Below are 138064 nucleotides of genomic sequence, written 5' to 3'. Positions count from 1 at the left end.
TGGTGCTTTAAGTCCGGTTGGCCCCATATAGCCTATTTGGATAAAATATATGGGATCAACCTGGCTTAAAGTCCAGAATGACAGCTTAGGTCTACATACCAGTTAGCAGCTATGGAAAGTAAATTTTTCAAATGCCAAACTATTTTGCCTATCTAATTAATCCTGGAATATAAATATATGATTGCAGCCAGATTTTTATGATGATAAATACGTAGTATTTCAATGATGAATTTCGGAGTGGTTTGTGGATTTTTGTCTGTCTCCTATCAAGCTGACACGTTTTGTATGAAATCAGCTTGCTGCTGCAGAAGTTGCATTTATGCTACGGGCAGGGCAACACCATGGCCTACGGTTTGGAACATCAACAGTACCTGCTTTTCGCTTATGAATTCCAAAAAATCTTGCATGCTTCATCGCTAATGAAATCGAATTACCCAGTGGATCAGCAGAATAGGATCTGACGACCCTGTATCTGTTGTCAAATTGTATATTGCTCTGGTTATGCACAGACCTTAAAGTTCTCTTTGTCCTTCCCTATAATTCGCAGATGAAGGCATCGTAGAAAATTATGATACCATTAATATATTTAAAGATTAAAGAAATTAGTACAACACTTGTTATAGCCCCAAGACTCTCAAGTACGGTTCTTATAATTGAATTGATGGTTATAGCCTATTCTCCCTCGCAAGATAGGCGTGTTTTTATGTTTAATGTTCAAACGCTAAAATAACTGAGCAAACCACTTGCTTCCCGTGAAACAACGAAGAGTACTGTACAGATAAAGATAAGCATTTGCCACGTTCAGTATTAATTAAAGAGGGGGGGGGGACATTTTGACTGGTGCCGCTTTAATGTGATAAATTGGAATCACTTGAGAACTTGGACTGATGGTACAGTATTCATATTACAAGTTATGGTGTTTAAAAGATACTCCCTCCGTTCTTATTATAAGAAACGAATAACCGAATTACGTCGATAAAAAAAACAGTTAAAATTAGTTAAGAACAATTAATGTGTAAAAAGTATAATTTTTTTTCCAAAAATGCCCTTATTAATAAGGAGAGAGAGCATGAGAGAGAACAATGGTAAATTTTTAAAAGAAAGAGAAATGGGAAGGAGAGAGAGTGTGAGTTGGAGACAATAAATATGGGTAAAATAGGAAATCAACACAAAAAAGTAGAGACAACTTTTAAGTGTCTCTTATATATAGGAACATGCCATAAACATCAAATGTCTCTTATAATAAAGAATGGAGGGAGTATATGTGATGGTGAAGTTGGTTTTGGAAAGCAACAGCTCCTTAGTTTCTTTTACTTTTTCCCGCCTTGGAAAAAAAAAAAACGTTCCGAGATATCCTTTACTTTAATACAGCTCTAAAGTGGTGGGTCAGAAAGAGTATCTCAGTTGTTGGGAATGTTCTTAGAATAGATTTGTCCCATACTTATCAGCCTCCTCACCCAGCCCTTTTCCTCATGCTCTTTTTCTCAGTTTATAACGTGATGGAACATATATCCTGTTGTTTACTGGGACCATAAATGTTTATAAACTAGGAAAAGAAAAAGACGGCAGGGAGATAAGAAAAACAGAGGGGAACAGAGTTTGGTATGGTCATCATGGGTAAGAGAGAAAATAAAGGAAGAGAGGCCAGATTTGGAAGCTAACAATCGTTTTCTTTAAAAACCTTGAACGGAGGGTTTGTGGTTAGGCACTTCAAAGAGAGCTAAGAAAAGCATAAAGGAATCCCATTAAGCACAAGAAACCAAGAATAAGATTTTTGTTGCATGGAGAGAAGAGTTTGAAATTCTAAAGATAGTTTGCATAAAGAAGGCACTAGGAACGTAAAAGACAGTTACTGGCTGGTCTATTTCTTTATTGGTTTTTTGTGGATCGTTGCTATTCCCCACCCTCTCCCCGAAACTCTACTTTTGAGGGCTTTCTTCCCTCCGCATTCTGAAAGAATCCCTGCCTCCTACCTTTTGTTTAAGGTAGTCATATCACCAAAGTAATAGGGTTCTTACATAAATTAAATGAACTCTATTACACTATTATTTGTTTTTCGTGTTCTTTGACCGGAAACAGATGACCCCCCATATTGGTGTTAACTGTTCTTGTTTGGATTGGCGATTATAAGCAATTATAAGCATACTTTATGTAAGTTGAAATAAAAATTTTTTAATATATTTATCTCGTATTCTGTAAATTATAATTGAAAAGTTGTTTATAAACTATTTTAAACAGATCCTTGTGTTTTTAAATAAATCACTGTTCATTTATATCATATAATAGGTTTTCTTTTTCATAAAACGGGTCGGATATCCGAGCAATGGCTCGATGTGCTCATTGCTTATTACCTAGCACCAGTCTCCAAGGCATGGTTGAATGGAAGGACATGTCAGCAAGGACCGGATGCCGTGGCAGATTAATAAAGTGTTGAGGACAGAGTAGGCTGGATCTTTGTTGGTAAAAAAGAGCAAGGCAGATGATAGGAATGTGGGGAAGCTGATTGAAAAGATACTTGGCTTCCCGAGGATAATGTTCCAATCAACTTTTATTCAAACTTGTCAGAGTCTTCCAAAACAGCCTTATATATTGCTTCTATAGTATGCTTATGATTGAGGTGAATCTAAAACTTCCCTACATTCTCTGGGCTTCTCTTGCTTTATGCTTTTATTCTTCCCAATCCCATAGAAGATAAACTGCAGGCTAGTTATTCTCAGACATGAGCAATAAGAAATAGGGGAGCAGATTCAGTCAATCAGTCTTCATTACTTCAACTCAGAGAAGCTTTTGTTCCTCCTGATTGTCTATATCATAACCAGAATATGAGTTTCTTGAGTTTGAGAAGGCTCTTTCTTTTTGTTTGTATTGGGTTCTTGGCTTCTCAACCACACAAGGTTTATGGCCTGAGAAGCAAAGATCTTGCTCTGAGAATGCGCAACGAGCAATTACCATTTGTCAGAAGTTTTCGTATCCTCAAGGATGCTGCAAAAATGGAGGATTTGCAAGCAAAGCTGGATTTGGCACCTGCACCTTCAATGAGCTTCGATGCAAATCAATCAAACAAAAGGACAGTTAAAAAAGGTTCGGACCCAATTCACAACAGAGGTTGACAAGCTATGGTTATGCCTTTTGCTATATTCACAAGCCTTCTACATCGTTCTTTGCTTCCGTGATTAACACTTGCTGATGAACGAGGTTGGTTGGGTTTCTACGTTTTCTTCTCTTCTTTTATGTTTTGTTCTTTGAGTCTAGCTGTTAGATGAAGAATTGAAGTTGAGACTCAATTTGAGCCAGCGTCACCTACTCATGTTTGATAGTTTAGAGAATTATAGGCATTGATCAATAGCTAGATAGCTTATGATCTTGTTAGGTCTCAAATACAGCAGAATATAGTGCATTTTTTCTGGGTTTTTCATTCGAATGAAAGGAATATATATGAATTTTGCTCTGCTGATTCTTGTTCTTGCAAATACACATGATAATATAGACATGAAAGTGACGTTAGAGATAGTCTGTAGCAAATACATGTCAATCAAAAGAGCCCAACAGAGAAAGCCACTCAACCTTTCACGGTTGGGCCTGTTTGGGTTATGAAGTGGAAGAATATCTTGGGCTGGATTGTTGGGCCAGTCTCAGTACAAATTAACAATCCCATATTGCAGCATAAACCCATACATGCTCCGCGTAGGGACAACATCTTGCTTAAACGGGAACACTGTTACAAACAGTGCCTAACACCCATTTTGCGTAGCGATAACATCTTGCGTAAGGATAATGTGGCGAACTAAAATTTAAACTTCTGTTAAGAAAGGTGTCCACATATAGTTCATAACAGTGTTTTAAACAGAATTACTTTAACTATGCGCAGCAAAAATTAATCAGGAACACCCATTTTCCTTTCTAACTTTGAAAAACACATTCATTTGGTTAGTTGAGTTCAGTAAATTTATGTCAGTCAAAAAAGAATGTGGTGAACTTTCAGTTTCAATTTAAAATGAAAACTGTCTCCATATCAGTTAACACTTAACAGTTATTAATACTTTTGCGATGTAAACACTTGCTCTACGAAGAAAATTCTAAACTAATTCAATAATAGTAATAAGTTAAAAATGACTAATCATTGGGAAGATAAGGACAGGGGTCACTGATTGGTCCCTCACGGCACTGCTTCTGAGGCAGATGCCATATTCTATCGTATATGTATTGGAAATCTAACAAGTTACAATATTAACAATTAAGATCGGATCTCCAGATCTCGTTGCTTGCAAAATATAATCTCCAATTTAGCAGTACGTAAACCCAATCACCGATTTTATGAATGGAAATCAAAACAGCCTCTGAAACAAAGTCCAATGGTTCATCATTGCCTTGCTTCAAAAATTACAATAAATATCAGTATTCTACAACACATTAAGATATAATTGAGCGGCAGAGATACCCTTCGTAGTTAAAAAGAAATGGATGAGAGGAACATTAACAATGACAGTAAATTAACTAGTCGTTGGTAACCCCTCATTTACTGATTTTAACCCCAATGCTTCTAATGAGCTCATTAATATGGTTCTACAGATGAAACCCAGAAATAAAGATTGAATTTGGGTTCCTTTTCAAGGACATTTGGGTCCTCCACGCTTGGTCTTCCAGTTATTGTAGCAGGGACACACGGCCTTGTTGCCATAGTAGCCCGGTGGAACACAGAGGCACTTGGCACAGCACTTTTGGCAGAAGAACATACATGGTTTCCTGTACTGTGTTTGGCTACATCTTCTCGTGCATTGTGATGGGCACTCTGGTTCATGTGTCAAAACCCACCCAGTAAAAGAGGAAAAAAGAAAAAAAAGAACCATCAATCAGCTGCTCAAACGAACTGCCCCAGTTAGTTGCAGAAACTTTAGTCTCAAGCCTCATAATGGATGAAGATAAAAGATTCATTCTTTTGTTCGCATAATGGAGTTAGGTATATAGTTACTTACGATAGGACTTTAGGCTCCCAGGTCCGTAATTCCCCTGCAAAATGAAGAAGGAATGAGGCTTTCCGTGGGGGGTGATGCGGAAAATAAACAGAAAGAAGAGATACTCACACTGTCTAGCTGATACTGAGCCGCATCTTTGGCCATAGCCTGTGCCAACAGAAATTCAAACGAAGATTCATTTTAGTTGGGTAGAAACTTGGGAGGCTTGGAGTAAATGGGACATGTGCGTGAAAAGATGCTAACCTGGGCTGCGATCATGGAAATGGCGAGGAATGCTAGAACCAGAACACAGACAAACTTGGCCATCGCTATGACTCTGCTTCGAAAAGAGTTTGATCGGTTGGTTGGTTTGATTCAGATGCGAAGGTCGTTAGGGGTTTAAATAGAGAAGAGGCAGGCTGGTTGCATTATTGGAGCTTTCAGATTCTGTTCATATTTATCATTTTATCATTATTATGCTTACCTGATTCATTATAAGTGTAGTTTGTGAGCATACAAGTTGCAATCTCTTTCCGAGTTTGTCCTAGCCAGCGTGCACTCCAAAATTTTGTGCGCCATTCTTTAAAGTCTGTTTTTTTTCCCAAAAAAAAAAAAAGCAGTGAGGAAATGGGACAATGAGTTATAAAATGGAATGAGAAAAATTAGGTGAATAAGTTCAAGTATTGTTTAGGGTACAATTTGAGGGTTTCAGCAAGGTTATGCTTGCGGGCACCTGAAATTTTGAGGACATGGGCTTCTATAAATAGTGATAAATGCCAATAAACATATGATTGCACCTAAGTGAGATTGTCCTAATAAGATTTAACAATATCAACCGACTATACGAAATGTATGCAACTGTCAAACTTGCAAGCCCTTTACTTTTTTTTGGGGGGGGGGGGAGTCTTTTTAAGTGTTCCAGTGTACAGGTTAAGCCGTTAGTAGGCATAATTAATGGGAGAATAATGAATATTCTCTTAAAATTTTAACAATTAGTCTGAGTAGGGGTATAACTGTCAAAATAGGAAATAAAATTGTTTTCGAATATTTATAGAGAAGAATAGGAATATAATAGGGTTGGCGGTGGCGGGGAAATGAATGAGGGTGAGAGCAGGAGCACATGGGGGAGGGAGGAGCAGGGAAGGGTGGGGCCCAAACCTGAGGGGAAGAGAAGACAAGTGGGCCTGACATGGTAAGTTGGGGGGTCCGAGCCCAATAAAATCAGGAACAGGAGATCCGAAGGGGAGGGATGAGGTGGCGACATGCTAATGGATAGGATAATGATAAGGCAAATAATGGGAAGGGAAAGCGAAGGAAGGAAGAAAGACGCATGTGAGGTGCCTTCACGCGCACATGACCCCTTCCCCCTCAGCCCCACTCCTTCCCGCATTTCCCGCTGTCACCCACCACCGCCCCCCCACCCTTCCTTCTATCTTCACTATTAATACCACAACACTGAGTTCTGCAGTTTTTTTTCTATCCACTCGATTTAGCTTCTATTAAAGTCAGGTAGGTGTAAGATATTGAATACTTTACGCAAAGCAACCCAAAAAAAAAAAGGAACATACAGAGTCATTGGTCCTTGCATTTACTGCCAATTTAGTAATGCTTCCTCTGCTTTGTCTTTTCACACTAATTCTCTCTACTTTGTCCCTACCACTTATATATTTATTTCATTCGTAAGACAAGATTTGAGAATTGGCTCATAACATGTAAACTCGTATTATATGGTACTACTTTATACTATAAACTAGATCTTATATTTAAAATAAGAGATAGCAAATGATAAGTTGTGACTTCAATCTTATTTATAATAATCTCTTATTAAATCTTAGAAAAATGCCTCTCTTTTTTGCCTTTTTGGAAAATGTCTGCTCTTTTAGTATTTCTAATTCATTTAATAGGAACATATACAAAAACTCATAATGATGATCAAGTTATCGAATTTTACTTGAGACATTTCTCAGGAGGAAGGTCCGGCTGGTTATAGAAACAGAGACGAACCTCGGGCATGTGAGACTGTCCCTCGTTACCTTCTCGGGCGAAATCATCAACAACACGGTAGCGTGCACTTCTCTGCATGTTGTAATTTCCGTCCGTGCTTCTTCATAATTTGGGCCCTTCATGGGCTTCATCCAGTGGGCCCATTTCCTCAACTCAAGAATCGAAAGCGACTTGGGGTCCACGAACTGTGATTCCCAATCCCCCGAATATCAAAGCTTCGCACCGGACTACTGCTCCTCGAGTGATTCATCAAGCATGTGAGAATAGGAATACACCACGTATCAATAGTCTTGTAATTTAGTGACACAAAAACTATCCCATAAATGGAAGGTTAAGAACTCGATCTTGTCTGTAATTGTTAGCACTTAGCAGCCGCCTTTTTAATTAAAAAAAAAAAAATCAAAATACTACCTAACTTCACTCTAGCCTCATAAGCAGCATTTCCTGCCTATTGCGGTTAATTTGGGGAGAGAAGTGAAAAACTTGCCCTTTTGTTTTGGCATGATATGACTCGGTTTTTATGCAGAAAACTACAATTTTTATGATCATTATATACATTATAATTTAATCCCTTGTCCCAGATTCTGAAGTTGCAGTATAATTTTTTTTTTTTTAACTTTCATTAAAAACTCTTCGATCATACCAAAATAAGGCATTATTTTTAATTTTATCAGCCAAGTTGAAAAAAATTACCTACGCTGTGTTTAATTCTGTGCTATAAATGGAGTTGGATGGACCCAGAAATTATTACTGGAAAAAAAAAAAGAAAAAGAAAGAAAAGTCCCACCTAATCTGAGCTTCTTGTTCCTAGGTGATTAAAACGGCATCATTTGTAAGGGTGGGCAATCATTTAAACGACATTCTACCGGAACTTTCGCATTGTGATTTCATCCGGACACAGTTATTCGACCATCAACCAACATAAAATCACTTTTCTTTCACAGTTAATAAGTTATACTTGTGCTGTTGTCTTGGTTGAAAAGTGTAACGAAACAAAAAGAGTTTGTTAAACACTCTTCGTGACGTCGTTTATGTCATGCAATAAATTGATCGATACAAAATAAAATTTTAATAGCACCTATATAACCTAAACATATATATATATAAAATAAAATCAATAGTTAGTCTCGTCATTTACAAATTCTAAACCATGGAATTTATTTTTCCAGGCCTCATCTACAATACCCGTAACATAGGAAAAATCACAGAGAAGATATATAAAAATTATTAAATTTTAAATCAGCTTTCTTGTTTGCGCTTTAGTGGATTTTGACTTAGAAATAACAACATATTTTTGTAAAAACTATTCATTTGGACTGTGCAATTTCCATATTCCTTTTTGTCATTCTCCCCATAAAATATGTTGGGCTTGCTAACTGATACGAGTGTTAGTGTTTAATTTTAAAGAGCAATAGAGTTTGAACCCTATAAAATCCTCTATTTATGTAATAAAGGTTGGAGTATATTTTTATCCAACGAACAAATATTTGGAGGAGTTATGAGAGATATTGTGAGAGAGAAAAAAATATAAAGCAATCTTGGACATAATTTTATCAGTAATAATACATTATATACAAAATATTATTAACGAATTAATTCCTAATCTCATAAGCTCGTGCTTTTAGAATTTCATGCATTTTAAAGTGCATGATGAGTTAGCCAGCGTATGAAAAGATTGAAGTAAGTCGCACCCTATACAGTTTATAAACAAGGCGACTTCCTATAGGTTTTATTTTATTTTTTCTGCCAACGTCCTATAGGTTTTATATATAGATATACTACCTCCGGTTCTAAATATAAAAGATAGTTTAATATCTGATTTGGTCCTAAATATAAGACCTAATCCACATTGTCTCTCATATTTATCTTTTTTTTTTTAAATAATTTTTGTAGTAGTTATACATGTTAAAGATTTTATCAAATGATAGTTCTGGCTAATACACATAAATAATAGGAGCATTTTAGAAAAGACAACACTTATTTATTACGAATAATTAATTTAATTAATTTTCTTAATAAATATTTGGTTGAGGTTAGAGTTCACAGTCATTCTACGGGTTCTCTTATGGATGGTTGGGTTGCCTTTGTTTTGTTTTCAAGCCTCTTTCTTTAAGAGATGGGTTACGGGGCAGCCTACGGGTGAGACAATATTCAGTTAGTTTGCAATCCAATCGGAGTAAAAGAGTAGGTCGAGAGAGGAAATAGGTTCATACTGTACTCAAATTAGTTTAGTAGTACTTCTATCAAAAACTGGAGGTAGTATATAGATAGTAATGTATGGAATATATATGTTGATATTTACATCGCTGGTTAACGAAATAAGACTAGATTTATATGAAAGCTTTTGGCATGTGATTGAGAAGCTGCCTATGGAATTATGCATTAATTTACGAAAGCAAGATTTGCAAACCCAAGGATAAGAATGAAAATGGAAACAAGTTCATGAATTAATGAATAATTACTGAAACATGTTTCAAATATAAGAATAATGCTATGTACATTGTGAGGGAATAGTGATGATGGATGGTTGAAGATCATATATATGTGGATTGCTGACATCCAACAGAAGGTGACGCGTAAATGAGGTGGCCCTAATTGGACAGTATATTCTGGTTTGGCGCCTTTATGAGCAGGTCCATGTGATTTTGAGGTCAAGGTCATGTGCCTTGGTGCCCTAGAGAGAAGGGAAAACCCTCAAAGCTACTTTCCCAATATTTATTATTTACATTTCCCTTCACAGTTTACTAATACTGAAATGATACCTCTCCTGATTTTTCTCAATACTATTACTGTTTTGCGCAAGCATGGTGTAGGATCGTGACGTAGAACGCCAGCAACACAGGAAAAAGGACCCTAAACCAGGTCCAAATGGTCCCTCTATATTACTCGTCTCGTAAATTGCATATTAAAATTGAAAGCCTACCATTTTGCTGCTTCTGGCTTACGCCATACGGATCCTGCAGTGCTCTATATTGTTTTTTTTTTGGGGGGGGGGGGTGTGTGTGAGTATGACACTGCATGCATAACTAATAATAAGGAAGTAATGATAATGGGATCTCCGTACAGCAGCAGCCGATGAGAGAATCAAACAAAATTGGGTTGAATCAGTCCAAATTCTGAGAGAGACACTCTTCAAAAGTAGGTCCCCATGCTCACTATGCTAAACAGTCAGTCACAATACCTTCAGATTCCTCTTTCTCCTTCGTCATGTACAGCAATTTTTTCTCATCATCATTTGCATGGTACAAATTTAGGGAGAACATAAATTTAGTAGGTATATGTTTTGCTGCTGCTTATAGTTATAGAAATAGACCTCGTTAAAGAAGGTTTCCTTCCTTCCTGCCCACCTGAAACAAACAAGTTCTGTGATCCAAACATCGAATCTCCCTTCAACACTATGAATGGCATATGGTTGTCATTATTGCTTCTTTCATGTAAATTGATTTATAGGCTTTCGTTGAGAAAGTATAGCGCCATACAAAGTAGCCTGAAATTCAGAGAAGCAATCACATTCCTTTTCCCCAGACGAAGCACAGACAAATAAATATATTTTAAGGCCAACGACTATTATAATAAGGGCGTCTCACGTGCATCCAGCATCAGTTTCTTTTGCACACTAGAGGGTCCCCCTACCATTACAATACCCTCATGAAGCTTTCTGTGACAAACTAATTACTGATTGCCATGTGTCTGCCAATAGCTATGTAATCTCAGAGAAGAAGCAATTCTCTAAATCAACTCTCAAATAACTCAACTATATAAAACAACTCAGTGCATATGGTCATCAATTGATCCCAAATTGAACGCGTATAAAATTCTTAATTTTCTTTTTTATTTCCTTAAATGCATATACCTCGACACTTACTAAATGGCTATGGAAAATCCGGATATAATTCATTGGCCATAAGTAGGTCCATTTTCCCAAACAACACGCATTGCACTTCATATATGTGGGGCGTGTACATCGAATATATCTGACCCTAGCTTCCATAATTATAACATATACATGCTCATCAGAACCTGATGCAGCTTTTTCCTTCCCTGTCTTTTCGCTTTCAATATGTTGAATTGAACACCAAAGTCTATATATCAGAAAGAGAAATGTTTTACAAATAATATTTCTCCCATACTTAAACCTGCATGACCTCTTGGAGCTGCAAACAAATCACATGAATTTCTCAGCATTCTACAACAACTGATTAAATATTGTCTTCTTTGCTCCTTATATACATTTTCCTTACAGACTTAGTGGAGCAAAATCTGCGTTTTAGAGTACTTTATGGTCGCACTGGTATACAGTCTTAATCAGTATGAAAGTTTGTGTGTGTATTAATTTATATAGCACAAGTAACAAAGCAAATTATAAACAAAAGAGCCCATGGTCCTTGAGAAGAAAAGGCCAAAGATGGAAGGGCAGCGAGCCACTTTCAACATATGGCTTGTTTTCTTTCCTTCTTTGTTGAATTAATTTAATTTTTCTTTTAATAATAATTTTAGCAATGCCACTGGCCACACCACCAACAAGAAAGTTGGTCACTTCTCCACTACAATATTAACTCTGTTGCATAATCTTTAGTCAACTATACTTACTAATTAGTTAATATATAATATACGGTAATATTTAAATTGGAATATCCTTTACATGATTGGATACATGTGGGCCTTCCAGGAGTTATAATATTTCAAATGCTAAATGATTGGCACAAGGATTATTATCTTCATCTCATCTACATAGGCCCCAACTTGTTTTCTTGCCATTGAAGCGAGGGAAGAAATCCAGTTTAAAAAAGAAAGATAGAAGGAATATATAACAAGCTATATTTAACCTCATTTGGCTTTCCATAATATTATTGAAGAAGGGTTGAGATAATTAAGAAATCTATCTGTGACACTATTTTTTACTCTCTGTGTGTGTGTTTGTGATAAGCCTCAAATTCCTAAATGCCTTGAGCTGTTGACTCGGGAATATGAGATAAAGCATAGGAGGAAGAGAATGATAAAAAAAAGGACTTGGAATAGTCAATACCATTTGACTAGGTCTTCAACCTACAGATGAACAAATCCCCCCCCCTCCTCCCCACACACACACACAGCATTTCATAGAGAGCATTAATGCACACAGTTCCAAGCAGAATCAGATAGTTCACATTAATTTAAATGGAGAATAATATACATTAACCAACACAGGAGAGTTTCTGTCTCTCACCCCTTAATTTCTCTGAAAAATATTAACTGCAAAGTGAATATAAAATTCAGATAGCTATGTTTTAAAAGATGTTTTCAATTATCAGTATGATCTCATTAATTAGCTTCTCCTCGCTCTGATAATCCGATACGATTCCTCTCCTGACTGACTGAATATAATGAAGAAGGAGGAGGAGAAAAGCTAGAAAGAACAAGAGAGACAGCACTCAATTAATAATATTCGAAGAAACACAAATCCTGAGAGTCTAAATCTTCTGTTGAACAAGAATCAATGTCTCTGATCTGTTTGGCAAATCAATCCACTCTTACAATAGAACCCAAAGAAAAAAGGTTCATCAATCAGTTAATTCAATACACAAACCCAACCAAAACCTTGGCAACAATATGGTGTATAATTTTGTGATGTACTGTTTTCGGGGGGGGTTAAAGCAGGCTTGAAGCTTTAGCGAGCGGAATTAGGAGGAGAGTACTCACAGACAACCTCGGTCTGAACTTCTCTTCTGTGGAAATTCCTGTGACAGCCGCAAGCAGCACAGGTAAGAGCCCCGGCTGTGACGTCATCACCACTGGCCATGAACTCTCTGCAACCATCGACGGCGTAACCTCCGATGTTGGCCGCGTGATTCTTCTGGCACTCCAAATATCTGACGTTCCTCATCACCGACGACGACGTCTTGGCCACATCTCTCTTCACAACGACCTGCCTCTTCTTCATCTCTCGATTCCCAACAAATCCCTCTTTAATCCCTATGTACGGATAGAATGGAGTAACAGTGATGGTGGGATGATTGGATTAAATCCAATGATGATCACTGGAATCATCCACAGCCCAGAAAGCCTTAAAGCCAAGTCAGTGCTTGGTGACTAACCCTAACCCTAGCATGGAACTTTATATAGGGTTGGGGGCGTGAAGCTATCCCTGTAGGCTCAAGTTCTAGGTCCACAGGGATGGAAATTAAATAGGATTTCGGAACGGATGAATGATGATCTTCAGTGTTGTTGAGCAGCCTTGTTTTACCAACTTTTTAATTGGTTCTCAATTGTTCAACCTCAAGGACAGGCACAGAGACAAAGCATCACTTACTGCCCCAAAAGTGTGTGTTGTTTAATCAGCCAATGATGGCACACCACATCACCCCCTCACAGAGAGCGGGGCTGGTTCCTCTTTTAATGTGTTTTGATGCTAATTAATCACAGAAAGGAAAAAGTTTGAACATCTTTGTAGAGTTTTCGAGGTTATTGACTCTGGGTTTTTTCGCCTAACTTTTTATCATAGGGTAGGAGATGGGTACCACCAGCCGCTTGCTTTTTAAGATTGAAGTTATGTTGTGATAATGAAGGTAGTAAGTTATTGTTTTTAGTTGAAGAAGAAAATTGTTTTCTTAAAAAATTGATCTTAGATTGTTTAATAAATAAACTAAAGTCCAAGAAAACTATAAACGACGACTCTCAACACACACACACACGAGACGCCATCCACTTGTCTCTTTTCGAAGCACAAATAAAGGCAAATTCCCAATGTCCATACCTCATTAAGCGGCACTGTATTGTTGGAGAACCGGACAAAACTTTTGAAATGAAAAACGAAGGAAATAGCATATGTCTTTACTCACTCGACCATTATAATAAGCAACCGAAGAATTGTCTTTGCGATTTGATAGCTCACCCTCCTCAAAAGCTTCAGATAATTATTAAAAAAAGGAGGCTATTTCAAAGTGGTAATTAACTATCAGAATAGGTCCTGCAGATTAGGTATAAACATATGAATGACGAACAATTGAACGATGTGTTGCTTTTTGTAGTCAAACTCATCGATTAAACTATTTTAGTAGAGAGTTACCAACCGCTGGTAGAAGCTAATTATTTTGGGAGTGGGGTGGGTCCAAATGATGCCGAAAAGGCAGGTTTGCTATGGCCCTTGCAACTGTGACAACAACTCTTGTCTAATTACCTAAGATTCTAATAATTATATACGACCATTTCCCCACAACTCTTTATAACGATCAATGACATCCACCATTTTTCCTCATATCAAGCATAATCATAACCTTCCCAAATTTCAACATCATTCTTATGCGTGCTCCTTTTATACATATATCTGCCACCATCAAATTAACTATATATAAAATCATGATGTATATGATATATATTGAGATGTTTCATGATACCATTTCTTTTTAAAGTCATTATTAGAAAAGAAACAAAGGGTGATAAACCTATAGTTTCCTATATATGGGGAAATTGAAAGGTACATGTCCTTCCCTGCATAGAACCTGACACATTCATCGCAGGCCTTCGAAGATGTGGGAGGAGGTAATACATACAAAACAGACAGAAAATAGAGTTAAGCGAATGTGTGGTTATGATTAAATTAAAGAACCGGCCTGCATTAAGATATCTTTTTCAAGAAACTTATTAGAGGAAGAATAAAAACGAGTTGAGACTCTAGGTTGATGTTGAAAGGTATGGATTCTTTAATTAAGCCATGAGTAATATATGCACAAGCTAGCAGGCATGAGGAGCCTCCACCATCACTATATCAGAGCAAGGAACAAACTAGAAAGGGACAAGCACACAATGGGGGCAGTAACATGTGCACTTTGGGAAAGTAACTATAAGGACAAGGACACATGTTCTTGTCAATCATAAACGTGCACGTCATCTTTATTATTATTTAATTTAAATCAACAAAACAATTCCGTTTGAAAAGTAAAAATTACTCTGGATCTGAGAATGATTCCTTCAATGTCGGGAATCTGATTCTGCATATTTGTTAACTACTAGGAATTACAAGTGTGTGTATATGTAGAACTTAAAAACAAGAGTGAGTATTGAAAATTAATCAATAATAAGTAGATAAGACTTTTAATTAATGGTCATCAATCAGCTGAGACCTAAAAATCATATATATATGTATGTATATGTATATAGCAATTTGCCAGCTAGAGAGGCATTCTTTTTCTTTTTTGGGGGGGGGGGGGGTTGAAAAACACAACGGCATACGTAAGTTGTGCCAGCGTTGAGATGTGAACTTTGTGCAGTTTTCCAGCAGCAGGATTTATGAAGTTGTTGAAACTATGTGCTGTGATGCTTGGCTGTATACCAATTCGTCCTTTTGGCTAAGGAAGTGTGCGGTGGTTTATCCTCTTTCATTGTAGGGGTCACTTCTCCCATATTTTTCCCCATCTCATTTAATTTTCTGTATCCCCATTCACACACACATATATATATGTATATAACAAATATGCATATATTGAACATTATCTTAACTCACGGGCCAGCCTCTATCCCACTTCCATCGTACTGCTGAAACTATATTGACGGTCCCCTCCGGATTAACTTTATATAATATATTATTGTTGTTATTGAAGTTACTAGAAGACTGTCATTATAATAGTTTCAATATGTTGATTTTAGACAGAAATTCTCTGTGATAGTTGTAAACAGTTGCACCTAGCCAACCAAGCGCCGCCATATGTGCATATGTCTAGGTCAGAATCCGTTTATTAGGTGAAGTCAAATAGCACAAACCTATAGTTACGAAGTTAAAAGACGCGAAAGAAGTTATGATTTCTCATCAATTTTTCTGATCACTTTGTTGGTTTGTCGGTGACTGCGAAAGGAATACACATTTGTCTCATGAAATTAAATAGTGAGGTACATGCTACGTTGGAAAAATATTGTGTATATATACATATATTAACTCAACCTCAAAAATTTTCGTGAAAGAACAAGATATATTTGCATATACATAACAAAAGTTAATGATTTGTGGATGCTCACAATGAACATATAGCTGTAATGTAAGCGACTTGAGAACCACTTTTTGGGTAAAGAATGGAATTGATTTCGTCTTTGCAAAGCACCAATGATTGTCATTTGGGAAGATAATGTGATGAGACCCATTGCTTCTCACCAACCGTATCCAATTTGGGAGATCTATCTGGTAATAAATTTATGCTCCCTTTGGCCCTTTGTTTTTCATATCTCTATATATTTTCTTGAATGTGTTTTCTCGACGGATCCTCTTTGTTGAGATACCGATTGAAATGATCTGTGAGAGAAAAATTCCAAAGCGGAAAGCTATGTCTAACCCTAAAGCTCAGTTGCAGTTGACAGAATGGCACTATACAGAGAGGATTTCTATTAGTATGACCAAGAAGCTGCCAAATATCTTTTGATTGGAGATCCATACGTCTCTTTCTTCGTGTTACAGTGTCTCTTTCTCTTGGCTAGAACATCCATGTGCGTCAAAGCTCCATGATTAATTACCACTTACATGGTGTCTTACTCATCTTGTTTCATAAGAAAGTTCCTCTCGCAAGCCCATTTTTAATTTAGTTAGTTTTCCGGCCTCTTCTTTTCTTTTGAGTTATTGCTTTGACGATAACCCTCATATTAAAGTTAAAAGACCTTGCTATTGAGTAGTGTCATGTCCTCAATTGATTACTTTAATTCCAGTCTAGAAAAGAAGATAGTGATCGATTTGATGGATGATTTAGCAAATATCGAAGATTTTTTCATTGACTAGTCACATCCATCCTTTAGCTACTGCTTGATTATCTTAATTAGCATCTACTTTAATTCTTTTCTTAGCTTTAAGAACTCTTCAAATCAAAATGCAACTTTACTTTCGTTTATCAAACTTCGAAGCGGTTATTGATGGGACAAAATGTATGTTAGACTAAATTTGTTACATTTACTGATTACTAATTTTGTGGATCGGCATTAATTAAGTAATGGGAATATTTGATTTTATTTTAAGTAATTACTCTCGATTTAATATTAAACACAGAAGAGCAAATCAGGCCCAATTTCTATATGTGTTTTATGATAGGTTAGATCACATAAACTCATCTGAATAAAGACTTCAGTAGTTGTCAGTGTTCCCTATTATGATCTGACAATAATAAGGAAAAAAATTAGTGGAAGATAATTACATTATTATTATTATATATACTGCGGGAGCTGAGTCATAAACACAGGCACATGTACGTGCGTGTTTTATATAACCCATTGGTTAGCCTTAACAATCGTCTCACTGTCATTCTCTGTTCGCAATAATGCTAAGGAATGCTGAAGGATTTACTTTACTTGCTTTTCAAGATCGATTGAGCATCTGTAAAATCTTCATCACGTACGTATGATATTCTTAAATAATGTGTTCAGACTATGCATACATATTTTCTTCACAAAATTATATATGAACTTTTGCAAGATATACTAGTTTCGTTGCTTAATATAAGATCTATTTGATTAATTTGATAAGATTAAAAAATTAATTAATTATAACATATATTACATGATCTATTACTAGATTATATACTACCCCTGATCCTTAATATAAAAGTTACTTTGACATTTGACTTGGTTCTAAATATAAAACCTAAATTTACCTTATCTCTTATATTTATCCCTGTTTTCCAATATAGTCATATTAAAGATTTCATCAAATAATAGTTTCAAATAATATAGTTGATTGACAAGGGTATTTTGGAAAAGACAACACATATTTATTACAAATAACTTACTTAACTAATTTTTTAATCTACTTAAATTAGTTATTTAACTCCTGTACTAAGGACAAGAAGTAATATGAATTTATAAGTTAGGCAAATTAATCTACAAAAAATAGTAAATATAAATATTTTAAAGTAATTTTTTAGTTTCTTTAATTGATCTTTCTAAATTAGCCAATTAGATAATATATTAAAAGGCTGAGAAAATATAATTAGTTCACACCATCATGCATCATTTTTTGTCATGCGCATAGTTTGTGATGTGTGTGTCGTCTTATAATTTCAGGTTACAATGGGTGTGGGCTTGTCAGGATTGTAAAAGGAAGTCTGTTTATTTTGTATAAATATATAAAATATTTTTTTGCGTACCCGTGAATAAATTAAATCAGTAGTTGCTTTTGACAATTCTAATATATAAATTCGAAATAACAGAATTCAAATATTATGTAAAATATTTTAAATACATGAATTGACAAATTGTATTAAATTAAGTAATGACTTCTTGCTCCTCCCATTTCAGAATGCTAAAAGTTTTTTTTTTTTGGTTAACCTTAAGAATGCTAAAAGTTTAATCCATCAGTTTTTCAAGGTCCAAACAAAATCCATCAGTTTTTCAAGTTAACAATATCTTCTAAGAATATTTTTTGTATTCCTCAATAAACATAGACGATGATGCCTCTTCAAAGAAAACGTAATGTAATTTCTGCACATCTCCAAGGCGTACTTTAATATTTTTATTCTCAGGCCATTTAATTTAGGGAGAATCCCAATTAAATCCAACCGAAATACCTAAATTTAGATTTAGGCCTATATTTTTAGCAAATTCCTAATTAGGCCATGAGACCTAATTAGGGATTTCTAAATGTTGTTAAATAACCAGAATGCCCTTCTTCAATTAAAAAGAAAATTTGATTAATATACCTCTCCTAAGTAATTCCTCATCTCTTATGATTTTTTTTAGACCAAAAAACATATAAGTAATTTTATGATGTTTGAAATTTGTATATATAACTTACACTATTAAAAATATTTTAATAAAACATGTTAAATTACAAATATAAGTAAAATTATAAATATAAGTAAAGTTTAAATAATTTTTTTTATTTTCATTTTTTATAATTTACGTTAGTTTTATTTATTTAGACAATATTGGATCCAACTGAAAATGTAAATGATTACGATTTAATATTAAATTTTTATTATAATTAAAATATTTTAAAATTTTAAAATAAATATTTACAACCTGAAAAAAATATTTATTTAAAGATTACTTATATTATAATTTGAAATGTTTTATGAAAATATTTTGAAGATTTTAGTTATATTACAAAATTTCAAACACTAAAAAATTATTTATATTTTTTTGTCTAAATATTAATAATAAGAGATGATCTTTAGAGGGATAAAATAATCAATTTTTATTTTTAACTAAAAAGGGGCATTATAGTTATTTAACAATATTCAGCAATTCCTAATTAGGTCTTATGTCCTGATTAAGAATTTGTTAAAAGTGTAGGCCTCAATTTAAATTTAAGTATTTCAGCAGGATTTAATTAAGATTTTCCCTTTAATTTAAGTCTAGTAATTAAGTAGATAAAAGTTCATGATTCAAATTCTCAACCCAAAAAATATATTCTTGTTCCGATTAATTTTGGAATTGATCCCACCATACATGCTAAGCATCAGGAATTAATAAATATGCGAAGCAACACGTTTTATGAACCAAGAATTATCCAATATTGGGAAGATATTCTCATGCCCGTTGTGGACTATGGAATATCTTCGCCGCCGATAATTCAGGAGGGTGACTTGTCTATATGGAGAAATTTACTTCTTTTTTTTTTGGCTGTTTTTCTTTGATAGTAATTATGTATATACATACGTCACCTAAAAAAAAAAAAATATTTTTAATCCTTTAATTTTATACAAAACTTTATTTTGATCCCTTAACTTTAAAAGGTAAACTTTTTGTCCTCTAACCCTAAAAATATTAATAAAAAATGATAATATTGAGTTCTTAAATGCTGATAAAACATTATTAAATGCTAACATATTAAAATTAATATTCAAAACAACTATGATTGTTATAAAAAATTATTATTTAAGACTAATAATTTTAGAGTTAAAAGATTAAAATTATACTTTTTAAAGTTAAGAGACCAAAATAAAACATTATATAAAGTTAAAGAACTAAAAGTATACTTTAGCTTTAAAAAAAAAAAAAACATTCTGTATGTACAAATGTATATGCCTTTTCAAAGGGAATTAGCCCATCATTCTTTTAAGTATCTCGATTGAATTTTAGACAGTAGAGCAGAATATTCAAAGATGACCTTGATTTTTTTTTTTAATACCCATATATGGAGATCTTTCTATTGAGGATAATTCTGTTAGAAGAACTGTCAGGTATTAAATATGGCTTTGATTCGTCATGCTGTGAGGGATTAGTCTTTCTGTTAAACCTAACCTGTTGGTGATGACCTGGATTTTTGATTGAGTTGATGTTATAAAATCCTTGTTTTTTTTTCCGACTGTGATGTTATAAAATCTTTTGAGAGGATGTTTGGGTGAAAACGAACTCATTGTTTCAAAAATAATTTTATAGTATACGAAGTAAATATGTGAAAGAATTTATCTTAATTTGCAGAAAAATATTTTTTAAAAACACTTCTATAGTTTTCCAAACACTCCCTAAAGCTCAAGTTTATCCAACAAACAATCATTTGCAAGTATTTTAAGAGGGTATTTGATAGAAATGAAACGATAGTTTTAAAAATAATTTTACAGTATATAAAGCAAATATATGGAAAAATTTATCCTGATTATGGTTTTCCAAACACCCCATTAATAGGCTATGGTTTTGCATTTTTTATATATTTCTCCTCTAACCATTTTATCCGTTGTTGAGACCACAAGGGGCTAGTTTGGATTGACTTATAAGTAGCTTTTTAAACGTGATTTACGAAATATGAGGTAAATATGTGAGAAGAGTTTTATCTCAATTTATGTAAATTTGTTTAAAAATCCGTTTTGAATGGAATTCCAAACAAGTCCCAAAGCATCTACCCACTGGACACCAATAAAGGGCTCTGTATTTGGGCCCCCGCAAACCTTGGCCCTTATCTCCATGGTCTGGAAAAAAACAAATATTATTTCAAGCCCAATTAATCTCTGGGCTTATGGGTGTGGATCATACCTATATTTGTCCCTTGTCCAAAAGAAAAGTGAACAAAAAAAAAAAAGAACCTGCAATCAAATTAAATTTTATATGTATACCAAAAAAAAAATTTATATTCATCCTATATATGAGTTAAAAATGTTGATTTTGTCCATCAAGCCTTAGTAACACTCGATATTCTAGCAAGTATCCTGATTTCGTTAGCACGCCATGGATAAAAGCTATACTTATTTTCTCATTCCTTCACACTTGGATTGTCTTTTGGAAAAAAAAAAAAACCGGTTGGATTATCTGTATATAAGCAACCAAATTTATAAAATTAATGTAGAACTTAAATGTTTTATTGAATGAATACAATTTGCTTCATTCCTACACATACAGAAAATTTTTTTTGGGGGGGGGGGGGAGGAAGACGATGCCAATTTATCGGCCAATAAATGATGATGAAGAGATTCATTTAAACTTAGAGAAAGGAGGAGGACTGGAGGTATAAAATAAATGGATGATGAAGCGGAAATGTACACATAAATTGATGCATGCCTCCTCCCAGCGTAAATATAATATTCTTTTAACTAATCTGTAGATTTTTTTTTTAAAAAAAAAAGATTGAGACGAATAAAAAACTTGCAACAGTTTTTCAAAATTACCGTCGCCATCTGATGATTAGAATTTAATATGCATAGAGATAAAAATACCCTAATGAATAAGGGACAAGAAAAAAAATAGATATGATATACTCTTTTGGTTCTTAATATAAGAATCATTTAACTAATTTGATTATATTAAGGAAGTTAGATAAATTAGTTAATTATAAGAAATGTAATGCGTTTTCCCTAAAACACCATAATCATCTTTCTTAATACCCCATCTCCCTCTTCTACTTGATTATAGTTGAAGGAGTATCTATAGGGATAATTTAGAGAAAACTGATATATATGAAAAATGAGTCTTATATTTAGGATCAAAACTAACTCAATAATTAGGTTCTATATTAAGAACCGGAAAAATATATTTTATAATAAAGCGAAAAGCCTGGGATCATCTTCTCTGTGTGTTATATTCAAAGGGTCCCCATCTATAATAAGTTGATAAGATATGAAAATATAAATGGGGAAGCATGAATAGATGGAAATAGGTATGTAATTAATCAGAGAATAAGAGGAAAGGGCAGCAATAAGATAGCAGGAGAGAGTTGGTGGCCTGGTGGGGAAGAATAATACACATGTGGCGGAAGAAGAAGAAGGGTAGGTATAGGGATAGGGTAGCCTAGCATTTAACCCACAGAAAGAAAGGCAAAGGTGGAGGATGGGACAGAGCGCATGTGCAGACTTTATGCCTTGTGGGTTTGCTTACCCTCCTCGTCCTCTGCCACTTCTTCTAAGGGGGTGTTTAGGTATTTCTTCAAACCAAGGTTTTGAAGAGAAAAGCATCTAAACACCTATCATTATTTGAAATCATGGTCTGATCATGAAACCATGGTTTCCCACCTCAAAATCATGGTTTTATTAAAAGTGAAAATTTTTCGCTTTTCATTGTTGCACGAACAAGATTGTTAGATGCCTCCATCTTTTTCTTTTTTTTCCTCCCTCATTCTTTTTTTTTTTACCAGCTCTCCTCCTTCGTTCCAAATTTTGATTTTTCTAAAAACACATTTAATTCACATATTAACAATTAATTAATAATGTTTTTATATATTATTTATTATGTTGGTAAAAAGATTATTGACAAATTTATTATTCTGATTCTTAATATGAAACTTTACTAGGGAGTTAATGTTAATCCTAAATATAAGATTTATTTTATATGATTATTAATTTTGAGTCGAAATAATATTTTTTCTGTTGGCCAAAAAAATAATCATTTTTAAAAACATATTTAATCTTATATTTTATATATATATACACATATTAGTTATTTATTAATTATATTTTTTTATATATTATTTATCATGTTGGTAAAAAATATATTATTAACAACTTTATTACTTCAAATTAAAATATATTATGAAATATATCTTTTATATAATTATCATATTAACTTATGTCCTTTTTAGTAATTTGTACATATAAAAAGTGCTTCTGGTAACAACTATCCAAACACTCTCACTTCTCAAAATCACTTTTTCACAAAATCTATTCTTTAAAAAATCTATTCTCTCCAGAATCTATTCTCCAGAAGCTATTCTTCAAACTATGGTTTGGTTTCATCCAAACATTCCCTTGCTTATTTGGTTCCATCCATCGACAGCAAGACCTTGCTTCCTCCCTCACACATGTGGTTCTGTCCATTTACTTGAGGAAAATTCTCATATTTTCATTTATTTATTTATCATCAACAATCATTAATGTTATTATTGTTATTATTCCGTGGGAACCCCATATATATTTATGGATGGTGATGCTACATCATCATTTCTCCATCTTCCTCCTAGCTGCGTGATCACCTAATCTCCTTCATTACTGCTGAAGGGTATTGAAAAACGCGCAACGGAAAGTAAATTTAAAATTTCAATCCCTTGCCCGGATCTACCAATCGTGTTTAAGTTAAGTAGTAAGAAGCATTACCTTCGATGTTCGATTTCTTGGTGGCTTGGTGATTCCGCCGTTCAGGATGCCTCTGCTCGCCTCCTTTGTCGTTCGAAGTTGACAACTCCGGTCGGCTTCCTCTACTGGTATCCACACGAATAGCTCTCTAGTCACGAGCGACGTGCTAGCGTCTCTTTGTCCGTCTAGGGTTTTTCGAAGAATCCGTCCTCCTTCTCCAATTTTTGGCCGTCTCTTATCTATAAGTGTTTTCACTCTCTCACTCAAAACCCTAGCTCCTAATATCAAATATATAGGATGCTATAGGTATTATGAATGATATTTAATTTCAGAATTAATCTAGATTAATTCCGAAATTAATACAATATCAAATATTGCCTAATCAGATAAGAGAACAATTAAATAAATATGGTTTATATTAAATCCATCTCATAGATTTAATTCACCTATTTATTTAATTCAAAATAAAGATATGACGGAATTAATTTATATAGATTTAATTCACCTATTTATTTAATTCAAAATAAAGATATGACGGAATTAATTTATATAGATTTAATTTATCCTTATAAATTAAATCTAACAATTAATATCTCTTATATTTATATAATATGTATATATATATGAATTTATATATATATATATACACGTCCACCCTATATTATTCATTGAATCTGGACATATCTTAGATTTAATGAATCTGGACATCATAACTCGTGTTGGGCTATTTTGGGTGAGACCCTATAGGCCCATATGAAGTTGGTAGTGGGCCATTAACTATAATGACTCACAAGTCGTAAGCGGTCTCTAGCAAGACATCACGACTACCCAAATCATATGAGGATCGTTGAACGATGTAACCTTTCATACAACCATATCACGTCCCTTTTATCATAGACATTTTGGTCATGGATGAGGCATGGAGAACATCATCCTCTTATTCATGACCATTACTTTCTCGATCCCTGAGTAGTCTGAGTATAGAAACGGAACTACCTTTCCATTATAGTATAGCCATACATTTCTCAGACTCACTCATCGAGGGGCCCAGTAATATCTCTCTACGAATGTGAGGGACAAATTCCATCTTGACCATTCACATTCCTCCGCATGAAAAACCACTAAGCCTGAACATAGTCTTTATGATCACTCGGTCAAAAGTGACTTTTGACTAGGTCAAAGCTGAGCGTTTCTCATGTAGGAATCCATGATGATCTCAGGTCAAAGGGCACAGTGACATGGTTTGTATATGAGAGAAGCTTATGACTTAACCCATGCAGCTCTCTCATAGCAGGTCGGTCCAACACCTTGTACTCTTACATGTGCCTATGATTTTAATTTATATCTCTATATATCTTTAAAGTCATACTGGTCTTATTTCATCTATGCTCCCACATAGATGACCGACCAGGGACATTTAGAATAAATCATGAGTTATCCAAGGATAGTCATCACAGTAAACATGCAAATAATATGATAACGTAATTAATAAATTCATAAATCACAATATTCATAACATAATGATTAGCCCTGGGGCACAATTTCCAACAACTGCTACTTCATGTTCCACGCTCTTAATCACTGCTTGTATTTGCAGATTGATTATTAGTATATATAGCATATTTTCATATTACTACGTGTGTACCCTAAATGTTGTGTAGCAGTGTAAGCATCCTTCATCCTTTTCAAAAGCTTCTTCTCAAACTTACAGAGGGTGTGTTTGGATTAGCGGTGAAAAAGTAACTTTTTTTGCAATCTGACTTTTACAGAAGTCAAATTGATAAAAGTCAGATAGTATAATGTGATTTATGTTTGGATTGGCTTTTATAAATAAGTCAGTTTGAGCAGCTAAAACTTGTTTGGATGAGTAATGAAAAAGTAAGTTTAGATATAAAATGACATAAATTTTATTAAATGACATATATATATTATGTATATAATGTGAAAATTTTAAGAGAAATATTAAAATTAACAAATTATAAAAATAAAAATAGTTCTAAAGTACTTAATTAGATATGTTTAATGGATAAAAAATGTATATAAATTTTAAATAATAAAAATAAATATAATAAAAAGATGCAAATATATTTGAATAATCCCTTGAGATTAGAGGTATTTGGGCTAACTTATCTGAACATAAGATTTTAGATAATAAAATAACAAATAAAAAGATATCTTAACATAAAATAAAAAGGTTCCAGCTTTTTTTTTTTTAACTCCAACATCTCTAATCTGTTTCTCACTTCACCTCAGTGCTGCCACCTCAATTCGTCCCTGATGGCAGCAGCAACAAAAATTTAAGGAGCTATAATATTGCCGCACTGTGATGCGCCAGAAAAGCCACTTTTAGTGGCTTCTGCTCCACCGCGCGATAGAGGGGAAAAGAGCTTATTAGACTGTCGCAGATCCAAACAGAAAAATGATCAGAAGCTATTTTTCACGGTGTAGAAGTACTTTTGGGATCACTTGATCCCAAACACACCAGAGTGTTCGTAATTCCATCGGATCAGAACAGTTACTTTTTCAGATTATGTACGCTAGTTAAGAAAGTTACTAATAAATAAAGTTTATCAAAGTATGATTGTCTTTGCCTTACTCCTCTTGTCCTATTCATAAGACAGAGAGAATGTACTTTTTTATCTTATTTATAGGGCACTGAGAGAAATTTTCTGTATAAATACACAATTTTACCCCTCATTTATTATTGTGTTGATTTTGTTTATATGAAGTGTAATGTATATTAAATAAGAATAAGGTTAGAAAGTTATTAAATTTTAAATGAGAGTTAATGAAGTTTAAGGTTTTTTTTGGTCTGTGTGAAATATGTTGGAAATGCCTTATAAATAGGACCAGAGGAGTAAATTGCAATTGAAATATCCAAAGTTAGTTGCATATATGCAAGTCCTTATACATCCATCAATTATCAGCATTAATTACTATTCTAATCTTATTTATAAGTTATTTTCAACATGTTTCGTACAAATCAAGAAAAATTTTAAACTTTGTTAGTTTTCATTTAAAATTCAATAACTTTTAAACTTATATCCATATTTAATATACATTATACCTCAAGTAAACAAAGTTAATATAATAATAAATAAAGGATAAAATTATACATCAGTACAAAAAATTTCTCTTTGTACTTTATAAATAAGACCAGAGGAGTATAGAATATAAAATTCATGATCATGACAATACAATCCATGCAATCAATTCGCAAATTTTAAATCGTCTGATCCATATAATGCATGAAAGTCCTGCCTGATTCTTTTTTAACTTATATGCATCTATTTGATGAAAAATAGTCTAGTTCAATTTTTATTCACGCAGGCTTGATTTGAAGAGAGAGAGAGAGAGAGAGAGAGAGAACAACGAGAAAAAATGAAAATAAAAATTATGAAGTTTAACTCCAATAATAAAATAAACATAAGTAGTATAATATTAAAAAATGTTATAAAACTAGTAAGCGGTTAGGATTGGATTCTGAATTTTTTTAGGTAAGAATCAGGCCTGGTCAGATTAATATCTGCCATTGAGAAAGGATGCTCGGAGCTCCCGGGGGGGGGGGGGGTGAGAATAGGGCCACGGCTTGAATGAGTAAGTAGAGAGGGAAGGTCAGACGACAAGGAAGGTGAAGGGAACAAATGGAAGCGTGCGTGTAATTGGACAATTTTTGTGGCATTCATGAATATATGTGCATTGCCCTCTTTAATTTTGATCCCCCGTTTATGGGTAATTTCACGTCCCGGCCCCCATGGATTCCTACTCTCTCCCCTCAAAGTCAAACCCCCTCCTTCACTTGCCTCTCTCTCTCTGCCTCTTTCTCATTCCCAAGACGCCACACTTGGCCCTCTTTCATTCTCACATTTCTCAGATCCTAGCTACATTCATATCCCGAACTCTGCATCTCTAATCTCAGCCTCTCATATATTCCTTCTTTATTCCCTCCGTGGTTTCTCTCTTCCCATTCGCACTTTCTCTTCCTCTTTCCCAACATTTATCCGTCACTCACCTCAAGAAACCAAAACACACACACACACACGCACAGAGAAGGAATGATATGATCAGGGATGCCGACCAATCAAGGACAGAACAGAACCATGGTGGGCTTTTGAGATTTTTGATTCTTCCAGTGATATAATTAATTCACCCAAGTATGACTAAGCACTTGGTTAAGAATGACTAGTAGCAGTCGCTGTTCTTGCCATTAATACTTTTGACAAAAGCATCTCTCTCATGGGTCCTCCGCTGATCTTATCCAACCATAGAAGCCCCCGTGGTTGTGTTTGTTTAATTTAAGCCTTTAACGTCGTCACCATTCTCACTTTAATTATCACTCTGCTTTGTACTTTAGGTCATGCCCAAACCCTTTTAATCCCAAGTTTTGTTGCCACAGCCTCGACAAAAATTCGCCTTTATACATATATCAATTAATAATAGGTTGCCAGTCATTTGGGCAAAAAAAAAAATCAGCAATAAATGGGGAAGCACTAAGCACTATAATTAAATATATTACTATATCACCAAAGTAACGAATGGCATAATTGGAATTTCACTAGATTGGCTTTCTCATCCATTGTCTGTGAAGCTAATGGCTGCCATGCCTAATTTGAATTTGAGTCGGAATTTTAGCTGATGATTAGTGTTCTCCACTGAGATTTGAGACTCATCAAAATTACAAGCAAGTTTGTCTGGAAGCTCTACCTAATGTCACTAGGCCAACTATACTTTTCGGTTCCATTTGTGACCAAGGATTTAGAGTCTGAAATCACGATGAAATTAAATACTTTGTTTTTCAATTAGAAAATATATTTTAAAAAAAAATGCTTATGAGATGGTAGGTACACTACATGCATGGTTATTACCATTGGTTTCCTCGATCTTTTATTAAACATTTATGAAGACTTGCTGGCCATATTAATTTCTTCTTCGTTGAATAACAATTATTTTTTATACTAATTTTAAATTTTAAATTTACTTATTAATTTCATTTGATTGAAAATAAATATCAAGGATGCTTATAAGTAACTGTTGGCCGACATTACAGCAAGTAGCGAACACCTCACCTCATCATGCTTTCCTCCCCTCACCTCCAAGCCGTTTATATTATATTATATACTTATCAATAATATATCTCAACAAATTTAAAAAACCGCTCCCGCAAATACTCAAGTCGATTCTAGTTCGGTGTCATTTATTATCCTTATTATATTTTATAAATAATTGTTCTATTATTTTTAACTATTATTCCACGAATGGATGAAGGAAGAGCGAATCTCAGCCAGTTCTGAAACTCCTTTTCACATGCAAAAGGCTGAAGATATATATATATACATACACACACACACAGAGATATATATATTTACATATATCATATGTTGAGCCGTGAAGCACCGGTAAGTGATAACCGCTGGTTGCTATTCAATTATACTCTTTAATACCATTAAAATAAACACACAACACACACATGCATAAAATTGATAGAAATTAAAAAAAAATCCTGAAATGATAAGAGCTCAAAAATTCACACACATACTAGTTGTATAAGTAGAGGAGAACATATACACACACACATATATATGTATGTATGTAAAAATTGATTATTTGGTACATATCTTTAGGATGATATAGGAGAAACCTGTAATGTACACTTTGGTTTGTTTGTCACTTTGTCTGGAGAGTAAGAAAGGGTCATCTTCCGTTCTTACTCAGGGAAAGTTCTAAGCTGAGGGACCTAAAAGGCTAAAACAACCAAGCAAAAAAGAAAAAATAAAGAAACCTTCGAGCCTTACTCACACGGAATGCGATTCTTAGGACATATTAATATCCGTTTTCTGTAGTTTAATGACGTGATTTTGACTCGTACAAGCATAACCCCTGTCTGGCTCAAGCTTTAAGTTTTCTTCCAGAACAATTGTGGACTAGTTTCTTCCAGAAGGACCGAGTCGTTGATCAGGTCATCCTGGTTCTGAGCTACCCCATCATCGAAGAGCCAATTCTCGATTAGAGTCAGAGGAAGCTGCGACTCCGAGCTCGGCTTGGTTTCGTCTTGGAACATACTGTTGATGGTGTTGTCGTCCACAGACCCAGATTGTTGAGAAGTATCAGACTTGAAGCTCCATACAGAATCTAGCACAGTGTTGTTACTACTGCTATTATATGTCGCTGTTTCGCCGGACGAACTGGAACCTGATGTGCCCGAGTTGATGAAGCGGGGTCCTGGCGGTGAATTTGTTTGTTGTGTTGGGTTCTTTGGGGATTTGTTCATCCAGTTCTGGAGTAATCGGGCTATGTTTTCGGTGCTTGATGCGTAAGGGGATGTTTGGACTGTGGGATTGGGGGGCTTGTTTTCGGTCTCAGTTGGCTTGTCCAGAGACAGAGCCTCGCACAAAGCCTGTTTGGCCATGTGGATATCCGTTTGAAGCCTTCTCTCCCACTGGCCCTTGGGCTGTGAGAACGAGTCGTCTTCTTCGTCGTCACCTTCCGTCCCAGTCTGAAGCCTTTTCATCTTCTTCTTCAAATGGGTGTTCCAATAATTCTTTATGTCATTGTCCGTCCTCTGTGGGAGATACGAAGCTATAGCAGCCCATCTGCACGCACGGACAAAATATGTCAATTCTCGAGTCAATTCACATGAAACCAAAGTGATGCAGAGAGGTGTTATATATTTGTATAAGTCCAAATTTGAAGTACCTGTTGCCGAGCAGAGCTTGGAGATGGATGATCATCTTTTCCTCGTGATCGGTGAAGTTGCCTCTCTTGATACCAGGACGAAGATAGTTGGTCCATCTGAGTCTGCAACTTTTACTGCATCTCATGAGACCTGAAATTCACACCAAAATTGACAAGTTGGACATGATCTAGCCATGAAATAGGAAAACAGGGAAGCAAATAAACAGAGGAAGAGAAGGTAGGGTGAAGTAATGGACCTGTGTTAGTGGGAACAGATCTCCAATTGCCGGGTCCGTGTTCTTGAATATAAGACACCAAAATTATGTCTTCTTCGGGAGTCCAAGGGCCCTTCTTGATCCCAACTTTGTCGCAGCAAGGTGGCCTTCCCATTACATACGGTTAACGAGATATCTACCTCTCTGTTTCTGAGTCTGTGCGCGTGCGGTGAACAGGGGCTGGGGTACTCTGTTTGAGAGGGCCGAGAAGAAGAGCTTGGGGTTAAGGGGCTACCACATGTGAAAGGGGCATATATATAGAGAAATGAAGCGGGGGGAAGAGTGGGGCAGGCTGACCCAGGGGGCATAGGGTAAGAGAGTGAAAAGAGTCAAAAGGGACAGCAAACAGCATTTACTCAAAGGGATGGCAAAAGTCAGCTAAGGGATGCCTATTATATCTCGCTTTCTTAATAACCTCTTTCCACACCCGTTTTTCCCCTTTACCCCCATTCATTGCGGAAGCAACCAGAAACATTACCATTTATCATGAAAGAATCCATCTTTACGTTTGCAAAATGGCATTAGGTCATTGGGTAACTTGTTTTATGTGTCATGAACAGTGTGATCTGTTAACGATTTTCTATTTTAACAGTAGCACTCTTTAATTAAGTGAGTTGCTGGATTCATTAGCCAAAAAGAAAGTCAGAATTAATGAAAGAGGGAAGAGAAATGGGGGAATGAGTTGGAGAGACATGAAAACGTGAAGTGGTAAAGGGGATTTGAAGCAATAAGGAAGGTTGGGCCGTACAGGAATGAGATCGGGAAAGTAGTTCGAATGGTGGACATGTGGGTGGTTCATGAATTGCAGGAATATGTGGGGGGAGAGAGAGAGAAGGAAGTAATTAAACCTAATTAAGACCTCGTGATGCTTGTTGGATGACCAGTGATCAAGCGTTTTCAACGTTGTTTGCCTTTTCTACTAAACCCCACGGGCCTTCCCCCGGTAACTCTCTTCTTTTCACACTTTCTCACGTCGGTCCATTAATTTTAGGATAAATTATCCATAAATCTGATGTTATTTACTAATTTGAGTCTTTATTATTGAGTTTATCCCAAATATAAAACTCCAACTTATTTTGTTACCTATGCTTATCATTTTTTTCAACCTATCTCTATTAATTACCATGTTAAAATAATTTACATTAAGGGTAGTTTTAATGTAGACGATTTAAGAGGATATTTTTCAAAAAATCAATACATATTTTTAATAAATAACTAATTTAATTAATTTTAATTAGTTAAATAATACTATGAGGCCTTATAATTATAACTAGAGATAGTATTATATTAAAGATCAAGTTTGGTTTCTTTCTGGGCAAAAAGTACCAGTACCGTGTACGACCTACTATTTTTCCAACTTTTAATTTCAAGAATGATTAGGCAATTAATTTTTCAAATAAGTATTTATGAGCCACTCTTTTTTTTTTTTAAAAAAAATCATGACCAGTAAATATGTGCATTTAGCGCGAGGAACGTTGCCCCCGGTAGCCGCAGCAATCAGAGATGCGGTCACAAAAGTTCATAAAGATATATTGATCCAAGGAGGACAACCACAAGTGGCACAATTTGTAATTTAATAAATCAGCCAAGTTTAAAAATCAGGGCACAATGCGTTCTGACCTGAGAGATTTAACGTTGTATTCTTTTTATCGGATATCCCTTCCTTTATACTACCTCTAAAAACTTAATTTTTCTTTTAATTTACTTTTAAATATAAGAACTCATTTATTTTATTTTTTATATTTATTTATTTTTAAAATAATCATTATTATAGTTGTACATATTGAAGGTTTTATCAAATTACTACTTCTGGTCCTAATTATAAAACCTTGTTTGTGTTTACAAATGAGGTCTTATAATTAGAACTGGAGGCAGTGTAATTTTAGCTAATACGACACAAACGAGGTCTTATAATTAGAACCGAAAACAGTATAATTTTATCTAATACACAAAATTAACATGAGTATTTTGAAAAACACTACCTATTTATTATAAATAATTAATTTAAATATTTTTTAATCTTTTTAAATTAATTAAGTTTTATATTAAAGACCACAAGTAGCATAAACTAATTTATCGTCTTCTAATTAAATACTAAAGATGCCTGCATAATGTGCGCGTTATAAGGAAGTGCAAAGCGGCAAAAATGTAGTACCTAGATATACGCAACATTAATAAAGAAAAATATTACAGAAAATATTGAAGGGATAAAAAAAAGATAAAGTAAATGAAGGAGAAAAATAACGAGGGGAGTGGGGAAAGGGGACCATCACCCCGCCCAAACACCGACGTCACACGTCAATTCTCATTCACCTCTCCTCTGAAGCCACAGACAAATCATTTTTATTTATATATAGCGATATCCCCATCCCTTCACTTTTAATATATGGGAAGGTGTTTAGATAGAAATTAAATTATAGTTTTAAAAATATTTTTACAGTTTATGAGATAAATATATAGAAAAGTTTATCTCGTTTTATGAAAAAATATTTTTTAAAAACACTTTTAAATATTCTCGAACACCTTTTGATTTTATAAGTCTCAAAAGTTGGATTCTGATAATATGACGAAGTCGGTACATCAAGTGGTGCGCATAGCCCGCTGCTATCAATTTTGATTTTATACCATGCTTTCTACTCATCAACGAAACGTACATATAATCCTAAACAAAATTATGATGAGGAGGCGTATTATTTGATGATTATTTATTTACTTGACGATTCCCATTAAACAAAAGGGTCAACCAAGTGAAGACATCATTATCATCATCATAATGAAACCAGGGACCAATACTAATTATAGTAGTAAATGGTTAAAAATCATTAGATATAAAATTCAGAGTGTGAACGAGATATGTATACGCGCACACGCAATTAACATTCATGCATGATTACGCATATATGAAATACGGGCATTTGGATAAATATATACGATAAGGGTGGCAGGGGGAGGGAGGTAGATCTAGAGGTGTTTAACTGTGTCCCGTCCCAATATTCTGTTCCTGTCCCAATCATTTTGAGGCAGGATTGAAAGTTTTTAGGATAGGATGAAAACAATATGGGACAAAATTATTTCGAGACGGGATGAAATACAGGACGGGGGTATCCCGTCTTGGTCCAGTCTCAATATATTATCTTTATTTTTAATTGTTATATATTCATTTTATTTATTAGTGTAATAGTGTTTTGGTAATGATACTTATCAGCTATTATTTTTTATTTGTTTATGAGTTGTTTTTGTATGGGTTACGTGATATTCTTTGTAGTGAATATTTTATGTTTGTTTATTTTTGTCTCTCAAAATTACAAAAAACATTCTTTCTTTGTCATTGTTTTCTTATTTTTATCTATTTTTCTCACCTAGTTTTTATTATAAGTTCTTACACTTCTTATATAGTTAGCTTTCAAATTTTTTTTAAAAAAAATAGGGAGAGAGAGATGAGACGTCCCTGTCTTTATCCTGAATGGGACGCTATTAGAACGGGACAAGACACATGACAAAAAAAATTGTCCCGTCCTGATCATGAGAACAGGACTGGAACGGGATCGTTTCGATCCAGAACACCCTTAGGTAGATCCACTGAATGAAGGATGCATGTGTGTGTATGGGTAAGTAAAGCGTGTGCATTAGGCATCATCGTCGCCGTCGCGCGTCGCCGGTAATAGCTGTGGTTACTATTCATTGTCATTTGTTGCTCCCTCCTTGTGTATATACGTCATCATGGATATGGGGGCACTGACTCTGTATGATTTGATATATTCCCATATTTATACTGACCATCATACATATATATAACGTGGCTCATTCCTCCTCTCTCTTCCCCACACATTTATGCAACCCCCCTTTCATCTTTACTAGTATTTAATTACTCCCATCAATCCCCGCTAGCTAATATAATGCTCATGTAATTAGATCCATATTCATCACAACCAATTCACCATCCATACAGTGATATAGATATTATTATATAATGACTTTTCATCATGAATTATACTACCTCTGATCCTAATTATAAGAGCCAATTGACTAATTTGAGAAGATTAAAAAAGCAAGTTGAGTTAGTTATTTGTTCTAAATAGATGTTGTCTTTCCTAAAATATCCTTACTAATCAAGTGTATTGACTAAAACTATTATTGTTAGAAGGGTTATTTTAGAAAAAAATATATAAATATAAGAGGCAAAGTGAATTTGAGTCTTATATTTAGAACTAAAATAAAAATTAAACAGAATTTTATATTAAAGACCGGTGATAGTATCTAATAACAAATGATTTTTCTAAATTGCACCTTTTACATGGATATATCACAACGGGGAGGGACTCAAAATGGATTAAACTTTCACAGATAACAAAACTAGCTCAGAGCATTGGAGGCGGCCGTGTATTTATGATTGCATTGAATGGGAGATATCTTAAAGACTTTCTGTGTCCCTAAAACCAAGACAATGCTGGCCATTGGAACTGCCTTGAGAGATCAATAGGCATTCAGCCCCAGGCACGCGGGGGCGGCACCAGCCACATATTCCAAAAATTTTACATCCCATTTTCTATTTTCTATTTTTTAAATGATGTGACTAACTGGGTATCAGATTATTATAATGATGTGAAAAAAAAAAAACTAAAAACATGCCAAGAGAAGCCGCGCATATTAATGTGTTAATTTAAAAAATACATATGCATAAAGAATAATCAAGTTTGATTTCAAAAAAATCATAAAAAAATTCAAAAAAAGCAAAATGCAAATAAAGCCCTGTTACAGTATTAATATTAGTTTTGATAATAACTAATAAATACATGATAATTATAAACGAGTCTATGCATGTAATTTTTTAATTTTTAATATTTTTTTGGCAAATTTTCCTTCAATTTCTCAGACGTACACTTGAGGAGCAATGCCGATGGCACCAGCGTTAATGCTATACAACAACCGCCACATATTTTGTTAATTATATTACAAGTCAAAAGACATTGAATTCTTCACCTTCTATACATTAGCTGTCTATAGTTAATTATTATTATGAACTATAAAAACTAGATAATTAATTTGGAAATATTAAAAAACTTAATTGAGCTAGCTATATGTAACAAGTATGTAAACTTTTGTAGACTAACTATAACTCCTTGATATCTATAGTTATTAAATATATTTTTAAAAAAATTATAGATTTGAAAGAAAAAAAGGATTAAAATATTATATTTAAGACGAAATTTAACCTTCAATTAACTTTTATATTAAACACAGGAGGTGATAATATTTAATATATGTAATAATTTTTACTGAATTACTTAAAGGATTAATTTGTTTCATAACCAATGATATAAAATTAGTTCAATTTCTTGAATTATATGATATAGAATTTTAAATAAGTAATAATATTATCTATTTGATAATAATTATCTTATCCATCGTCACAAATTAAAAAACTCTCGAAGAAGTGATATCACTCATTTTCCGGGGGGGCGGGGGGGACAAAAGCAACCTGCATACTTGATGGGACGAGGCATTTTGCATCCTTAACTGAAGTCGAAATGAAAGCTCATATTAAGGTGGAACCAAGCCGCGGGTTGAGAATTCTAGCTTCATCAATTTCATTTCAATGCAGGACCTTTGATAAAGAATTCATTCCGTATAAGTAATCCATGGCTTCGTGATTGTCATTATTGGTATTTCTTCGGTTCTAAATATAAGACCCATCTTATAGTATAAATTATACTATAAGATGGGTCTTATATTTAGGATCGAAAGAGTATTACACATAAATGTTCTGCAGGTAGAGGTTGATCAAACTAATCACAATTTAATTATTGTTTTGTTCCCCAGTGAGATCCATCTTCTCCTTCTTTTGTAAGCGACCTAGTGTATGTTTTTAATTAGTTCAACCTGATTAATTTGTCAAGTTAATTAATTAGTACCACAACATATTGGTTTGGCGTGATTTCAAGTGTCAAATTAAAGACCTGAACAATACTCTTTACAGGTGTTTGGAGTGAGGTTTAAGTACAGCGCTCTTTTTGGTCTTTATTCTTTAATATGACATACATTCTAGAAGTTGTTTGGTTTTTTATATAACTAAAAAATTTAGACGAGCAGAGTTAGGACACGCATCCAAAATTAAAGAGTGTTCATAAAAATATTTACAAATCATTCACAAACAGTGTTGTTTTATGCTTAGCGAGATTTGAAAGAAGTTGTTTGATATTTAATCTGAGACACTTTTATAAATTTAGTCACACATTTATAAATTATTTTTTTAAATGCCTATATTTTTTAATTGGTCTCTCTGAGCGGGATGTTTCACTCTAAGATATTCAAAGATTAAAAAATAATAATTTTAAAATATTATATTAATTTCGGAAGAAATCGAGACTTTTAACTAATTAATTTTAACCATTTTTCTGAAATGTGTTGCAGATAAAAAGGCTTTATGAATAGATATCAATGGTTATGTTTAATATTCCACCGTGCATGCATGTTTTCACTTTTTATAAGTATTTTTTAACAGACTCAGATATTCAGGCACAAAAAAAAAAAACTCACGGATATTGAAGAATATAGGAATAAAATATATATTTGTTCTTTTTCATTTTATATAGAGTTTTCATTTGGTCCTTTAATTTTAATTTTTAAAAGCATATTTCTAGCCTTTTAATCCTAAAATTATTAGTCTTATAGGATATTTTTGTAATAATCATGATTATTTTTAAAATTAAAGTTAATGTCTATCAATATTCAAGATCTCAATTATCATCATTTTTTGTTAGTAATTTTTAGATAAAAAGACTAAAAATATTTTTTTAAAGTTAAGAAACTAAATTAAAATCTAATTAATTTGTTTTGGAAAATATAAACATTAATTCGCAAAAATAACTAATTATTGACAATTTAAATGGAAAGGTGCTATAAAAAGCGGCTATATTTTTGCTTAAAAAGGAGATGTATTTTATATATATATAGATAATATTCAATTACTAATAAAACCTCATAATCTTTGAAGTTGCTTGAAATGATATGGGTGTACGGGTGATATGATATACACATATACATATGCGAGTGTGTGTGTGTATATATATATTGTCAATATTGGCGGCAGTGCTCCATGCTAGTATTCGTGCGCAAACTCTTCTAATTGGAAGATCAAGACAAAACAGAATTAAAAGCAACATGGACCTTAAACGTAATGTCAGGGGTATTAGGTAAAATAAGGGAAGAGAGAGAATACGGTAATTAATATTGTAACTCAAAAATAATCAACGAACAATAATTAGATTTTAGGATCAAGTGGTACGAAGAATAGTCAATGAGATTTCTTTTGACCGAGAATAGTTAATTAGCTGAAATTATTAATGTTACAGAATGATTTAACTTATCTCGCTTAGAACTTAGAATGTCGCGGAGGACTGTATATGTGTGGAGTTATCTCACTTTGCAAATAAAAAAAATAAAAATCTATCATTTCATTAAAATTTTATATATAATATATGTGTATAATCGATTAATTATTTAGAATTTATCAGGAAAAAAAGATCATGATGGGAGCTAGCTAAGTGATACAACTAGCGATGAACAAGAAATGGGAAAGTCTGTTGTAATAGTGGTTACCTATCTTTTCCAGGACTCGTAGAGTTTAATAATTTGCAGCATATATAATTGGTAATTACCCACAAAGACGAAAAGTATCAAAATGGTTTTTAATTGTATATATGGTGTGAACAATTATTAATTATTGCATTGTGATATGTATAATCTCATATTCATTCATTATGATATTATCGCAAAAGTCTCACCTGTCACTTCTCATTAGGGTGCATGCTTCTGTCGTTCATTTTCCATAATTTGATATCAACTTTAATGTCTCAGTTGAATACCATTCTCACATGACATGTCAAAATCTGCAGTGATCTCTGTATATAATTAAAGAGGACCAGACTTTTATAAGACAGTGTTATTTATTATATATATAATAGACAGAAAGACGATTACTTCAACCAACACTTAGCTTGATCCTATTACGTTATCTTTAAATGATTTTTTTTTTATCGATGTATAAGGAATAATGGTCCCTATCAGGAAAAATCAACAAGACAACAAGTCAGACTTAGAGGACAAGAAATTCAAAATTAGATACAGAACAAGTTATTATTCCAGGACTGAAGTTGGATAGACATGGAGCTTGAGCCTATGAAATAAAAAGATAATACACACGCGCGCACACCACGGCCAACTTATTCTTAGAGGAACTTTAATTTGACTTTATCAATTTTGAGAGAGAGATATTTTTTGGGGGGATATATATATAACGTAAAAAGTGTCACAATATAGATACTCTTTCGGTCTTTAAATATAACTATATAAGCTACTCCAGACTAATTCGTAAAATTAAAAGAAAAAAGTAAGTGAATTAGTTATTTATAATCAATATGTAAAAATCAGTGATTTTTTTCCCCCAAATACTATGATTTTAATGTTTAAAATTTAGCGCACATATGGAAATTCTCCCAATAAGTAGGGGTATCATGAGAAAGAAAAGCCAAATATAGGAGGGGATGAAATGTAATAGTTAGAACTGAACCGGAATTCTTAAATAAAACTTATATTTAGAATTAAAAAGAATTGTTTATAGATGAAACTTTATATACACGCGCACGCGCACACAGATTACTGGGCTGCTGTCTTGATCATTCAGACACGAAATATTGAAGTAATATGGAAATATGTTAAAATGCAGTATTGGAGAAGAAAGGTTAAGAGGGAACGAATGAGTTGAAGACAGAGATAGAGCCCCAAATTGTGAAATGAGTTATTAGTACAGGAGAAGAAACAGAGGGTGGGACATAAATGAAGTGTGAAAAAATCAGTAGACATCAAATAGGAGATTGTCACCAATTATGCGTACGTGGTCACAAAGTACTAACTCCATTGTCCATATCCTATTCAACTCAGCCGTCGGAACATAAAAGAACTTGCTATATGGATCCTCTCATCGGTGTAAGTATTAGATCTAGTTAACTGATTTATAATTTTTTTAAAAATAGTTAAGTTGATTATTAATCATTATTATCATGCACAAATATGTTCCCTTTTCTGATCCTTAATATATTCCCGTCTTTTAATGATAACATTAAACGTGGGAAATAAAGAGAAAAATGATGAAATTAACAAGATAAATATGAAAAAAATAAATAAGAGATAAAAAGATTAAAATTTCAGAGGAAAACAAATTTTTGGGAGCAGATGTTATAGTTAGGATATATAGGAGAAAGTAGAATAAAGGAATCAGAAAATGGGAAGGAAGGCATTAATTGGACGGAGGAGGTGGGCATGCTGCGGACAGGACGTGGGAGGCGGAGATTGCAGCGAAATCGAAAATACGTTAATGGCACTACACAACAAAGTCGGCCCTTCCGTCCCAAAATAATACGACTCCACCCGCCGTGAAGTATATTAAAAGGAAAAAGTGAGAGTATTTATGAACGAGTATTGTACGTGGCAGATGCATGGCACTCGGAAGCCTAATTGCAGTCATGAATTGAAATGAGAAGCCCATTAGAAGTATATTGTAAGATGCAGGCATGACACATGTCTGGCTTCTAGAACATGTACCCCAACTTCCTAGTTCCTACTTTATTTACACTGCTTCATACATACTTATATATTGTACCGTTATTTAATATAAGACTCATTTAATTAATGTAATTAGATTAAGAAAGTTAGGTAAATTAGTCAATTATAAAAACATGACACGTTTTTTTTTAAATACCATAATCATCTTTTTTAATACTCTTTCTTCTTCTTCTACTTGATTATAGTTGAGGGAGTATCCATAAGGATAATTTAGAGAAAATTGATAAATATAAGAAATGAGTCCTATATTTAGAAACAAAACTAACTTAACAATTGGGTTCTATATTACATACGGACGAGTGTATATATATATATATGTATATGAATAGGCATTATACTTCTTGGACGAGTAACAGCCGTACACGTGGACGTGGACAGAACGAAGGTCACAGGCTCTGGGGCGTAGGGGATGAACGTGGACGTATCGTGGCTGGGCATATTCATTGGGAGCCTAACGCCCCCGAGAACCATTGGAACGCCCGGACGGAATCTCAGCCCTTGCTTGCCTGCCATGTGTCCCCTGATGACGCCAGCATCATTAAAAGGGCGGGACTGATTTGTCCGTATCCCCGAGTTCAGCTGCCAGGTGTGAATCAAATGTGGCTCTGATACGACCCAACCCATGCCACGTGAACAGGCTGACACGTAGCACTCTGGTGGGCCCCTTTGTCGGCCGAGCTCAAGGTGTTGACCTTCTCCCCTGCCTGCTAAAGTCAAACCCTTGTTATGGCCCCTGAAAACGACACTCCCACCACCTAGCAACCGAATAACGAATCGTTTTCTCTTTCTTTCCCGAGTGAAGAAAAGGTTAGAGAAATAAACCAAGGTTAAAATCGTAATTGAGTATTCAGCTTTGAGGGTCATCAAATGGGCCCGCTCCACCCAAAAAAAAAAAAGTAAGAAAATAATGGTTGTAAAAAGGCTCATCTCAATTAAAATTTTCAAGATGGGAACACATAATTACGTTTATAATGATACATACGCACATGTACTTGTATTCAGCTGGATTATACGTTTCTCATGATAAGTCAAATCAATTCAAGCTATGATAGCTGGACAAGGACATTTTTCTTTTATTTTTCTACTTTTTATTATTGACGAACGGTGTGAGATTTTCATATTCAAAATTAAAAATATTTGCCCAACCAAAAGAACAACGTTTTAATTACTAAAGATATTAGTCATATTACATAAGAGTATGAAGTTTAATCATGCTGACAATATAAAGACCTCAATGATGCAAGTACTATGTAAAGACCTTTATGAAGATTAAAGACTGTAGGTAATTAAGAAGAAAGACTTTTATGAACAATATTTGAATTTTAAAGCCTGCTTTATATTCTGATAATCCATCAAAATCTAACTCAGCTAAATCTTTACAAATGACAATTGAAAGCTGTGGGTATTTCACGCTTGGAGGAGACAAAGGAGGACGATCGGGGGGCATGCATTAATTGGGGTGGGCATAGATGTAGAAAGAGGAGGTTCCTTGAGAGTTGAGATCTGCATTGAGAGAATCCTGCCTTTAAAGTTTTAAGATTTTGAGCCTTTTGTTCTCACAAAGACACAAGCCTTTTCAGCAGTATAATGCACATACTTCCTCTTAATAATCGTTCCTATTTATGATCAACCCCTTATTTTTCAGATTCTTTCTTTCTCAGATTATTTTTCAAATTCAGTGACTGTCATGTTGTTTCTGATCAATGTCAAAAAAAATTTCACAAGAATATACAAGTATTGAACCTTTTTATTCACAACCCGTTATGTGTACATTTTTTCTTCTTTCATCCGATCCATCAACATAACATAAAATCATATGATAACATGCACGTGTTGTGTAAGAAATCAATAGACAACGCCTTCAATGCGTGCTCCGAAAAAGGGACGAGTTAAATGGTAAATTCATGTGGCATTGATTTTACATCATGATCTAGATTATTGTGTGAACATTATGATCTGCAGTATATTCATTACTGGCTAGCATCCAAACTCCAGTCGTCTCTTCAGCCTTTTGGGGCAACGATTGCAGTACAATGACTCGAATATTGCTGAACCCTTCAGTGTGAAATTGATGTCATTATTGTGTGAAAATGACATCCATGTGTTTGGTTGAAATTATATTTATCACACTACAACTCTGCGGGATTGTTTTTAAAAAAAGAACTGTGAGGGAACCTTAATCCAACTTCAACCATAAGATCCACCGCTTTTGGGACAATCTCTTTTTAATTTTTCAACAATCACACTACGTTCAGGAGCTAAGCACTATCTGTGCACTAAACTGTGCAGAAGACCACTTTTCAGCTTCAAGGAGGCTACGGAGTTGGAGGAAAAAATGAAAGATAATCTGTCAAGAATGGGATTCGAACCCATGCCCTTTCGGACCAGTACCTGAAACTGGCGCCTTAGACCAACTCGGCCATCTTGACTTTCTGTCTGGTTGAGCAACAAAATTTTTATTAATAGTTATCTTTCAAATATAAATTCACCAACCCTTGAGCATTGCAAGCCACTGGCCAATGAGTCCTTTCCGACGGAATGAAATTGTTTATTTACGAGATTTGGAGGGACATTTAGTAGACAGTAATGGAACGTGATGAAAAAATATTTTTAAGAAAAATGGTTAAAAATTAGCCACAGAATTTTCTTAAATTAATAGGCCCTACTCCATCCTCCTAACCAAAATGCCTCCAAAGTTTATATGTTAATTTGATGCATTGGAAATACTATTACAGGGCTGTTTAAAATGGTAGCTTAAGCTAAAGTAAGAAAAAAAGTTTCTTTACGACTATCAGAGGGAATCTCGCTTCCCTTGTCGCAAGAGTACAATAATCCGGAGATGTAATCTACAGACTCCCACCACTCTTGTAGTCTATATTGAAAATCAATTCTGCGGGACATGGTCATTATCAAACAGTTGTGTGCAGCTGGAGATCATCAATACTTGCCTTGTTCTTGATTGGGCTTCCTTGCCTTTCCCTCGACATGATGTGTCTCATAATTCACATTGATGAGCATTCTGGGGATGGCTTTTAACCACTTTTTGTGCTCCACTTGTTTTCGATGCTCTGTGCCGCCCTCCACCTAATTCACTGCACAGATCACAAATGCTTCACTGACTTTAGTACACTGAAACACTTAGCTGCCTCCTATGTTTGATTTTCCATCACTGCAGAAATGTTTACCAGCTATAAGACTTTGAAAGGAAAGATAACTCCTGTAATATTTTTGTCAGATAATGCATAACAAATCTCCCGCACAATACGCAAGTTGTAACAAAGCAAATCTCATGCAATCGAACTAGGGTTATTTAATCAAAACAGAAGCCGTGTCTCTATTTGATGAATTGTACTACTTCAAATTCTTAATATAAGAGCTAGATAACTAAATTAAAGAGATTAAGAAAATCAGTTATTTGTAACAAACATGTGTTGACTTCCTAAAATCACCCTTATTCAATCATGTATGTTGAAACTATACTTCGGCAGAAACACCGTACAATCAATAAGGATATTTTTGAGAATACATTATAAATTTAAGAGACAAAGTGAATTGGAATATTATATTTAGGACTGTCAATTATTATATTTAGCACCGAAGGTAGTAAATGATATTGAAGGACTCACACAGTCACTAGCCCGAAAAGCCAGTTCACCATGGTAGTATGGTACTGGTTTAGGATAATATTGGTGGCCTTGTGGCCGAAGATCTCTTGGGTACAAACTTGGGGTATTGTGCTGCTTTTGGGCCTAGACCACCACTATGTTATCAAATGCCAAAGGCCTAGATACTATTCATGATTTCATGACATAAAGCGGAATAGATTAAAAGGCATTGGTTAAGATAACAAAAACATCATGGAGGATTCTTAAGCTTCCAATAGGTATTGACGATATAGAAGCCTCATTCATTGTTTCCCCAGCCAAACGTAAATAATGGTGATTTTGCATCTGGGATAACATTCCATTCAACAATGCTCCGATCTGCTAAGTTAATATTAACTCAAACCATTTCTCAAAATGCTAGGGCTTAAAGATAAAAGTAATGCCTTCACTAAAGTAACTTACGGAATTAGGTTCAAATTTGCAATCCCTTGTGCTATTCCTGAAAATTCCAAAACGAAAAATTCTGAGCGTTCTGTTTTGCTTGTGGATAAAGTTACATAGAGAAAGATATAAATAGCATTTACCTTAAGTTCACTTTCAGATTATAGGAAGTTCAACGTTTTTATATGCATCTATTGGAAGCTCTCCTATCCTGGGAACCGAGTTGCAGATCAGGAGGTCTTGCACACATTTCCGTCAACAGCTGATAACCTAGTCCCTGGCTATCGTGAATTCATGGTTGGGGGATTTTTTTAAGTGTCTTCTTATCTCTAACCCCGTCATACAGCAGCTCATAAGCATAATAAGTTATAGAGCCCTTCTTCAACAAGTCTTCCACAACAATCTTAGGTGCTACTACTTCCTTTTTGTCAGCTTCAAAAATTGTATTAACAGTATCTGGAACAATGCCCTTGGCTACCATTAAGTGAATGATGCCAACAGCCTCAGGAAGCCGGTGCTCCACACAGAGACAATTTAAAACCCGCCCGAATGTTGTCAGTGTTGGGATAAACCCTTTTTTAATCTTCTCCAACAGAAAATTGTATCCAGAAGTGACATTTCCAGTCTTGCAGAAACCATCAATCATGACTCGATAAGTATAGCGATCTGGATTGAGTCCATTTTCATTCACCTCAGTAAACAGATTTTCCGCTGTATTCATATCAAGCTTTTCAGCGCATGCATTAATCATTATATTATATATTGCTGTTGTATGACAAATCTTCTGTTGGTTTTCCGTCCTGAAAAACTGGTAAGCTCCATGAAGATCACCAATCTCGCAGAACCCATTGATCAATGTCCCCAAACTCACAGTGTCAGGAGTCAAACCCTTGCTTTTCATTTCCACAAGCAAATCAATAGCCTCGTTCATTTTCTTAGCTTTGCAAAGGCTTTCTATGAGTATGTTGTACGTAATTATGTTAGGAACGCATTCCCTCTCCAACATTGTTTTGAAAGTCTCCATTACATCTTCGTATTTTGCAGCCTTACAAAGGCCGTTCAATAAAGTGTTATACGTGATAACATCAGGAGTCACACCATGACTCCACATTCTATTCACTGTCTCAATCGCATCATCTAACTTCAACTGTTTACAGTAACCATCAATCAAAGTATTGAAACTAAAAATGTCCGGAAGACACCCATCAGCAATAGCATCGTTCATGAGTTTATTGGCATCAGATACACAACCCATCTTGCACAAGCCATTGATAACTAAATTATATGTCCATATATTGGGGCGGCAACCATTTTCTGACATCTCATTCATCAGTTGCAAAGCTGGCAAAATAAGACCCAGTTGAGATAGCCCTTTTATTAAGGTATTGTAGACAATAATGCTAGGCCTTATACCTTTACTTAGTGCATCTTTAAGAACAGCCATGGCATGATCAATCTCACCATCCTGGCATAATTTATTAATTAAGGAACAATAAGAAAACTCATCAGGCACAAACCCCTTGAAGATTGCATCCTTCAAAACATTCTTTGCATTCTGTATCATCCCAGCCTTGCAATATCCATCAATAATACTATTATAGGTGAAGCCATCAGGTTCAAGTCCTTCATTAACCATTTTGTGCAAATACCTCTCAGCCTCGACAACCTTTAAATTTCTACACAATCCACAGATTAATGTATTATAGGTTACAACATCGGGAACTAGGCCCTCCCTAGACACACTATCAAATAATTTGACAGCCCTGGTAAGAGCACCTTCCCTGCAAAGTCCTCGAATGAAAATATTGAAAGTGAACAAATTAGGAGAAATCCCCCTCTTTAACACCTTGTCGAGAAGCTTCTCACTTTCTAGGATATTACCCTTCTTACAAAGTGTATGAATAAGCTTATTGAATGTGGCAATATCAGGACATAGATATTGCCCAAGCATTTTATGAAACAATTCATATGCCTCAACTGGATGATTGCATTCATAAAATCCAGCAATAACTGTACAATATGCTACTGCATTGCAATCAGACCCCTGGAAAGGCATGTTATCGAGCAGCCTCAGAGCAGCATGGGGCCTGCTTGTCCTACAGAAGGACTTTATCCTTATAGTAAAGGTGTACACATCAGGAGCAATCCCTTTATCTCTCATTCTCAAGTATACCTTGTGGGCTTGATTGAAATACCCTTGCTCAACTAGTATATTCATAATCACATTAAATGATTGAACAGATGGCTCACAATTGTAGAAGTCCATCCGCTCAAATACGTTAACAGCTTCCTGAATCTTCCCTTTCTTCCCATAGTTCTTCATGGCTTCAATATATACTCCCTCCAGTAAGCTGTTATCAATATTGGATCTCATCTCTGAAAGAAGATTCTCCATTGCCTCAAATTCCCCATGGAGTCCAAGCTTTTCAATCATGCATTTATAAGTGAATAACGTGTGCTTGAATCCATCTTCCTTTTTCACTGAGTTGAACATGTCAAGTGCTTTAAGCGGGTCCTTTTGAGATCTTACAACAGCAAGAACATGTTTAGGAAGTAAAGTAGGACTCATTCCAGGATGACACAGTACAAATAATTCTATGTATAATAATCAAATAAAAGCCATGAACCAAACATAAGCGGTTCCTTACTTGTGCACGCACATATACCTACACGTATAAAAACAGAAAATTCAATCGGTAGCAGGACAAAAGCCTGCTGGATTGCTTCTTTATGCTCTGGCAAACAAGCTTCCACCTAAATATCAACAAATGGAAAACCCACAAAAAAAAAAAGGTTAAAACTTAGTCACCAAATTGAATGAAAGCATGCAATAAATAGAGTTGTCCAAATGAATTCACTCTGTTATTAATCTAATAGCAGTCCTGCCGTAAAGGAACAAAAGTAAAATGCCAGCAACGGAATTGATTTTTTTTTTCCCCCTTCCCCAAAGCAAACCAATGCTAGCAATGGTATTGATTTTTTTTTTTTGCCCCCCAAAGCAAACCAGTTGTGCGCAAGAATTTCATTAATAAAGCCCAGCAAATCGGCTCAAGGTCATGGGGCATTGGCAACATGCGTGGTAGCATGAGAAGAGCAGATGAACTTTTGCGGAGAGAAATGGACAATAACACAATCAAGTTTTGGGCAAGAAAGATTACACTAATAAGACCTAGAAAATCGCCTTCTTTTCTTTGATAGTCAAAAAACTTTCTTTCTTTCTGCAACAAATTCCCAAAACTGATTCTTTTTGCGACAAATCCCCAAAACACAACCCCAAGATCTTCCATAGGATAAAGAGCTCGCGGGAGACATGTAGAAAACAGATCACATGAAATAGAACAACCGATGTTAAGATCATGAGATGCCCAAACCAGAAAAAAAGAATAAACTATTGATGCACTCCTAACTGAACTAAATTAATCACAAGCTTATCAACCATATAAATCTTTTAAATCTCATCAACAGTAAAAAATAATTACTTGTACTGAGAGTCTGAGATGCTAGGATTAGAGAAAAGGGATTGAGGGTGCCGGAAGCAGGAGCAACTTCAGCCATCACAGTCACGCCTCTACAGCTGCACTGAGTACGAACTGGAGAACTAAGCCTTGCGCGAGCGGGTACTGAGGGGTCAGACGGTGAAGTGAGGAAGAGTATGGGCGAACAGAGGGAGTCTAAGGGAAAGAGAAGCTACGCCAACGATGAGGGAGAGAGTGTCGGAGAAGGGCATGGAAGAGTCCGACGGACAATGGAGAAAGCGACACTGCCTGCAAGCCTGAGACGGCGAGGAGGAGTCTGAGGGAGAGAATAGCAGCCGCATGAATGCGAGGGAGATAGCGCGGTGGCGGCGACAACCTTTTACCTTGTGACGGAACAGCGACGGCGTCGAGAGTGTGAAACTGACGAGTGAGGGAGGAGTGACTTCAGGATTGCGGGCGAGGCGGAGATCGCCGGCGGGAGAGGATAGACTGGAGAGGGAGGCTAAACACAGTCGTTTTACAGTTAGACACGCCTATATGCAAATTTACATTATCATTATATATTTCGGTTTTACGAAATATAGTCATCAATTATTAATTTTAATTATACATGCATAATTAGCTATCAGAGAATGAGCATTAACCTGTATATAAGAATGAATATCAGTCAATGGCAAATATTCCCAGTGTTGTCGTACACTATGATATTTACTCTTTTTTTTTAATACAAGAGTTAATTTAATATTTAATTTAGAATTAAATATAAAATTCTAATTTATTTATATTTCTTATTTATTTATTTTTTTAAAAATAATTTTTGTAATAGTTGTACATATTAGAGATTCATATGATAAGTAAAGATATTTTAGAAAAGATAATATATATTCATTACAAATAATTAACTTAACTAATTTTTTTAATTTACTTAAATTAGTTAAATAACTTTAAGAGTTGAAGATAGTGTTATCAAGAATCACATTCTCCACTGATTGTGTTCACATTCAACAAAGCCATAAATCATAGAATCAAGAACGAAAATAATATCGGGCTTCTTCGGGTTTGTTTTTTGTTTTTTAAAAACAGTTTTATCAAATTATTTTTAAAAATAAGTTTTGAGGGGGGAAAAATTCTGTTTGAATGATTGTTTTAAAAAATTATATTTAAGAACAAAAATAAACTTGTTTAGAAAATTTTTTAAAATCGAGTTAAATTAAAAAAAAGAAAAAGAATTATTAGATTCATTTATTTTATATGATTATTATTGACATTATCTTTTTATAATTACTTAATACTCCTATGTTATTATATTGATAAACTAATTTAATAAAAAATAAAATAAAATGGTCAATAAATAATATAAAAATAATTTACTCCTAACAAAAATAACATGGTCAAATTTTAAATGGACATTGTTTAAAATAAAATCTCCAAAACAACATCTAATTGTAGAATTGCGAAGAGTTCCAAAGCGAAAGAATTGTGATGAGTCAACCATATCTTAGCAGAAGTTTAAATTAGTGTTATGCTTCTCACACTCATCTGAAAATGGCTCAGAATAACTTATTACAAGGGAATGACCAACTCACAAGACTGGCTTAATTAGCTGATGCCAGTTTGTTCAACAGAGTCTAAAGTATTTTTTACAACTCTTAATGCAGAGAGGAATTCAAATCGATAACTCTAAATGTGTAAAAAAAAAAAAAAACTAAGATTGAGTCCCAACCTGAACACAACTTTTATGCTGCAAATGTAAACCCGAATATACACCAAGATACTTGACAAAATCAATCAACTGTAGAATTGAAAACATGAAACAAGCATATGATTAAGGATTGTACAAATTTTGTGACAAAAAAAAAAAGAAGAGCCTTGATGAGGGGGGGAAAAAATTCCTTCATCACGATAAGTATTCCCTCTCACATCTGCGAGCCTGAAATATGAAACTTTGCACTAACTTGCTCAAGGAGCCAATGTAAGCATTTTATCAAGCAGGTTGTTGGCTCTCCAATTTCTTCACGCGTCCACATTCAGTACCCACCAGATAATGAGCACCTGATACTCATCACCTGATGAATAATCTGGACCGTCCAGATTTAATATTTTTAAATAATTATTTAAAAATAAAAAAAATTATATTTTAAAAAATAATAGTTAAGATATATATTATCTTTATTTTCATCCTATACCTATTAAAATAATTATTTTAAAAAAATAAAAATAAAAATAAAATAAAATCTGAACCGTTCAGATTTGACGAGCACGGATGCTCGTAGTTATGCAAATCGTTTCTTCACATTTAGAAAGGCCCGTGGTCACAGAGTTCCAAGCTACAGCGTCAAATTTCAAGATACCACCAAACCCTCTCCTCGCTTCACTCAAGAGCCCACTCTTCGCACACATGCGTACCAGACAACTACGAATAAACCCATCATTTTCAAGACCCGATTTCACACCTCTCCCATGAAGCTGAGCTCCTTCAAGGCCAAGACCCACTGACTAAATTAATCAGTTAGGTAAAGAGAGTATAGACAGAGGACTCTCCCACTGAGGATTGAAGCGGGAGGAAGGAGAGATTGGAGACGTCGAGGGAGTGAGGAAGGATGCAACGATGTAGAGAGGAGTAAGGAGACAACGAGCGCACTGGAGACAACGAGCGAGTGAGGAGACTGTGAGCACCGAGACTGGAGAGTGAAGCTTCAAGCCATCGAGCGCGGAGAAAAACTGTCGATCCAGGAGAAGGGTTGTGCCTGATGAAGTCCATAACTAAAAATTAAAAAACATCTAAAACTTGTTTTCTGTTTTTAGTTTTTTAAAACAAATTTCAAACATATTTTTCTCTGGCAATTCCTAAAAGACCTTCCTTGCAGACTCTGCCGATCCACATCTAAAATACCCATTGATCAGCACTATGCCAAGTGGCAGAGTCGTCTCTGTTCCCCAGGAATTTTGCATCCCCGTAAGCCACCCACCTTTACCCATAGTCAGCAGAAGCCACATAAACCATGCTGATCCAGGATACTCTATCCCATTATATTGTTAGCCATGGTTTCTCTCTAAACAAACTTTGCTCTCACCGTGTTCCATGAAATTAAATCCCAAAACATGACTTATCTTGTGGCAGTAAGCTTCAAGTTAGGTTCCAGGACCGCAATGGCAAAATCAGAGAATACATTCTTTACAAGTCCTAGCTGTGTTCACATTGCTGTCAAGAGTAAGTCCAACTAGATTTTCCTTCTCGTATAACAGAGACATTATTAGAAGCTCTGATCAATGAACAGGGTGAAAATCCTTAACTCGTCCTTGAAACCTAGCTTTAGAACAAGGTGATGCCATGTGACCGATAAGGGTGTTAGGAATGGGCAAAATTACTCGAGATTTGGTGTAGAGTAGAAAGAAGGGTGTGACGAGAATGTAACTTCGGAAATGACTGAAAGCAGCAAGGGACAGAGTTGAGAAGGCCAGAAGTAATGAGCTCGACGTAATTTTCAAAGGTAAAGAATGTTAGGTTATCCAGAAGAAGATTTGGTAGACCAAGCCACCAAGGAGGCAGTAAACCAACAGCTTCATTAATTAAAGGATCAAGTCATGAATTAATAAAGCCACATTGAATCAAAGATAGGCTTCTCGACCAAGCAGCGAACAAGTGGAATGCCATATACCTCTAAACTTAAATAATTACAAAAATTGTTACTTTTTTCTTTGTCAACGTGGAGATGGCTGGGTTGGTCTATCTAATCCGCAATGTTTGGGATTTTTAATCAATTTGTTTCTTTAGAAGAAAAAAAAGAAAATATAATCCGAGTCTCACTATTTAAAGTTAGAATTTTTCATTCAGACTCAAAGTCTCTGTTTTTTCCCCCACATACTCTGTTAATTGCTGTAAATCAAAGATTTGTGAAGTGACAATTAGTTCATAGAGTTCTAAAACACAATTTCGGAATAAAACTTTACTTGTAATTAAAATTGAATTTGTTCATAATTAGTTCCAACAGATATGAAATGGAGGACTGTGATTTGATTGAGGAAATGCCAAAGTTAACTACCCGAACAAACTTGCATACCAATAAAGGGAAGAGAGAGGAATAGCGAAAAGGACCCACATTTCACAATGAGACAAGTTCGTGTCTTCGTACATGTCGCAAAATCACCTCGGTTTCCACTAAGTGCATGAAACACGGGTCAAAACCAACATAAACACTTGCTCACCCAACCTCCCCTTTCCATGGATTCATTCCCTCCCAACATCATCAACATCCTCACTCTCTTTTGATGATATTCCTCAATCTCAGATCAGTAAGTCTTCCCAAACCCTGCTACCCTTTGATCGTTTTCATGCCATTTCATGTCGATTTATTTACGCATTGATCGTTATATGCAGCGATCTGTACTACAGTTTCGATAGGAAGATTATAGAAACATATATCGATCATGGCGACGAAAGAGAACACGAAAGACAACAGAAACCAAGGGAATACTATGCAGATTCTGATCATCGCTGGCTTATGTGGTTGCTTCTTTTTATTCGGTGCATGGCGACGAGGTGGTTCTGGAAAAGGAGACCGTATAGCCGCCGAGATTACCGAACACACAGATTGCACCATTATCCCTGACTTAAATTACGAGACCCATCGTGATACTGCTGCGTCGTCGACTACCATACCCGCAGATGATTCTGAAACAGCCATCAAAAAGTTCGAGCCCTGTGAGGATCGTTATAGTGATTTCACGCCCTGTCATGATCAAACTCGAGCCATGACATTCCCGCGAGAGAACATGAATTACAGAGAAAGGCATTGCTACCCTCCAGAAGAAAAGCTTCATTGTCTCATACCTGCACCCAAAGGATATGCGACGCCGTTTCCATGGCCTAAGAGTCGTGATTATGTGCCGTATGCCAATGCGCCTTATAAGAGCCTCACGATTGAGAAGGCTGTGCAGAATTGGATTCAGTATGAAGGTAACGTGTTCAGGTTTCCCGGTGGAGGAACGCAGTTTCCTGAAGGAGCCGATGCGTATATTGATAAACTTGTTTCTGTCATACCCATTTCCAATGGCATGGTTAGAACTGCTCTAGATACTGGTTGTGGGGTAAGTACAAACATCATAAATAAACATCCTCATTTTCATCAAATCTTATGCATGTTGCACGTTTACTGTTACCTCGTTTATTCTCCGACATGAGATCTGAGGGTGAAAACCTCGCACACCAAATATTCTGTGCATGTTTATAGCTTATTTACTGATGAATGATGGTGGCGTTTTCGTAGGTTGCTAGTTTGGGTGCGTACTTGTTTAAGAAGAATGTGATTACGATGTCAATTGCACCTAGGGACTCTCATGAAGCGCAAGTTCAATTTGCTTTGGAAAGAGGTGTTCCGGCGATCATTGGAGTTATAGGAACCATAAAGCTACCTTTCCCTGCTGGATCATATGACATGGCTCACTGTTCCAGGTGTTTGATTCCATGGGGTGGAAATGGTGCGATCAAATAATTATGATTTTTTTTTTTGCTAGTTGCCATTTTTGTTTTGAAAATTCCATTTAGATTGTGATAGTTGGATTAAAAAAAAATGGACAGATGGAATGTACATGATGGAAGTGGATCGAGTTCTTAGGCCCGGTGGTTACTGGGTTCTTTCTGGTCCTCCAATAAACTGGAAGAATAACCATCAAGCATGGCAGCGTCCTGCAGAAGAACTTGAAGAGGAGCAGAGGAAGATTGAAGAAATGGCTAAACTTCTCTGCTGGGAAAAGAAACACGAAATGGGTGAAATTGCTATATGGAGAAAGAGACTAAATTCTGATGAGTGTCGTCGACAAAGTTCTCAGCCAACAATATGTGAATCTTCACCCGATGTCTGGTAAGATGCTTACGCTTTTTAAAGATCTACGAATTCTAAATATTTTTTCTGAAATTTCTGTCACTGCCTCTAGGTACAAGACGATGGAGAAGTGTGTGACTCCTTCTCCTAAAGGCAGTGATTCGTGGAAGCCATTCCCAGAGAGGCTCAATGCTGTTCCTGCCAGAATATCCAGTGGGTCACTTGATGGTGTATCTGTGGAAATGTACAATGAAGACAAAAGAATATGGAAGAAGCATGTTCAGGCTTACAAACAAATTAATAAAATCATTGACTCAGGTAGGTATAGAAACATCATGGACATGAACGCTGGCCTAGGAAGTTTTGCTGCTGCCCTTGAATCTCCCAAATTGTGGGTCATGAACGTTGTCCCTACAATTGCTGAGAAAGATACCCTGGGCGTTATATTTGAGCGTGGATTGATTGGCATTTATCATGATTGGTGAGTTTATACATGAAATGGCTACACACACACACACACACACTCACTTTCAATCAACAATGTAATGTTTATACACAGATCAAATCATACAAACTTCTCTTTTGGTGTTTCTGCTAGGTGTGAAGCCTTCTCCACATATCCAAGAACATATGATCTTATCCATGCAAATGGCGTTTTCAGCTTGTACAAGGATAAGTAGGAACCTTTTAAATATTACGATGAATTGATGTCTTTCATGATGAATAAACAAAATGGGGCTTTTTCTTTTCTGACTGAGATGGTGAATACAGGTGCAGTGCAGAAGAGATATTGCTAGAGATGGACCGCATACTAAGGCCAGAAGGAGCAGTAATATTCAGAGATAATGTGAATGTGCTAATACAAGTGAGAAAACTAGTGAAAGGGATGAGATGGAATGCCCAGATGGTAGATCATGAGGATGGCCCTCATGTTTCAGAGAAGGTGCTGTTTGCTGTGAAACAGTATTGGGTTGTAGGTGACAATTGAGCCCTCCATCACTATGGTGATGGCTCAAATAAAAGAATGCATGGTTCCACAATGAGAGCTTACTTGTTCATCACAAGCAAGAGGAGCCAGGACATAGAATTGTCCATGGCCATTTCTTGAGGGTCTATAGATATTAGTCATCAGGTTTGTTTCAAGATCTTTGAAGTGTCTACAGTTTTTGATTCTTAGGTTGGATTGGAGCTGGGTTTGGCTTCATTTTGCTTATTGCCTTAATGTGTTAGATGTCAAGTGACATTTGCATTTAATTCCAATAGATGTGAAAGTGAATTTCTCTTTTGATTTTTGCCTTGTCCTTAGAACATTGACCAATGTACTGGTTTGGATAAAGCTTTTGACATCCTAAAAGTCTTTTTGGTATACATTTCAAAAGTAGAAGTAATTTGGATTTGAAACCTCATTTAAGATTTATATGAAAGTCTTTTGCGTAAAAGCTGAGAATAGTTTTTCATTCGCGCATAATCAGTTAAAGCATTTAATGAAATAATTAAAACTCCCTTTCTTTTTTTTTGGCTACATAAAATTCCCAAATTCCCATCTCACCCTCTTCTTTCTCATAGATTCACGAGAGAATATGAACTCGGCCCCGCTCAGCTAAATTGGGTCGAGCCCAAATGCTTAGAAATCAAAAAGGGGTTACAATGGACTGGACATTGGTGATTGGACCACATACCTTCCCCACGTATGTGTCCGAGTTTTGTGAGTGGGCATTTTTTCTAAATTTATTTAATGATATTTTTATTTGATTGTTTAATTTTATAAAGCATCATTTCAGTACTGTAATTTAATATTATTAATTTTATTAATAAAAAATTGACATTAAATTTTTTAATGTTAACAAGAATTTGTCAAATGAAGTTTTTTTAATTCAACTTTTTTTTAAAAATAATTTAATTTAAAATAGTAGTATTATTTGAGAATTTTTTAAAATTATAATATGCTTTCGCTGCAACACTGCGGGCTAAGACAACATATGGGCTTCCTTCGCCAGTTTCCGAGTTCCAACCAAATGGCTTTTTCAGAATCATACGGCAAGCTCAGGTCGAACCGTGGGGATGATCTCATTTGACAGCTTTCGTGAATTTGGTGATATTAATATTGAATGAATTCAAATAGTTTACAATAATAAAAAGAATGAGAGCGTGGACATATTTCTTTTATATTTCTTAAATACAGTTGTGTGCTAATTGTAAAGGACTAGCTTAAATCCATCCATATTAGACAGACAATTGCTTTCAACGTTAAGTCCTTTACAAGCTAGCTGTCCTTGATTTGAGGGGGCCAGCTCAAATAGAAAGCCTAAAATAACAAAAGAATTTATAACCTTTTCTGGTTGGTCGGTGGTTTAGGAGTATGTTTGCTGATATTATGTATCATTTCTATAGTTCCCATTGTTCTCTTCAGATATGACTCTACCCCCCCATCTCCAGTCAACCCTATTATTTCAGTTTGCTTCCAATCTTCAACCCCTTTTTTCCGGGACCATGATGATCCATCTCTCCTAGTATTAACATCACTTCATCCAAAAAGGACAATGGAAAAGATAAATAAATTCATAATCTGAATTAATTACCCACCGACTTATCATTTGTAGAAATTAAACTACTTTAACTACTGCAAATTATCAGATTTTCAAGAACAGTCTCGTTGCAATCGCTAGAACAGATATACAGAAGAAAAAGGGGGAACATAGACGACCCACTCATTACACAGCTTGGAAATTGCAGAAAAAGCCATGAAAATAATCAAATGGAGTTTTCAGATTAAAAATATCTCGCCGGCATATTGAAGTAGACCAATATTTATGTAGTTTGTAGTATGTGGGGAGTGAAAAATATAACATGTTCTGAAGTCAACATCAGTGCACAAAAAAGGGCACAAAGCTAGCTAAGGTATCTGTTTGCCTCATGTCTCAAATCTCAATGTTTCTGCTAATTTTAATGTTTCCTGATTAAGCAAGCTTTCCTACATCGTAGGAGACCAATGACACAAAATATAAAATGAATTTAAGGATCTCCTCTCCCTAGATGGTTCCTCTTTGGAGTTAGTTTTCCGATGAATGCTAATGCAACAAAACAAACAGAGCAGTGGGTGCCTTGGGGGGAGAGACACAAGACATTCTTTTGAAATTACAAATAGCGCCTCTGAAAAAGAAGCTCAAAAAACCCAATCATCCCTGTGAAAGTGGAGCTCTTAGCCAAGCCTCTTTCTCCAGCAGCTTTTTTTTTCCAGAGAGAGAGAGAGTAGATGGCGTATTCATTATTCAGTGTATGTACTTGGGACGTCGTAACTCGTAGGCATCGCTCTTCGTCATCATGTGTAAGACAGTAAACACGTGCCTCTTCTGTTGACCCCTCTTATTCACCACTTTTTTGTTTTTCCTTTCCCCTTCCCTGCCTTCTTCAATTTTACCCCACTCAAACCCTTATAACTTATTCCATAAACAACAAAACTGAAGCAAACAAACAAATAAATAAGAAGGGCCACTTAGAAAATCATCCGTGTAAAGAATAAAGTGATCGCAAATACACGGAAAAAAATCAGATCCTATCTTATATGAGCACTATGAAAGTGGCACGTACAAGACGTTTTATTTTTTAATTTCTCATCTGTGTATACATATATATATATAATATTTCAATAACCATGAATTAGTATTCTAGGGTGTTGTTTGTTTGCTATTAATCTACATATCTATATATGAATCCCCTTTATTTGTTGATTCCGCGATCGATGCATCGGATCCAATATCTTGTACAGTGTTTCATCTTTATGCCCTTTTTCTGCCTAAGATATTCCCTATATGCTCACTTCGATATGCTGCTTTCAATCAACTTTTCCTCTTTCGTTTTAGTGTGTCTCTATTCCCATTCCCCTCTCTAGCTAGTGTTACGCCACATTTAAATTCAAACAATTGGAGACATATCTGTAGTTATTATAGCCCTTTGATTCCATTTATAAGATAATAATGAAAGAATATTTTTATTATTCTCAATACAAATTATCTCATTTAATTTATTGTATGAGCTGTATAATTTTACTTATAAATAATTATTCTCTGTACAATTTTAGTAGGGTTTACTATTTTTCTTAATTCTAGTAAATCATGCTGATGATAATGTCATATATATCTCTTGTCTTCTCTAGAGCTATCTGATTCGAATGTTTTTCTGTTAAAATTCCTACCTTTTCTTTTGAGAAATTTAGGAATTGGTTCATGTCTTCACTGATGGAATTGAACAAGGAAGGTTTGAATTATCTCACTCATGGGTTAACATGCTTACTTAATAACAAAATACTTGATAAAGGGAAAAGAAATCATCCTGTTACTGTTATACGGGAAATCAAGAATATCAATTTCTTTCTCAGAATACGCTTTTGATAACTTCAGATCTTCCTGCTCTTCTAATCAGAGCCCTCCCCATGAACGCTCTTGTTTGATTCTGAATAAAAATGGGTGGAATGTCCTGCTATTTAAATACACAAGAATGAGAAAATATTATTCCCACGGTATTATTTGCCTCGAGGGGACGTCATTTAAGAAAATCCTATGGCAAAATCAAGCTTCCACAGATTCTACTTTCCACTGTAAATGCTTACGGTAGCTTTATCTTGGATCTGTAATTCCAACATACAAATCACTGCTGGCAAGCCCCTTGTTCTGGTTCAGCGTATTGAAAAATGATTTCTTCAGATTCATCCCAATGATGCCTTTCTCCTGAACATCACCTGGGAAGAAATTCTTGCTCTTGCCCATAATTTCTCATCTATCGGTATTGATGTTATCTCTAAATCTTGTTTTCTTAATTTGAATTCTGCCAAAATAGGATTGTTAAGTGTTTGTAACTTGTAAGTACTTTTATTAGGAATGTCATTTTGTCTTTGGTTCAAAAAAAGAAGTGTCATATATATCATTAAGAGGAATATATAATATATAAATATAATGAATGAAAAAGAGGATCAGAGAAAGTAAAGGTGCATGAAAACGATGACTATCTTGTAGCCACAAACTTTATATAAGTTTTGTATCCTCGTGAAGTAATTAATTAATTAATGCCATCATTAATTATAATATCTTGTTATGATAGCCACTATGGATATCACTAACACTATCATTACGGGTATTCATTATAACAATCACTGGCAAATCACATACGATTGGTGTAGCCACACCACCCCCTCCTGTAATAATTATTCTCAACAAATTAAATATTAATTTCCGAAAGAAAGATCTGTAATTATATTAATGATTTGTATGAGAAAGAGCCAAAATGAGTTCCTGTTCTTCTTGCTTTTATGATGCATGAACATGAGATAATAATCCAGTTTCGATCATCTCATATCTCGCTTTTAAACTTGAAGGTTAACGTTCGTGATTTTTAATTAGTTTCAAATCTTGATTATTCTTTTGATTTGAATTTTAAAATACATTATTTAAATTAAAATGTCTCTTATGTGATATTTTAATTCGTTTGATTGATTCTATGAATCATCAAATTGGGCAAGCCAGGTTCAAATCTTAACAAGATAGTGTCGCACATGGCTGATAAATGATAACTCCATAGGTAGATATTTAAAATATTAGATTGAGATGTAAATCAACTTGAAAATATAAAGAAAATAAAGTTGTGAAAACTAGCAAAAGTTCATAGCAACTTGATTGACAGAGAAAATTATTTCAATAGCAATTTGATTGATCGATTTGACTTAAAGCTTATGCGAGTAAAGAAACAAACAAACAATCATTTTGGCGAATTTTAAATGTAAAAGGCCATGCAATTTAATCTTTAGCCTGATTGAGTTTGCGATGCTAATCCACTAGATATTATATGTAATGTTTTTAATGCTCAATTATGAAACATATCTACCTGGTATTTTGCAATTAACATGTAAATTAACCAATAGCTAAAAGAAAATTTAAAAATACATTCAAGTAAGAGTATTTTTTGCAAGAGGAGCTGATGCACCAACCGTTAATTAATTAATTTATGAAAAATACCAGATCACACTAGATCTAAATTATCTGTGCAGGGAAGAGAAGATATATAGGAGAATATGTGATGCTGGTGTGTTGTTTATTGATTGGACTTCTCTATACTCCCTTGGATAGGATACGTGCTTACGTGGACCCTTTGAACTTATTCCACGATGCATTCAATAATTCCCAGTATTATCTCTCTCCGCAGCCAGAAGAAACTCTTACTATTCATGGATATATATATGTAGATATGTATTATTTCTAGTTCTTAATATATGAGAGTTTGTTTGATTTTTATTTTGTTTTAAATACAAGATCTCAATTTATTTTTTTTCATATTTATTTATTTTTATAAGATAATTCTTGTAAGGATATTAGTTTTAACCACTATATTTAATTAATAAAAAAACTTTAAAAAAACAATACTTATTTGTTATAAATAATTAACTTAACTATTTTTTTAATCTACTCAAATTAATTAACTAACTCTTATATTAAGAATTAAAAGTAACAACACATTATAAAATAACGCAGATTCTGAAAATTCTAAACAACATGATGAGTACTAATTTGAACTCTTCGCGTATGAGATTTTATGTGGTGTATGTTGCCAAATTTATTACCAAGAATAGAATGGGGGCGGGGAGTGAGAGGCACGCGGCAACAGGGGAAGTGGGGAAATGAGGAGGCAGGAAGGGGTTTTACAGATATACCCCTGCTGGATTCACTGGGCTCTACTTTTCATGAAAGTCCGGAGTAGTAGCGGCAGGCAAAAATCTTTCAAAGAAAGTGATGGAACCCTCCCTCCTCCACAACCATTCCTCTTTTATATTTTCCTATTGTTAATTTTTTTTCCTAAAAAAAAATTCCATTTCTAATAACTTTCTCTTATTGAATGAATTTGTTTGTTTTTTCTACCTTCTAATCTTTGTTCTCTTGTGATATGATTTACTTTTCCAACCCAAAAAAAAAAAAGTCATCGGTTAAGGTTTAACTTGAGAATCTAAAACGAAATGCGAGCCGCAGGCCGCAGCTACCCAAGGATGAAAACGAATATGTCAGTTAATTCTATTACATGCAGTAGTATATTTGATATTTATATGTATATTTGATGAATTAACAATTCATATTCGTTTTAATTTGAAGGAAACTAAAGAGTAAGCGAACATTGTAATAACCTGTTCGTCAATATATACGAGGCCAAGGCTTCGCATTCATGCTTCTATATTTACTCATAACCCTCATGTTCACCTTAAAATTTGAAGTAAACTTGTTTTAAATGCATTAGCTTATGGCTTAAGAACAGCATGTTTGAACTACAATGAATTAATTAACATGATCACCCACTGAGCGATATCCACCCCTATTGTTTAATTTCTAGAATTTAACATGCAGAGATAAAAATATCCCAATAGCAGTATCACATCACAGGAAAGAAGCAATTAGTAGATCTTCTATTCAGGATCAAATCAAAACTTTTATATTTAGAATGAAAGAAGATAGTTAAGAGGGGGGAAGGAGGAATTAATGCTGTGTTTGGAAGAATAGTGGGACGTACTGGTAACAAATTAAAGGAGAAGTAAAGAGAGGGTTTGTATATTTTGGGGGAGGGGGTGAGTAAACAGTGGGGAATCAGAGTCCTCAAAGTGTATGACAGGAAACACCAAACACAAATGCCAACTTATCTTTTTCTACTGTCACTGTCTTTCATCTCTCCCCACAAATCCTTATGATCACTTTCTCTTTCTCTCTCTCTCTTCTTGTAAATATGTCTTCATCAAAGCCGATTAGTCTATACAGTTTACACACTCTAATGAAACCCGTAATATATATGTATAACCAAGCATTGTGAAACTGATATGCCTATGAACAAAAACTGTGATTGGATGGATCTGTAATTGAAGTAAAAGAAGGAAACTAATTAAATGAACTTGAATGCGTGGGACCAAACATGAATTGTCGAATACGAATGAAACGAAGGAAATTACAGAAAATAACTGATATACAGATGGGGAGGGTAAGCTGTCTTGTTCAATATGACATACATAAAAGTAGCAAGAGCATGTGGTCTGAAGAAAAGGCAGCATCGCTTAATATCTGTCTGGTCCACTTTGCCCTCATCCACGGGAAACACCCTCACACTCTTTCACACAGCATTTAATTAATTTCTTCTTATTATCGCCTAATTCATTCTCTTCTGCTTATATATAACTTAGTCATTAATTAATTACACCCCTAACCTCTCTCTCTCTCTCTCTCTATATATATATATATATATATAAAACCTGTTTTGTCCAATATACTCAAATAATGCTGATACAAGTTCTGTTTGATGCAGTTCTATTCAATCTCCCATTCATCGATCAAGTCAGCTTTCTTTTTCCTTATTTATTATTCTTAATCTCGAGAGAGGAGTGATACTCTTTTTGAAACAAACAAGCAGTTCTGCAGGGAGCTTATCTTTTCTTTTGGGGGGGGGGGAAGATTATTATTATATATATACTGTAGCGAAATTTTACATTTTACGGACAATTATTATGAGTTGAAAGGGAACAATGAGCGCGAGATTTGAAAAAGATTAGTTAATATAATGGCCTGGGCATGAGATGGGGTCATAAGGCGCACGTAGAAAGGTGTTCTAATTGGGGGAATATTTTAGTCGGTACTTTGGGGCTGGGGTCAAACAAAGTGGAATTACGTGACGACAAATTACAGTTGAAAAAACAAAAGAAAGGAAAGAAAGAAAGGTAGAATCTATACATTGCATGGGGGGTTAATTGGATTTTGCGTTGAATAATGATGATTCCACTGTTTACTTTTGCCTACAGGTAAATGATGGCTCATATAAGCAAAACAACTAATGGGTGGACAAATATTTGTTGACCTTAGATATATTTATATGTGTGTGTTCTTCGATTTGTCCTCATTCATTGGCTACTTCTGCACCTCTGCATGTGACAACAACGGGACCAAAACCTACTACTCCACCATTTAACACGAACCAAAAAGTACGACTCCGACGTTTTCACTCTCCTCTCTTTGATTTTATTTGATCCATGAATTTCAATTACAGTCACGCAAATTTAACTAATTAATTCAAAGTCACCGATTAAACTTACCTCTTTTTCATAAATGCCAAAGAAAACGACTCCTCCTACAGACTTTGGCTCTCACATGGCTGTCGTCCTAGAATAGAGTACAGTCGTAGTTAAAAAGGAAGTGAAAATGCTCTCAGATTATTATGATGACGATGATCGTAATAGTAACAGTAATAATAATAATAATAATTGGGCTCACTCTAAAGACTGAAACTTCTACGACCTATTTCAATCAGTTTGGTGGTGGAGGAGGTGGTGGTCCTGGGACGGAGCAACTTATACAAGCCACGATAGTATACAGTGATTGAGTAAGTGCGAGGATTCCCCATATTCTCACATATCCACATCTTCTTGTCCCTTCTTTCCCTGGAAATAAAGCCCAACATCTTCATTCATTGGCTTCTGTGGAGAATATTATATATATATATAAAATCCATCCTATAACATTCATGTGTTGATATCTAACATATATAGAGTAGTATTAGATTATTTAGAGTAAGTCGGTGTTATTAATTAATGAACGTACGTGAGGTTACTGGGTTACATAGTAATAACGTAAAACTTGCGCACAAGTTTGTAGCATTCAGATTTGAGGGATGAAGTTGAAGGGTTGAAGAGGGGATCCCAAAGCTGGATCCCCCAGCAAAGGCAAAAGGAAATGATTACTTGAATGAGAGGGGACCCACGATTTCTGTCTAAATTTTTATTTTTTTGACTTGGGATTGGGGCCCACGCCCATCGTCTTTATGGATTGAATGATATAAAGAGCACCTCACGTGGACTCTGAACCAAAGACGCCTGTCCACCCACAATCAAAAAAGCCAACTCCCAAAAATCCCCCCGGTTTCTTTTTTCTTTAATTCCCTCCTTCCCCTCATTTACTTCAAATATTTTTAAGCTAAAATATAAAAAAAAAAGCTTTTTAAAGCTCACCCATATAATTCCCACTCATTATCTTTGTTGCTTAAAGCTCCTTCCCCTCATCAATTTTGAAGCAAATTATATCCCTTTCGCTTCTACAAAAGAAAGAAACCAAATCACAACCTTCTTCCTTCATCCTATACCCACCGCTCATGACACCAGACCCACCACACACTCCCTTACAAATTCAACTTTAATCTTCCTCTCTTATGCGATCATGGAGGGTGGTGATGAACTCCACCACCACCACCACCAACATCACCGTCCCACCTTCCCATTTCGGCTCCTCGAGAAGAAGGAAGATCATCAAGAGCCTGCTTCTTGTTCTACTTCTTCCTCTTACCCTTCCCTAGCCATCTCCGCCGAACCCACCACCTCCAATTCCAACCGATCCAACCAGCTCCTTAACGTCGTCCCTCCCACCTCTTCCTCCTCCGAGCCCTCCAATAAGAAGCCCCCACCCAAGAGAACTTCCACCAAGGACCGCCACACCAAGGTCGACGGTCGTGGTCGCCGTATCCGAATGCCCGCTCTGTGTGCTGCTCGCGTCTTCCAGCTCACCCGCGAGCTCGGCCATAAGTCCGATGGGGAAACCATCGAGTGGCTGCTCCAACAGGCTGAGCCCGCCGTCATCGCTGCCACAGGAACAGGAACGATTCCCGCAAATTTCACTTCGCTTAATATTTCGCTGAGAAGCTCCGGCTCCACCATGTCCGTCCCTTCTCAGCTCAGATCGTCTTACTTCAATCCCAACTTCTCAGTTCAGCAGCGGAGAAGCTTCTTCCCCGGAATCGGCTTGTCTTCTGATGGCAACAACACCTCAACGCTTCTGAATTTTCAGTCTAACAGTTTCTGCGGCAGTAGTATGTTGCAAGCAAAGCAGGAGTTGCGCGGAGGCGAGGGAGGTGTCCAGTCCTCCTCGACGACGTTGGATTTGACGGAGGCGGAAGAAAGTATGGCGAGGAAAAGGCGAACGACGGAGCAAGAGTTGTCGCCATCTACTTCAGCACAGCAATATCAAATGGGAAGTTACTTGTTGCAATCGAGCGCGGGGGCGATTACGACGAGCCACGCACAGATTCCGGCAAATATATGGATGGTGGCGAATTCGAATAATCAAGTTGTGAGCGGGGATCCTATATGGACATTTCCGTCGGTGAACAATAGCGCTCTGTATAGAGGCCCTACCATGTCCAGTGGGTTGCATTTTATGAACTTCCCTACTCCTATGGCGTTGTTGCCTGGTCAACAATTAGGGTCGTCTGGGATTGGTGGCGGCGGAGCTGGGAATATAAATGAGGGACATTTAAGTATGCTTGCCGGCGTCAGCCCATACCGGCCAGTGAGTGGTGTTACGGAGTCTCAGGCAAGTGGGTCTCAATCACACCATGGTGGGGGTGGTGGTGGGGGAGGAGGAGGCGGCGATGATCGACATGATACAAACAGTCACCGCTCCTAGAGAGGATCGCGGGATCGATTTGCTGGGGGTAATAGAGTTTGATGTGTGTTAACACACGTGAGGTTTGATTTGCTCTTCAAAAATTGAGTTTTTATTTATTCCAAAATCAATTTTTTGGTGTGATGAATATTTTGGAAGAGAATGAAGACGAGAGAAGAGAGGGTTTTTAGGGTTTGAAGGATGAATGAATGACACTATTTAACAACTGGGTATTTTGGCTGCCTTTTCTTTTCCTTTTTTTTTTTTTTGGTTTGATGATTTATTTCACTACACGATATCCCATCATCATTGTTTGTGCAATCCTCTTTTTCTTCCTTTTACTCTGTAATTCTATGCTTTCCCATATATATACGTCGAAGTGAAGAAGAAAACGATCCTCCCGGAAAGTTTCCTCCCTGAGAGGCAGTGGGTTTTTCACATCCAGCTTTCTTTTCTCGAGCTCTGTTAATTGCTGGGCCACTAATTAACTAAGTTAATTAGCCCAGTGAAGTGAACGAAATGAAACAGTATTACCGCAGGACTGATAATGAAGAGAAAAAAAGTGGGATTAGAATTAGAGAGTGGGGTTAGTTTAGTTTCGGATAAGTGTGATTAGAAATGTTTGGCATGAAGCTGGAGGTTTACTGCGTCAATGATTAAGATTTTGGAGAGAGGGATGAAGGGGTAATTAACAGGACTGTGGGGTCAATGACCTTATCGGTTCCAGGTATCGGCTCAGGTGGTGGGGTCTGGCTGCTGCTTATTGCCCAAACCAATGTACAATTGTCACTGACAAACAGGTGGATCATTCTCTCTTTCTTCTAAAAAATAAAAAGAAAATTAGTTTTTTTCTCCCTTTCTTTTCTTTCCCCCTTTTTTTTTCTCTCCTTCTTCCCTCCTTTTCATGAAGCAGTTGCTGGCATCACAGAAAGATCCACGGTGAGACTTGATCACCCTACTGGAATAATAAGGCCCACCGTTTCCATCAATCACAACCGTTCATTCGGTGGGCCATCTAACTGAATGATTGGGTCTCCCCTTAGAATCTCGAGTTTCATGGTCTTTCTTACTTAAATCCCTCCCTCCCTCCCTCTCTCTCTCCATCCTTCAAACACGTCTTTAAAGACCTGCGAATTGCGATTATCTTACTTGCTACCCAGTTGGCAAGTGAGGCTTAATTCCCTTTGCCAGATGATATACAGTTTTTTCTTTCTTAGATGGTCATGCTTTGGAATCTAATAATATACCCTCTTGGAATAATATATGTAGATGCAAATAAATAAAGAAACACTGAGGATTGATGCGCTGCATAGAAAATTAGGAGCCAGGGAAAAGCAGGTTTAGGATATTCGCTTCCACTATGATTAGTGTCTGCACAATTTGGTTCAAAGCTATAACTTTATCTCTGGAGGGATCATGCCAATTATACGATCGTGTAAAGCAACCGTGAAAATGTGCTTCTTTAAATCATCATCAAACCTTATATCTAATCTGTTACTTGATGACAATATGGTCAATTGAATAAGGTGCCTTAGTGAGCTTCCAATTATGGGCACTAAACAGTGAGCTGATTATGACCCTCTCCTGCCTCCCACCTAGCTTGCCCTATACCTAATTAACAAATAGCCCTTTCAGTGACATAAGATTCTGCAAACACACACACACGCACACACATATAGTGTAAGAAGATTATATTCTTCTCTGGAGTTGATTTAATGAATCAACACAAAAATCCTGGCATATTTATACACACATGGATGAGATTCCCAAACAGGCTAGGCTATGCTATGCTATGTTTGATGAGTTTGAATTATGTATTTAGAAACTGGTTGAATAATGTTGCTGCTAGTTAGTGTACCTCCTTCAGATATCCCGTCAAGCACTTGCTAGTTCAAATATGGATTATCTGGTTGATAAAATTCTAATTAAACAAATCACCCCTTGGAGTTTGCAGTTGATCTTGAAGGAATTGGCTTCAAGCATTTTCTTATGAAGAATAGCCATGAACAATATTACGTTTCAGTAACCTTAGGGTTTACTAGGGAAAAATCAGAGCCATTCATAACGCATGTATTGAAGAAGTTTCATTCACACAGAAAAGAAAGAAAGTTTTTAAAATTTATATACAGAAAAATCTTCAGAGATAGTGTTTAAGACCTATATGAGGCAAGATTATAAAATTTATATAGGAACTAAACAACTTAAGCAAAGCCATACGTTAGTTGAACAGGAAACCCTATTTGGTCCATCTATCTTTAATTCGAGGTTAAACCAATCTATAAAAGCATCTTTAATGACCAGCTGATAGTTTTTGACCATTTCTTCTCATCTTTTCCCATTAAGACACATCAACTTGTTCGATCTCCGATTCAAAGAATAGTACAGCAGAAGTAATGATTTCTGTAGAGACATCTGCTAATTAATGTGGACTGAACGGCTATTATAGGTACTTTCTTCAATTTTTTTTATAAAAGAATGTATGTGCTTAGTTTTATTTTTTTAAAGTTGGTTATAAAGTTTTCAGAGTTTTTGGTTGTGTTTTGTTGTTATCTCTGAACTTCATCAATACAAAAAAAAAAAAAATCTACGCAACTCCATTATTTGGTCATGGAAGATGATTGCCAGTTGTACGTGGGCAGCAAATATATAGATATATATATATATATATATATCATTCAGAAGTTCTTTTCTGACACCATAAAAACACACCAAAGATTTCTTGACAAAAGAAACCAAGTCTCACATATCAGCAACGAATACTGTAAGTAATAACTCTGCCAAAAAAAAAAAAACCCCACGTATATATAATAATAATAATTAGACAGTAACAGAAACAAATAAAAAGCAAGCCTTTTTATTGATGTATGAAAACGCAGTCTTATCTTACAGTGCTGATCTTTTGGAGTTTGACTTAATTTGCACGAGATTATCAAAACCCGACGGTAAAAAGTAGACATGACTTTCTTCGCGATAATAATTTTTCTGCGACAAAACCACATGTTTTCTCATTTATTATCAACACCAGTGAATATGTGTGTGTGTGAAAATGTAGCCTTACCATGATTGTGTAGGTTGTAGACAGCAAATGCTTCACGTGGATCGAAATCTAGTATAAGGTCCTTCACACACAGTAAATGGTCCCCATATTGTCCTAAAATAGCATGATTAATTAGGGATCTCTCATCTAGCCAGCCACCAAGGCCACCAAATTATTTCTGTGGAAGTTGAACAAGGAAACTTGATTTTGTCACGAGATATAAATACATGGGTGGTGATTAAGAGACAGCAAATTCTATTAGTATGGGCCATATTATGCCTTAATTCCTGATTTGGGCCCATAAAATCTGTCTTAATTAGTTCTGTGCGGCTAGCTATATGGGTTATTGAGTGAGACTGGAATTATATGATGGATATAGATAGAGAGATGCAGAACCATGTGCCTCCTTACTGGCGTTTAGCCTACAGGTTGGTGGTTACGCCATAAAGCAATATTAGATGTAGACCCACCAACACGTGGTGTTTCAATAATATTTTTGTGTTTCGTAAGTGTGTGTTATGCATATGTGTGTGTTTGCACTTTGCATGGACATGTTGGAAGATCTGAAGTGATATATACAAAAATGGCCCGTTGGAATTTACTGCTTTAAAAAGTATACTCTCAGAAACAATTATGATGATAAAGCTGCTTGAAGAAAGCACACAGATTCGTCAACATTATTCCAAATTCACATCATTTCAAAATCTGACAGTTATTGAAGGCTTTTATTACTAGCTTATTTCATAACGGGGGACTGAGAGCAGGCCAGCTTTAACCAAGAATCCCATGGCTAAAACATTATTCAAAGTGGCAATTGGGGTCTACCCGATCATATGAAATTTTTCGACAAACAGTTTTTATTCTGTCTTCAACAGTTCATTTTGTATCATTAAAGAGATAACAATTACTGGATATGAGTTTATAAATCACTTGATTGCAATTGCAGATGCAGAAACTCAAATTCTATTGATTCACCAACAACATTATTTCTTCATTCCTTGTCACCATCTCCTTTTACTACTTTTTTTTCTGTCAGAAAAAAGGCAACAAAGAGCAGATAAGTTTTGATCTATATGGCTATGGGCGCACCAAACATTACACAAAACGAAACATCGGTACGTCCCTCCTCACATGTTGATGTTGGCGATGGATGGGTTAGGCTTTGACCTATGTGGAGTAGTCCGTAACTGCTTGACACAGATGATGAGAAGTATATAGAAGCGGCTAAATATTTGTCTTCGTATAGGTTGATCCATGAACGGTTTTTACCTTGTTAGAGACATAGACATAGTATTCTGCGAAAAAACAAAGGTTTATTATATAAAGCAGTACGTGGTAATAATAATACGTCCGTATCATGTTCCCTCAAAGCAATAAATTTAATTGAATTTCCTGGCAGCAATATATAAAGATGCGCTTCAAGAGAGGGCTCCACACATCAAGAGGCCTCCTCATGATTACTGCAGAATACACATTCTTACTTCCTTCTTGGATCTTTTTTCCAAGAGCAAGAATATACACACACGGATTCATACTAAGATCACGCTATTTCCTATTCGTCGCAAGTAATTCTTAGCATAGGTGCCAATTGGAGGCTCGCAGAAAAGTATTTTCTAGTTAAATACTAATTTGGGAATGATTTTCCAATGATACGGTGATGAGAATGTAACGGAATAATCATGGGAAAAAATGACGTTTGCATATTTTATATAACATGATTTTGGTAGAATATATGGAAGTATGTTAATGAGAAATGAATGGGAAAATTAAAGCTCAAAGCTTGGAATTGTATTGTTGTAATCTGACCCAAGTTTCCATGTTTTTTTTTTTGTTGACCAGGGGTTTCCATATTGATTATTGAAGTGTAGTCGTATTCCATTTATGAAAACGGCCAGTGGAATAATTAATGTACGACTTTGTCTGAAAGAATGGGCTAAGTCAAAGAAATCTAACTCATCATGCATTACCAGATAAAATTTTGGTTTTAATTTATTGCTCTTCCCCTTTCATTTGCTTGTGTTTCTAACATTGGCAAAGTGCTTTCATGACGAGTGTTCAAAGTTCAAATGATGTTTTATTACGTTTTGACATTTATGTTTTATAAAGTTTGTAAGATAAATGTTAATTTGAAAATAAGATATTATTGGACAAAACGGAAGACTCGCCAAGAAAATGTTAGAAAGGCAAATTGGAATTTTTTTAAAAAAACTTTGATTTTCAAATTATCAACAAAATTTTTTTATCTTTTAATTTCTAATAAAATATTCATATTAAAAAAAGGTTTTTAAAAGGCATTTCTTTAGCTCTAGCCTCTAAGAGTTATTCACGAACAGTTAATTAGGATGCAACATACGGTAAACGAAAAGTCCATTTTCGTTTTTATCATTCGATATTTCTATAATTCAACAAAAAGTATAATGGTTTTTCCTATTTTAGGCCATAAAATGGCTATTAGCTCTTTTTTTTTTTGGGGGGGGGGGTTTGATGTTTGCTATTGATGCCTTTTTAATGGACTAAAATATGGGCCCTTTTGGATCATTTACTTAGGGTGTATTTGGATGAAACCAAACCGTGGTTTGAAAAAGTGATTCTGGAGAATAGATTCTGGAGAAAATAGATTCTGTGAAGAATAGATTTTGTAAAAAAATGATTCTGAGAAGTGAGAGTGTTTGGATAGTTGTTATCAGAAGCACTTTTTATATATACAAATTACTAAAAAAAAGACATAAGTTAATATGATAATTACAGAAAAAATAGATTTTATGATATATTTTAATTTGAAGGAATAAAATTGTTAATAATATGTTTTTTACCAACATAATTAATAATACATAAGATAATATAATTAATAATTAATTAATGTGTATATATATTTATAAAATATAAGATTAAATATATTTATAAAAAAATATGTTTATAAAAAAAATAACAAGATATATATCATATAGGCTCTCATACTTTCCCTTTTTTCTCCAAAAGCAAAAAAATTTTGCTTTTTCCAAAACCATGGTTTTGGAGTCAAAACCATTTTGGTTTTTGGAGGGGGTGTTTGGGTAGATTATTCTCCAAACCATGGTTTGGGGTGTCACCCAAACACACCCTTAGTTTTCTCTGAAAAAACAATTCTTACTCTAAGCTTGCCTTCGTCCTCCTATTGGGCCGAAAACATGTTTCTCTTTTGGGCCTTTAGGGTTCTTAATTGATTTGCAAGCAAAATTTCATTGAAATGTTTTACTATCTAATTAGTAAAGAATCAGCTCGTAACTTATAAAATTATAAATTTAAATCTCGTTACTAATATAAAATTTTTTTTGCTAGATAATCTGTAAATATTTCTATAAGCATTTTTCGAACCTCAAAGAATGTGCTTACCTAAACTTTTTTATAACAAAAAAAGGGTTCGAAGAATGACGCAAATTGGCAATTACACTAATCTTGCTGCTTGAACCTGCTTCTCTTTATTTTTTCATTTCAGTAGTTGAATCAAATTTTAAAGAGCTATAACCTAATACTACCTCTGGTATTTAATACAGGAATTAGTTAGTTAATTTGAGTATATTAAAAAAAATTAGTTAAGTTAGTTATTTGTAATAAATATGTATTGTTTTTCTTAAAATATTCTTGTTAATCAAGTGTATTACCCTGAACTATCATTACTACAATGATAATTTTTAGAATAAATAAATAAATATGATAGATAAAATATATCAAGGTCTTATATTTAGAATCAAAATAAAAATCAAATTAATTCTCATATTAAATATTAGAGGTAGTATTCTATAAATTTATTATGAACATGTAAAACTATGATGAATAAATAATTAAATTAAATAAAATTTTGAAAACCTGACATAAACAATTTAAAATTGTAATTAAAACATAAGAAAAATTATTTTTAAAATGTTAAATCCAAAACCGTCACAAGTTGAGCAAACAATTAAAATGAGGAGCAGAGGGGAGTTGGAGATTTTTTATTTATTAAGATTACTTACATTATTAATTTTTACGTATCATAATTATATTTATCTTACTTGGTTCAAGTTTAATCATCTAAATAACTTGAGCTATGCTCGTCAAAAAGTTAAATTCGTTTGAATGCAAAGATCAATTAAGAAAACATCTTAAAAAAAATACTTCTTGAATTTTAAAATTTGAATCAGTCTTATTTATTATGTTTTAATAATAACTGACTATATTTGAAAAGTAAATAAAAACACATTTTTGTAATAATTTATGATTTAAAATTTTGAAATTTAAGATTTTTTTTAAAAAATTTTTCCCATTATGTTATAATGACGGGAAAAAAAGAATCCTGAATTAGTAAAAGTTTCGGCTCGTAACTGAAGAATAATAAGACATGCAAACTTTGTGTAAATACTTGGACATAAGTTTGCATATAAATTTTCATAAATAACTCGTTATTATGTCAATTTATCTTTAAATTTACAATTGACACCTAAATAATAAACTTTATTTGATTTTATATATTACCTCATGTTCTTGGTATAAGAGTTAAATAACTAATTTGATAAGATTAAAAAAATTAATTAAATTAATTTGATAAAATTAAAAAAATTAATTAAATTAATTAATTATAACAAATAGTTTTGACGTATGTGTTAACAAAATTTAATCTCTAATTACCTCTTATAAATAAAGATAGTAGTAATGGTAATATCTGACGTATAACAGTAAATAATGAACAGTACATGATCCTGTGATCGGAGTGTGCAAGACGGCAAGTACAATGGAAATGGAAGTCGAGTCATCGCTTCGTACTTATGACGCGCAGGACTGGGAAGTGGTGGTGTCATCCCAAAACGTTAGCTTTGATCTGGATCGTCTCTGCCTTCTTTTTCTTCTGCCTCTTCCAAATGGCTCTCCACAACTCTTCAGATCCCACTTCGTTAACTTCTTCAGGTAATAAGTAATTATCTTCTACCATCTTTGGATAAAATATGCTTCGATTCCATTTTCTGCTTTGGCCGCGGGAAGAAGAGAACCGCGAACAAAGCTGCTCACAAGTTCATATAATGGATAATTTTATTAAAAGAAAGTAATAGTGCATCCATCTAATAAACAATTATTATTTTGATGTCTTATTGAGCATCCTTGTTTTGTCTTTTTCACTCTTCTTTTCGGCCCTTACTTTTACCCCTTAGTCGAAAGCAGCGGTTGCTTTTCTGCTGACGGCTGGTTTTGGGTCAAACGGATATCAGCCCTTTGCATGAATTATAAAATTCTCACTCCGTGTAGTAATGAGTTGTTTTTATAATATAATGGCAAGATGAACTTGAAAATCGGGAAACTGGAGTAGTTATGTGATCGACCGCAGTCTTCTTAAGAAGCCTAATTAAAATTCTTGGATATTATGGATTTCAGTGAATGCAAATAGGAGTTTCCTAACTCTGATACTCGTGGCATTCATATTGAGGCGAGGCGAGAGTTTTCTTAAATTGAGGTTAAATTTCTGAAATTGCTAATTATCTGGCCCTCTTAACACAACTTCACACTTAATATCAATACATTTCTGCTTAACGCACTAATCCTTTTGAGGGATGATTCTATTGTGTGTTTTTTTTTTTGGGGGGGGGGGGGGAGCTGTGGATATCTGAGTGCATCCCTTTGTGTGTCTAAGTGAGAACGAGTGTGAATTGATACTAAGTTGAGAGGTGCCTGAATCAGATTCTCAAAATACATACTCGGAGCAAAGATCGAAGTTATATGAGAAGATGGCAAGAGATCTGGATGAACATGGGGCTGCTTTTCTGAAACATGGTGAAACCTCTCAGTCGTTGTCTCTTTCAGATATCTTCACTCTAAAGGATGGATCTGTAACACCTATACTGAAGGTGACACAATAATGCAATTTGTTGTCATTGAATTCCTTGATCAGTGGTTGAATTGCCATTTGCTGTGTGCAGCCAGCAAATCCTCCTGTGCGGGCTATTGTATTGCAGCTGAGCACTGACTTCTCTGTGCCGATTGCGTGAGTCTCTTAATGTTCTACTAATGATTATGTTTATATGCCTTTGTATTTGCTCATTTTGAGCTGTCATACCCATAACTATCTGATTTGGAAATAATTTTGAATTGGATGATCTTATTTTGATGCCTTAGTCACTTAAAACATGCCGCACTCCTTACATGGTAAAAGTTGCAACATAAGAAAAAGGTTGGGATGCTTGGGAAATTCTTTTATTCTGATATATTGGAACTTGAAAACACAGACCACTAACAAATTTGGGATGCATAGGATATCACCATTGCCAGTGATGGAAACTTGAGCTTATGCTTCGTGCAAATTTAAAATGCATCTATAAGTATACAACATCTTGCTCATTTTATCTTGGAGAAAATATCAAGAAAAGATCTGGTTTGATTTCTTACATTTAATGCGGGTTTTGTGAGAGATTTCTGCAGTGGAAAACATCAAAGGAGATGGAAATTTAAAGTAGATCTTTACAAAATTTATGCCTAAAGCCTGGTAAAACACAAAAGTGCATGTAACTGACGCTTGCCAGGTTTATATGACACAGGGAAGCTGCTAAAAGCATTTTCAATCCATACTTCGATAAAGGTAAGCTATAGTTGGATCAACCCATTGACAAATTGATTTATATGTTTTTACGTACTCTTGTTGCTCCTTTACTCTTCTCCTTATCCTGTTCATTTTATTGGCATCCTTTCATGGGTCGATTAGCAATCTGGTTTCAGAACTCTAGTGTGTACCATTTTAGCATGTTTCATGCTTCCCACCATCTTGCACCTGTGCCTGCCACCGAAGAGGGGGTAAATTTTCACTTCAGATTTCACTGTTTCTTCTTGACTCTGCATTACCTAACTCATGATTCATGAGCATCATTTATTTTCAGATAGAAGCTGAAGCATCTGCTGTGCAAGCTGTTGCTGGGACACTCTGCCCTTTGAATATTGTTTTGGATAGGGTGGTTTTGACTTCAACTGGAGTTCTTCTGGGTTGCTGGCAGGTTACTTTCTATAATTGAAAGCCTTCTCCTCCCTCTCCTACACACAATACAGTTTAATATGAGACTTGTCAAGTCAAATTTTAAGATGAGATTACAAGTTCTCCTTAATAACATACAACTGAATTATATTTTTTTCAAGCATTTCCATTGTATGATTCATGTTCTTGTTATGTTTACTAATGCTGGCAAGTTTTGGCATTATTGCTTTCATCATGATTTTTTTCCCTCATCGTTGCTTTCAAGTCTTGCCTTCTGTTGGTTAATTCCCCCCCCCCCCCCCCTCCAAATCATGATTATATTTGTATGCATTTGCTGTAGGTGACCTCCGGGACGGATCCTGCAATCATTCGTGCTAAGTTGAGAGATGCACTTCCGCATGCACCAGAGAAGCAACTTGTAAGCACCACTTAATTGCCCCCTTGTATTAGTTTTTTTCACTGTGATCAAGATGAACGTATAAAATTTTAATATGCAGCAATGAGAACTACCTTTTTCTACGCTTGAATTTCAGAAGCCCATTGAAATGAAATTGGGGTCATGGCCCTGCATGAGTCTTGATTGCCATGTATTCTTTATGATCCCATTAATATGAGATTCCTGTTTAGAATCCTGCTATTTATACAGACCCCTGACTTAGTTTACTCTTTCACTTGTTTAAGGCAATCTGTGTTGCAGTAATGCTTCTCAGTTCAACTTCCCTGAAGGAAAATCTGCTTCATCATTTCCTTTATCTTGCCTCTTTAAGATTAGCAAAGAGCAGGGAACGGGAAATAAAGCTGTTGGGCTTATTAGTCTCCTCTTTGTATTATGTCAAACTGGTTGATTTCAAAATTAACAGTTTATTGTGTTATTGAATTTCATTCTCAAATTTAAGGGCCATAACTTTTCCTGACTTGATTTAAAATCACTTGTGCCGCTAAATATTGATTAGCTGTGTGATGCTTGTTGGTCTGCCATTTTCTTTCTTCTGCAGTTTGATCCTCCGATTCTTTACACGTCATTTGCAAGGCTTTTGGGTCCACCTAATGCATTGCCTAAGGTAATATGTAATTCAGCATTTATTGAATTTTTTACCAATATATTAATAGGCTGGCTGTCATCATCTTGGCATCTTCTGTTTTAAAGTTGCATCTGCAACTAAATCTGCGATCAATGAATTTGTTGGTTACCTAACAGTAGTTATATGTTTTAGAGAAACCTATTTAAAAAAAAAAAAAACAAATATAGAGTCTAATCCTCTTGTTAATATTTGTCTGCATAACTTCACATGCCAGCATACCTGCATTGAACTATTAAGATACTTCAGCAGTATTATTTTATCAGTTCCCACCCCCTCCACTACGTTATTTATTTCTCAATTCTTGTGATTAAACAGGAGCATAAAACCTCAAGTGAGCTCCAAATCTTCCATGAGCTAGTTAATCAACTCAACAATCAGATCCATGGATTCAAGGTCTGTGATTCTACCATATCTATGGCAATTTGGAAAGGTCATAAAAAAAGACAAAATTGAGCATTTTGCAGGAATTACTAGTCTGTCCCTGTTTACATTCTCCATTCTGTTACTCTGTTACTTAAACACTTTATAGCATAGGATCTGCTGATTTTGGTTTCTCATGGTGCAGGCAGTGGTGCGGGATCTCTGGTACGTAGAGGAATATGATATGCTTGCACTTGCACTGAATGGAAGAATGAATATTCGCAAGTTCAAACTTGGAGGCTGCTCAGGAGCATGAAGTTATGACAGAAGCATGCTAATTTCTGAATACCAACTATAATGGCACATATGTACAAGGAACAGAGTTTCCAGTAAAATAATGTGGGATTCGTCTCATGCTTTGTTTGCTGTGTACATTCCCAGATGAGCATAACTAATACCACAGTGCCTCTCTCACATAAAATGCAATCATAGTTGATCACCTATGTTGTTGTTGGTTTGGATGATTGCCTCAAAATGAGTTATCTACATCCCATAAAGGTGAGTTTTTTTTCTTTTTTTTTTGCCTGAATTTGAAGATAACGGAATGACGTCAAATTTAGAAAAGCTGGAGGGGGGGGGGAGTTCACCAAATCTTGAAGACTTTACACGATTTCCTGGATTTTCATTTCAAAAGATCTGTGCGGTTGTGTAATAACTGAATGTCGCAAAGATGGATGATAGCTAATTTTCAAAATATCAACATAAAGTTTTTGATTGAAGACTATACATGAGTAATCTTTGTCATTGATGAATGCGTTACTTTATCAATAAGACTATGACGTTAAGGAAATTACTTACGCATGATTTGAAGTTAAGAGAATTTATTCACGCGAATAACAAAATTCAAGAGCTTCGTTTAATATGAGATTCTATCAATAAATTTTTTTTTTACCAGCCTATCAATAAATTATTACATTCATTCGATAAAAGAATTATTCATAAACATGAAAAAATTATAAACACATTCTGTGCACATTGTCCTGCGTGTCATTGAGGTTTTGGTTTGAGACTTGAGAGTGACAGTTCAACCGTGAGGACGTCGGTAATAGGTATTCTCGTGATTATGATCAAAACCAAGGCTCCTTTCACTATATCAGAGTTTTATAATCTGACAAGTAATGATAGTAGGTGCTCATTTTTGGTGACCAAACCCACTAAACCGTAAAAAGATCTGGTGCGCCGGGATTACGGTGTAACGGTGCTCCAGCATTTCCATCCGATCTTCCGTAAAGAAAAATTATACTACTTCCTGTACTAAATATAAAAACCAATCAACTAATTTAAGTAGATTAAAAAAATAAATTAAAGCTTTTATTTATAATAAATAGGTGTTTTCGTTTTTATAATATCCTTACTAATCAAGTTTATTGGCTAGAACTACATTATTAGAAGGAGTATTTTGAAAAAAAAATGAATAAATATGAGAGATAAAGTGAATTAGAATATTATATTTAGGATCAAAATAAAAATCAAATAAGATCTTATATTAAAAATCAGAAGTAATATTCACGATAAGTTTTAACTTTCAAGGAAATTGCCGGGGCAAGCACACAATAAAATCTCTTTCCATATTTATTTAATTAATTAGTTTTTTATCTTATTTATGAGTTATTTTTAACACATTTTATAAAGATAAAAAAAATCTTAAATTTATTAACCCTCATGTCAAATTTAATTTTTTAATTTAATTTTTATTCAATATATATTATATCTCAGGTTAATAAAATCAACTTAGGGGGTGTTTGACAATCTCAAAACCGTGGTTTCAAAAGTACTTTTTCACAAAACGAAATAACCTCCTCTACATATTTACTTCGTAATCCGTAAAAACACTTCTGAAATCATGATTTGGTTTCTATCCAAACATCCCCTTAATAAAACATGCACCGGTGGGTGTGTTCTATTCCTGACTTTGGATTCTATGCAGACATAGGATTCCAGACGCCCATTTTGTTGTAATCCCAAAACCCCAAAAAAAAAAAAGATCAACCTAATAATAACTTAAAGATCAAATTGCATGATGTCGAAAAAAATTACAAAACAAAAATTATCATTTTTCACTTTAAAATTTGTTATTATATGCTATTTATATTGTTATTAGAATTTTTTAATAATTATTTTTTTTCAGTGGTTGTAATTTTTTTTTAAATTTTTTTCTTAATTCCCTGCACCGCCTTTTTTGCCGGGGACAAACGGCGTCCTCCAAAAGCAACACAGAGTCACACACACTCTCTCTGTTCTGTTATCGCTCTGAATTTTTGGTGACCATCATTACAGAAGGAAATCGGGCTCGAGGAAACCCTAATTTTCCCACTCAAGCTCGCACAGAGGCTTACAAGTAATCGTCATTTTGAAAGATCGGAGATGGGATCTGGAGCTGGGAATTTCCTCAAGGTTATTCTAAGAAACTTTGATGTTCTTGCTGGGTAAGGTTTTTCCCTCCATTCCCTTAACTTCCTTCTTTTTCATGAGTCAAAGATTCTGCAATACGATCTCTTGCTTTAACGTCACTCGAATTATGGAAGGCGAGGTGATATAATTATTGGAACTGGCTAAACACTTGAAAATTTACCAGAATAGCACAAGCAATCAAGTTTTATTTATTGCGGGCTCGGAGATTCATTCTTCATATCAATGTGCTTTGGTTGCTTGTCTTCTAACTCATACTTATGGGCTTCTCTTGCAGGCCTGTGGTTAGTCTTGCTTATCCTCTGTAAGTACAATTTTAAGCCTACCCTCATGTTTTTCCCACATAAATATACACACCAGCGAATTGCTTGGAAACTTGCTGCAATCAGTTGAGTTTGCTATTGTTTTACTTTACTTCAATGGCTGAAGATCTTGGTTCAATCGCAGATATGCCTCGATTCAGGCAATTGAGACCAAGAATCCTGTTGATGACCAGCAATGGCTTACTTACTGGATTATGTATTCCATGATCACCCTGTTTGAACTTACCTTTTTCAAAGTCCTTGAATGGTACGCCTCTTAATTCTACACCAATTTCCTGATATTTCATTTACTGTGGAGGAAGCCTAGCATCATTAGCTATCACAATCTTGAGATTTAGGGCCCGGAATAGCTAGTACTTGTAAGCGCACTAGTGCAGTGCAATTTCTTCGTGTACACTGTGATTGGTAATTCCTCAGCATGCGAATTCAACTTTCTTACGGTTTTCTGACTAATTAAGCGGCAGAATGGATGCCTAAGTTTTCCACTGTGTTTAGCAGTTTTTCATATAATGTCACCCATTTACAATCTTGAAAAGGGGATAGAAGTAAAGTAAAGGTTGTAGTTAACATGAAAGACATTATAGGAGCCTAATGCGAGTAGCTGAGTATAATTTATAAAGTAAAGGCCCACGTTGAATTCTTCTATAACAATACCTTCGAATTTCATCTTGGTTTGTTAATGAGTGTGTACGCTTAGAGAAGGAAAAGTGCTGGACTTTTGCTGAATATGTCTTCAATTATGTGACAGGATCCCTATCTGGCCATATGCAAAGTTGATCCTCACTTGTTGGTTGGTGCTTCCTTACTTCAATGGTGCTGCCTATGTTTATGAGCATTATGTGAGGCCTTTCTTTCTCAATCCTCGGACTCTCAACATCTGGTACGTCCCAGGGAAAAAGGACCAATTGAGTAAACCAGATGACATTCTAACTGCTGCAGAGAAGTATATCCAAGAACATGGAACACAAGAATTTGAGAATCTCATTCACAGGGTATGTATGTTCGATATTTTATGGTGGAATTATACTTCCCATCTTCTGCATATAACTTTTTTGTGCTCCTCTGTGCAGGCCGATCATTCTAGGAGTGGCGGATATAGGACGTACGATTAGAGTTATGGATACTGAGTCTTTTTCCTTAACTACTACTGAATGCAATCTTTTAGCCTGTCTTCTGTATGAAAGGGGGTCCATGTACATGTTAGCATGATACTGACATTTTCTCGTCTTTACTTGAGTGATACTAATTTGGAGTTTTTGGTGGTTCTTACTATTGTCTAGAAATTTTCAGCGTGTAATTATGTTGGGTTCAGTAATGTACGTTATGTCTGGCGGGCATGAAAACGGTGGTAGATAATAATAAAAGTTCAAAAGCAGCTGGTTAATATTTTTCTCGGTCTGGTGCCCCTTCGCTTCCTCCAACGTTACTAGAATTATGTTTACTTTCATGAACTGTGTGTAAATAATCTCCTTAACTTCTAAAACTTCACAATAATTTTTCTTGATTTTTTATATTTATGCGGATAATTTTCATACTATTAGTCTGGTTTATTATTTATCTGCAAATGATTTAAAATTTAAGAGTGTTTATTTGCATACAACTCATAATTCGAATGAATTATTTCCATTAGGGTATCAACTAATAGTTTGAGATTAATTAGTTGCATAAATATAAAGTTTTGGGGAGATTTATTGCGAAGTTTCAAAGTGTTAAAAAAAAAAAGTTTATTTACAGGATTTCATATAATGTAGTCATTTTCAAATAAAACTGAAGTGAATACATTGTACTTGTGAACAAATAATATTAATCCGGAATCCGGGAACCAAAGCTATTTAGAGGATTTGGTACTACATAATCATCAAGATAATTGATCATTTTTAAAATTCAAATCTACTGCCATAGGTGTTTTGGAAGATGGCTGAAATTAATAATCCATCGTTGGAAAAAAAAAAAATCAAACGTTTCTTTGTAACGTCCGCGGTTTAAATTATTTTGCGTTGAGTTTGTATTATAAAATACTAACGTTTATATGAAAGTTACAGAACTGAAAAACCATAATTAAAACCACTCCCACCAATTAAAATTATTGAATGAATTTCGTAGTAGCAGGGACTCGACGCAGACTGAGCAGGTCAATTTAATTCCTGCCTCTTGGGAACCTCACATAATGGAATTGCATATTATCAGTCAACATTTTTAGTATTGATAAACTGTATGGCTTACCATAAGAATAAGATATATGATAGAATTCTGAACATTCACGATCCACGGAAAGCAGAAGAGGAGAGAGACAGATGTCCATGTGGGGATGATCTCGACAGGATTGGCATGTTTCTATTATTTATTGAATACAGCAGAAATGGATTTGATATCAAACCAACTTTGGACAGAGTGGGACAACTCTGAGATGACCAGAATGTATCAATACCTCTTAGTTGGCACAATAATCCACTGTTAGTGGATCTGGCTCCCCTTATCTATATTATTCAATATCAATGCCAACTTCACAAGAAAAGTGCATCACCCATTTTTGACAGACAATTCTTCATTATTTCAAGCACCATTATGCACACAGAAAGCATGGCAGAGATACAATTAAATTAACAAGATATAATTATGGATGTGCTGACCAGCTCCATTCCTCAAGCCGCCATCATTAGAGATATTCTTATTCAATAGAAGAAGCCTACGATGAGAAAAACTATATTGGAAATATCAAGCACTTACAAGGAGAAGCAAGAGGCACCATAAGGCTACAATTCTCTACTTCAATTTGTTCAACAAGAAGCCTGGCAAATATCTTGCGCATACCAGCCAGGTGTCATTTTGGCAAGAAATCAAGCTTCATTTTCTGCTTCCACTTGTGCTTCTTCTTCTTCAGATTGAGCAGCTTCCAAAATTTGATTAAGGTAATCCTGAGCTTCATCTAACGCTGACTCCTTTGCATCAGCAGCATACAAAATCTTCTTGATTGCTATAGACATCTGTACAAAACCCATGTAACCATTGCTTAAATGCATTCAGTTCATAGTTTAAAATTTTTTTGGTTTATTTTTTTAGAGGCACTTGTGTTCATATACTTCTTGATGAACCATATTTTTTAGCTTTTCCAGATCAACAACCTTGAGTGCAGGTATTAGTTGTCTGCATATATAGACTGTAAAAAGTTTGCAGCATTTATGAATCCGCCTCAAGCTCACCTTGACACCCTTGCGACACAAAAATGAAAATATATACTGTTTGGGAGAGAAATGGGGAGGGGTTATAGCTCTTGTCGTACATTAAAAGGGCAAGCAAACCAAAAAAAAAAACAAAAACCTGTCTCAGGCTTGGGTAGGTAGGAAACAGAAGTTATTCTGGACTCTAAAACTTGTACTCGTTTTTATTATGATTTTGACTAGAGAATCATTGAAGATTAGAACTTAAGGGTGACCTTGCCCCATCCAACCATGAATTATTATGAAAACCATTTTGCAAGGTTCATATGTCAATGCAATTCTTTTAGCAAATTACATTATATTGCCCCCACTATAGGTCAACGAAGTTAGAAAAGGTCATGGCACAGTAAAAGCATGAGGAAAAGAAAAGCTTAGTTAAAATTAATGACTGAAACTGCCACACAAGCTTCGATTAGAATTCTTACAGGCGCATTCTCCAGTTGTGGAGTCTGACAAAGAATTTCTACGTCTCTTAGTTTTGCGTAGTAAAAGTCTCTTTCTTTTTCCAGGACATCCACAGAGAGTTTGAGATCAGTTATCTGTCAAATAGTATAAAGGAATAAGCAATGAACTCACCAGAAGAAAGTTAATTAATGCAGGAGAATAAATACAACGTTTGAGAGTGAAATTGAGCGAACTAGGCCGAGAAGGGGTTTTTTTTTTTTTCCTTTTTTTGGGGGGGGGGGGGAGCATTATCACTCGTATGAATATCAATTCTCGTATAATGAAATATTAGCTACATTTTGATGGATTGCTCTGCAAGTCCAAGGACTCTACTGGATATTGAAATAAAACACCTGAAGAATCTTTTACAGCAATGTGATAATTGTTACAGGCATAGAGGACTCATTATTCAGAATGCAGACCTCCTTGGACAAAGCTTCAATATCTGCTGAAGAGTTAATCACGCCCGCTGCACTACTTGACCTATGTTGCTTGAGCCCTATTGTCAAAAAGACATCCAAGAATAGAGCAAGTCATGACAAATAGAGTAGCACATGGTAAAACAAGCAGACAAAAATGGAGAACAATCTAAAATCACAAATGTCAAGAAGCCAACCAGAGGTTCCATTAGGTCTGAGTGTGTTGCCTGAAACAGAATTATTAACAACGTTCGTTTGTAGTGATTTTGAGCTCTTCGAAGAACTCTTAAGATTTTTATCCTTTCCACACTTACTCCTTCGCTCCACAGGATTATAATTCCTAGAAGGGGAAAAAAGGATTTAATAAAACATAAAGCGCAACATGAAAACTATATATCATGTCATAAAGCCATATACCATACGATACAACACATACTACAATGAAGTATTGCAACGAGTAAGATAGGCACGTCGATAAACAAGCTAATTAGGGGCTAAAGAATATAATCAGAGCAAGTAGCATACTCATTCATAATGCCGCCGTTAACAGAGTCACAATAACGTTTCAGCCATTGTAGAAATTCCAAATTGTCCAACGGTCGGCCTTTAACGAGCCTGTTAACTTCAATATGCTGCCACAAAGTAGGTAAGTTAGCGAAATAAAGGAAAAAATACATTGATTGAGTGCAACGAAGTTCGTTCTTAAGCTAGCTTTTGACCTCATGTGAAGGAATCATCCTAAATCATATCACTATTTACAGTACGGGGACCAATCAACCCCTGCCGTGGAACTCGTGCAACTAGCAAAACTGGGAACAGATATCACATACAGCAAAAATACTTCGCTTTTTTCTTATTTGAAAAATGCGATTACTATGCTATTATTTTACACCAGAGGGGGGAAAATGCTGATTAAATGCCTGGCATACAAATTATTGCAAGCCACTCTAATATTATTTCCTTTTTTTATGTTTATTAAAGCATAGCCTTGTTCTTAGCAATCCTCTCAACCTTGTATCGTTTCTGAATCAGCAATGAAAAGAATTAGTTAGCAGTTACTTGTGATGCTAACTAGTCGTGGTGAGAATTGAGATGTAATTAATAGCGTGCTTTTCTCGTGATTGTCCCCCAGGGTCTAAAAGAATACCTTCTCAATCTTCAGCTTGTTAAACACTTCCTGAAGAATTTTGTAATTCTGGATCATATCATACTCTGATTTCGCATCAAAATTCACCTGGAATCAACCTCAGATTTTAAATACCAACACGCGAATATGACGATATAATAGCATAAAAAAAAAGTTAAATAATATGGCCACCTTGTGCATTGGAACAACCCCCGGATATGTCATGTCCATGATCTGGCATTGTACAGCACCAGATGCAGCCTGTGCAGGAAAATATAGCCGGTCATAATCAGAAGCCCAATTTTTATCACAAAGATAGCTAGAGGCGAATAATGTAGGTCAACTTCTCGGTCAGTATGCTGGAATTCTTTGATAACAAACTAGAATCACTACCCCGGAAATTAAATAAGTAAAAAGAAGCCAGGGAGCCAATTAAACAAAGAGTTTGGTGCAAAATTATAGGATAACTACTTCTCCGAGTCGATCTAGTAATTCAGATAATAAAGTAAACCGAAGAATAGTTCCTTAAATACGGCGTCTGGTTCAAAAATGACGCAGAAGAAGGCAAGCATGAATGACTAGGGAATCCCTTAAACTTCGGGAGCGAAAATGCATTACGAATATGAGCACCGCCACGGGAAGAAAAAGCAAAGCGATTCAGAGTAATAAATTTTACTCAATGTAGCAAGAGATAAATGGAAGGAAGAACGCATCATTCCAAACTTTCTATTGTTTCTTTCGACATTACCAAAACCAGACGAGGCTTTAAGTTTGACAGAAAATGGTCGATACCTCCTCAACGCGCGAGAGATTGAGTTGAAGTCTTTTGTTGATCCAAGTTAAAATCTCATTCCGGCCGACAAAGTAAGCACTGTCCATGATTCCTATGCTCGACGCCATTTCCACCAAAAACCCAGAAAACAAATCCTTCGGGAGGGCCCAGAAAATGAGAGAAGTAAATAGAGGGGAAATAATGATGATGGCGTGGGCCTTTAAAGGCAAGGGATCGAGATTTGGGGGAGTTGGCGAAATCTCAGAACAAAGCTAAGATTTTTATCTTGGAAAATCGACAACCAAAGGAATAGATTAACTTAAACAGAGACGGAAAAGATGTTGCGAAAGAAAAGGAAACTATGGAGCACGCACGCGATCAGAAGGAAGGAACTCCTGAGTGACTAATGGTGGCAAGGGACGTCGCGAGCAAGTCAGAAATGACAGAGCAAGATTAAGAATTTAACAAGACCCCTTCTTCGTCACGGTTAATGAAAAGGAGGGAAACCAACTTTTTTCATGCTTAATTGGTTGATTAACAAATTCTTGGCGTCATTAGTTTGCACTTTGTCGGTTTGATTTGTTTATGTTGGCGTTTAGGTGCCAAATGGAAGACCGGAAGGATTGTACTATTATTATATTTGGCCAACAAATATGGAAGTCTTCATACTTTTTTTATAACGTACAGCTTATTTATAAATTAAAATTTACTATTCTCAGCAAAGCTTCACTTTCCTATGGCTGCCATTTTAGTATGCGTTTCTGAGGCATCTCAGTCTCCAACAAACATGGCATTTTCAGGCCCAAAAAGGAAGATCATTATATGGCATTCACGTGAGCGTATCAGATGGGGTGGCATCAAAAGTCATTACTTTTGTTCAAGGAAAATTTACAAATTGGAAACAACAACGGTTAGACACTGTAAAATTGAAAATAAGTGAAGTTTGCGATTTTTTGCGCGTCATGTATGACGTGGTTGTGGGTGAAATTTTAGATGTGACTTTAATCTACCTCGAATTGTTGTCAATTAAGTTTATGAACATCTTATTCTGAGATTGACACGTTCCTTTTTTATTGCTTAATTCTCAAGAGGCCGTGAGTGAAATTCTGAAATTCATGATTAATATTAATGATAGGAGATGTCGATTTTCCTTGGAGTAAAATTTTTCATAGTCATTACCTCATTACAAAGTCACATGATTGCTTATTATACTAAATACAAGTCACTTATGAGGAGAAATTTTAATCATAAATATAAATCAATTGTAGTATATTTAATACTCATTTTTTAATTTTATCCTTATTTAATTATTATTAGGAAAGAATAAAGAAGAAAGAGAGGTGAGAATGATTTTTTTATTTAATTTAGTATATTTTTTTGATATGTGAAAATATATTATAAATGACTTATATTAAGTATACATTATTTATCAACAATCTTGAGTACTTGACTTCATTTTAATCCGCACTGAAGGCTGAAGATTGAAGCATCTCTCAAAATAGAACAAGAAGCATTGACCAGCCAAAAAAAACAAAAGGAAGGTTCGCACAAGACATTATTATTTGCTCTGCCTACGTTAAGATGATTTTTTTTTTTAAATGATTGTTTCGTTTTATCCACTAACCAACAAGATGTCATGTGGATGGTGGATGGGGTTAATCATGCATAAATGGATGTCCGCAGCTTCGCCGGCATCTAAATATGCATGCTCCCCACAAATCCGCCAAAAATAACAAATTTCGGGATGGGCCACTGAGCCCATTTATTTGAGATAGCCCAATCAGATGGGCCTCGGCTTTTGCCATTTACAACACGGGCTTTAAATTCAGCTTAATTCGAGGAAAGGTGAGACTTAAGAGGTAAGTGCTAGGAATGAGTTGCATTTAGTAGAAGGGGTTAGTCCCTCGTAACATGATGAATTCAAATTTTCACTGAATGAGGTGTTTACATTTAATGTCGAATAATGTCTCGAATAAAATTACCTCTAATAAAAAAAATGTTTATACTTTAAGGGGAGGGGGGAAAAAAAGTTCGTGGTAAGAACTAAGAACTAAGGACGCCGACGACAAAATAATTAATTATTTATACTTGGGAGCTATTGAAGAAAAATTAATATTTTTCACAAGGACAAAATCTAAAACTAATTTCTAATCCTTATTGTTAAATTAGTAAGAGTCGTTGACCCCAAAAAAACAAATAGCCAGAGTCCATATTTCAGACAAAGGATTTTGAATACCAGAATAAGAAGAAGAAAACGCGGCTTTAACTTCCAAAGTTGGCACTCTGGAAAAGCAGGAGGAATTTGAAAAACTGGATCCTGGTGTTTCTTTTATTCTTTCGGGCTCTAAAAATAAATAAATAACAGAGTTCATCTTCTTCCTTCGTCTCAGACCCAACCATGGAATCCTCCAAATTCTTCCAGGGCTATGGCAAAGTCGGCGATCACCTCGAAGATCAGCCCTCTTTCCCCAGACCCCCTAACCGCAAGCCCCTTGTCGCCACCATTTCTGTTTTGGCCATCCTCTTCCTTACTCTCTCTGTCGGTGCCACGCTCGGAGCTCTCATCCACTCCTCCAATTCCGGACCCCCGGAATCTCCATCAACCCCTTCCACCGCCAACACCGGCCTCGACGCCTCCATCAGAACCGTTTGCAACGTCACTCGCTTCCCGGCCTCCTGCTACTCCAGTATTTCCCCCCTCACCACTTCCCTCCAAAACCCTAACGACCCCGAATCCATTCTCAAGCTGTCTCTTCGTGCTTCCCACAACGAGCTCTCTAAGCTGTCGTCTTCCCTCAGAACCTTGGCTTCGACCTCCAACGCGGCCGCTATCACGGATTGTAAGGATCATATCGATGACGCGCTGAGTCGACTCAACGACTCGCTGTTGGCGATGAATGTTTCTCCCGGCGACAAGGCGTTGACGGATGCGAAGATCAGCGACATACAGACGTGGATCAGCGCGGCGGTGACGGACCAGGAAACGTGTTTGGATGGATTGGAGGAAACAGAGTCGGCGGCACAGGGAGAGATGAAGCAGAAGATGCAGAGATCGAGGGAGTACACAAGCAACAGCTTAGCCATCGTTGCAAATATTCGCATCCTACTACAACGCTTCAACATGTCCCTCCATTGAAGATTTGTATTCATGAAACTCTCATTATTACCTCTTAAACAACACGTTATAGTAAAGTAATTGTGCTCTATACACAGATCTTTTTCTGCTGTTTGTTTTTTTTTTTTTTTTTGGGGTTATCCTAAGGATTATCTGATCAGTGATCTTTGATTTTATTATGTATGTATGTATGTCTGTGGATCAAAAACTTCTGCTTTTCTTACGGCACCCTAGCCATTTTTGGCAATCTAATAATGTCCCAGAGAAATGTAAATGAAAATTGTCAATGGATGCTTTGTGAATTGAATATGACTTCATCACTTGTGTGTGTGACTAGTACCGAATTTTCATTTGTACTTTCACTTATGAACTTCCATTCGGGTGTGCATCAAATTATTTTTTCATGTGATATATATACACACACACAGAGAGAGAGAGAGAGAGAGAGAGAGAGAGAGAGAGAGAGAATGTAATGGGTATTTATTAACATAAATCACAAACTTATGAGGATTATACTCCTTAATTAGTTTGTTTATTTTTAACAAGGTGACATGTCAGGCAAAATAAGAGCGAGATGAGGATTCGAATAATTATGGACGTATAAAATAATATCTATCCAACAAGATGCGCCGGCATATGACAGCTATTTGGCCTCTTGTTTTATAAGAAAATCAAACGCAGGAAAATTTAAAAGTGGAAAAGAACGGGTAATAAGTAGGCCATTTCATTTCTTTTAAACATAAAATGCTATGGTCAAAGATCATACAACAACCGAATGGATGTCATGGAAGGATCAGGGTGACGGGCCATGTTAAGCTTTCTCTTTTTTGGAAAAAAAAAAAAAACTGTGAACTCCATTAAAAAATTAGGACTCTTTATAAGCGGGAAACCCTTTCAACGTTTTCCTACTATGCATGGAGCCTAAATTAATAAATCATGTAACATAGGCTAAATAGTTTTCTAAAGAGTTGTTTGGATTAACTTCTTAAAAGTAATTTTATAATGTTTAAAAGAAGTATGTAAGAAGAGTTTTGTCTCAATTTGCATGAAAACATACATTTTAAAAATACTTTTAAGGTTTCCAAACTCCCTCTAAATCATCTCCAATGAGGTAGTTTCATTTTGATTGAAGAACTTGTCGCACATAAAAGAAGTTGAAATCATTTATTAAAACAACCTAGTCTTACTCTTGATGTCACTCATGAAAGAAGATAAGAAAGTACGAGGGTCGTTTTGAGTCTTACTCCGCCTTACTGAAATCTAGATGAAAAATTTTCAACTCGCATGAGCATAGCTACAATTTCCCAATATACATCAAATCAGAGAAGAGATTAATTCCCCCTAAATGGCAGAAAGTTCTTCATTTCACACATCGGACCAAGCATATAGTAGCTTGGTAGCATTTCAACGACAAGATAGCATCCACTAGATATGCTCGATATTATAATATGTAGCGGTCGAAGCCCACCAACAAAGGGTACGCAACAGGAAAAGAGAGAAAAAGCAAAAGGGTAGGTGATAAGGCCTATACGCTATATGGTTCATTATTCGTCAATGTAGCAATAATCTTCGAAGACTCTCTTCGTCTATATCCCTAATGTCAGCAGAATCCATCAGCTCTATTAGCTTTTCACTGAGCTCTTCCACCTCTTTCTGTAGCTTCTTGATGTGACTGCAAGTTTCTTTCAACACCTTCGATACTGATACCTGCACCACACACCCACCAATTTCTGCTTTAATCGCGGATTTTCGTGTAAAAGAATGAACTTTTAAAGCAGTGATCTTTGACATGGTACTGAATTTCTATCCATAACCATGTAATCAAGAGTAATTAAGATTCCCGTCGCCGCGTTGTTCCTAAGTAAATGAACCTTAAAATCAGAAGTGCATGAATCTAAAGCTTCTGTTCACAAATGAAATCTGAGGAACTTTGATCCGGAAAAGCTTTGATCTTTGATAAAAACAAAGTAGTTGATAATGCATGTCATGCAGCAGAGTAAATTGTCGATATGTCTTATTGAACATCATACCCTTGAGTCAGCCCTTCGGTTCAGGCGTGGCAGAAGTGCTTGTAACTTGGACACAAGATCATTAATCTCATTCTCGTTGAAGTTTGAAGCTCTACGACTTTTCTGGCCAGACATGGCTCAAAGTTCTATTTGTGGTGCTCTCAAGCTTTAGCCTTTCTGCTTGCACCGTGTTGCAGGAGGAAGTTTCACTGATAAAAGCCTGCTTAAATAGAGAAAAGGAGGGAGAGATTGTTTCAATATCAAGTTTCGTGAAGATACTAATTAGTTAGAACAAGACAACTCCCTACAAACATTAGCAATTTAAATTGTTTTGTTTAGGGCCCCATTGTCACAAATTTCTGCCATTACATGGCCCCACAATAACGCAGGATTTTAAAGCCCTTGGCCGCCAATCTCTTATAATATAAAGCAATCACCTTACCTTGTTTCTGATACATGCATCAGGAAGGACAGCCTTAATATTTTGGAAGTGAATTAATATCTAGACATTTAAATTACAGATGCAAACAGGACAACAAATGACAACCTCTTGTTTGTTTTGCGAGAAAATTAAGGTTTTTTTTTGGGGGGGGGGGGGGCGGCATACCTCCTCTATTTGATTGCTTGTTCAATAATCCTTCGGAGAAGTCATGTCCGGTGGTTCTACTATATATTTTCCTTTTGGATACAGAGCATTCATTGGGTAGGCCATCAAAGTCTGTTCCAATCTAGAGCGTAAAAGATATTAAAGAATACATGTCATTAATGGACAAATGATTAAGTATTTAATGGCCCACGTTTGAGGTGTAAGCTATTGCAAGTTCAATAACCCTTCCTTATTGAGATTTAAATATTTTCACTCATGTTGGCCAAATTCCAAATTTTAAGTCACTAGCTAATTAATTTCAAGACAATCTTAATTGTAGGGACTTGGTGGGTACAGAGGCGGAGCTTGTCAGCAGATACGTAGACAGAGAACGAACAAGAAAAACCATTACATACTAAAAACAACTTGTATAAAACACAATAATCTCATTGAGAAGACGTTATTTAAATCATTTGAGAAGCCTGAAATATTTGAATAAATTCTGCATTGTTCACAAGCACCAGTTTAGTGTCTTTGGCACCTAATCCAAAAGTCCAAAAGAAGCTACCCCGTAGCGAAAGTCAAAATCAAATGTATAATGCGAAAGTCCTTCACACTGCTAAATGGTTCATGCTAATTCTTCCAGACTGCTTCCATTTCTCCCTCACTTTCCCATATTCATTATTTCTTCTTTTTCCAAAGCATAGAGCTTGATGTGACGAGCCATGCAGAAGAAAATGAATGACTAAACTACACAGACATGTGCATGAAGGCGACTAGCAAGAAGATGCTACTGGTCACGGAGGGAAGAAGGAAATGGCAGTGACAGGACCAAATAAGTGAGCCTTTGGCGTTATTCACCAAACCTCATAATTGTTTGCCCCTAACTTTGCGGCAGCAATAAGTAAATTATTATCTGATGCGGAAGATGCAGCTATAGTGGTCCCACGTGGCGTCTCGGGATTGGACAAGCGGGATGGATATGTCGTACTATTTAGGTCCGATGTGAACACTCTCCAGAAATATTGATGGGGCCCTCAATGTCTTTATGTTCTGAGACACAGTCCCCAGAGTTCTCTTTACCATACTCTTTCGGTGATATTCAGTGAAAAGTCGACTCAGTAAGAGGTAATAGCATGAACATGAATTAACTCGAAGGGCAAAATAAAAATCATCATTTCATAGTCAATCACACTGCACAGATTTGAATCACCCTAACTCATTCTAGGAGCTTGTGTCGGCACATACTCTCCAAGATACGGATGTCTCTTTTTTATTAATTGTGTATCTGTAACTTCTAGTGCAGAGATCAAGCTAGACATTGATGTTTCATACACAAAGTCAATGTTGCAACTGGAAGGTTCTGATTTCCACTTGCAGCCACGGATGCTAGAGTCGCGTCTTCTAGGGATCAACTATCAAAAAGAAGAGGACGAGAAAGAAAAGGCTATAGCAGTTTGTATAGGACAATTTTCATATATTCAGTCCTACACTGTTTGAAATTTCAGGGCCCAGTCTTCCTTCTAATCTTCACGTCGCTCTTCTAAACAAGTTGGAATTATTGTCCAATCCTACTACCAATATAGGAACATGCGCAATGCTTCTAGGCATAATGGTTAAAATCCACGAGACATTTTAGAAGCACTCTCAGATTCCCATATAGCTGCGGATATAAATAATTTGGGAAAAGACACAAGTCTTCAGTGCCTTTGTCAGTAACAGTAAAAGGAGGCAGAGCATGAATATCAATAGTGAATGCAACTTTCATATAAAGAATAGTTCGAGTGACCATTAAACATGAAGGTGTTTCTATATTTTCTCTTTTTCTTATTTTGATTGGCTATAAGGTGAGATTCTTCTTAGTTCAGAAATAATAGGAGGTAACCAATATTCAAAAGCTGTTAGACCTTGTTCTGGTAACCATATATTCGGTTAGGAGAAGACAATGACAGATAATGGAGCTTCAAGCTTGATGCTCATAGGCAAAATAATCGAAATTAACTTTTGTTGTTCTTCTATCAAATGGTCTTTTTGTTTGATGATAACATGATGATACCAACCAGTGATGAATTCAAAGTCTCCTTTATTCGAGGAAAACGAAAGGTTTTGCTGTTCTCTGCTCTCAACTTCCAAAAGAAAAGACCTGTAGGACGTTCAAATCCAGAAGCAATAACAGGAAAACTTTGTTCCTCATTTATTTGACTGTTATTTTCTGAGGAAGAACTGAAGAAGGACTTTTCCGAGGTTCCCAATAATTAGTAATGCGATCAACATCAAATTCCCTATTCCATTATGTTTGAACCATTCCTTCCCTACTGCTAAACATTCTTCCATTTTATCCACTATCATCATCAATAATTCAAAAATTACCTACTTTTGGAGAGAAGCCTTCAGCTCTCAAATATCCAAGCCACAACCAAATTAAGACACTTGAGATAATCAGTGCGTTATGTGAGAACTACCCTCTTCAACTTTCTCTGCCAAATTTTTTTCCTGCACCTTGATCATTAGTACGGAGCTTATTTCTGTCCACAGATCAAGCCAGTCAGGTCGGTCACAGAACACAGATAGAACAAAAATTTCCGCAGACCTCATCCTCCTCAAAGTATAGAGTAATCCCAGGGTATGATTCCGCCAAGGATATGCCATAGGCTTAGTAGCTGAAGACTTGAAGCTAATAGTTCATCTGTCAGTTTAACTACGCATTTTAGTAGCAAGCATGCACATTCCTGCACGTTTGAGGAGATAGCTGGGAATATAATTATGGCATGACTTCCAATACCACGGGGTTCTGATCATGAAAAGCCCCTCGCTCAGGAGTTTTGCCTTGAAGAATACTTAAAAGTTTCTGTTCATCCAGTACGGAATCTTCAGCAACCCCAACCCAAAAGTGAAGTTTCATGAAACTAGCACAATTGATTTTCTGCAAAAGTTGATCAATCAATCCAGAGGCAGTTCATAAAATGTAAAGCGAAGCTTCTGCTTATATTGATGCAAACCGTACAGGAAGCTAAAAAATGAGTCCTTGTAAGTCAATTTGCGATCATATTCGTAAAAATCATCACCATGGAATTAATCATTCCACTTTGAGCATATAATCCTCATCCATAAAGGTAGAGCTGTTGACTGTTATCAGTGGTTAGCTGTCTTTCTTATGAGATTACTCCAAAATGGGATTCAAAAAGGGATTTACCGATCCTAAAGCTGTATTTCGTAATTAGATCATCCTTTTCTGCCTCCATCATTCGCTAATTGCCACTCACGTGAAATGGCTAGGTGGTTTTCTTTTCTCAACATAGTAATACTGTAACATCAATATATGTGTCATAATAAATAAACTTCCTTGTCCTTCTACAGAGGACAGAGTAACCCTGGTTTTCAACCTACTTGTGCTAATTGGGAAATGCAGAGGCGTGGGGCCATAGCTAATTGGTTTACTGTTCTCCACACCGAACCTTGTACTTATTTCTACGTATATGAGCCAACCAGCATCAATTACCACCAGTATCTATGAGGAAAGATGGATATAACGGTTCAATTTCTTCTCTGCTTTGACATTATTCTCACCATCTTCTCCCTCTTCATTGAACAGCCCAATAAATAAATAAATAATAAAAATTTTCACCCACAATACCAGAATATAGCAAGTACAAAAATTAAAAGAAGTAGACGAGATGATTAGTAAACCTGATGCATCACATGGACAGCGTGAGTTTTCAACTCAAACTCGAAGGCTCGGTTACATAACAGAACCCAATTATTCATCAAGGGAACCAAATGTTAAGGAGAGGTCAGGTGATGGATTGATGCTGAAAAGGGTTTCAAGTTTCAGCTGACTCCATTTCTTGAAATCATGCAGATATAGTCTTGGGTGGGTGAGAAATGGAAAATTCGAATGAAGCACAAGGGTGCTTTAGACTTTGCGCGACTCGGTGAAAACTTTTCACGTTAATTAAAATTTTTTTCCGCCAAAAACGTAACATAATTATCACGCTTATGCATGAAAGGGCGTATAGTTTTTCTGACAATATATACAGCATATAGTTTTTACTTTTTAGCTTTTACAGCATATTATCGGATCTTTAAGGGGAAAAAACCATAAATAATTCATAAATATTTTTTTTGGTGAAAATTCTATTAACATGCGAATCACTAGGTACTTTAGTAGAATAATATTTTAATTGCGACGTTAATTTTTACTCATTCGGTTACATCTACAAGTGAAGTGATACGATAACATGAATGAACACCTCAGAAAAATACAAATAAATAAATATTAAATACTACCTCTGGTTTTTAATATAAGATTTTATTTGATTTTTATTTTGATCCTAAATATAAAATCCCAATCTACTTTGTCTCTCATATTTATGTATTTTTTTCCAAGATAATCTTTCTAATAATGGTAATTCTAGCTAATACACTTGATTAGTAAAGATATTTTAGAAAAGACACCACCTATTTATTACAAATAACTAATTTAACTTCTTTCCTTAATTTCTTAAAATTAATCAACTACCTCTTATAATTAGAACCGAAAGTAGTAGTTTTCAAGCATTCGATATGGGTGCCAACCTTACATTTTATGCAAATTAAATATGAAAAAAATATATTCTTTATGTTCTAAATATAAAACTTATTTTGTAATAAAACTTATACTACCTCTGGTCCTGATTATAAAAGCTAGTTGACTAATTTGAGGAGATTAAGAAAATAAGTTAAGTTAGTTATTTGTAATAAATATGTGTTGTCTTTCCTAAAATATCCTTACTAATCAAGTGTGTTGGTTAGAACTACCATTATTAGAAAGACTATTTTGGAAACAAATGTATAAATATTAGAGACAAAGTGAATTGGGATCTTATAAGTAGAACCAAAATAAAAGTCAAACAAGATCTTATAATAAAAACGAGAGGTAGTATTATAAAATGGATCTTATATTTATCACATGGGAGTATATTATTAATGAATATGAATATCAACAATACAATCTGCTTAAAAAATTTTATTATACCTATACCAATATTGATTTATATATATAATATGCGCCTGCATTAAGCCATTTTCCGTAAGAAAGCCAATGGGAAATCCTTCCTCCGAATTCAAAAATCAGTGCAATATTCTTTTCGATTTCCAATTTCTCTCCCTTTTCTTCTTAACTCCCATATTTTCCATGCATGGTTTCATCATCATGACATAAGCTCACTATCGCTTTAGCTCCCCTAATCAATCGCTATAGTTTATATCAGCCAATTCGTTAGTTGCTTTAATCGATCTTCAATGATAAAATAAATAAAGAATACTCCTTTAAAAAGATTATCTTTAAAGAGATAAATATAACAGTGAAAGGAGTCTGGGGAAGTAAAGTGCAAAGGCAAAGTACTATGGGAGCAGGAGCAGGAGCAGAAGTTGGAGAAGCGGGAGGGAAGCACATGTGAGTGGGCCATATATTATGATTTGTTCCTTTTCGGTGGTTGTACAATCTGTACTTGCCATGTTGTCTCCTACAAAGATTTCTTTATCATCTTGCAGATAATCGAAGAACTGTTCGAACCCACCACATCTGGACCAACAATAACTCAGATCATACTGTTCACCACTCCCCGATGTATGCTTGCCTTTGTGGTTCTCCAAGTCGTATCCTATCACCTTTCTCATCCTCTAAGAACACACCAACCGTTCATGATTAAGCCAATAGCTAAGCCACTTTAGTAATAATGTACATGAGCCACAGCAAGAACTAAAGGATCAAGCATTCTATGGAGACCAGGTATCTACAAACTGGCCAGCGAGTGTATGATTTCAAACTTGCATAGCAGAGTTGCAAGTATATCTACGAACCGCTTATTGCCGTTCAAGAGCCCTAAAGATACTTCCACCTCAATGAGGAGAAAGATAAGCCTGCAAGAATCAGTGATATGAGCGAACTATCCTTCTATCATCCTTCTACAGAAAGTTACATCTAGCTTTTGATTTTCGTATGCCTCAATCCATCCTCTCTTCACAGGATGGCACTCCAACAGTGTTGTACATGATTGGATGCATTGAACCTTCTAAAACAGGATTATACGAGACCAAGAAATTTACATAGCCAACCGTTTGAAACCGCTTAAGTCAGAGAGGGGGAAAACATCTAAGACAGCATACATCTAAACCAAATGTATCAGGTTGATTTAATCGTTGACAGAAAAACAATATAAATAATAATAAAATCCCTTGCATCAAATCTGAGCTTATGACACATAATTTGGGAAGGTCATTTATGAATCAAATAATTCCAGAAATCATGCTAATGTGTCCTAAATATCACAAGATCATTTCCAAATTTCGTAAGGCAGATAACTCCAAAACGAAGAGGAAAACAATCTTTTGGCTACAAGTCAATCCTCATTATTCTAACAACAGTCAGTAAGGAGTTCATACATGATAACGCCAAACAAGAACAAAATGCCAGCCATTCAAAAATGTCCAAACCTCACCCAGCAATGGTGAAAGGATCTTTTAGAGGAGCAGGGGCACTTGCAGTCACGTTTGTAATTAAATAAACTTCAGTCATTGACAGTATAATCTGAGTCAATTTCTTCATAATTGTGGCGATAATAGATCTGCTCAGCTTTCTAATTCCATGTATATCTTCCAGTGAGAAGTAACCACACATTGTTCATTGCCTTTAGAAGGAAACATTATGAAAAAAGAAGGGAAGATTCATGCATGAGGCTAATCAGCCTATTCCTAAGCTCTTTTTCTCTCTTACTATTTGTGCACATTCTGCGGTGGGAAGAGCTGAAGCATAAGACGGTGATTAGAGCCACCAGAAAAGGCGAAAGCAAAGATGAGATGAGATACTAATTACAATTCTTAGAGCCACCAGAAAAGGCGAAAGCAAAGCTGAGATGAGATAACAATTACAATTCTGCAATGCTTCAATTAAATTTGTAAAAATGGCCATTGCAACACAACATGTACCAGTTCACATTATTTGCCTGTGCCTACAGGATGCCAACATCTGACAAGCCCTCATGCTAATTTAAGTGAAAAAGACCATAAGAAACTAGAAAAAGAAAGGGAAAAAAATGACCACCCTGTGAAACTTCTAAACCTGTATCTATGACTCTAAGTACGACATGAAATTTCCCCAAAAAGGAGGGCAGAGTTTACCCATAAGCCAGAACTCATCTCCAAGAAAATTGAAGATTGTTGTTAATTCCAATCAGAAGAGATTCACGAAGCCCCAAAATCTTCAGCATCCCATCACAGCACAATTATACACAAAGCTACCTGATTGTCTGCTGGCCAGCAGGTTCCACTGTGGTTCGCCATCCCCAGGGACCCAAGCATTAACTTCAATTGCCCTCACATTTAAATCACGAGGCCCACCAATAACAATTAGCCTATCTCCACATGCCCGAAAAGCTAATCCCCAACCATTCATTGAAGCTGCCCGCTCAGGTAGCCTACCAATGGTGATCCATAAGTTCCTGGCTTTATCATACCTCCTTACCTCCTGTAGAGCATAATCTGCAGCATACAATACATTATTTACAACTGCAATTAAAGGAGGTGCCTCAGCAGCAGCCGGTGCCTCGGCTATCCCAGCCCCTCCATATCGACCAGGGAACATATTGGGTATTTCACGCCATTTCCTTGTCTGCAAATCAAACTCCTCACCAGACGTCAACTGTCTTGAGTTGCCTACTCCAATCCCCCCAATGACATAAAATTTCCCATCCATAAATACACCAGAGCACATTTTCCTTGCTCTGTTCATGTTTGGAAGAGTCTCCCAATTGCCAGTTTCAGAGTTATAAAGCTCAGCTGAACTTAAGATGTTGCCTCGTGGGTCACAACCACCAGCCAGGATAGCTATTTCACCAAGGCTCGCTGAACCAAACAAGCATCTAGGAGTATTCATTTCTTTAGCAGATGACCATGAGTTTGTCAATATGCTGTATTTGTAGATAACAGGAGACATGATCTCCTTTCCAAACACCAAAAGTTCCGTACCAACAGCAAGTGACTCCTTATCAGAACACATAAAGCATTCATTACAAGTCAATCTAGGCAAGCGCATCCATCGACCATTGTTTGGATCAAATGCCTCCCATTCAACGAGATTGCAAGAGAAGTAAACCCAATGTTCTATAATACCAAACTGCCTCCTGAGCTTATATAGTTCTCCACTTCGAATGAGAGATCGAAAATTCTGATTCACTGAGGCAATAGAACCATAATCAGACCTCGAGCATCGAAGGAGACAGTTAATTGACATATCCCGCCCGAGTTGGTGGATAAGTGAGCTTGAATCTGACTGATCACCTGCATGATTTTGGTCATTTATTTGGTTGTGGGAAAGGGAAAGGTCTTGCACTCTCAACCATGTTTCTCCTTCGTCAGGAGCATCTGAACGTTTGCAGGACTTTCCTAACACCATTTGTTCTCCATGTTCCAGTCTGCGCTTGTTGTTCGACAGCTCCATTACATGAATAGTACTGTAAATCCACCTGCTCTCTTCCTCACATGAGCTTGGTAACTCCCTTGCAACAAGAAAGGACGGACCCTCCAACATTCTGTTGGAATTTATTGATCTGCCCACAAGAAAAGCCTTGTTTCTTAATTATCAGTTTCTCAGCAGGACATAGTGATATTACTCAGGCATATCAATACAGATATGCATACAAGAGAATCATACCAGTTTTAGGCAATCATGAAGGAATATGCATCAGCTTTATCCGTTTCAGAGAACACATTCGAATATCATTTTAACAGAAAATCAAGAAAACCTAACATTTGGGACAATCTTCACCAATTGGTTTTTAAGATTTAGATCGGGATAAAATAAGGCATGCAGGATCGATATAAATGTTTTGCACCCTCTAGTCAACAAGGATTTGGCGCAAAATTAACCGCATGCACATAAGGATCAGAAAAAAGGTAAGAATTAGCAAAACGGCTGAGAGCGTGGACCAGGTAATACCCGTCCAGCGCAAACAATAATCAGAATTGAAACAAAAATCCGATACATATAGCCCTAAAGGGCAAAATTCCCCGTATGGATCTCAGGAGTTGGGCCAGTACAGGATGCTCAGGAAAATAGAGGGAATCTTGTGAAAAATTAATCCAATAAAACAAAAACTTGATCAAAATGATAACATGCAAATCAAAATCCAAAAGTTGCAGGTTTTCAGCCTCCAGCAAATTACCCGAAAAAATTAAGAAAAGGAGATCGCTTATAATTTGCATTGGCGACAATCCCATATGCCTTTTCCCCTTATCTTTCCAGAGATTGAAGTGATGATGACGGCACAAGAAAAGACCATCAATTAAACACACAGAAAAAAGAAAAACAAAGAGAGTTAGAAGACAAGCTTACAAATTACACAGAGAGCGAGTGGACTAAGGGCAGGTTTCGATTCTGTCTGCAAACGACGCCCCAGCCCAGAGAGCGAGGAGCCTCACAAGGGTCTAGATTCTCTCTCTGTCTCTCTCTCTCTCTCTCACCCCTACCTTCTAGTTGCAATCGCAATTGCCTGCGAGAGAGTAATGCATATGCGTGAATACTGAATAGTATAATATTTATAAATGAATTTTTTTTCAGGGAAAGAGGAAGAAGGTGGGGCCTACACTCGCCGTTTGCGATTGCGGCCATGGGTACCGAAACCGCTAACGCTTCTCTCTGCACGTGTTATTCTTGCCTCGCTGTTTTCCCCGTTGCTTCTCTTGACTTTTTTTATTACAATTTTATCTTATTTTTCTAATGTTTTCTCTGCCGTTTACTCATTTTACTCCAGGCTGTTCAAATCAATTAATTAAATATGAGTAATTAATAAGTTATTCAAACTTTTTTAATATAATGAAAATTTGAGTTGGATATGTAAATTATTAAATTTAACTTGTAAATATGTACTCTGGTCATGTGGTGTGGAGTTGAGAGAGTATTTTTTTTTCTCTTTAATAGAAGTAATTTTTTTGAATTTATTACATAAATAGATAATTTTATTTATGAATTATTATTCTATTATTTTTTTGAATGTGTACACCGGATATTTATAAAATTAGAAAAATAATTAAATTTTAAGGCATCATTAATAGAATTTAACATTCCTGTTTATTCCAGTGAAATATATTGTATGTGTTTTATAAATAGCATCAGAAAAATAACTTTCACTTGTAAATATGAAATTTTTCCCAAATTTATTGTATTTAATATTTCATTTGAATTTTAAATAATTTTTAAAAATAAGTGGTATTGTGTCGTGAATAAATTTAATTTTTTTTTAAAAACGAAAAAGATATGGAATATTAAAGGACTGTCACGACTCACGAGATCCGTGCCTCGTCGTCACGTTGACAGCTGAGTTTGGCACCTCTGCTTTTGGGGGGATCAACCACGCAAAGATCTCGCGACTTCTCAGTTTATGATAATCCCACGCCCAAATCTTGCTTTTAAACGTCATATAAATATAATTAATATTTATGATTAGCAAGACCCAAAGCATGATTAGCGCGGAAGATTGGGTCATTATAGGAGTGGTGATTCTTTATTGAGAAATAGTAAATTCATAAGAACTTAGTATTACTAATAATAATAATTTGTACCTTGATGATACATTTCGAGAATGGAATAAACTTGATTACTTCTGATTGTGGGAATCATGCGGGTTAGGCCGTTCCAAAGCTTTACAAGTAGGGTAGTCCACATTTAATTAAATTCAAATAGTCAATACGAAGTAGTCATCCTGAAGAATAATGATATTTCCGACCTTGGTTTTAAAATTAATATTATGGTACTTTGGGAATATGGATCATAATAAGTTTGATACATCAGCAAAATGGTAATCAAATAATGACAATTTAATTGTGATAAATATTAATAAATTGGTACTCCACTACTTGTTTTTTTACGAGCGAAGGATTCTGGACTTCTGGCATTAAATAATTTTTTTTCCTGGAACATGAAATAAAATTAAAATCTTAATAATCCCAATCAATCCCCCCCCAAAAAAAAACCGCCACCCGGGCGAAGAAGAGAAAGAATTGTACTCCTTCGGTCCTTAATATAAGACCCATTTAACAAATTTGATTAGATTAAGAAAGTTAGGTAAGTTAGTTAATTATAAGAAATGTGACACATTTTTCCTAAAACACCATAATCATCTTTTTTAATACCTCATCTCCCTCTTTTACTTGATTATGGTTGAAGGGGTATCTATAGGGGTAATTTAGAAAAAATTGATAAATATGAGAAATGGGTCTTATATTTAGAATTAAAACCAACTCAATAATTGGGTCCTATATTAAGGACGGGAGGAGTATGAAATTTGAGCATTTTTGGTTTAACTAAAGATAACTTCTTCTACATATATATATTTTTTATTTTATAAATTAACATGACTAGTTTACAGCAAAAGTGAATTTATATTTAGCTTAGCAACGAGCTGTTACTTGAAGCGACGATGGATTCACTTCTCAAAGAAGAGAACACAAATTCGAATCCCGAAATGCATATTTGTGGAGAAGCTATTCTTTAACTGTTCCAAGACTGAAAGAAATTAGTCTCGAGTTTAATGTGACTCAGAAATGTCCTTATTTCACCTAAAAAATACTTATGGCCTCAACAACATTCATAAATAGAAATAACATGATACACAGTAAATTAGATTTTCCGAGGGCGTGTTCGATCTAGCCATTGGGGACTACCTGGCGTAGTTTTTTTAAATGCATAAACGATGAAATAAATAAAAATAATAAATAATCAGCAGAAGATGAAAAATTGGTGCTGGTTTGGTCCTTAATATAGGACCTAATTGAGAAGTTGATATTGATAATATATATAAGACATATTTCGCATATTTATTAATTTTTTTTAAAATTAATCCTATTGATATTTTCTCAATAATAATCAAATAGGAAAAAAAAGATGAGGAATTAAGAAGAATGCTTAAGGTGTTTTAGAAAAACATATATCTCTAGTCTTTAATATAGGATATAATTGTTAAGTTAATTTTGATCCTAAATATAAGACATGTTTCTTATATTTATCAATTTTTCTTAAATTACTTTTATAAATACTCTCTCAACTATAATCAAGTAAGTGAGGGAGGGAGGAGGTTAGGGAAAATGATTGTAGTGTTTTAGGAAAAACATATTATATTCTTATAATTAATTAACTTACCTAACTTCTTTAATCTAATTAAATTAGTTAAATTGCTCTTATATTAAGGACCAGATAAATATAATATTAACCAATTTAATGAACCTTCTTAAGCTACTTAAAGTATTTAATTATATATTAAGAGTGGATTATGTAATTCCCAATTTCAGGTATCAAAATGCTTCTAGAGAGAAGCCAGTGTGGCATAATTAATGAAACGGGGCATATAATGGAGCCTAGTTGCAAAGGATAAGACGTGAGAGAAAAGCATATGTACTACTCCTAAGTACGTGGAACAAATCGACACAGACAGATCCGGCACAATTAACCAACCATGCCTTGTGGAAAGCACCCAATATCATCTTTGTTAGATCTGAGGGGAGGGGATGAAAAATTCTAATGTGTTCACGTAAAAAATAAAAATAAAAAAATTATTAAAAGTTTTTAATTGATTTTTCTTGTTCTTTTATCTTTTTTTTAGTTAAAATTTTATAACCCCACTTTTCTAATTTTGTAAATTGAACTTATTATAAGTTTTTCTTTTTTCCCTCTTCCATTTTTCTCACACGGCACATAAGGCAAATGATGCTCATGAATAGACTAACTAGCTAGCCAGAAATACAATTTGTTGACAATCACATTTTAAATTTATTAATAGTTTATCATCGGTAAATATGGTGTTATGACGGCCAAATATGGTATAACCTCTTTTTTTGTGTTCACTAGAGCCAAATATGATGTAACTGGCAACATAGGTTTGTTGGTTAAACAATACTACTACCTTCAATTCTAAATATAATACTTAGTTTTCTTTATACTACTACTTCCGGTTCTTAATATAAAAACTTGTTTGACTTTTGTTTTGATCCTAAATATAAGATCTCAATTCATTTTGTCTCTCGTATTTATACATTTTTTTCCAAGACAGTCCTTCTAACAATAATAATTTTAGCCAATACACCTGATTAGTAGGGATATTTTTAGGAAAGACAACACATATTTATTATAAATAACTAACTTAACTTTTTTATTTAATCTCCTCAAATTAGTCAACCAGTTCTTATAAATAAGACCGAAAGTAGTATGAATTAAACTAATTCTTATATTTAGGATAAAAAGTAGTAACATATATAACCGTCAAAAGCTCAAGATAGTAATAGACAAAGGCACATGAAAAGTCTGATTAATGCCTTTAATTAATGACGTAACCGTGTTAGTTACGTATAGAATGTGAATTGAAAGAAGACTAACGGCCGAAGTTAGCTTGTTAGGCAAATCGCATGTTTGGAAATTAAAGAGTACATTTAATTTATGACCTGCTTGGAGACAAAGTCACTCGCATGCTGCTTTAATCAAAATCACATTCTGACCAGATCCAACGAATTCTCAACACGGGCACAAAGAATACATTTCTCTATATCTTCTCCCCGTTCTAAATATAAGACCTTTATGCAAACTAGTATATGGGTCTTATATTTAAGACCGGAACAATATATAAATTAAAGAAATACTCTATTATTGTTGGGATGATGAAGTATATATGACAGTATGAGAGAACAGAGACACTGAAAAATATTTAAAGTTAAAAATGAACGTAGCCAGGTTACAACAACGATAAAAGAAAGCATATGTACTCATGGGCATGGGACAAATCCAGAGATCATGGAAAATTAACCAACCATATAGTGGAAAGCTACCACTCTTGCTTCTGTACGCGTCTCTTTGTCCGTGAGAAAAATTAATCTGAATATTAAAAAGTCTGGTCTCCATAAACCGGAGCTTTTTTTTTTTTTAAAAAAAATAAGATGATGTGTTTCTAAGTTAGGAAAATTATACTATCTTAGTTTCTTATTATAATAGCTTGTTTGACATTTAATTTGATTTTAAACATAAGACCCTAATCTACTTTATCTTTTGTATTTATTTATTTTTTATAAAGTTGTCCTTACAGTAGTTGCATATGTTAAAATTTTATCAAATAGTAATTCTAACTAATATATATGATTAGCAATGGTATTTTAGGAAAGATAATACCTATTGACAACAAATAATTAACTTGACTAACTTTTTTGATCTTTTCAAACTAGTGAACTAAATCGTATGTTAAGAATCGAAGGTAGTAATTCATATCAATTCAATTGTCTAACCAGGATGGGAAGTTAGTGAAGGTGAGCTTTGAGGAAGACAGCAGAGAAAGGAAAAAGGTGGGTGCTGGGAAGAAGAATGGAGGCATCTGTGAATGGCGGATGATGTGGATGAGGAGGAATAAATTAGTAAATTACGCAATCCTGAATATGGTTCCGTATGCAATATTACAATCTGATCGTGACTTCACTCCATCCACCGCACAATCCCATTAGCTTATTAGCCGCCTACCATATTACACATTTATTATTTTGTATCTAGAAACCACTTAATACTCTACAGATCACCCTCCAAACTTTTAAAAAATGGCGAATAATAATTATAAACCCCCCCCCCCCAAAAAAAAAAAAGGTATACTGTGGATATAGGATTATGAAAAAGAAGCATATTGTGTCTCCATCACTCTCCATCACACATTCACACCGTTCCAAGCACGAAAGAAGCAAAAGCGGGAAGGGGTTTGGGAGCAATGAAAGGGTTTTCTTTTTTTTCTTTTTTTTTTTTATGCATTTGGCAGAGGGCATTCCCACCTGTCATGTTGACCACCTGTCTTCTAGCGCTCTTTCCTTTTTTGGCATCCTCCTTTCTTCCGCCCCGGCACTTACCTAATTTCACCTCACTCCTTTCTTTTTTCACATCATCACGGTAAACTTCCCGACCCCCACCCGACACGCAAAGACTAGGACCCTATTTGAAAATATATTGAAGGATATATTTAAAATAATTTATAAATAACTTTTTAATCATGATTTATAAAATATGAGGTAAGTAATTTGGTCTCGGCTCACATAAAATGCACTCATAAGTGCTTTTGAATGTTATCTCTCAAACATATCCTACACGAAAGTCAAAATAAAACTCTTTTCATCTGTTTATTTTGTATTCTATATTTATTAAAATATCAAAATAGGTTATATTACCTACCGTCCTTAATATAAGATCTTGTTTGACATTATTTTGATCTTAAATATAAGACTCTAATCTATTTTGTTTCTCATATTTATCTATTTTTTTTAAAGATAGTTTTTTAATAATGGTAGTTATAGATAACAAATTTGATTGGCAAGTATATTTTAGGAAAAAACAACACTTGTTCATTACAAATAACTAACTTAACTAAATTTCTTAATATCTTCAAATTAATTAATTGGGTCTTATAATTAGGACCGGAGATAGTAGTTCTTTATTACGTGTCAAATAAAGGTTTAAATTTCTACTGAAAGATATATTTATACTCCTCCGATCCTTAATATAGGACCCATTTAACTAATTTGATTAGATTAAGGAAGTTAGGTAAGTTAGTTAATTATAAGAAATATGACACGTTTTTCCTAAAATACCATAATCATCTTTCTTAATACCCCATCTCCCTCTTCTACTTGATTATGGTTGAAGGAGTATCCATAGGGATAATTTAGAGAAAATTGATAAATATGATAAATGGGTCTTATATTTAGGACCAAAACCAACTCACCAATTGGGTCCTATATTAAGGACCGGAGGAGTATTTAATACCCACATTCTTTCGTGTAATGCATGGCATAATATTTTTAGGATACTCGTCATATTCACGAAAGAGTTGATCCCCCGACGTCATATGTAAGTAAAAATTGAAGAGGCATGTCGTGTCGGGTCTTGAGTATATTAATAATTAGTTAATGTAAACATTGTTATTGTTTGTTGATGAGCTCGTAAGTTAGTAACAACCAGAAAAGGACGATCATCAAGTTGTCGCCCGCAAGTGAAAGTGGGATTTGATGTGGAATGCTATTATGATGGGCCTCGCGTTTTTGGACGTGGCAGTAAAAGAAGAGATTCCATCCTCACTATTCGCGCCTGACGTTTTTTAAAAAAAAATTATTTAAAGGAAAATTAAAAATAATAAAGCCAGCAAGTCTTGTTTAATTTTTGTTAAAATTATGTAATTCTTTTCATTTAAACCGATGCATTTCGGAATAAAAAATATATTCTTTTGAGCAAAAAAAAAAAAGTTTAAAAAAGCAAGCAGCTAAAGCATATAATTTATTCTATTAAATTAATACAGTCACATCGACGTGATTATTACAGCTTTAAACTCTAAACCGACCACGCTTCCCTGAATTTTAATCATGCACGCAGCCTACCTTTCCCCCCGCCCCAACCGCTCAATTTCCTTATTTTATAATTTCCATGATGATATCCCCCGCTATCGGTTTAGCACCATTTCGATTAATCCCCTCCCCATATTTTGTTTCAAAATAAAATAAAATAAAATATTTTCCGACACCACTTTTGAAATATTGCCCGTCCACTGTTACTCCATTCTCATCTCATAACATCACCCTGTGGTCAATTAATCTGATTTCTACCCATATTCTTAATGTTTTAATTTTTATATAATTTAAATGTATCATACCTAAATTAGGACCTCATCCAAACATGACCCAAAAAAAACGTAAAAAAGGAGGAATTGGAACAGGGAGAGAACAAGTTCCAGCTTGCTCTTGTGGTGGAGAGGAGCAAAAAAGGAATAAAATAAAAAGAAGAATATTAATGAAAATTGAAATGGCCAGGGGGTGTGTGATGCTGCCTGTCACTATCCATGGGTGCTTCTGGGAATAAATGTATTCGGTCCTTCTGTCCGCCCAGGTTCATCCTTTCCTTCCTCTCTTCTCTCCTATTCAGATTTATTTCCGAGGGAAACTGAAGGGGAAGAGAAGAGAAGGGAAGGGAACTATTTGATGATTTCGATTTAAAAAGTTAAAAAAAAAATATTGTTAAATTTTTTTAATTTTTTATATTTTTTTGGTTAAAATTTTAAAACTATGCTTTTCTAATTTTTTTAAACAGAACTCATTAAAATTTTACTCCCCTCCCCTCCATTTTTCTTGTACCAAACATTATCTTAGTCTCTGCCATATCTGTCTCAGCCATATTTTGAGAAATACATAATTACCACCCCCTTTCTTTCTTTCGTTGTCTTCCCCCTTTAAATTCAGCCAAGTTGGTGTTTGTGAGCTCACCAAAGGCAACTGGGATCTCATGTCCTAACTCTCTCCCGAAATATTTATGAGCTACTCATCAATCAAATTCACCAAAACATTTATGATACTCATTCATCAAATTCTCACATCAGCATTCGTATTTCTTTTTTCTTTTTAAAGGAAAATTTAACTTTCTCTTTTGATTTTTTTAAATTACCGATAAAATCTCTGAATTTTAACTTAGCATGGCTCAATTTCTTTAATTTTTTTCACCTGTGACAACTTGGCTCTTATAATTTTATTTTTGGGCTTTGCCCTCTCTTATTACCAAAAAAGAGCAGAGAATGAAGTGCCCTTCTTGTCTTTATGCTTTGCTTCCAGGAGGATAAAGCAATAAAGGAAATCAGGCCATATGACCCAATGAGCCTAATATTGGGCTCCACGCCTCCACACCATATTGAATTTCCAACTTCCCCTCCTCAACTCCCCAGGGGGGGAAAAAAAAAAAACCTACCTTTAGCTGAAAATGGCGCACAGAGAGAGAAAGAGTGAAAACCAAACGTACCGTTGCATTTGAATTCTGGGTGGATTCCCTCTCCCTTGCCGGCAATCGTCTTTCCTATAAATGACACTTTTTTTCTTGTTGGCAATACCACTGAGTCTTAATATTTATATTTTACACGTCTATTGACATATTATTTGGTATGCTATTTAACTGACAAAACTTTGAAGTGTATTAATTTATTTATAATTAGGTTGATCAAAATTCAATCACGATTTGACAGTTAAATTATGACCAGTTTAATGGTGGGTTAATTTCCCCCCCCCCCACCTAAACATTGGTAGGAGAAAATAAAAGAAAAATAAAATAAGTGCTTAAAAAGTGGGCTGGCCACTCTCATGTGAGGCCGGGGTTACCGTGGGACCTTATCTAACGTATTAACATAATTTTCTAGTCATCGGATAGTGACCGGCAACATTGACAAACCGCGCTAACATCATTGGCCTGAAAAGGAAACAAACGTGATTGTGAGGTCGCTCCAATCAAAACTCAGTTGCCAGGATTTACTTTAGTTTAGCTGGAGGACAATTTGATTGGAAGGTATTAGTCTTTCGTAACATGATGAGTAAGGTTGGATTGTCTTCTCACAATTGTTTAGGTACTTATAACCTAAATGACACTAAATCCCTCATTTAAATTTTCTTAAATGTGAACTCGTGAGTTCAAATCTTGTAAAGAATATAAATAGTAAAAGAAAAGAACTTTAAAAAAAAAATAATGACATAATAAAATATAATTATATAAAATATTCATATCTGCATGTAAGATGTGTCTAGTTATATACTTCCTTCGGTATTTAATATAAGAGCTACTTTGACTTTCAATTTGGTCTTGAATATAAGATCTTAATTCATTTTGTTTCTAATATTTATCTATTTTTTCTTTAAGTAATTCTTATAGTAATTGTATATACTAAGAAATTACTATCAATTTGTAATTCAAACACATAATTAATAAAAGCATTTTAGAGAAGACAATATTTTTTCATTACAAATAACTAACTTAATCTTTTTAAATTTATCAATTAGGTCTTATAATAAGAATAAAGATAGTATATAAATGAATTTGTTTATACGGAATATTATAGAAAAGGAATAATTTTTATTTGGGAAACTTGACAATAATGGCCAGATGATAGAGTTACTCGGGAGGAAGGTCTAAGCTTTCAATTAAATATTTAACGGGATCAAGATCCTTGAGGAGAAGTAACTAGAGAAATGAAATGATCATACACGGCCTAAACTTGTGTTGGGCCAAGGGTCCCAGGAAACTAATTTCAATTTCTGATCGTATTGAAACGATTAATTTGTGCTTTAGAGGCTGTGATAGAGACCGTTTTTTTTAAGAATATGGCGGATGAGGCTAGCTTTAATGTTCATAGAGACTAGCAAGTTAATATTTTGATCGTTCGTCAACCTCCATCTCTCGATTAGGAGGATAGGGCTTTAAGCTTTTGCTATACTCTTTTGTTGTCTCAATGAAGTTTCAGTCTTATTCAGAAAAAAGAGAAATGAAATGACAAAAAAATTGTACTCAAAATCTCAAACGGTTGAAAAATGGCGCGACTTCATCTGCTTTCCCCTCCTCTCTTTGCACCGCTTCCCGTCGATCATTAGCTGGTTATCTGCTTTACCTGCGTTCGATTTCACTGCTCATTTCCTGACCATTAGTTCATTTAGTGGTTTCCCCCGATCTTCTTCTCCCTTCCTGTCATCTTCAACAACTGATCACCACTCTTTTGGCGACTGAAGCTTGTGGTTCAGCAGCGGTGACAAGGAGAGGGAGGGCTCAGAATCAATGGTTGAGCAATGATGACGGACCCGTGGCAGTCGACGGTGGTCGGAGATGGTGGACGAACGGTGCTATTATACCTTCGATGGGGTGTTAAGCACTCTTTCGTTTGATTTTTTTTTTTTAAAATCATCTTTCTTCGGGTCAACCCTTCTTTCCTAAAATATGTTTCATCTATTTTGAAAAGGCATCCGATCTCACAAATTTTCGAATAAAATTTCAATTTCAATTTTTTCCTGAAAAATTTCCTCGACTTAATCAGGGTCTTTCCAAGATAACTCGCCGCCGTCGCCGAACAACCCTCAGTTAGCAACGAAAGTCATCTCCTACGCCTCGCTCCTTTGCTGTTGAGGTCGCCCATCGACATCCATTAAAGCCGCCATCGAAGCTTTGTGCCTGTTTGGCATCACTTATTTTTAACTTATAAGTAGTTTATAAGTTCTATAAACTTGATTGACACAATGGATCCATTTGTATCAGCTTTTCTGCAATCGAGCTTTTATATGAAAAACTACAATAAGCTATAAGCTAAAATTAACAGTTTATGACTTATAACTTATGGTTTATAGCTTTTGAAATATAGAGAGAAAAAGTTAAGAAATTTATTACCTCCTTTGGTTCTTATTATAAGCCTCAAATAACTAATTTGTAGATAATAAAAAATCAGTTAAAATTAGTTGAAAGTAATGAATAAATTAGAAATATATTTTTGTTTTTAAATATGCTCATAAAAATATACTTTATTTTTTCATGTTTCACTTTATATTTAAAATATTTTTTGTGACTTCTTCATATTAAATTATATTAATTTCATTGTATTATGTGAAATTATTTTTTTAATCATATTTCATTATTTATTAAAACTCATACCCATTTGGGTCATTTTAACTAAATTTATTTTCACTCAACTATAATCCAAACAATCTTTTACCAATCTCACTTTTACAAACTAACTTTTCTGAACTCTAATCCAAACACAATTCAACTTATCCAATTTAGCTTTTCTAAATGCTACTTTTTTAAAGAACTACTTTTCAATCGCTGATGTAATCAGACCCTTTGGGTTATCCTCCAAAGCGGAGACAGCCATCGAAAATAGCTTCTGCCAATTTCAACTCCTAATCTCTCTCCTAAATTTGCAACTTCCAAAACTCCGATGATGATGACAAAGAACGTCAACGATGACCTTAAAAAAGACCAGAAGACGAGGACGTCTTTGCAAAACAGTAGTCGTATTTATTAAATATTTTTAGTAGGACCTTACTCCTATTAAAATATGTAACTGAAACCTTAGTCCAGATATTTTTGTCATTTGGTCCCTGTGCCCAATTTCTAGCTTTTTTATACTCCCTCCGTTTCTTATTATAAGAGACATTTAATGTTTATGACATGTTCTTATATAAAAGAGACATTTAAAAGTTGTCTCTATTTTTTTATATTGATTTCCTATTTTACCCTTATTTATTGTCTCTAACTCATACTCTCTCTCCGTCCCACTTCTTTTTCTTTTAATAAGTTAATTGTTCTCTCTCATATTTTCTCTCCTTATTAATAGGGACATTGTTGGAAAAAATATTATACTTTTTACATATTAATCGTCCTCAACTAATTTTAACTGTTTTTTTATCAACGTAATTTGATTATTGGTCTCTTATAATAAAAAACGGAAGGAGTATTTTAATGGCGCAGTATGGAATTTACGTGGATATTGGTGAGGAAGAAGGATTTCAGAATCTCAATTACAGTGCCTTGGGAAACATGCATGCACATCGTGCAACGAAGAAGCGTTACAACAACAACCGTTTTGTTTACGTTAATTCCATCATCTGTCCTCCTCGTGCTCCATAATTAACACTGAAATGCCTGTAATTATGGTAATATAGGATGGGCATTTAGGTCATAGAGTGAATCGCGTTTATTCTCCCTCCTCTCGATCGACCATCGAGGATGTCTGTGGACACTGGCCTCTCGTTTGTCGCGTACGAGACGATCGAAACTTCTCTCTCTGCCCATTTGGCGTCTTTATCTGAAATTTCAAATGTCTCTAACAAATAATATATTCGCAAAAGAACCGTATTCCCGTCATCTCTGCCTTCTTGTTCTTCTCTTGGAGCATTGGGGGAGAAGGACAGAATGCAGGGAATGCCAGCCTAAAATAAATAGATTTCTGAGAGTGACAACAGAATAAGCTTGATACATTGAAGCTGGATTGAATATTTCTGCGGATTTCTTGTGGGTTCTTTCGTCTCATGGGAAATTGCTTCGGGTCTCGTCTCAAGGTTGATTACACTCGCAGCTCTCATCAAACTAGTGGTACATCTGTTTCAACAATCTCTTCTGGGTCTTTTTTTCCCCTCCTCTTTATATGCATGCATTATAAAGGTAATGCCTTATAATGCATTCGTCTTCTCAAGCTGAGTTTTGGTGCGGAAAACGGGAATGGTCCTGATCCTAATTCTATCGCTGTCTTATTTCCAGTTCGTGTTGAGTAATATAAATTTTCTTCCAATCTTGTTATTTTTCTTAATGTTGCTTTAGAGTGCTCCCTCTTCCTGCTGGCTACTTTGCTTTTGTTATTTTTCCAAAGTTGCATTTTTGTGCCCTGTTTCTTGCATTATGTGGCTGACTATTGAAAAAACAAATGCCATCGTGATGATGAATGTATCTTACTTGACTCTCGCATGGAAAGTATGAGATTTTGATATAGGCTTTTATAGTGTCCTGGTTCTCTCCATTCTTGTAAGCTGGTTATTTGGGACGTGGCTCTTTCCAAAGTTCTCGGTAGTTATTATCATTGTTATTAGTATTATTTGGGACATGGCTCTGTCAAATGCATTTTTAAAGATTTAATTTTCTGGAGGTTTTGGAATCAATACCATCTCCATCAATCACTCCTTCTTCACTGCAATAAACAAGTCAGTTGACTGATTGTTTGCTTGTCTCTATGATGAAATTTGGTATGGAAAAGACAACTTCAACTGAGATAGCACAAGCTACTGAAACTTCTATGAGTCTTCTTCTGACACTGATGAATATTATTTTCCCTACTTATTCTTACTCTTATAATTTCTTATGCATGCCCTTATATCATGCTTTTCTCTTTCTCTCGACAAAATTTCTTCTTTTATTTAAATGAAAAATATTTTGCAGATGCTTCAAAAGTTCCCGGTAAAAGCGCCCATTCCGGTACAAGTCAATCAGTGGTTGAATACAACAACGAAGATAAATCTCAGATTCTCAGTGCCCAAAGATCTGAAGGTGATATACTTTCCTCACTAAATTTGAAGGCCTTCACATTTAATGAACTTAGGAATGCTACTAGAAACTTTGGTCCCGATAGTCTAATAGGACAAGGGGGCTTTGGTGATGTCCACAAGGGGTGGATTGATGAGCAATCCCTTAGTGCTACTAAGCCTGGATCTGGGATGGTTGTGGCCGTGAAGAAGTTGAAACCTGAAGGTTTTCAAGGGCATAAGGAGTGGTTGGTAGGTACTTTTTCTTAACACTTAATTTCAGCTGCTTTTCCTTGAAATATTGTATGCTTACCATAAATTTCTTCATTCACAGTCTGAAGTCAATTATCTTGGCCAACTTCATCATCCAAATCTTGTCAAACTTATTGGATACTGCCTAGATGGAGACAAACGACTTCTGGTATATGAGTACATGCCCAAAGGCAGCTTGGAGAACCATCTATTTTACAGTATGTGGATGCCTGCAGAACAATTTTGAGAGATTAATAAACTTCTTAACTGGCTGTACTTCGGATAAATTTGTATTTTTAAACTACCAATTATCTTAGAAATTGCCTTTTATCTGGTACCCAAGTTGGCACAAAATTTTGCGTTCACCACCTCCGAAACTTCTGCTTGCAGGGGGCTCCCAGTCACTTTCATGGCCAACAAGGATCAAAGTTGCAATTGGTGCTGCTCGTGGTCTCGCCTTTCTACATGACTCCAATCCACAAGTTATCTACCGTGATTTTAAGGCTTCAAATGTATTATTAGATTCGGTAGGTTTTCTAAGCATGCTTTCGTATTGTGGTATTTGGTGAAAGGTGCTTGTAAAACATGAAGGGATTGCCATAACCCTCCTGCATCTATAATGGGGGAAATACAGTTAGCAAAAATTTTTCCAAAAAAAAAAAAAGAAGAAGAAGAAAATAAAAGAAAATAACTTAGAAGGAAGGATATTAGGGACAAAGCCAACTTCCTTTTATAATGCATTGAATATGGGTCGTCGACAAACGCAGGAATTCAATGCTAAACTATCGGACTTTGGGCTGGCTAAAGCGGGACCAACTGGTGATCGTTCTCATGTTTCAACTCAAGTTATGGGTACTCACGGCTATGCTGCTCCTGAATATATTGCTACTGGTATGATTTTTGCATGATTTGTATTGTCAAGCTTGTCGGTACAAATCTTTCAGGTTCTTTTGCCAATGTTTACGAGCAGAAATTCTAAATTGATGCTTTTGTGGATATCACTCGTAGCTTTGTTTGAACTTGGCAATGAGATAAATTTTTCAAAGCTCGAATTGGAAATGACATATCAGCTGACTTAAAGATCAGCATCTAAACTTCGATATTTTCCGTCTACATATTAATGTCTCTATTACATAGACATTGAGAACATGTGTCAATTTCTGTTCTTATAATGGTTTCTATCTCTTTAGTCTCTAGTTTGATTTGTCTCATCTAACTTTGTTCCTATATTAATAATCTGGTTGTCTGGTCGTAACCCTTGCTGAAGTGATTGTTTCAGTTTTACATTAGCATTTATCAAGTGGCTTCTGTAACATTTTCAGCTCATAAATGATGAGATGCAGTTTCATATCCATCAATCGTTATTATATTACCACTCCAAACGAGAAAATCTAGTCTCTCTCACCTGACCTCTGGTTCATAAACGTCATCCTCACAAGGATGTCAAAGCAGGGCTATGCTTTTCCTTGCATCTGATGCCAAATTAAACATTGAGCAGGTCGGCTAACAGCAAGGTGTGATGTTTATAGCTTCGGGGTTGTGCTTTTGGAGCTGCTATCAGGGCGTTGTGTCATTGACAAAACAAAATCTAGAGCGGAACAAAATCTGGTAGAATGGGCAAAATCGTCCTTTTTGGGAGATAAGAGAAAGCTATTCAGGATTATGGACACCAAGTTAGAAGGCCAGTACCCACAGAGAGCTGCTTATGCAGCTGCAATCCTTGCATTACAATGTGTCAGTGAGGCCAAAATCAGACCCCAGATGTCTGAGGTTGTGGCGACATTAGAACAGCTTCCGGCTGGACAGAGCCGGAGGTCGGCCCCTTCTTCTGCAGGGTGCCCTTTGGGAGATGTTCATAGCTTAACAGAGAGCAAGTCATCTAGTCACCCAAGTGGCGGCACTGTGATATCTCCATTGCCATCTATGAGATCCCAAAGGGGGTGATACAAGAGGGGTGTGTTTTCCCTTCAAATGGGCGTGTCAAAGTACATCCCTTTCTGTAGGCTCGTCTTAGCTGATAGTCCCGTGCGGGAGTTTTGACTTTTGAGTTTACCATTTCACTTGTAGATTCAAGATTTGATCTTGGCGATATCATCATGACCGTCAAGATGCGTCATCATATCAATTAGGACTAGGTTTCAGTTTCTGCATTGCTGTAACAATCGCCAGTCGTAATTGTGCAATGACAAGAAATTCAGTTTCTTTCCTGTGTGGAACGCCATTAAACCAAGAGGTTCTGGTACGCTAAGAGAAGGTTATTACATTTCAGATGATGTCGAATTATCTTGGATGTCAATAACTATTTTGGATATAAGGTGTTTTTACTTAATTATTAAAATAAACAGTTAGCTAGTCAAGATTTTAAGATTTTTTTTTTTTTTTCACTTTGCCCTTTTTTGGGTCGAAACTTACGCTCCCATTATATCTTGTTCGACCTTACAATCTTACGTCTAAGAAAAACTCAAGGCGAACGTTTGGTATTAGAGTTATAAGGTCCCGGTACCTTTGTCTTTCTTTTAAGTGCACGAGAAATTAACCATATCAATTCCTTCAATTTAATGTTTAACGTTTATTCTGTTCTCACTTCTCACTTCTCAGAAGTCAGAAGCAAAACATCTCATCGCTTAATACTAGAGTAATCTAAACACGAGTCTCGGTTTGGTGCTCATCAGGTGATGATATTATGCTCCCCTATCCTCAACACAAAGACAACTACAGATAGAGTTTATCGTACAATTCTTTTACAGCTGTACATGCGTAGATGTCAGGAAAATCAGTTTCAAGTCGAAGCATTCCCGCTCGAATCACTCAATTCCCATATTACGAAAGCTTATTTTTCCTCTTGGAAAGATGCAAAGGGAAGCGGCAACTCAATCAAATTCATGCCCTTTCAATCATTTCAGGTCTCATTCGAAAGCCCTCTATAGCAAGCAAACTTGTTGCTTCTTCGGCCTTGAGCCCCCTTCCTGGCACAACTCCTATAGCCCGTGCAATCGCTGATCGTATTCAAGGTCTTGATACTTACACTTGGAACACGATCGCCAGAGGTTATTTGGAGGCAAATAAACCCGAAGAAGCCTTTTCAGTTTATTCCCTCGTAAGAAGAAGAGCCCTGAGGGTTGATAGTTACACCGTTCTATTTGCAATCAAAGCGTGCGAGATTAACATAATTCAAGGGGAACAGTTGCACGCTCAAGTTTACAAACTGGGATTCTCGCACGAGCTTATAATCCGAACTGCCATCATGCAAATTTATGCGTCGTACGATAGGATTTCTCACGCGGAACAAATGTTCGATGAAATGCCCCAAAGAGATTTGGTTATGTGGAACTCCCTTATTGCTTTATATGCTCAGAAGCGGTTCCCCTTGAAAGCACTTCAAGGTTTGCGCAGTATGGTCATTAATAGTATTCGGCCTAATGAGGTGACTGCAGCAAGTGTTCTTTCTTCTTGCTCTTCGATGAAAGCATTGAAAGAAGGCAGAGCAGTACATTGTTATGTGATCAGAAAGCTCCGCCATTGTGATATTTTTCTCAACAATGCCTTGATTGGAATGTATTCCAATTGTGGGGATCTCTCAAAAGCCCTCCTCATCTTCCAATTGATGCCTTCAAGAAATGTGGTTTCATGGACATCAATGATCAAGGGCTATGTTGATAACAACTGTCCACATGACGCATTGAATTTGTTCACCAAGATGGAATCTGAAAACATGAGACCAGATGAGGTTATCGTGTTAGAGTTAATATCAATGTGCTCCAAGTTGGGACGCTTTGAACTTGGACGACATATCGAAGCCTACCTAGAGAAGAACATTATCAATAAAGAGAATCACTCTATTGCAAATGCTTTAATGGATATGCATGCCAAATGTGGTAATATGAAGAAGGCTTGCCAAATTTTTGATGGGATGATGCGGAAAACTCTAGTCTCTTGGACTACAATCATCAATGGGTTAGCAAGGCATGGCCACGGCATGTTGGCACTAGTCCGATTCTGTCAGATGCAAAGAGAAGGTTTTAAACCAGATGGGGTCATCTTCCTCAGCATCTTATCTGCTTGTAGCCATGCAGGTTTAGTGGATGAGGGATTGAAATGTTTTGAATCAATGATCAATGACTATCATATAGAGCCATGGATGGAGCACTATGGAAGTATTGTGGATCTTCTTTGCAGGGCGGGGCTAGTGAAAGAGGCATTAGACTTTGCTGAGGCAATGCCATTAAAACCAGATACCGTAGTGTGGCGAATGTTGCTTGGAGCATGTCAAAGACAAAGTAACATAGAATTAACACATCGTGTCGCAAAGATTTTACATGAAGCTGCGCCTAAAAGTATTGAGGATTATGTACTGCTGTCTAATTTTCACGCAGCCATGGAAGGATGGGGTCTTACGCAAGAACTAAGGGGAGAAATGAAGATTATGGGTCTAAAGAAGCAGGATTCAGGCAGTAGTTTGGTCGAAATAGATCATGCTCTATAACTACAACACAACATAGTAGAATTTATTTCTGTGTGTTTTTCTGGCGAAATATAGGCGGCTAAGCTCATAACACAGTACAAACTACTCTGCGAGGGACTCCATGTCTTTCACTTCCCCGGAAGCTGTGGATACTGAATAGTGCATACAATTTGAGAGGTTGGTTAGCTTTCATAACTCTATTTCACATTTACAAATGTATTAGGCTAGTTTGGGTTTTACCATTAGTTTAATACCATAAATTTTGACAAGTTATTTTTTATTCGAGAAAAAATTGGTCATAATGAATTTATGCTTTGCACATAATCTAAGGTCAGTCATATTATTTAGTATTCATGGCTTTTAAATATTGTAGTTTCTACTTTCTTGTTAATTTTGTATGACACATGGATTGATGTACGGATGCCTGAACTTCTGACTTTTTTTCCCTGGAAAATTTTAAAATTTTAGTACTTTAAATATATGGGGTACTAGATCATCTTGAGCATATGACTTGCTCATTTTGATGCATCTTTCAAAGATCTATTAAATGACAACTTCAAAAAAGTGAGTTGAAGGCAAAATAACAAGAATGTGTAAACATGAGATTTATTTAGGATTTTTTTTAAAATTTTAAATGATTTCAAAATAGGCTTCTTATTTTAATTTTTAAGGGAGTTGTCATCCAAATCGACTTGTTGATTTGTTCAGAAACTCGTATTTGCTATCTTAATTTTAATTTTCTCTCTCTCTCTTGCAAAAATATGCATTTATTATTTTTGTTACATGTGACAATTAAATTAAGAAAAATACGGAACAAGAATCCAGACCCCATCTATTTAATTTCTGCATATGAAGCCTAGACCTTTCTTTAGATGTGCCAAGGATATGCCTTCACCAACAGTTATAAACTAATTCATTTTGAGGTATAAAGATCATAAATAAACTTTATTTCTCGAAATAAAGTTCTTTTTCATACAGAGTCCAAAGTCAATGACAAGTGATTAAACTTTCTTATTAGCATTTAAAAAAAATGTTTCAGTTGCTGAAAAATAACACTTGTACTCACAAGAATGTGGCTTTGAATCTTGCAGGGTGCGATAAGAAATTTTTTTTATTGTCAGTAAATAATAATACGTAAATATTTATTGAAGCACTCTTTATGCCGAAATTTGTACCATTAGTGGGGAATCCTCATCAATCAGTTCACCTTCCGATCCCAAGCCACATTAACCAGGCCGACACATCCTCATTTAACCGAAACATCAATAGTAATTTGGTGCCATCTAATATTCAGGGCCAAACATTTACAATCAAGTTTGCCGATCTCATCATCCATTAATAGACTCCATAATGTCTAAACACACCAAGATGCGCAAAACCCCACAGAGGAAGGGCTCGCCGTAATTTTGAAGGGATCTTTAAAATATCCATGTTACTAGCTGCCCTATAAAAGGGGAAAAACATCCAAGCTATAAATAAGATTAGCAAGCTTATTCTCATGCACAAACAATGTCTTTAGTAGCATAAACAAAGGTACAAGTTAATCACCATACAAACTTGGGAAGAAAATTACAATATGGACAGCGAAGAAATCATGCAAAACGCAAGAATTCAAAGTTAGGTATAGTTGCAGCATGCAAAACATAAAACCTATAATGTACAAATCACCCTCGACGCCCAAAATGCAGCAAAAGAGGAAAGAACCCGGTCAAACACATCCTTCCCACGATAGTCCTAAGTAGTCCAACAAAGTTATTACAGATAAATCCAACTCTGCATGAGTCTCAGCCTCCTGAAGTTAAACTCATGAAACTCAGTTCTCAAATCACCTCCTCCACTCAGCTTGAATTACTCTTCCTGCAAGATGAACAGGCTTGTTTAAAATTATCAAATTAATTGGAAAAAAAAAATGTCACACACCCGCATATAACTGACTCCTTTTGGAAACCGATTTACTTCTACCAAGTTGTCTCAGTAAAATAAAAGGAGCAGAACTGCATTTGCGTACGTAACTAATACCCACACCCACACCTACGGATGCTGTAGAAACTTTCTTAAGCATGTTTGGCCTGCTAAGGAATTAAGAATGGCATTTGTGCATATGAAAAGTATAAGATGATCCTAAACCGACAATTCATCTCTAAAACTTTACTTAATAAATATTTATATATTTTGAAGCAGAGGCGGTGCTGATTCTTAATGAAATTATCACGAGACAGTTATCTTGTTGGCCAAGGTGTCAGTTTAAACCACTACATAGAGGAAGAAATATATCATACCATTTCCATCTCTAGATGAGGCAGTTTTGTGCCCCCCTTTGCTGCCCAGTTGAACCGGTCTCTGGGTCCTTGGTGAATGCGAACTAATTTTGCTGTTAGTTGAGGATGGCAAAGAATGTCGCCGAGCAGAGTTGTTTCTCTCGCCACCATCTTGTCCAAACCTTGGCGATCCTTGTGCCCTCAACTTGGCCTTGGCTGACTCGGTTGCTGCCATATAGCTTGGTAATGTTGGACTACTCTGGATACCATTCTCTGCACGTTCCTGTTTCCCTTGAACTGAGGCCCGCCGGGACGGTCTCTGGTTTTCATTGCCTGTTGGATCTTCCTCATGACTCAGATCCCCATTAGTTAGGGGAGAATTCTCATCTTTACATCCACTCTCTGGTAGATCTTTTGGCTCATTTGAAACTCCATCACCAGAAGGATTTTTATCTTTAGTTGTATTCTCTACAAAGGGCTTTGGATCCAATTCCAAGTGATAGCTGCCTGACATTTCTGACACCTCCTTGCTAACCGAAGGTCTAGGAATAATTTCCACATCAGGCACATTGGGCACAGGCTCAGCCAATGCTGATTCTTTGTTAGATATTTCATTAGTGCTAACAGCCTCGGGCTCTGAAGCAACATGTCCTGAGGTAATATTTGCCTTCTCCAGGTGCTGTTTTGGGGTCTCAGACTCAACTTCTGGTGGAACAGCATTCTCAACAACAGGGTTATGGACCTTTCTCAGGCTCCGCTTAACCTTTTCGAGCTCACTTTGTGGATTTTCTTGCACTGGATCTGTAGCTTGGTTTGATATTTTCCTCGGATTCCTTTTTGGTTTCTCAAATTCAGGATTTGCTTGTACTGAGACTGAGTCAGAACTTGCAGTTGGAAGCTTCCGAGTAGTACGTCTTGACTTGCTCATTTGAACTTCTCCAGTTGAAGTATTACCTTGCTTTCTCTGAGACCTGGATTCTGGAATTTTCTTGGGTTGGGGAATCGGTATCCAAAAGTGAGATGCAGACCAGCGCTCCAACCAACTTAACACTGAATTTGGATCACCAGGAACATATTGCAGGCGCAAGGCCATTATCGTAGTAGATGATGCAAGAAGCTAAAACCAGAAAAATGGTTTTACATGAACATTTTCACCAAGATAGATCAAAAGACAAATTTGAAATAAATAAAACTGGGCTTCAGATCATTGATGCAGCGGTATATGTGAAACCTCAAACATTTCCAAATTAAACCAAGATGAATTGAAGTGTCAAAAATGTCAAATATTGCACATAAACCCATATTAGTGTCATTTAAAACATACCGCCTTAAGCAAAAAGAATTGAAAATATGCATGCCGTGTCTTCAATATCAACTAACAAAGCATTCATCTACTTAGTAAAATAAAAATGTAACAATTTTCAAACTTTGTCTCAGTCTGATCAATTCAGGCTGAACTAATTGTTCCTCATGTAATACTCACAGAGTGCTGGTCATTGTAGTACTGTTCGTTCTTAAGTGAAATATATTCAGAATTCAGACTGAGTAGCTACAGATATGAATCTTATAAATTGCAAGACACAGCCCTAATTACCTTGCGAGTGTAAGTATTTGTCAATAACTTTGCAAATTTTGTGGCTACATCAACTGGATTGGCATGCTTTCCATACTGAAATCGAATGCATTCAGAAGGAAATATCATTAACGTCAACAACAAGGAATTTGATGCTAGTACACAATACCTAAATTGTTATGTAAAACATACATATCTTAGATAATAAACAAAGAACTCAGTTCTCACGAAACATTACCTGAAGCTTCAAAATATTGTACTTCTCATGGATTTCAAAACCAGCATGAGACTGTCTAACCCTCCCTCCACGAACAAGTGCCTGAAATTTGACTATCCCATACATAGAACATAATGTAGCAACAGCTTGTCTTCGAACCAAGTGCCCACGAATAAGTGCTTGCAATCTTATTATCCCTTTTAAGGCCTTGAATGCCCTGCGAGCCTTCACAACAGAAGCTTCCATTACACGAGGCAATCAAATGTTACAACTCACACAATTTGAACAACACAAGAACAAGTTCAATATATTCAAAATTATCCATATTGAAAGCAGAAAAATATTATTGTTTATGAATTTTCGGAGACAAGCCTGAAACATCAAAATAAGTGCATGGTATATGGTTTTCCCCGAACAAGGCATCATATCAGGGAAGCCAGGCAAAGCAGATCTCCACCAGAAAATCAATTGAGAATAAGATGAAGGCAGTTGCCAAATTTGACAATTCCTTTTTCGACATCTTATCACATCAAAAATGAACTTGAATAATATCAGATCCCCCAGAAACCAGGATTGAGGGTGCAGCTGCTGAGTATCTGCAAGAATACTCCATGCTATTTAAGCCTATATACTTGTTAAATACCACGTTGAACATAAAAAAATATGATATGAAAGCACTAGATCAACTCAAACTTTTTGATTTTTTTTTCCTTGGGACCACTTACATGTAGGATTTCATGATAAATAGACCCACAATAAATCACAGAAATATGACATAGTTAGTTCTTTTCCTTTTTAGCAGAAAGACAATTGGTTTGAATCAATAAATTAAGTGAAGCAGTCAGAGCCTTACCAAATAACCCCTAAAAGCAGCCTGTGCCTTTGTTGCAGCTTCCTCCTGCCTAATTTTCTCCGGATCAGGGGGCACATCTTCATCAACATGTGACACCAAATCCGTTTCCTGATTCAGAGGAGGAAGATTTTCTGCTTCTTTATTCTCCAATTCCAATTCTTCCTCCTTCCTGGCAACAACATTGTGGGGCGGTTCTAAAGCCACACCAGTTTCTGATGCCTTGGAAGCAACCAATGTTTCTTTCCGGTTAACAAGTTTCTGCATGAAATTATTTTAATATAAAGTCAGAATCTCATTAAAGAAGGAAAACCCATACCAAAATAGATCTATTCCCCCACAAAAAATAAACATTTATGCTTTAGAGTTTCAAAAGCATAACAGCAGCCAACAGCTCTCAGACCTAGCTAAAGTTCATATGACTATATTTGATAGTTTGTGAATACTGCTTATATGCTTAACTAGGCCAGCACTGATTAACACGCAGAATCTCATCCAATAGCAACAGCATCAAAGCAATAATGAGATTTTTCAGGAAAGACATGTTTCAGGACATGCAAGAAGTGAGAACTGAAGAAAAGTTACTCCTTTTGTGACTTCATTCTCATAGTAATAATGAGATTTGGCCATTACTTTTGATATCACATTTCTAAGTAGTACAGCCATCTAATCATGTTAACTCATTTCAAAGAAAGTTGCTGAGCTGAACAATCAGCGTTACCTCTCTCCCTTTGGAAATATTTGATTTGGATGACTTTTTTCCAAATAGTACAGTTTTGATCCATTTTCCTGGTGACTTGCCCATTCTGAGATCAGGACCTGCGACAGAAGAACAGTGAACCCAAGTTCTGCAAAGATCAGCATAACTATTTTTTCATAAGTCTAGATAGTTAACTAGGAAATTAAATAACATGAAAAAGAATATTAAACTTGATCCTGCAACCGTGCAAAGTACTTCCTGAACAAACAAGATAACAAAAAATGAAAACATTCATTTACGAATATGGTTGCCTCTAATGAACAAAGTATATGCCTTGATGAAATGTCGTGAAATCAATTTTTTGAAAATAGTGGTACAGTAACTTTCCCCTTTGGTATTGACCAGAAAGAAAAATTCCCTTTGGTGAAATGGAACAGCTTTTTGCCGACAGCATTTCTTACGGTGTAATTAGTGATGCTGAAAGAATATGTGATAGAAAAGCGAAAACAACGTAATTTTACTAACAATCAACAAAGGTTACATACGTCCGTTAGTAGTTTCTCAGCGGTTAAAAATGCAAGGCAATGTACTACTAAAGGCGTTGAAAGATGAAGCTGCGTCAAGGGAAAAAAATAACCAATCAATTTGACAGGAACATAAAGTAGACATAATGTACTAATCGTTGCAGGTTTTCTGTAATGAAACATTATAAAACCAAATGACATATCATTTAAATCCGTATGCATCAGTTATTGGCATGATGATCCTTCACCAGATAGCTGTGAGATATTTCACGAAGAAAATATGTTATCACCGACAGCAATATCGTACGAAAACGATGTCGGCAAATCAAGTTTACCATCCTGAAAATCGTACTGTGATTTTTGCGCAAAAAGTTTTACTGGGAACCTAAACAAATAGCTCTGAATTATTCAAGAAGACACAAGCACCATCGCGTACTTCATTAACACCAGAGACTCAGAGGTCATTTCAGTGAAAGAATTAATAACTCCGAAATGACTGTACAACGTTTAAAAGAACGTTAACATCAGGATAATACAAGCAGCTACAACAGAGTTCAGGACTTCCAAAGGACTGGTAGGACCAAAAACGAAGTAAATTAAAGCATGTCCTCAAACCAAAGTAGCAATTTCCTAAAAGCCACAAGATCTGCCGCATATAAGAACTTGGAGATAGTTAACACTACTTCGTCACTCAATGTCCGAAATAAGAGTACACATGCTCGTCAGGAGCTAGATCTAACGTTTACCCGGTAAATGCTGAACCTCTTCACCTCAAATCTAACGTTCCTGGAAACCAGAATAAAACCATGAGATTAGAAAATGAGCACTATGTACTTGCTGTTTATTAGCAGAATAAGCAGAGAAATCTATACACACTGAAATAGACAATAGAGAGAATGACAGTGAAAGTAGCATACCATGAAACAGAGAGAGCTTGAAAACCAAGAAAATAAAAGAAAAGCAGAGCTGAAAATGGAAGAAGGCGATCTAAAGCTCCATCAATTTTGTGCTTGCTCGGTTTGTTGCTCCTCTATGAACTCCGAGGATGGAGAGTGAAAAACAACGCTTGGGCCAGAAAAGCCTGGATAATTTGTTGGAAATGTACTTCCGTGTATTCAGAGCTCACTGAAAAACGAGGCCACACTTCCCTTTTTATCCGCTAGATCCATGACTTGATGGAAATCAAAGATTGAGTGATTGATCGAACGGTCAGGAAGAGAGCAGATGCTACACCAGGCTACACTTCAAAAAGTGGTTAGGATTAAAAAAGGTAAGTGTCGGAAGTCGCAGTGCAATAGTTGCTTCGGAACCAAGGGTTCCAGCTTCTTTATTCCGAAGCAAAGCGAAATGACTCTTGCACCCTCACATCTCAAAATGCGTCTCACGCGCAGGGATACTTCGTGTCAGATCTGAACCGTTGATATGTGCGGCAGAGTCACATGATGTGAAGATCAAGAGCACGTGGATTATAACGAAGTGATGGAATCGGCAGCCACGCTGGAGATAAACCTGAGGCAGGGACGGTGTAAGAGTGAACCACCTCAACCATGTCTATCTGTAACTGTCACGAGGACCGGTTGGGTACTGTAATCACTCTCATTAATATTACGATGCCAGATTGGTGGTGGAACATTTGAGTCTAATAAATTTTTCTAAAATTCTGAGTTGTAAATTTTAGATTTACTGAATATAATTATTAAAAAACATGAATTAAGAACCTTTTTCAATGCATGAAGAGATAGAACTTTACCCAATTCCTAGTGGGATTCGCATCTAGACCTGGACTGGATTCATGTACCATGTGGGCCTAAGTGTGGCCCAATGCAGCCCACAATCCACACCCATGTCTGCGATCTGCAATTCGCAACCGTTAAGCAGGGCTCCAACTTCTTAAAATTTGAAATTGAAATTCGAAAAACAAGGAGCCTACGTGGGTCCCTCTTAAGTACCAACTTCCAACTAAGCATCATTAGCCCATTGGACCGTTTATTCCTTCTTTTTGGATGCTTATCTGTCACTATCAGTTATCTTTTGTCTTCTTTTTCGATTTTAACGGCAACACGTTATGGATGGGCTTGCGCGAAATATAGCCCTTGATCCTCGATCTTGACGTAACAGGGCGCGGTTCAAAATGGAATAGAGAAATCAGAATGTGTCCACGTCCGCGAGCTCACATGGGACTGAGCGTCTGGGAAAAGTCTTGCCGTGAAATTTGTCAGCGTTGTGGAGAGAGTGTCCACGTCAGCATTGTTTTCCCGCTCATGAGGACCCTTGCCCGAAAGAAAACTCCTTTATAAACCCGCGGATCATAATTTTGAATTCATTCATCGTACAAGGAAATCTTCGGATTTGAGCCTCCTCATTCCTAAATTTCTGTGTTGCACTGCGAGTGAGGTCAATGGACGAACCCGTCCCGCAACAGCAATCCGCTGGTGTTTCTGGTATAGTTCTTGCCAGTGTCCTCATTATTTTTGCGTTTCTATGCATGGTATGTTCCTAATTCTAACTCTAATTGGGTCGTGATTCAGGGAACTCTGGGAGACCCAGGCTTCAAAAGTATGCGCTGCGTTCGGTGTCTAAAGCTAAGGAGCAGAAGCCTGATGCTTCCGATTTGTCCAGTTCTTCTTCTTCAAAGAGGTTTTTTGGCCCCTGCAACTTCCTCCTTTCCTGGCTTTCTCTTCCGTGGGTTTGGAAGATATGTTCGTTTTCAGGATGATTCCAGTTGATGCCGAAATCATAACTGTTTCCGAATTCCCTAACAGCAGTAACATGATGTTATTTTCAAAGGATTATTATTGATTGGAACCCCACCCCTGGGCTCTGTTCCCAACTTCATTTCAGATAAGTATCACTGGGTATAAGTGTTTTCCTTTGCCAGGAAAAAAACTGCCGGGATAGAAGAGCTATGCAATTACATATTGGGGATTGGATGGAAATAAATAATTTAGTGATTAATATAGGACGAAGATGATTTAGCTGGACTCCGATATTTGGGAGTTGCGGTAGAGCAAATTGGTTTAACCCCATCAATCATCAAATCTTCATTGCACAGAATTTGACATCATTGGAGAATATTAATTAAGAATTTAAGATATGTTATGTTGTGTGGCTGCAGTCTTCTGGAGATTCACATCCCTTGCTTATCATCCTTTGATGCATCTCGTTCCTTTTTTCTAGGGTAAGACCTGCTGCTTCAAGTGTAAGTAAAAGCGTGGGAGTTCTTGATCTCTCTGGCAAGGATAAGTCTGCGGCTGCTAAACCCCCAAGGAGGTTCTCTATTCCTGCCAAAGCTGCTCCCACTCCAGGACCAAAGCTGTCTAGCACTATTACACCGATCTCGGAGACCAGAACAAGGAGGCCTGCTAATGGTCAAGGCAGAAGCGAAACACCCATTTCTGACATTTCCAGATCTTCAAGTCGAACGAAGTTCAACATGCTGTCTAAATCTTCATATTGGTTATCCCAGATCAAGGTCTCAGAATCTTCTGCGAAGCACTCAATTTCACTTGGCTTCTTCAAACTAGCGTTGGAGGCAGGATGCGAGGTAATGTCATACATCGAAATGCAGTGATACACAAACACGAAAGCATATATTATTTTGTGTTTGCTTCATTTCACGCTTCTTCTAAATCTTTCAAGCATCCTATGTCAGTTGAATTTGATGTGTGTTGTATTTAGGCTTTACAAATGGTTTCGGTATTCTGTTCTGGTTTGTTTGTATATCAGTTAACCTATCTTTTCCTTTGTTACTATTTTTACATCTATTACAGCCTTTCAAGAAGATGCGAGATGAGTTAAAGTCATATGTGCGCCGACATAATCTTGCTGATCTTGGAGAACCTGTGAAAGAATTGTTCGAAAGCTATAATATTACTGATACTGAAGATAAGACACAACAGTCGCAGATATCTGAAACTATTTCGCAGGTGCCAGAAGAGGGGACCCGATCCTCTGATGAAGATGTGCGCAGCTCTTCTTCTACCGTGGGTACTGGGAAACTCAAACCAAAGTGTTTAAACATTGATTCTACTCAAATTTCTTCTCCTGCGAAAGAGTCAGTCAAGAAAGTGACTGGACAGAAGAATAATGGCGGATCCAGGGCGAGAGTAGATGCCAGCAAGAATTCTTCAAATTCAAGATCAGCTTTAGAAACCGGCAGTCGCAGGTCATTGAAAAAATCGGAGAAGCCAAGCAAGCAAGAAGCTGGCAAAGAAAAAGGCAAGGTCATGGAGAAAGGAAAGAAAAGTGAAGTTGAGCAGAGTACGCGTGCATCAATAGCTCTTTTATGACAGTTTATGAGACATTTTTAGCCCTGCTAGTCTAATGTTTTTATGTTTGTATATTTTTTTCAACTCAGCTACTGTTAGCCCTTCACCTCCTGAAGTGACAATCATGGGAGACAAAGAAAACATGGTCAGAAGCTTACTATGCAATAATTTAGCTTTTCTGGATACCACTGTAGAAACATATACATGAAGCTAATCTTATTTCCTTCTCTCTTGTAGGATGCTTCTCTAACTGAAGAGAGGGTTTAAGAAGCTCGCGGTTGAACCTTTTAATTATTCCGTTTTCGAACCCCGTTTGTTCTCGTGTTGTATAGGCCTGGTGATTTGGTGAAGATTGTTTCTTGTGGTCTGGCGTCAGAAGACTGTTTTTAATCGTGTTTGGTCGTTGGACATCGTCTGTGTTTGTTGTCTATAATACACATGCTCACAATTTAAAGCCGTATCCAATCTCGAAAGTGTTGTTTTGCTTATCTTTACTTTTTACTCACAGCATCTTTTAAGGGGAACACCCCCTCCCCCAAAGAGAGAGAGAGAGAGAGAAGAAACCCTCCTTTCACCAATTCTTGTCTTTCATTGAGTTCACTCTTTTCATCCCTGTTTAGTATTTATAACTCATTTTGAGATTTAACTTGCAAACCCTGTTTAGTTTAGCGGGCGTATTTGAGTAGTCGAGCTGTATCCCTCGGCCAAAAATAACAAGAGAAATGATAATGGAAAGAAACATGAAGCAGACTAACAATAAGCCTTAAACCTAAAGAAACATTTTGGTCCTCAGCACCCTTACCGATTTCCTTGCTACTTCCATCCTTGACCGGATGGAGACCAACCTCAGTTCCTTCTTCTTCTTTTTTTCTTTAAAAGAAGACCAACCTCAATTCCAAATTGAGCCAGGAATGGCTAATCACAGTTGGTTTGTTATGTTGGAAACTTGTGGCAAGAAACAAGTCACTTTTCACCGATGCTACTTTCATGGCCCGTGGAGTCCACGCTTTTGTATCAAGGGGTACTGAGAGAACTCTGCTATATATCATCATAGACAAGTAAATAACAAGTGTGTCAACATTTCAGGCCCAAAAATTCAGTTCAGGCCTAAAATATAAACACATTTTGAAACTACAAGCTAAGAAATCTACCTAAGCAAATACTTCAAACCCTTTGTCATCATAACCAATTCAGCAAACTGAAACTTGGTATTAAACCATGTTGATAACAATTCAATGCAGATTGATACACAGAACATCTATTTTACATAAACAGACTTGAACAATGCATAAGCTATAATCGATTAAAGATGAAATGATCCTAACATTCAGAACAGTGATGAATAAAGGAAATAAGTTGATAAGTTTTCACAATGATTCATAATGGTGGCATCATAACTTAACACAATTCATCAATAGCTTCAGACAGGCAGAATGCCCACAAGTTTACATGGATGGGGGGCTTAGTCAGCTGTCCAGCTCTGCTCCACAATTTCTCTCACTCTTCGATTGTACTCACGCTTGTTCTCGCTAAACATTCGAGCTGCTTCTGAGTTTGCAGGAGAATTTGGGTTGGGATCACAAAGCAGTGACTGCCAAAAATGATTATCACCTTTCAGAAAATAATAATAAAAAATGGCAGGTGCTGACGACTTCTAGGGGCACAGCACAAACAATTACAATTTAAAACACACTTGTTCAACAGAAAACTTCATTTAAAACATGTACAAGTGTCCGAATTTTCAAGTACTTTACAATTAGAAAATTATCCTCATAGCAAATTACAAACCAAATTTGAACCAAAAAAAACTTGCCAACCAGCCCATATTGTTCTCATGACCCATGAACCTCGAACCAGAGTTTCAACTAGTTCAATCACTGTTCTGATTTTCATAATATTGTTCGATATACAGTTCACAACAAGAATTTCTAATATTAACTGTTAATTTCTTAAATCACCCAAAAGTAAGAAAAAAAAATCATAGAATTATTGAACTGTCTTCTGGACATCCATAGCAAGACTCGCAGTACTTGGTCATGTTAATTCAACCATATAAAATCACTTCAGGCAATCATCAGACATACCCATTACCTATTGATCTGAGGTTTCTACATTGCGCCTGTTGGATGCATAATTAGGGTAAACTACCTCCAATCCTTAATATAAGAACTGTTTCACTAATTTGAATAGATTAAAAAAAAATATTACATTAGTTATTTGCAACAAATATGAGTTGAATTTCCTAGAATGCCCTTGTTAATCATGTATATTAGCTAAAACTATCAATTGATAAAATATTTAATATATGCAACTACTACAAAAAAAAATATTAGGAAAAAAATAGATAAATATGATAGACAAAATAGATTGAGATCTCATATTTAAAACCAAATTAAAAATTGAACTACCTCTTATATTAAAGACCGAAACCAGTATTAAATTGGTAGTGGCTTGTGCAATAAATATGTCTTGATCATAGACACCATTCTCACATAGTTAGCACATAAAATGAAAAGGATTATAAACAGGAGCTAGACAGACTTCCGATGTGTACTTTATACCAACCATTAGGTAAATTTCTCTTGGAGAGTGCCACCAATTGCCTAATGGGCTGCAACGCTCTCACAATTTTTAGGGTTTTATGGTAATTTATTTAATTCTTACTAGGGCTGTGTATTTTGGCCAAATCAGATAGGATGTAGGGTTATTATTTTTCCTGTTAATTTCCATGATTCTAGGAAGATTTAGCTGACCAAACTCTTCCCTTAATGTACCGTTACCACATGCGAATGGACTCAAGTTATTCTGCAGCTAAAATCTTCATGGTAGTAGAGCCTGAGGTCGTTCCTAGAAGTTCAGCTGAAGCTGAATACAGATATTTATCACATGGAATATGTGAGATGGTGTGGATAAGGAGATTGTAAAAGGACCTTGAGATTGAGGTTGATAAGCCAATCAAGGCTTGGTGTGGCGACAAGGCTGCAACACAATCCGATATTGCACAGTCGGACTAAGCATGTGGAAATTGATCATAGCTTTATAAAGCATCAAATTGAAGTAGGAGTCATCGAACTCTCCTACATATACACAAAAGCACAAGTGGGAGATATTTTAACCAAAGTGCTCACCAAGGAGAGATTTGAGGCGCTGAGTTCCAACCCCAGAATGATTGGCATCTATTTGCTGGCTTGAGGGAGAGTGTTGGAGAGCGCTGCCAATTGCCTAAAGGGGCTGCGCTGCTGCTCTCACAGTTTTTAGGGTTTTATGGTTGTTTATTTAATGCTTACTGGTCCTGTGTATTTCATCCAAATCAGATAGGACACGAGGTTATTATTTCTCCTCTTTATTTCCATGATTCTAGGAAGATTTAGCTCACCCAAAATCTTCCCTATATGTGCCGTTACCATAAGCGAATGAATTCAAGATGCTCTACAACTAAAATCTTCCGATTCACTAAAACAATTTAATTCCAACTGGTAAAACGCAAATGTAAAAAGAAAAGAAAATAATCATTTCTTATCAAGAGAAACAGTACAGCTTGTAGACAAAAGGAATTTCCATAAAGACATTAACTGAAAGTCTGCGACAAATCAACAGAGGGATGGCTTGAGGTTCTTCTTAATAGTCTATATTGAGTTGAGGCGAGATAAATACATGGAAAAGCAATTTGGTATTGCTATCAGTAGAGAATAGGGGAATTTCAGAGAAAATATGGAGGAGTGTTTCTAGACTCTTTACCTGGCAACCCCCTAAAATAAATAAAATCAACTGTGCATCTTTAACCAGCAGTGATTAGCTGAAAACAAAACGCCGACTTCCTGTTATCTAACCTAGACTTTCAAAGGCATCCAAAAGATGTTCCCACCTTTTTCACAAAAGACCCCCAAAAAAAGAAAAGAATTACAGATACTTCATACAAGTAGTTATGAATCACTAGATGGTACCTGGATAGATGTGAGGATAGCAGCTACATCATATATGGGACTCCACTGATTTTGTAATATATCCAAACATATACTCCCATCCGCATAAACTGAAAAGGTCAATTTTTTTTTTTTTTAAAAGGCATTAGTAGTTTCAAGGGGAATTTATGGATTAGGTAAAATTCTCAAGATGAAACTTACTATTTGGATGAAACATTCGAGAGACAAATCGTACAGTTGGCGGTTTGTTTGGATAATCCTCCGTAAATTGAAGGGTCAACTTAAACGTTCCTAAATAACTCAATTTGTAGTTGTGTGAGTATAATTAGTTATGCTGATATCAACTGATAGCAAATACGACATCCAGTGTCCATAACACTGACAGGCACCTCTAAGTAGAGTATCAACTATACAACACAGTAAACAAGTTAAAACCGTGAGAAAAATTTGAAAAGATATCCACAAATTTAATAAAACTGAATTGCAGAACCCATATATGTGTTCTATAAAGAAAATCTCCTAGCTTCATGATATTACTGCAGAGACCAATCAAGGTTCTCAAAATCTTTTCGAAAATATGAGAGGGACGACGCTGAGAGCAACAGGATTGCAACTCCAACTAAGATGCTGATCACGCTAGTCAAACACAAAAGAATCAATAAATTAAAGTAAACCACAAAGTTCCCAAATTACAAGCCCAATTGTTGATCCTCACAACTATTTTCAGCTAAGTGATGTGACGCAATGATTAACTCACCTCCATCCCATGGAGTATCATCGGGGCTGCAAGCCAAAGCAGACAATCAAGAAGAAATTACTTGTTGATATACACTTAAAAAGGAAATAAAGCGAGGTGATATAAAAGAAGTAAAAACAATGATGGATCTTGGTCCAATTTCGTCACAACTCACCCAAAAATGACAGCATTCCAGAGCATTATATTGTTGTCCTGAGGGGCACCACTGATTCCTGCAGGTGGATCTTGCTGCAGCCTCTTAAAATCTCTCATCAGCCTCTTCCTGGCAGGGGTCGACATTGTCACTACCTAAAAAGAGCCATAGGCAAAAACGCGATAAATACTTCAATCCATTAAAAAGCAGGCTTCAACATCACTTTTAGTTTACTGTGTCTGAATTTAAATGGGGCACACAAGTTATCATTCAATTGTAATTTGATTGCGTCACAATTGGCAATGGCCAGGAATCAAAATTCAGTTGAGATGTAATCGCAGAAAATCGAACAAGGACAAGCATCTGCTACATAGACCACACACAAGGTAAAGATGGGGAGAAGAAGAGAAATAAAGTTTTGCAACACGTGGTGTTTGTTGCAAGCAATGATTCGGAGATTCAATCCGTCAAAATTTCCCCTTCTCCCCTCTAGTGCAACTTTACGCGGAGACTGCAACGGAATTCACTCAAAAAACCCCTTGCTACAGCTTCATATTACGGCCAGCTAAAAAGCATAAACTTTCAGCGACACAAAAATCTTTCATTTCACAAGACTATGAAAAAAAATTATAAAAATAAGGCTTTGCGGCTTTGATCCAGAATTCCAGATCATCCGTGTCAATCTCTCATAAACAATCCCCAGGAAAACAACCGTGTAAACTCAAACCGGCCAAAAAAAAAAAAAACGAAGGTGAACAAAGGCGATTCAACGAACAGAATTTTCAGAAAGAGTTGTCTCACCCAGACAAGGGTCCGAAATTAAAGAAACCAAGGTCGCCGATAGCAGTTAATAGGTGCAGGTGAGCTGACTCAGTCTGGTATGAGTGGTACGATCATCCAAATCAGAGTTTCAGTGAGATGGAGTGAGCATTACGGGAAGACCCTGAGAAGGGAGTCGCTCGTTTCGTTCGATTCGTCGCACAGGAACAAGGGGTTCGGCCCTACGGTAAAGCTTGATGGGACGTGTTTAGGACCTGAGCTATGTATCCCTTTTTCCCCTGTTAAATTAATTCTTTTTTCAATAAAACTGAAATCCCATTTCCCATCAATCACCACCTCATGGACAAAAAGTGGTGGGGCTGATGAATGGTATAAAAATTAAACCCCAAATTATGTGAGAGTCTCGTTGAATAATCTACGCCATTAAGGTTTCTCTTTCTGAACAGACAGCAACTTTCGATTCTTTATGAACAGACATTCTAATATCGTCAACGATATTTTCAAAAAATTAAATTGATGACCTCAACATAATTAATATTTGATCAGAAAAACACAATTAATAAAAACGACGATGCTCTTCAATCTCTTTGATGAGCACAAACAGCGACGGTTTATAATTCCTAGTTCAACAGTGGCGGGAAGAATGTCAGTGAAACTACCACTAAACCTACACATCCGGTTCTCTTTAATATTTCAAACCACGGCAAGCTTTATTGTCACCTTTACCTTCTTAACAAAACAGCAAAATTTGATCAAGAAGAGTTAGTCCAGTTAGTAAGGAGTAGGTTCATAATTTACAGGATTGTGAGTTGAAATCAACAAATACAAAAGTGACTATCAATTATATGAGAAAGTTTAATTAAATAGGTATTTGGATAGAAACCAAATTATAATTTCAAAAGTATATTTACGGTTTATAAAATAAATATGTGAAGAAATTTGTCTTGTTTTATGAAAAAGTGCTTCTTAGAAATTTTTTTAGGATTGCCAAACACCTCTTAAATAATGAGCAGTTATCATTTCATTGCTGCGAAAATGATTAATCAAAACACCTCAATCCCATGAATATTTGGTGCGTATGTATATATATCTCTTCATTTGTTCATTGTTTTTTGTTCTGTCATTTTCATAAATTAAGAGAAAAATATGCTCAATAGTACAATCTAAATTGTAACTTAAGTGATTTTTGAATTAGTTTGTTTTAAATTATTTTACATTGTATAAGAGTTTAGCTAAATAAAGCACGGAGAAAATTTTTTATAAGCGATTGCCCGTGTTTCCGAATGAGCATCAATGGAAAGGATTATTTCTTTTAATAAATCTTAAATAAAAATATTCATAGGCTTGAGATAGATTGTGGACATGGGGCATATATGAATATATAAATTGTGGACATGGAGCTGTAAAATTGAGATGAACGGGGGAAAAACGTATTTTATTTAGGAAAAAATATAAATATTTAGCCTCCAATGCGCGTATCTACTAAGGGGCTTATTTCCATTCAACCAAGCATGTTAACTTTTATATAATTTCTCAGATTCTTGATATTTTATTTTGATTCTAAATATAAATTCTTAATTTATTTTATTTATTTATTTATTTATTTTAAGATTGTCTTTATAATAATGATAGTTCTAACCAACATACTTAATTAATAATAATACTTCAAGCAAAACAACACATATTTATTATAAACAAACTAATTTAACTAATTTTCTTAATTTACTCAACCAACTCTTATATTAAGCATTAGATATAAGATAAGAGTTAATTTGATTTTTAATTTGGTTTTAAATATAAGATCTTGAATCTACTTTCTCTCTCATATTTATTTATTTTTTTAAAAGTAGCCCTTACAGTAATTACATATGTTAAATATTTTATTAAATGATGGTTCCAGCTAAATAAGCTAATACACATGGTTAGTAATAATATTTTAGAAAAAAACAACATCTATTTATTACAAATAACTAATTTAATAAACTTTCATAATCTACTCGAATTATTCAAGGAACTTTTATATTAAGGACGAGAGGTAGTATTATTTATTACTCCTCTGGTCCTTAATATAAGACTCATTAACTAATTTGATATATTAAGGAAGTTAGGTAAGTTAGTTAATTATAAAAAAAAAGACATTTTTTTTCTAAAACACCATAATTATCTTTCTTAATACCCTTCTTCCTCTTCTACTTGATTATGGTTGAGAGAGTCCATATGGGGTTATTAGAAAAAATTGATAAGTATAAGAAATAGGCCTTATATTTAGAACCAAAACTAACTCAAGAATTGGGTCATATATTAAGGACCGGAAGAGTATATAACAAACTTGTATGATTAATCTTATTATATTTAGAAATTGGAAAAATTAATCCCCAAGTCATTATATTTTACATTAATTTTGAATTGGGTCCTTATAAATTAGTTTCTTTGAAGTGGATCCTCACACTCAAGTCCGTTAAACCTGTTGATCCTGGACCCTTAACACCGTTAATATTAACTAAGTGGCTGAATATACTTATCCACATAAACTGTGACTTGTTTTCCTCCTTGTGCAGGGAAAAAAAAAAAAAAAAAGAACACCAAGGTAAGGTCCATCTTCGCCGCCACTCTCCACTGTAACATCGCCGGTAAGATCATGAATGCCAAACAAGCATCCCTCCTTGTATTCACATCCCAGGATGAAATTTGGAGAATCAGGCCAGCCATACACCAAGCCATATAGCAAAATCATGGGCAAGAGTGAACTGACATTTCCTATTGCACACAGTACTCCACTGAGCCCACTAATCCGTTTAGCTTCATGATAGCAAAGGGGAAGGCCATGATTTCTTTTGTGCTTTAATTTTTGTATTAAGCCCAAACATATTGTTTTTCCTTTTTGTAAAGTTTACACCTTCCTCTTCCTCTGACCTCAGTTACTCGTGCTTGTCCTCTTCCGTCCTGTGTTCAAAAAACCACCATTAAAATCATCAACCAACACAACCATTGTTCAGAAATCATGACTCACAGATATTCGAAGCGAAAATTATTCAAGAGTTGCTCATATCTATTCTCTTTTCAAACCCAAGACCCATCAAAACCCAAACCCATAGCTTCAGTGTTTGCAAATCCAAAGCGTGTTGATGTTATGGTCCTGATGGAGGAAGGGAGGTGTTGGAGTAGATATGGAAGCCATTGGCAGACAAGGGTTCTATCTTTCTCTTTTGTGCTTTTTAATTGCTTTGACACTGTTACGTTCCAGATTTCATTCTAGAAGATGAATACAAAGGATGCTTGTTCTTGCGAATGGCGTTCCGGATGTCGGCACCGAGGTTACAGAAAACGACGGCATGTTTTTTAAATTTTTTGTACCAGTCAGTATCTTGAGCATTTGTCGATTTTATTGTATTTTTTTGTTCAGCACTAGAAGGGCTCATATTTTTCATTCAAATGGCAGCATATCACCAGCCAGCTCATTCATATTTCAGCCACTTCACCTAACATTAATGGTGTTAAATGTTGAAGGACCAACATGTTTAACGGACTTAAGTGCGAGGACGCAATTCAAACAAATCAAACCATATGGAGTTAATTCAAAATTAATGTAAGTATAAGGACCTGGGGATTAGTTTTTCTTTAAAAATTATTTATTATCATTTAATTGGATTTTTTTACCATGGATTATGATTTAATTGGATAAAATCTATGTACATAAGCATTCTCCTTTTATTTATAAATTTTTTGATTATTTGAATGCAGTGAAAAAATCAATTCTCTGGTTTTGAAACTATAATTTCCTTAAGTATTTCAAACACTTTATAACATGTGAAAAGCAATCACAAGCCCGATTATAATTATT

At 35.6% G+C, this 138064-nt stretch overlaps 17 protein-coding genes, 2 long non-coding RNA genes and 1 other non-coding gene across 30 annotated transcripts; 9 read left to right on the top strand and 11 right to left on the bottom strand.

Annotated features, from left to right (window-relative positions):
• Positions 1-4294: 4294 nt before the first annotated feature.
• LOC114713264 (gibberellin-regulated protein 6) lies at positions 4295-5340 on the bottom strand. Its single transcript, XM_028897881.1, has 4 exons — positions 5217-5340; positions 5082-5120; positions 4974-5007; positions 4295-4789 (listed from the first exon to the last, which is right to left on the bottom strand). The coding sequence occupies exons 1-4, from the start codon at positions 5277-5279 to the stop codon at positions 4608-4610; spliced, it is 318 nt and encodes a 105-aa protein (XP_028753714.1). The 5' UTR covers positions 5280-5340; the 3' UTR covers positions 4295-4607.
• A 7003-nt stretch (positions 5341-12343) lies between these two features.
• On the bottom strand, positions 12344-13072 carry LOC114713250 (mini zinc finger protein 3-like). The gene is made up of 2 exons (XM_028897860.1): positions 12949-13072; positions 12344-12877 (listed from the first exon to the last, which is right to left on the bottom strand). The coding sequence occupies exons 1-2, from the start codon at positions 12981-12983 to the stop codon at positions 12604-12606; spliced, it is 309 nt and encodes a 102-aa protein (XP_028753693.1). The 5' UTR covers positions 12984-13072; the 3' UTR covers positions 12344-12603.
• Positions 13073-28907: 15835 nt separating this feature from the next.
• On the bottom strand, positions 28908-30568 carry LOC114713203 (myb-related protein 306). Its single transcript, XM_028897786.1, has 3 exons — positions 30331-30568; positions 30095-30224; positions 28908-29991 (listed from the first exon to the last, which is right to left on the bottom strand). Exons 1-3 carry the CDS (start codon positions 30461-30463, stop codon positions 29295-29297), a joined length of 960 nt encoding a protein of 319 aa, XP_028753619.1. The 5' UTR covers positions 30464-30568; the 3' UTR covers positions 28908-29294.
• An 11749-nt stretch (positions 30569-42317) lies between these two features.
• Positions 42318-42398, bottom strand: TRNAL-CAG (transfer RNA leucine (anticodon CAG)). The gene has a single exon. It is a non-coding gene; the product is annotated as a tRNA-Leu (tRNA).
• A 256-nt stretch (positions 42399-42654) lies between these two features.
• On the bottom strand, positions 42655-47987 carry LOC114713255 (putative pentatricopeptide repeat-containing protein At1g74580). 6 transcript variants are annotated; one of them, XM_028897867.1, is made up of 5 exons: positions 47495-47987; positions 44159-46769; positions 44037-44073; positions 43596-43952; positions 42655-43138 (listed from the first exon to the last, which is right to left on the bottom strand). In XM_028897867.1, the coding sequence occupies exon 2, from the start codon at positions 46582-46584 to the stop codon at positions 44308-44310; it is 2277 nt and encodes a 758-aa protein (XP_028753700.1). In that variant the 5' UTR covers positions 46585-46769; positions 47495-47987; the 3' UTR covers positions 42655-43138; positions 43596-43952; positions 44037-44073; positions 44159-44307. The 6 variants fall into 6 exon arrangements, with proteins under 6 accessions (XP_028753700.1, XP_028753699.1, XP_028753702.1 ...); XM_028897866.1 differs by lacking the exon at positions 43596-43952; XM_028897869.1 differs by lacking the exon at positions 43596-43952 and having other exon boundaries at positions 42655-43061.
• Positions 47988-51821: 3834 nt separating this feature from the next.
• Positions 51822-54606, top strand: LOC114713257 (probable methyltransferase PMT2). Its single transcript, XM_028897873.1, has 6 exons — positions 51822-52579; positions 52759-52969; positions 53070-53352; positions 53426-53794; positions 53912-53989; positions 54085-54606. Exons 1-6 carry the CDS (start codon positions 51920-51922, stop codon positions 54299-54301), a joined length of 1818 nt encoding a protein of 605 aa, XP_028753706.1. The 5' UTR covers positions 51822-51919; the 3' UTR covers positions 54302-54606.
• A 4660-nt stretch (positions 54607-59266) lies between these two features.
• On the bottom strand, positions 59267-79107 carry LOC114713261 (uncharacterized). The gene is made up of 3 exons (XR_003737322.1): positions 79013-79107; positions 76111-76113; positions 59267-59277 (listed from the first exon to the last, which is right to left on the bottom strand). It is a non-coding gene; the product is annotated as an uncharacterized LOC114713261 (long non-coding RNA).
• LOC114713258 (transcription factor TCP14-like) lies at positions 63359-65146 on the top strand. The gene has a single exon (XM_028897874.1). It carries the CDS (start codon positions 63534-63536, stop codon positions 64773-64775), a length of 1242 nt encoding a protein of 413 aa, XP_028753707.1. The 5' UTR covers positions 63359-63533; the 3' UTR covers positions 64776-65146.
• Positions 72573-76753, top strand: LOC114713259 (uncharacterized). 3 transcript variants are annotated; one of them, XM_028897875.1, is made up of 10 exons: positions 72573-72687; positions 73477-73643; positions 73716-73780; positions 74331-74371; positions 74495-74583; positions 74667-74780; positions 75099-75176; positions 75754-75819; positions 76156-76233; positions 76406-76753. In XM_028897875.1, the coding sequence occupies exons 1-10, from the start codon at positions 72573-72575 to the stop codon at positions 76514-76516; spliced, it is 924 nt and encodes a 307-aa protein (XP_028753708.1). In that variant the 3' UTR covers positions 76517-76753. The 3 variants fall into 3 exon arrangements, with proteins under 3 accessions (XP_028753708.1, XP_028753710.1, XP_028753709.1); XM_028897877.1 differs by having other exon boundaries at positions 72584-72711; XM_028897876.1 differs by lacking the exon at positions 72573-72687 and adding an exon at positions 73164-73252.
• Positions 78474-80386, top strand: LOC114713260 (HVA22-like protein a). The gene is made up of 5 exons (XM_028897878.1): positions 78474-78686; positions 78947-78973; positions 79117-79239; positions 79741-79984; positions 80063-80386. The coding sequence occupies exons 1-5, from the start codon at positions 78625-78627 to the stop codon at positions 80102-80104; spliced, it is 498 nt and encodes a 165-aa protein (XP_028753711.1). The 5' UTR covers positions 78474-78624; the 3' UTR covers positions 80105-80386.
• Positions 80387-81519: 1133 nt separating this feature from the next.
• Positions 81520-85469, bottom strand: LOC114713244 (microtubule-associated protein RP/EB family member 1B). Its single transcript, XM_028897843.1, has 8 exons — positions 84992-85469; positions 84392-84460; positions 84221-84307; positions 83599-83705; positions 83271-83413; positions 83077-83153; positions 82636-82749; positions 81520-81976 (listed from the first exon to the last, which is right to left on the bottom strand). The coding sequence occupies exons 1-8, from the start codon at positions 85097-85099 to the stop codon at positions 81830-81832; spliced, it is 852 nt and encodes a 283-aa protein (XP_028753676.1). The 5' UTR covers positions 85100-85469; the 3' UTR covers positions 81520-81829.
• A 1900-nt stretch (positions 85470-87369) lies between these two features.
• LOC114713218 (pectinesterase 3-like) lies at positions 87370-88107 on the top strand. The gene has a single exon (XM_028897813.1). The coding sequence runs from the start codon at positions 87370-87372 to the stop codon at positions 88105-88107; it is 738 nt and encodes a 245-aa protein (XP_028753646.1).
• A 1244-nt stretch (positions 88108-89351) lies between these two features.
• LOC114713194 (transcription factor ILI4-like) lies at positions 89352-90288 on the bottom strand. The gene is made up of 2 exons (XM_028897781.1): positions 90117-90288; positions 89352-89793 (listed from the first exon to the last, which is right to left on the bottom strand). Exons 1-2 carry the CDS (start codon positions 90228-90230, stop codon positions 89638-89640), a joined length of 270 nt encoding a protein of 89 aa, XP_028753614.1. The 5' UTR covers positions 90231-90288; the 3' UTR covers positions 89352-89637.
• Positions 90289-95938: 5650 nt separating this feature from the next.
• Positions 95939-100220, bottom strand: LOC114713235 (F-box/kelch-repeat protein At1g74510). 4 transcript variants are annotated; one of them, XR_003737318.1, is made up of 3 exons: positions 99882-100212; positions 97840-99266; positions 95939-96582 (listed from the first exon to the last, which is right to left on the bottom strand). XR_003737318.1 is itself a non-coding variant. In XM_028897828.1 (3 exons), the coding sequence occupies exon 3, from the start codon at positions 99245-99247 to the stop codon at positions 97922-97924; it is 1326 nt and encodes a 441-aa protein (XP_028753661.1). In that variant the 5' UTR covers positions 99248-99266; positions 99882-99953; positions 100052-100212; the 3' UTR covers positions 97531-97921. The 4 variants fall into 4 exon arrangements, 3 of the variants coding, with proteins under 3 accessions (XP_028753661.1, XP_028753662.1, XP_028753660.1); XM_028897828.1 differs by lacking the exon at positions 95939-96582 and having other exon boundaries at positions 97531-99266; positions 99882-99953; positions 100052-100212; XM_028897829.1 differs by lacking the exon at positions 95939-96582 and having other exon boundaries at positions 97531-99266; positions 100052-100220.
• Positions 100221-112503: 12283 nt separating this feature from the next.
• LOC114713217 (probable serine/threonine-protein kinase PBL3) lies at positions 112504-115722 on the top strand. Its single transcript, XM_028897812.1, has 6 exons — positions 112504-112634; positions 113487-113778; positions 113861-113996; positions 114169-114305; positions 114546-114669; positions 115277-115722. Exons 1-6 carry the CDS (start codon positions 112543-112545, stop codon positions 115720-115722), a joined length of 1227 nt encoding a protein of 408 aa, XP_028753645.1. The 5' UTR covers positions 112504-112542.
• An 817-nt stretch (positions 115723-116539) lies between these two features.
• Positions 116540-118261, top strand: LOC114713195 (pentatricopeptide repeat-containing protein At1g08070, chloroplastic-like). The gene has a single exon (XM_028897782.1). The coding sequence runs from the start codon at positions 116540-116542 to the stop codon at positions 118259-118261; it is 1722 nt and encodes a 573-aa protein (XP_028753615.1).
• Positions 118262-119710: 1449 nt separating this feature from the next.
• LOC114713233 (protein IQ-DOMAIN 31) lies at positions 119711-125397 on the bottom strand. Its single transcript, XM_028897826.1, has 8 exons — positions 125280-125397; positions 125109-125148; positions 123860-123957; positions 123142-123399; positions 122310-122513; positions 122093-122167; positions 120520-121615; positions 119711-120097 (listed from the first exon to the last, which is right to left on the bottom strand). The coding sequence occupies exons 3-8, from the start codon at positions 123941-123943 to the stop codon at positions 120066-120068; spliced, it is 1749 nt and encodes a 582-aa protein (XP_028753659.1). The 5' UTR covers positions 123944-123957; positions 125109-125148; positions 125280-125397; the 3' UTR covers positions 119711-120065.
• Positions 123966-125308, top strand: LOC114713234 (uncharacterized). Its single transcript, XR_003737317.1, has 2 exons — positions 123966-125144; positions 125275-125308. It is a non-coding gene; the product is annotated as an uncharacterized LOC114713234 (long non-coding RNA).
• A 1282-nt stretch (positions 125398-126679) lies between the features above and the next one.
• Positions 126680-129208, top strand: LOC114713245 (uncharacterized). The gene is made up of 6 exons (XM_028897844.1): positions 126680-126803; positions 126891-126999; positions 127540-127906; positions 128133-128622; positions 128720-128775; positions 128868-129208. The coding sequence occupies exons 1-6, from the start codon at positions 126761-126763 to the stop codon at positions 128895-128897; spliced, it is 1095 nt and encodes a 364-aa protein (XP_028753677.1). The 5' UTR covers positions 126680-126760; the 3' UTR covers positions 128898-129208.
• Positions 129209-129802: 594 nt separating this feature from the next.
• On the bottom strand, positions 129803-134449 carry LOC114713265 (ubiquitin-conjugating enzyme E2 2). Its single transcript, XM_028897882.1, has 6 exons — positions 134245-134449; positions 133465-133598; positions 133311-133336; positions 132755-132844; positions 132575-132663; positions 129803-130221 (listed from the first exon to the last, which is right to left on the bottom strand). The coding sequence occupies exons 2-6, from the start codon at positions 133587-133589 to the stop codon at positions 130093-130095; spliced, it is 459 nt and encodes a 152-aa protein (XP_028753715.1). The 5' UTR covers positions 133590-133598; positions 134245-134449; the 3' UTR covers positions 129803-130092.
• Between the last annotated feature and the right edge of the window lie 3615 nt (positions 134450-138064).

The sequence above is a fragment of the Neltuma alba genome, unplaced genomic scaffold, assembly GCF_004799145.2.
Source record: "Neltuma alba isolate B1F8T4 unplaced genomic scaffold, ASM479914v2 tig00011420_pilon, whole genome shotgun sequence".
NCBI classification, from domain to species: Eukaryota; Viridiplantae; Streptophyta; class Magnoliopsida; order Fabales; family Fabaceae; genus Neltuma; species Neltuma alba.
This window is presented reverse-complemented; position numbering and strand designations above follow the sequence as displayed.

Coding starts and splice junctions, on each gene's coding strand:
- LOC114713264 (XM_028897881.1), bottom strand. CDS start 5,279: ATGGCCAAGTTTGTCTGTGTTCTGGTTCTAGCATTCCTCGCCATTTCC. Junction 5,121..5,216: donor TTTCCATGATCGCAGCCCAG/GTTAGCATCTTT, acceptor CTGTTGGCACAG/GCTATGGCCAAAGATGCGGC. Junction 4,790..4,973: donor TGGGAGCCTAAAGTCCTATC/GTAAGTAACTAT, acceptor CACATGAACCAG/AGTGCCCATCACAATGCACG.
- LOC114713250 (XM_028897860.1), bottom strand. CDS start 12,983: ATGATTCCAGTGATCATCATTGGATTTAATCCAAT. Junction 12,878..12,948: donor ATCATTGGATTTAATCCAAT/CATCCCACCATC, acceptor TGGGAATCGAGA/GATGAAGAAGAGGCAGGTCG.
- LOC114713203 (XM_028897786.1), bottom strand. CDS start 30,463: ATGGGAAGGCCACCTTGCTGCGACAAAGTTGGGATCAAGAAGGGCCCT. Junction 30,225..30,330: donor ATCTGTTCCCACTAACACAG/GTCCATTACTTC, acceptor TGTGAATTTCAG/GTCTCATGAGATGCAGTAAA. Junction 29,992..30,094: donor CAAGCTCTGCTCGGCAACAG/GTACTTCAAATT, acceptor CCGTGCGTGCAG/ATGGGCTGCTATAGCTTCGT.
- LOC114713255 (XM_028897867.1), bottom strand. CDS start 46,584: ATGAGTCCTACTTTACTTCCTAAACATGTTCTTGCTGTTGTAAGATCT.
- LOC114713257 (XM_028897873.1), top strand. CDS start 51,920: ATGGCGACGAAAGAGAACACGAAAGACAACAGAAACCAAGGGAATACT. Junction 53,795..53,911: donor ATTGGCATTTATCATGATTG/GTGAGTTTATAC, acceptor TGTTTCTGCTAG/GTGTGAAGCCTTCTCCACAT. Junction 53,990..54,084: donor TTCAGCTTGTACAAGGATAA/GTAGGAACCTTT, acceptor TGGTGAATACAG/GTGCAGTGCAGAAGAGATAT.
- LOC114713258 (XM_028897874.1), top strand. CDS start 63,534: ATGGAGGGTGGTGATGAACTCCACCACCACCACCACCAACATCACCGT.
- LOC114713259 (XM_028897875.1), top strand. CDS start 72,573: ATGACGCGCAGGACTGGGAAGTGGTGGTGTCATCCCAAAACGTTAGCT. Junction 73,644..73,715: donor CTGTAACACCTATACTGAAG/GTGACACAATAA, acceptor TGCTGTGTGCAG/CCAGCAAATCCTCCTGTGCG. Junction 74,372..74,494: donor CAATCCATACTTCGATAAAG/GTAAGCTATAGT, acceptor TGGGTCGATTAG/CAATCTGGTTTCAGAACTCT.
- LOC114713260 (XM_028897878.1), top strand. CDS start 78,625: ATGGGATCTGGAGCTGGGAATTTCCTCAAGGTTATTCTAAGAAACTTT. Junction 78,974..79,116: donor GTTAGTCTTGCTTATCCTCT/GTAAGTACAATT, acceptor GTTCAATCGCAG/ATATGCCTCGATTCAGGCAA. Junction 79,985..80,062: donor TTGAGAATCTCATTCACAGG/GTATGTATGTTC, acceptor TCCTCTGTGCAG/GCCGATCATTCTAGGAGTGG.
- LOC114713244 (XM_028897843.1), bottom strand. CDS start 85,099: ATGGCGTCGAGCATAGGAATCATGGACAGTGCTTACTTTGTCGGCCGG. Junction 84,308..84,391: donor GGGTTGTTCCAATGCACAAG/GTGGCCATATTA, acceptor GGTTGATTCCAG/GTGAATTTTGATGCGAAATC. Junction 83,154..83,270: donor CAGACCTAATGGAACCTCTG/GTTGGCTTCTTG, acceptor TTTTGACAATAG/GGCTCAAGCAACATAGGTCA.
- LOC114713218 (XM_028897813.1), top strand. CDS start 87,370: ATGGAATCCTCCAAATTCTTCCAGGGCTATGGCAAAGTCGGCGATCAC.
- LOC114713194 (XM_028897781.1), bottom strand. CDS start 90,230: ATGTCTGGCCAGAAAAGTCGTAGAGCTTCAAACTTCAACGAGAATGAG. Junction 89,794..90,116: donor ACCGAAGGGCTGACTCAAGG/GTATGATGTTCA, acceptor TGTGTGGTGCAG/GTATCAGTATCGAAGGTGTT.
- LOC114713235 (XM_028897829.1), bottom strand. CDS start 99,247: ATGTTGGAGGGTCCGTCCTTTCTTGTTGCAAGGGAGTTACCAAGCTCA.
- LOC114713217 (XM_028897812.1), top strand. CDS start 112,543: ATGGGAAATTGCTTCGGGTCTCGTCTCAAGGTTGATTACACTCGCAGC. Junction 113,779..113,860: donor AAGGGCATAAGGAGTGGTTG/GTAGGTACTTTT, acceptor CTTCATTCACAG/TCTGAAGTCAATTATCTTGG. Junction 114,306..114,545: donor CAAATGTATTATTAGATTCG/GTAGGTTTTCTA, acceptor CGACAAACGCAG/GAATTCAATGCTAAACTATC.
- LOC114713195 (XM_028897782.1), top strand. CDS start 116,540: ATGTCAGGAAAATCAGTTTCAAGTCGAAGCATTCCCGCTCGAATCACT.
- LOC114713233 (XM_028897826.1), bottom strand. CDS start 123,943: ATGGGCAAGTCACCAGGAAAATGGATCAAAACTGTACTATTTGGAAAA. Junction 122,514..123,141: donor CTGCTTTTAGGGGTTATTTG/GTAAGGCTCTGA, acceptor TCTGTTGTGAAG/GCTCGCAGGGCATTCAAGGC. Junction 122,168..122,309: donor ACAATATTTTGAAGCTTCAG/GTAATGTTTCGT, acceptor ATTCGATTTCAG/TATGGAAAGCATGCCAATCC.
- LOC114713245 (XM_028897844.1), top strand. CDS start 126,761: ATGGACGAACCCGTCCCGCAACAGCAATCCGCTGGTGTTTCTG. Junction 127,000..127,539: donor AGTTCTTCTTCTTCAAAGAG/GTTTTTTGGCCC, acceptor CCTTTTTTCTAG/GGTAAGACCTGCTGCTTCAA. Junction 128,623..128,719: donor GAAAAGTGAAGTTGAGCAGA/GTACGCGTGCAT, acceptor TTTTCAACTCAG/CTACTGTTAGCCCTTCACCT.
- LOC114713265 (XM_028897882.1), bottom strand. CDS start 133,589: ATGTCGACCCCTGCCAGGAAGAGGCTGATGAGAGATTTTAAGAGGCTG. Junction 132,664..132,754: donor TCGAATGTTTCATCCAAATA/GTAAGTTTCATC, acceptor TGACCTTTTCAG/TTTATGCGGATGGGAGTATA. Junction 130,222..132,574: donor CTATCCTCACATCTATCCAG/GTACCATCTAGT, acceptor CATTTTTGGCAG/TCACTGCTTTGTGATCCCAA.